The sequence below is a fragment of the Arachis hypogaea genome, chromosome 20 (genome assembly GCF_003086295.3).
Source record: "Arachis hypogaea cultivar Tifrunner chromosome 20, arahy.Tifrunner.gnm2.J5K5, whole genome shotgun sequence".
NCBI classification, from domain to species: domain Eukaryota; kingdom Viridiplantae; phylum Streptophyta; class Magnoliopsida; order Fabales; family Fabaceae; genus Arachis; species Arachis hypogaea.
Window position 1 is genome coordinate 34249176 of NC_092055.1, and position 144179 is coordinate 34393354.

The window sequence follows — 144179 nt, forward strand, 5'->3', positions numbered from 1 at the left end:
TGGGTGAATGCAAAAGTTGATAGGCGGAGGAGGTGGTTAGATATAAACATGGGAGTGGTTGATTTGGTTTATTGAGTTGCTTTTGAATTTCTGCATTGTTTTGTAATACCAGTAGCTTCCGTTAATTTCGTTGATCCGGTTTGATGTAGTCTGTTAAATTGCTATGGAGTTCTTGAATCGATTGGTAATACATGTAGCATGTGTGTTGTCATCGTGTTTGGGTATAACCAAAGTATGAAGTGGTTGATTCAACAGTAGGTTATGTCCGTTTTTTCATTGTGCTGGTATTTAAGCATTCAATTCATGTTTACGTAGAGGATCCTGATACTTAAATTTTTGTTTCTAACATTACTAACGTCCGTTGCAGGGAGGTGTTGTTCGAGCTAGGAGGCTTTGAGATTGTTAGGGGGTATTCATCTCCTTGGCCCCTCCATACACACCCCACCCAGATGTGAGTTCCACTACTTGTTGCACACATCTTCGCGCACACCACGTCTAACGTAGCCAAAGAACACACAATTTTATCCTGGGAAAAGTAACGAGGTTATTAATTCTGATATCTCTTCATTTTGTATAGCTTGTCAATACCTCGTCCATGATTGCATCACTGAGAGCTGTAGGAAACAAGGCCCCTAGGAGTTGGTACTTTCCATATGACTTTGTCGCTGCTGTGCTTTGCGATACTCCAATCTCAGAAATACAGCAGAAGTACGAAGGGCGCTGGATGCCCAAGACCAATGACTTGGAACATGTAAGCGTGTTGTTTATTATAACAGTCATCTCATCACCACTTGAGAGCAGAAACGTCTTTATTAGTGGCTAACCGATACTGCCTGTTGTTTCGCTGCCTTTCACACCTATTTGTTGCAGGTATTTATGCCAATTTGGGAACCCGTAGACGCCTGGTACGTGATGCTGTTGGATGTTAAGGCCTTAAAAATATATGCTTTGGACGTTAGTAGGTCTCCAGAATCTATTGTGCGAAGGGAATCAAACATGAACAAAATTGTGAGAAATGTTTAACCTACTCGTGTTTTAGTTGTCACAATTTTCATTTCATCCAGCAGCGTTGACGACTTAACATTTTTTTTCAACGGCATGCTTTGGGGAACATGTTCATCCACAGTAGGAACATCATTAACTTCCGCTACACATCCCCTGACCCCTCAAATTGGGGGAACTACATCTACTCAGAGGGTCTGCCGAAAGACCTGCAGAGGTTCCTCCTTTTCAAGTTCTTTAAAAAACTGAATATTTTTTAACCCGAATTTACATAGTTTCATCAAAATCCATGATGCTAACTAGAATTTATGTAGTGTGGAGTCTGGCCTATGGTGCTTATCATGGCTACAACACAAAGGGGGCTTCTCTACAAAAATATTCCCCTACATCGTATGTTAACCAGGATCCTCTTCTACTTCCTTATTTACTTAGTCCATGTTGTAACATGACTGCCTTCATAATACCTTTGCCAGTACATTCTAGCCAATACTTGTTCCCTGCTATTGTATTCGTAACCAATATCTTTTATGGAACTGTTACAGGGGAACTTTGATGAAGTGCAAATGAGAGCTGCGTTACACATTATGCAGTTGACATCAACCGGTATCGTGCTTTCGTTGAGAGCAAGGCAAAAGTTGTTTGGCAAGAAATCACATCTTCCCATGACAAGGAGTCCGTCAACAATGAAGGCATCTGATGGATTCATATCGCCGTAAATTCTTTTTAACCAAATGGCGTGCTCTGCTTTTGTGATTCAGTGATTTGTCATTGTGTAGGTTATTGGGAGAAGTGGTTGTATTTTTTTTAGGCTACATATGTAGTAGTAAGAAAGCATGCGCGCAATGAACTCAATGTGGTGCATTTTAAATTGTCATGACAACTTTAATATGCCTTTTTGGAGCAACTAAACCATGGCCACCCATGTGCCCAGTGAGTAGCCTAATTTTAGTTGCCTTAGCTAGGGAGCACAGACAATCCCTCTCCTTTGCTGAATGTTTCCATTTGATATATATAAGGCTACATCTAGTTACACCTTTTGGAGGTACAATGCTGAAAATTTCTTCATGTTTTACTGATATGTGTATCTAATCTTCCTATGTAGTATTTTGCCATGAATTCATTTTTATAATATTACTTTCAACTACAAGAAGAGGGGCTCAAACCCCCAACCCTCATCTAAATTGTTACACATCCATTTCCTGAATGTCTCTTTGATAATTGCAAAGTGAATCACATTTCCAGTAAATTCAATGTTGAACACTTACAACAGATTCAGAACAAAACATTCTTTTAAAGGTCTTGAAACTACACATTCATATACAGTAAAGACCCTGGGAAATTGATTGTTGTATTTTATTTACTACCCCTCTAATAGTTGGGTCAAAATTTTTTAAGCAATATAGGCTGTCTCTAAACGAAATTGAAATGTGGGACAAATTTCATCCATACGACATTAATCATGATAGATTTCAAGTAGTTTAGGTGTTGCAAATAGTCCACAATATCAGTTCATCCCCACAGTCCCTCACTTTACTCATCATGCTACTTACAATAACTACAAACAAAATGACAAATACCGATCCCGACTCAACTAATTGCTGGCCACACAGACTATAATAGCCTAAACCACAACCACATGCACTTGTCATGCTACACATCACGGATCGTGCAAAAGGGTTGAACTTACATGCACAGTCTTCCTACCACTATTGCTTTGGTTGTCGTTTCCGGACACCTAACAAAGACATGCAAATCAAAGACACTTCATCAATAAATCTCAACATTAGTACATGCATGTCATACGTGTAAATATGGTTTCATATAAAGAGAATATCTAAAATTCATTATGCAAAGTGATATATTTGACTAAATTATTCAAAATTATATAGTGTTAATATCTTCACTAACATGTTCGTGTGAGGAGTCTAAAAGCTATCACAATTCATTGAAACTAATAACTTTTCAGCAGGCCGCTTGGTAAATATATCTGACATGAAAAATCTTAAGTTGACTACAAAATTTTTTATTCCCACACAATTTCATCTACTACAAGTCAAATTTAGAATATCTTCTTTTGTTATTAAAAAAAAGGCATTTCACCTTTTAAACAAGATTTCTAGATTTTGACTTGTACAAATTTTTGTGACGACCATTCATTGGAGTCTATTGTTGACTTTTGTTTATGGTCTTAAGCTTGAAATCCAAAACCTACACTAGTTCCAGTTCAAACTAACTCTCAACTTGGATAAAGTGATACACTAAAAATTGATGTATTCTAACAATTCATTCCCTTGACTGAATTTTTTTTATGTAACAAAGAAGGTACAAAAGAATTTCATTATAGGACACTTTGAAAGATGAGAAAGTACACAAAATATATTATTACCTCTATTTCATTAAAAACTTAATTAATCTAAAGAATATAATGCCAGGAAGAAGTATAACTCAAACGTTTCGAATCATATTGATTGAATGCATACAATGCACATTATGTGGAACAAAAAGGTTTAGGCTTGGAGACCCTAACCTGTTCATGCATACATACAAGCCTCTATTAGAGAACAGTATTATTCTAAAGGCTATCTCATACCACATCCTATGTGGATTTTGCAAACATTTTGCAAAGTTCATCAGTAAATCTCAACATTAGTACAAGCATGTCAAACGAGTCAGTCTCATTTAGTTATTTGACAAACCCCCTGATTAATTCATCAAGAAAGCCAAATTTGCCAGGTTAACACAAGCCTTTTCAACTGATTTCGTAATTTAATCACACAAAAAACTCAACTAAGTTTTTTGCAACTAATTATTAAATCAGAGGCTATACAACATTAGCACCCATGTAAATTTCCTGTTACACCCCAACACGTGACAAGCCGCATCATAGAGGCAAAAGCCCTTTCACTTGCATACAACACAACTTAACAGACAAACTTTTGCAGGTAAAAAATTCATTTATTTATATGTACCGTGCCACGGTTCTGTGAATCATCCCGGGGTACAGCGGCTTCAGCCAGGTCCTGGGTACACAGCGGCTGGCTGCACGAACCACTCGGGCAACGGGTTCAACGATGGGCCACTACTCCACAGTTGCTGCACTTGCACCTTTTTATTCCCCTATAACCAAAAGGCTCTTGTGCACACCATGTTTCCTTAGTCCAAACCGCAACAGGATCACCCACTCCATCTTGGGCACCAGCGGCAGTCCGTTGGGCAGTGGTCCCAACACCATTCTTCATTTCCAACATATTAGTTTCCTCAACTATCCTATCCAAGCAAATCTTGAAATCATTTTCTCGCACACACACAACTCTTGCCAACCGCTTACAATGTTGTAGGAAAGCACCCATGCGGCTCCTATATATCTCATTCGCTTCACCCTCTTCATTCATGATGGAAGGGCCCTCGAGCTCAACTTTGGCCGTCTTCGACCAGCGTTGCAACACCAGGCTTTCTAGAAGAGAACCTACGTCTAACTGAACCAACATTGCAAGTATGTGAACGCAAGGTAGTCCAAACGACTCTATCCTCATACAACTACAAAAAAAGGAATCCATCCTAAAGTGGTGACCAACAGTCCACCTGAATAGCGGCCTGCGATACTTTTATGTCACATAAACTGTCCGATCCTCCAATTTATTGCACTCCACGATAGTAACCCGAACACTTCTTTTTAGTACCTCTCTAAAACACAAAAATATTTCCCTCGTGTAGTTTAGTGCACCAGACTTCTCTAGCTCCAGGAACTGAGTTTGAAGAACTGGGCTCTTGTACAACGACCTGAAGTCAAGCTCTTCCTCATTATCTCTCAGGAAATCCACATACCGTTGGAAGTTCATCACGAAATCCAATATTCTGTATCACCTCTCCACAAACCTCCCCATCTTTGCATGCAGTGACTCACATCGTGATGTCGTCCTCAGGCCATCATAAAAGCAACCACGTATGTAAGCGGTAGCCCATGCTATCTTATTCGTGTATAAATCCTTTACCCACTCTACTTCCCTAACAAGACACTCATCCATCATTGCCTCCCATTGCCTCTCAAACTCCTCCACCTCCACATCGGCAAGCATGCAATTTCTAAGCAGAGTTGTGAATCGAGGCTTGCAGACATTCACAGTTGCATTTTTTAGTAGGTTTCACGCACAGAGCCTGTGATGAGCTTCTAGAAATACTTCCTGAATGGCAAACCGTATTGACCTGTCCCCATCAACGATGACTGCCTCATGTGCTCCCCCCCCCCTATGAACTCTAAAAACTTGCTCAATACCCACACATACGACGCTTGTGTTTCCAAAGACACCATGGCTGCGCCAAAGACACAGGTCTGGTTATGGTGGTTCACCCCGGAGAATACTATCACCGGCAGATTGTACTTGTTTCGCCCGTAGGTCGCATCAAACGCCAAAACATCACCAAATATCTTGTAATCATCCTGACTACGCCCGTCGCTCCAAAACAGATCACACATATTTTGCTCAGCCCCAACCTGGTACCGCCAATACATATTACCATCTCTCCTTGCACATACATTGAAATATTGTAACACGGCATTCACATCACCGCTTTGCATTGCACGTTGCCGCCTAACCACATTATACATATCTCTCTTTGTGAACGGAACTAGGTTAAAACCCCCAGCCTGGGCAGCAATAGACTCGTAAATTTTGGGAATTGAAATTCCAACCTACCTCAAACTGTCTATGTGGGCTCTATCAACATCTGATATTTTCCTATATGCTGGCAAGTATGACACAAACTTTGCCGGGAGAAGTTCGTGGTTATGCTCATCAACAAAACGACACACATACCAATTGCTACTTTCGGCTTTTCGCTTTATCCTCATCTCTGCCTGACATCCACAGCGGGTAACAACCTTATGCTCCCTCTTCCAATCCTGCATCTCAAGCCATTTTCTATCTCTGAATCCTTCTCTGTTGCACAAATACGTGAATCACACGATTTCACCCTTCCTATTCTTCAGTTTCTTCCCATATCGCATGGCAAAATCCTTTGCTTGACTATATGGCTCATAAAAACGACACGCCTCATCCGAGTTAGCAAACTCCAGCTCCAATATATGTGCACGACCAAACACTACATGTTCAGCACTGCCGTTCTGCTCACAGTGCTCTTCATTGGGTGATTCTTCCCCCAACTCTTCTTTTTCTGTTTCTATCCCAATGTCCAACAGTGATTCCAGCAAGATAAAGGCTCATCAGTTATGGTTTTCGCTCACAATGTTAAATTACAACTCAAGGAAAACCCAGCAAAATATACACCAATCCCATCCATCTCATTACATCGATATCTCTGGTATCCCCAAAGCCGTCAAAATTCTCTTCCCCACAAGCATCCAGTCCAGGGATCGTTTTTGCTACAAGAAGACATTGCAACATAAAATCGCTCTGCCTCTGCTAATACAACTTCCCCAAGAAATCTATTACTCGTAAAACGCTTCACCAAAACTGCAGCAAACCCACAAAGCATATTGTCAGTATCCGACCGCAAAGAAGAACATCGACATACCACGTAAGTAACACCACTGCCGAGACTCCCAACTTAAAGGTGCCAAACATAAACTAAAAATCACTCTCTTCCACACTCACACTACAAATAACCTTACATAAGCAACTTCAATCCTAACTCAATAATCCATAAACAAAAACTATCCTCAAGTACCGCCACCTAAGGCTACGCAACACAGTTACTAAGAAACATCATATGCTGCCATTATCATTATGACCAAATTACAGTGTCAAACAATCAACCTCATCTTTATTTTTAAATAAAGACTTCATGCTTCCAAAGATAAACCACCAACCAAAACACCAAACCCAAACCATTTACACTACTCACACTCATGCACCCATCCCCCCACACATTTGCCCAACAAGTCCCGCCATATACTACGCAAATTCTCAAACTTGGTGAGCAGAATCTAGGCAAGAGATTACTTACCTCCACTTTAACCAGCAACCTAATGCCGCCTTCCCTCAAATCTGCCATTCTTTCTTCAACACATGTTCCTCGTTGTTCCAATTTCTCCAACTTTAGCCTGCACACCGCTACCCACAGACACGCACCGTATGGAGTCCTTCACATATCAACAACCCACCACTGGACCACCATGAACCCCCCCTCACTCTATTTCACCATCTCTGACTTTAGTGCTACAGAAGTATTACAACAATTATGTTACTGGGCACACAAACGGTTAGGACCTAAGCCTCCAAAGTTGCTCTACCAGTACCCTTTAAGAAGCCACACACCTTTTGTGTATTTACAGCCGGTCATTAACGTCATTCCATATTCATTTTCAAGGTTATATTAAACTTTTTTCCCTTCACTAACAAACAAAATTCAAGAGAGCTACTTGATGTATCGTACGCTGAATTTCATGTTCCGCACTTTTCGACCGGCACATGGGATAACTTTCCTATATGATAAGACAGCTCGATAAAAATTTCTCTCTAAAAGATCTTGGAGAGTTAAATTACTTTCTTCAAATAGAAGTATACAAAACTAGTCTAGGACAATTACATCTCTCTCAAACTAAGTATATTAGTGATTTGTTATCTAAACTGGACATGACGGAGGAAAATCCAGTGCCAACACCTATGATTAGTTTATTACAATTATTATATATTAGTTCAGAAACCTTTGAGGATCCTAAATTATTTTGAACTATTGTTATTTCATTGCTGTTGAGTCTAGAAGAGATTTTACAATTTATTATGATGACAAACATTACTTTAATTTAAACAATTAAAGAATTATGATTTGATTGATTGTTGGTGCACGAATTGTGAATCACACTTTTCACAACGCGTACCACTAACCAGCAAGTGCACTGGGTCGTCCAAGTAATACCTCACGTGAGTAAGGGTCGAATCCCACGGAGATTGTTGGTTTGAAGCAATCTATGGTTATCTTGTAAATCTTAGTCAGGAAGTCAATTATGTTTATCAGTTGAATTGCGAATAAACAATAGAGCGTGGATTAAAGGTTACTTGTTATGCAGTAATGGAGAATATGTTGGAGTTTTGGAGATGCTTTGTCTTCTGAATCTCTGCTTTCCTCTGTCTTCTTGTTCACGCACGCACGTCCTCCTATGGCAAGCTGTGTGTTGGTGGATCACCGTTGTCAATGGCTACCTTCCATCCTTCCAGTGAAAACTACGCTCACGCGCTCTGTCACAGCACGGCTAATCACCGGTTGGTTCTCGATCCGGTTGGAATAGGATTTACTATCCTTTTGCGTCTGTCACTAACGCCCAGCCTTCAGGAGTTTGAAGCTCGTCACAGTCATTCAATCCTTGAATCCTACTCGGAATACCACAGACAAGGTTTAGACTTTCCGGATTCTCATGAATGCCGCCATCAGTTCTAGCTTATACCACGGAGATTCTGATTAAGGAATCTAAGAGATACTCATTCAATCGGATATAGAACGGAGGTGGTTGTCAGGCACACGTTCGTGGGTTGAGGAAGGTGATGAATGTCACAGATCATCACCTTCATCACAGTTAAGCGCGAATGAACATCTTAGATAGGAACAAGCGTGTTTGAATGGAAAACAGAAATACTTGCATTAATTCATCGAGACACAGCAGAGCTCCTCACCCCCAACAATGGGGTTTAGAGACTCATGCCGTCAGAGAATACAAAGTTTAGATCTGAAATGTCATGAGGTACAAAATAAGTCTCTAAAAGTTGTTTAAATACTAAACTAGTAGCCTAGGTTTACAAAAATTGGATAAACTATGATGGATGATGCAGAGATCCACTTCTGGGGCCCACTTGGTGTGTGCTGGGGCCCACTTGGTGTGTGCTGGGGCTGAGACTTAAGCAATTCACGTGCAGAGGCCATTTGTGGAGTTGAACGCCAGTTTTTATGCCAGTTTGGGCGTTCAACTCCAGCTTTTGATCCTTTTCTGGCGCTGGACGCCAGAATTGGGCAGAGGACTGGCGTTGAATGCCAGTTTACGTCATCTTTCCTTGTGCAAAGTATGGACTATTATATATTTCTGGAAAGCCCTGGATGTCTACTTTCCAACGCAATTGGAAGCATGCCATTTCAAGTTCTGTATCTCCAGAAAATCCACTTTGAGTGCAGGGAGGTCAGAATCCAACAGCATCAGCAGTCCTTTTTCAGCCTGAATCAGATTTTTGCTCAGCTCCTTCAATTTCAGCCAGAAAAATACCTGAAATTACAGAAAAACACACAACTCATAGTAAAGTCCAGAAATATGAATTTTTCCTAAAAACTAATGGAAATAAACTAAAAACTAACTAGAACATACTCAAAACCATATGAAATTAACCCCAAAAAGCGTATAAAATATCCGCTCATCAATTGTGCTATAAAATTTCATATTCGGGATTGGTATTAATTCTGATTTGAATTGGAAAGAATCAACCATTAAGAGCAAGATTTGAAGAGTTAATGAAAGGGATTTGCAGCTGCCCAAAGAAAGGAAAGTATCAAGTTTTTTTGGAGAATAATTTGATAAAATGGTTAGCAAAGAATTAGGGCTTTGATATAAGAAGATGAATTATTTTTGAAGAAACCTAAGAAGAAATATTCAGAAAACAACTTACAACACGTTGAGTGTCTTCTTCTTCACCTTGGCATATTCAATTTTTTTTTAGTCTTCCTAGTATAGTGAAAATGTTTATGACTATATGAGAGATTATTTGAAAAATCTTATCAGTGAAAAGACAAAAACCAGGAAGAAAAGTCAACACAGTTTTAGATTTATTTTGTCATTTGATTCTGTTTGTGCTTGGCATTTTTGTTTGTCTCGGCGTTGGTTTGTGAAGCACGGAATTGTTGCTTCATTTGTCTTGGTATAGAACTGGTTTAGTTCGATTTCTTTTTGTCTTAGTTTTGGTCTTGGTCTTGGTCTTGGCATTGGTGATTATAATCTTGAATTGGATATAGTGAAATCCCGCTATCATTGTGGTGGAGACTAGATGTAGACCTCATTGCACTTCGAGATTGAACCAGGATACTTGTCGATGTCATTCTCTTTACTCTTTTTTCTTTTATCTTCTGCAGTTGCAAGAGACTAAATCCGAAAAATCTCCTGCTTGCTCTGTTTCATGCTTATAACTTTAAAAGAGTGGCTTGATTCAAACTCCCTTTCTCAAGGCATATCTTCCATTGCAATACTTGACTATAACTAGACATGATCTTTCTTTTGTTGTTGCTAAGATCAATCAATTTATATACAATCCTCTTTTATCACATTGGAAGGCTGCTAAGAGGATTCTCAGGCAAGGCACAAAAGATCATAGATTACTACTGCACAAGTGTAAAGACTTCAAATTATATGGCTTCTCCGATTCTGATTAGGATACTAATCTAAAGAATAGAAAGTTAGTTTTAGGCTATTGTATTTACCTTAGAACTAATTTAGTTTCTTGATTTTGTAGGGAACAATCTACAATCAGCCAATGATTATCTACTGAAGTAGAGTTTAGGGGCTTAGCATCATGTGAAGGGGGCTTAAGTGGCTGCAGAGTTTGCTTCCAAAACTTGGTGTTAAACTCTCAACTCCTCCAACAATATTTTGTGACACTCTTAGCACTGTGCTTCTCACAATTAATCCCATCATGCATGATCGAATAAAACACTTTCAGTTAGAGGTCCAATTAATTCGAGACAAACTGCAGAAACAAGCATTGCATGTTGTGCATATACCTGGGATTGATCAAGTTGCTGATCTTCTAACTAAGCCTTTGACAACAGCAAGTCTTGAGAAGTTTAAAGCAAACTTTGAGTAGTCTCAAGAACTATCTCGAGTTTGAAGGGGGTATCAAAGATAAAGTTGTAATTAATCAATGTAAAGAGTAGTTAGGTTATTATTCTATTTTTTAGATCAGTTTGTTATGTTTGTTAGGTATTAGTTTAGTTTATTTCCCTTATATGGTTTCCCTGCATACCACCGCTATATATAGTGGTTAATTATTAGGAATTGGGGTCATTTTTACACATTAGTTCATTTGTTTTACTCACTACTTTTCTTTTCTGTTTTTTCTACATTCCTCTTCTTCTATTTTCTTGCACGCTAAGCAACAATCCAAGAATTCCTTTAATATAGGTGTTCATACCTTGGCCCACAATTTAGCCAGGCCCAAAACAATTAAAAGCTAGGGATGTCAATTTTCCCCGACAAGGCGGGTATCTGCGAGGATTTACCTGCCATGGAATAGATTTAGGAGACATTTTGCCCCCGTGGGTGGCGGGTACAGTGGATATCTGTTTATATGAAATTACGTAAATGTCCTCCTATATATATATATATATATATATATATATATATATCTGAAAACCTAATTTTCACTACTCTAGTGCCTCCCTCGTCATTTCCTCACCTCCCTCACCCAACCACTCTCCTTGCCTCACCCAGACACTTTCCTTCCCTCTCTTCCTCTCAAACAACCTGGTGCGTCGCCAACGAGGCTCCATCCGCGTCGCTGCCCTACTCACGCCTCTGTCTTCACTCGCGCCTCTGTCTTCACTCGCGCCTCCTTCTCTTCCTCTCAAACCACCTGGTGTGTCATCGGAGAGGCTCCAGCTGCGTCGCCGTACCCACCCACGCCTCTATCTCCACCTGCGACCCTCTCTCTTCCTCTCAAACCACATGGTGCGTCGCTGGCTAGGCTCTAGCTGTGTCGCCGCCCCACTTGCGCCTCTATCTTCACTTGCGCCGCTGCTCCACCTCCACCTCCACAGGCGTCGTCGCCTCACAATCCAGTGTATTAACCTGCTCAAGTTTCGATTCTTTCTTTCTTTCTTTCTTTCTTTCTTTCTCAGTATTTGAATTCATTACATGCTCTATTCTTATTACTCATCAAATTTGGGTGTCAAAGAATAACAAAGAATTGATGAAACTAGTTTTACATTTGATGAAATTGATGAAATTGGAACCAGATATGTGAAATTGGTATAAGATTTGTGTAATAATAGATGTTTGTTATTGAAATGAACAGATTTGTGGTGAATTAAATGCTGTGGTGGCCATTGGACACAATATTTTGGAGAGGCTAGGGTTTCAGTTTGAAAATTTTGAATTTGAAAATTAGAAACTGATGAAGATAAGGAGTTAAATTTATTGTATATGTGAAGAAGATTCAATAATTCTGTGAGATGAAAACAGTTGAATTTGTATATGTATTGAATTGAATTTGTACTATAGTTGAATTGAATTCTAAACTTGTTTGCTTGCTGTGAATTTCTTTTTTAATTTTTTGATTTTTTTCAAATTCGTGGGTATCCGTGGAGACCCCGATCCCTGGCGGATACGGGGTCCCCGTTACCCGTTGCGGGAACAGGGCGGGCACGGGAACAGATTATGGGTGGCGTGGGGCATGTTCCCGCCCCATGGGGACCCGTTGTCATCCCTATTAAAAGCCCAATCTATAGAGCAAGAGTCCAGATCACACTCTGGGACCTATCCAACCTCATAAAGGTCAGCCCACGTGGCACCAACTTGGCCTGACATATTCAAATAAGATGAATCCCAACTAACTCCTACTCATCTAGAAAGAGATCTTAATAAACTCTTTAACAAAAGAGAGTAACAAACCCACCATCAAAGGTGGAACTACTCCAAAAGTGGTTATTGACCCTACCTCTATATTTATAAATACCCTGACACCCTCAGGTATAATTTGAACTCAATATACTAAAAACCTGCTTAAAACTCTTGCTAACTTAAGCATCGGAGTCCCTTGCAGGTACCACTCCCACCTCCGTATGAGGAACTCGGACGGAAGCACTTCGGTACTAACAGAAGTCGGACGCTGCCCAAAAGGAGTCTGGACCTCACTTTTAGGCCCAAAAGTAACCCAGTTTCAGGTAACCCTCGAGGCATAAATACAATTTAACAACTCGATCCACACGAGTAACAAATAAATCGTATAAAATTCCAAGCCCACGAGCTCATCTCTACAAGTTCCAAAAATAAAGCACTTGTATTGAAAACAAGTCATATAAAATGGAACAACTTCACAAAAACAAGTTGTCCAAAGAAAACTTGTTCTAGCATCCACAACAACATGAGAACAATTCGGCCCAAACGAGTTGTGCCATCACCAACCAACCCGACCTCACCATCTGATTCTCCTAATTGCTCGAATCTGACTTCATGAAACTCGACCTTAAGCAAGGGCACAACCGATAAAGCGACAAGGTCCGAGTAGGAATTTCAATGGTTATAAAAACTATTTGATGGCTCAACTTAAATGATTTGTATTAAAACAAATCGTAAAGTATCAAAACAACTCGAACTAAATGGGTTGTATGAAATTAGATCGAGAAATGACCATGTCTAAAATCGAAGAGAGACTACAGCTAGCAAGTGAACCTTATTCTTTGATGCAAACTTTTTTCAACTTCAAGGCTTAACCGTAGCGGTTTTTTAACAATGCACCAAATTCTCATTGAATCTGACCTACACAACTTGAACTCAAGCTCAAAAGGGTGCAGAAATAGTTGTGAGTTTTGAGTTTAAGAACGGATTGTATAAACGAATTGAAGTGAAATCGAAATCGTAAAAACAATCCTATAACCCGCAAACTCGTACAAAAAACGAGTTAGAAGAAAGTCAGAAATGGCAAGTCAAAAGCATGCAACTTAAAAGCATGCGTCATAAAAGCTGATAAAGCCCTAAAAAGGGGTAAAAGCAAAAATGACAAGAAAAACAAACCTTTAACCAAATGACTCGTACAGAAATGAGTTGGAAAGAAAAGAAAGGATTGTATGTAAACATTTCAAACAAAATCGAAACGTAAAAATAATCCTCCAATTAAGACAACTCGGTTAAAACGAGTTGTATCATACACAAGGATGACAACCTTGTAAAAACTAGAAAGGGGAGGGAATAAGCATATAATCCCTTAATCTAAGGCGCCAATTTATGCTCGACAAAGCGCAAAATCACGAGCCGGCCTTTTAAATGGTCACTCGGATAAAGCGACGAGATTCAAGTTAGTTTCTAATAGTTATAATATGGCTTAATAATTTAAAACAACTCAAACTCATGAGTTAAACAAAATCGAGTAAAAAATAACCATATGTTCTAAGCAATTTGTATTAAGAACAAATCGTATAAAATTATATCACTTTAGAAATAACTCGAATCGAATGATTTGATAAATCATTGAAAGGCTTCATGAAAATTCGACCTCAACAATCTAACTTGACTATCTGACCCACTTGATTGCTCGAGTCTGAATTCATAAAGCTCAATATTGAGCAGGGGCACAATTGATAAAGCAACAAAGTCCAATGGTTATAAAAATGATTTGATACTTTAAAAGACTCAAAGTAAACAACTGGTACTTAAAACAAGTCGTACAAATTAGAACTGTAAGTTTTAAAAATGATTTGTATTAAAACAAGTCATTAAATAACTTGGAAAGAATGAGTTGTGCAAATCAGTTCATGAAAATAAACTTGGCCAAAAATGAGTCGTATAGAGAAAGCAAGTCATACATAACATCAAAATGACTTGAAATATCATATTACCAAACGACAAGTTTTAAGAAAGTAACAACTACACTACAGCAAAATGATAGTGCACAGAAAAAATGCGCAAACAGTTACAAAGTGAGAAACGTTACAGAAATGTTACATTATTCAAATAATGTTGAGTTAACCGACCTCCTTAGCTTCATACCACAAACTACTTCTTTACAACCCGACATTTCGAGTAGATCATCTGATTGCTTGAGTCCGACTTCATGAAGGTCGATCTTGAGCAGGGGCACTGTTCATACCCTGCCCCACAATTTAGCCAGACCCAAAATTATTAAAAGCCTAGTCTACAGAGCAAGAGTCCATATCACACTCTGGGACCTATCCAACCTCATAAAGGTCGGCCCATGTGGCGCCAACTTAGCCTGACTTATTCAAATCTCAACTAACTCATACTCATCTAGAAAGAAAATCTTAACAACTTCCCTAACAAAAGGGAGTAATAAACCCACCATCAAAGATGGACCTACTCCAAAAGTGGTTATTGATCCTAGTTCTATACTTATAAATACCCTGACACCCTCAGGTATAATTCAAACCCAATCTACTAAAAACCTGCTTAAAATCTTTGCTAACTTAAGTATCGGAGTCCCTTACAGGTACCACCCTCCACTTTCTCACAAGGAACTCAGACGGCAACACCTTAGTACTAACAGAAAAAAGTAACCTAGTTTAAGGTAACTCTCAGAACGATAGGTATGAATAAAAATTTTATTTGAAGAATGGGAGTGCTTTAAACGGTGTTTTAAATGACTTATAAACAAATCCATATATATTTAATTCACATTCACATTAAAAGGTTTACAATAACGAATGCAAAATTTTAATCAAAGGAGGAGAAAGTATGGGTAATGCTAGGTAGACAAAAAAAAACAGGCAGAATTTATCTTATTTAGTATTAATTAATTATCGCAACAATTAATGAATGATAAATAAGGCAAATTATGACTGTTTTTAGCTGATTTTCTTTAGTTACCAAACATTTCCGAAAAAGTATAACATAAGGGTCAATAAAAAGAGCAATGAATTTGAAAATGTTACAATTCTAGTTATATAATAAGTTAATAACGAAGAAAGCAACGAAAATAGTTTGTGACATTATATTCAATTATAGAATGATAAATTTGTTTAAAGGGTGATGCGGCAAAGTTAGAAATTATCTAAGATGTCAAGAACATATTGTGTAACAATTTTGGCATCGAATTTAATATATTATAAATAGATAGATATATTATAAATAGATATATTCATATTGAAAGGTTTACAATAACGGAAGGTGAAATTTAATCAAAGGAAAAAAGGTGTAACATAAGGGCCAATAAAGAAGAGCAATGAATTTGAAAATGTTACAATTTTAGTTATATAATAACAACAGAAGCTTTGAAGTAAATATGAGGAAAGCAAAGAAAATAGTTTGTGCCATTAGGTTTGTACAAGATGTCTCTGGTACGGGTTGAGAGATGGATCGAGAACTTGTGGGTTGAGGCAGATGCTGGATCGCTTGCCTGGAGCAATGGGAGGTGGTACCTGCAAAGACACTCCGACGCTCAAGTCAGAATGGATCTAAGAGGTAGAAAGTGTGAGGAATGAATAAATACCTGGAGGGACCGGAGTCCTCTATTTATAGACGATGATAGTTATCTTATCTTATCTTGTTTGGCTAAGATAAGAGAGGTGTTTGAATTCGAAAGTTGGTTAGAAGCTTTGAAGTGCCGGTTCTGGGCCCTCAGGTCGAAACGGGTTGTTCTCGAGTAACCGGGTATGAGGACCGATCCGTGCGCAGGATCCGAGGGTCGGATCCGTAACAAGGTTCAATTATAGAATGACAAATTTGTTAAAATGATAATGCGTCAAAGCTAAAGATTATCTAGTCAATAACATAATATACAACAATCTTTGTATCAGATTTAATGTTATAAATAGATAGATAAATGGATATATTCACATTGAAAGGTTTACAATAACAGAAGATGAAATTTAATCAAAGGAGGAGAAAAGGTGTAACATAATGACCAATAAAGAAGAACAATAAATTTGAAAATGTTACCATTCTAGCTAATATAATAACACCAGAAGCTTTTTGAAGTAAAAATGAGGGAAGCAAAGAAAACAGTTGATGTGGGATTAGGTTCTATTATAGAATGACAACCTTGTTAAAATGATAATGTGAAAAAGCTAGAGAAATAGAGATTATCTAACATGTCAAGAACATATTGTGCGAAAATCTTGGCATAAGATTTAATATATTATAAATAGATAGATAAATTGATAGATAGATAAATAAATAGATATATTTGAAAGCAATGTAGATTATTTAGTAATTTAAATGATTGATAGTCATGTCTAACTAAACAGGTCAATGTGAATTATACATCAACTTACCTAAAATTCAGATAGATTAGTTCATAACAAATGATTACAAGGTATACTTGTTTAAACTCTTGCAAAAATTTAAATAAAACTATGCAATAAGTTAATGAAAATCTATGACCAATGGAACATTTTTGTATGTGCCTATAAAGCACGGACACTTCGCTGAGTTGTCGTGTTCGCATGTCGGACACATTTCGGACACGATACTCACCGACATTCGTCCGACACGCGTCTCTGCTGTGTCCAACTGTGTCTTAATAAAAAATAAAAAATTCTTCTCCGGACACACCTAAACACACCTAAATACCATCACGTGTCAGCGTGTCCAGTCTTATTCTTAACATATATTCTTAAAATAAATTTAGATATGGTATATATTATTATTTATTAAAACAAAAAATATTTTAAATACTTGATATAATTAAAATAAGACATTAAAAATAATTAAAATTTTTAATTTATATTTTAATATCAATAAAATATCAAAATATCATTACAATTTATCTAAAAAATACTTTATATTTTATATGTATGCGTGTCCCCATGTCATAAAAGATTTTAAAATTTGTGTATCGGCGTGTCCCATGTCGTGTCGTGTCCCGTGTCAGTATCTGTGCATCATAGGTATGTGCGTATGTGTGGTGAAACAAGTGCAAATATCATTTCCAAGAAGAGCAAGTATGATTCAGAACAAACACAATATTGCATTGCAGTAGAATAAAATGCAAAAATGGAAGCATCAACCTCAACAAAACACACAAGCTTTTCGGTCAAAATATACAGGGCATATATATATATATTGACAAGCCTCACCACAACACTATCTCATAGCTCCTACACAACTCTTCAAGAAAACAAGACAAAACAGTCTTATTTCTCAAAAGCATCATTGAAGAGAGAAAGCATCCTTCAAGACAAATAACATACATGAATGAATTCTTCTTAGTAACATATTATAATGGCTGTACAACAGAACATAGATAGAACAGAAGAAGAATGTGCACAAAAATCAGATGAACTCAAAGCGCATGAGAAGCTTCACATTGTTGTACTTCTCTCCCTTGCGGTTATTCAGTGGAACTGCTCGAATTCCGGTCTGAAGTTCACACACAGGCAAGCATGTCTGTCCACCAAAGTCATCCTTCTCAGACATATCATACTCGTGAACTTCTACACGAAGCAAAGCCAGTTCTGGAACAGATAGTGGGAACTCGAATACCTCGTTCCAAGTTGGCAACCAATTGTCCTCTTTTGTCTTGGTTTTCCTCATCACAGTGTCATCAGGGACTCCAGCAATCCCCACCTACACAAAGAGTTTATCAAATCAATTAAAATGATATAAGAACCGTAAGGAAAGTAACATATGAAGCGACAATATGGATATTACTTATTAGACAACATTACAAAGATACTTCATCTCTGTCTCTGTCTCTATACCAAACATAACCTTAATAAAACATATAATGAAATATAGTTGATAATCTAAACATACTCTTGCATAGAAATCTGGAGGTGAGTATTGATCGAAGTGTGTATGCTTGAAATCGTAGTACCATCCTTCTCCCATATATACAGTTACCTAAATAAGAATAAGAAAAGTATACTTCGGTTAGGATCTATCTAGACTTAGAAATACTTGAAATTAAAAAAAAAATGATGGAATCATCAAAGTACTTACCCTCAAAGTAGTCTTCACAGGCAACTTAGCCTTTGGATCAAAGACCTCATTATTTGGACCAGTCTTTAATAGAAAATCTGGTTTTTTAACATAGCCACATCCTCCATTAGCTTTGAACATTCCCTGCATCAACCACAGAGACCTGCCATAGCCCTGATATGAAACCAGAAACAATGAAAATTGATCACTGGACAACTTTCATTAATAATCTATTGACATCACAAATCAATAATGTACTTCATGATCTTAGTAGATATGTCTAGTAGCAATGTCTTGATATAGCTGAGAGAAGTGTAAATGAAATCTCACATCCTCAGTGAAGGAAAAGTAATAGCCAATAACACACATAACAATACTTATAAATCATACTTTAAAAAATACAGCCCCAAATTTTCTGACTGCCATAGTTCAGACCTCACATTTAGAAACCTTAATTACAACAACTAAAGAAGGGAGAATCAGGAATTTGTTTTCTTTCAATTTCTCTTTTTTCGAAAGAAAAAAAGGTTGGGAAATAGAAACCTGCATGTTAAATGCAACCATTTGCGCTCCGTGCATCCACCCAATTAATGGGTTATAATTCGACGAGGTAATGCGAGTGCCTTTTGGATACACCCTCAGTATATTCCGCTGAGTAAACCTGCAAACATCAGGAATAAGTAGAAAATCTGGTATATTAACAGAACCAAGCCGAAATCATTGTGATATCAATGAGTCTGGTATGAAAATATGAACAGCAATCAGAACTCATAAGTCTCAAATATGACCTATCATTGTAGTTAAGGACTTAAGGAACTTATTACGGATTGCACCATCATTAGAGCTAATAAATCATAGTCTGAACTATTATCTATTATATCATCTCATTTTTGTCAAATTACTGGAATGTAAACGACAGAAATAAAAGCTATTTAATAGTCGAATTTTACTATATTTGCATTACATAGTCACAATAGATAATTATGTGAAGTTTATATCATCATGAGGTCAGTGAAGCAATGCAAGTGACTACTATCTGAAGAACTTTATGGAAACAGTTCACAATACCTGACAATTTCTTTTCCATGAGATAAAGCAGCATTTTCAAGCTGCTGCTCGCTTAGACTTAATCGCCTCACTTTATCAGGATCCACTCTAAGACCTTCAAGTAATCCTCCTTTGGGCTTTCCAGCATGAATAGCGATCAAACGTCGATATTCAGCACATACATCTTGACGAGACTTTTCTTCATCAGCATCTTCCTCATCATCATCGTCATTGTCATTGTCATCATCATCATCATCATCATCATTCCCATTGTTCTGCTAGAGACAGTAAATAAATCAACAAATCTCTTGCAAAATTAAATATCTTTGGAATTTGTATGGTGATGAGGACACAGTCTATAACCTTGTAATCAGCAATAGTACCGCCTTTAAGACTTGGGACTTCCTTCCCCCATGCTTCTTCGTCACCCAAAGCCTTTCCCTGATGTGATTCATCCTCCTTTTCCTTTATGTCTTTTGCCTCAAGATACTCCTTAGGTGGTTTGGTTGATATAATGACCCTTCTTTTAAGTGATTCGGGAGAAGGGAATTCCTTCACACTTTCTGGGGTAGGACAAAATAGTATGTCTCCAAAAGTTTGAGTAATCATCTAAAAGATTTGAACAGAAGTCAGTTTCAACTACAAGAATGTATAGTATTTTGAATCCCGGTATGAACTCCAATGAACCAACCTCAGCCACTTTGGCTTGAAGATCAGGAGTAAGATGGTCTTCTAAGGTTATTACAACTGGATATTCTGATGCAACAAAAGCATGCTCCTTAATAGACCTCAAACATTTGATGAGTGCCACGGGAGTAGTCAATGTCCTGCACAATCAATTATGTTACTTTTTCGGAGAAAAATCAAAATCAAAATTCAATTTCCATTAGTATCAATATATTGAATGATATACAATCTTTTCTACAACCATGAATTTCTGATTAATGTGTTTCTGAAAAAATTTAGACATTTTCCCTTTCCCCCACTGCTGTTTTGTAGCATATTAGACTTAGTCCTCATTAAACTGTGGGAGAAATCCTTTGCAAGCAAGCAATTCATGCTTACCATCATAACTTGAGAAGATAATTATAACAGAAACGAATTCATCTGAAAGAAATATATCAATGGTATAAAATTTTACTTTTGCCACATCAAAAAACGAAACATAAATGGAAGACAGAAACAGGGAAAAAGGAGATTATTTGAGTTCATGAAAATTAAAAAACCAGTATCATATTAAACCGGTAGACTTACCTTCCATGAAGAACATCCACATCATCCTTTGATGCATTGGGCCATATATCCAATTCAATGACCCTAACACCTCTCTGCAGTGCACGTATGATGGGGACATCACTGCAGTCACTACTAAGCTGATTTCCCGTCAGATAGGAATTGTGACCGGTAAATATATAATAATGAGACAATGGTGCATTCATATCATGGTGCACCTGCAAGAATACAAGAAGTAATAATCAGAACAACATAGTGCATATAATATGTAATTAAGTTAATGATGAGTTATTGTTATGAAAGGCTACAATGTAACCCAATATCATAATCAAAGTTTCATATTTACAAATACATTAGGTTTTCAATTCCACAAATCCTAGTAGCCAATGTAATCAACCAACAATCCAACATGAAATATTCAATGAATTTACACACCAAAACTGAATGTGAATCACTGTAAATTCAGCTGACAGTGGCCTTATTAATAACCGAGAACAATTATTAGTCCATGAAAACAGTGAAAGAGGCCGGGTATAATGATACCAACACATAAAACATTAATAATTTAGAAAAATGGCAATCTATTGTGTAGACAATAAATAGTTTTATATCTAACACCCTTTTACAGGCAAGAACCTCTTTTTGGCCTTGAAATGTTGACAATGCAAAGATTCATAATAAACTTCTACTGAAATTCAACTCTTATCAGAAGCACAAGGAACAAAAAGAGCCGAATTCTAAACATCTCAGTCATATAAGCCTTTGGTAACATATCAACAACCATTTCTACCAATAAGTTTTTAATTACACAATTCCTAATAAGGCAATGTTATCAACCAACAAACACTTGATTGATTAAAACTTAAAAGTACAATCATAACACCAAAACTGAAACAGAATCACTAAAAATTTTGGCTGAGGACATGAGATTAGCCTCATTAATTACCGAGAACAATTATTAGTCCATGAAGGACATGATAGGGGCAGGGTATTACATATGATACCGACACATAAAACAACAATAATTTAAAAAAAAAAGGCAAATCAAATTTGGGGGAGAAAAATCCAGTAACAAAAACAGAACATCAACAATGCATGTCACCGTAAAAGTTTTACGCCACCATCTAATCTGATTGTTGCATTTTTAATTTTATATCACTTTAAGAATAGTAGGCGATTGAATCTAACACTTCTGATGATGTGGTAATACATAATTAAATGTCTATATAGAACTTTCTACACTGTCAGAAATGAACAAAAATTAAATCTGGAAAGAAATCAAGAACTGACTAATACGAAATGAAACTACACAGTACATAAACAAGGATCCAAACGAAGAAAAACTAATCAAATAAAACAGCTCTTTGTTACCTTTGGTTGTGCAAGTGGTGGATTGTTATCACTGAAGAGGAACTTAAAGAAACTTTCGAGATTGAGACCTCTTCTATGGAAGATACTGAGATGCTTGAGTCCATCGATGATTCCCTGCGCTTCCTCCTCCGTCGCTGTCTCCTCTCTCTGCACTTCAACCATGAAGCTCCGCAGATGCGACGCCGTCATGAGCCCGTTCTCGGAGTACCGGTCGAAGAGATTCCTTATCTCCGGCGGCGCCTCCGACACGGCGAGCTTGAATCGCCGGCGGCAGCAGAAGCAAACTCTGTAAGTCTGTTTGGACATCGCTCTAAGTTTCGCTTCTCTTCTCTTCACTCCGTTTCAGTTTCAGTAACCGTTTCAGTTGTATTGTGATATAAGCGCGCGTTTTGCGTGTGTGTGAATTTTGTGCTTTCAGTGTTTGAAGATAAGCAAGTGTTTTTTAGTTATTTGGAAAATGAGATACGTTTCTTGTTTTGTAGGCAAAGAAGACAGAGAAGAGAAGTGTAGAAGACACAAGAGAGCTTTGTATGGCATTGAATATTTGAACAGGTGTGGGCGACGTGTGGGTCCCACGGTAGTTACAATTAACCAATGAAACGTGGGACATTTGGCAGTTACCAATCCATCTTCAACTGTTTTACTCACCCTGGGTCCTACTTATTCTAATCTTATCTTATTCAACAAAGAACTATTATTATTTCGTGTGCAAAGTTGATTTTTATTTTTTAAATTAAAGAATATATTTAAATATACTAAAATAAAGTGGATGAAGTTATATAATTAACTACAATGATAATGATAATAATTATCCTAGACTGAATTATGCGTAAAATATCACCACTTATATAAGATTTTTTTTTTAAAATTAGGCATATGAAGTAACAAAATCATTAAAACTAAATATCTAATATTTGATGAACCAGGGTAGGGGTGTTCAAATCCAAATCGATCCAAATTAAACCGCTCATTCAATCTAATCCAAACCAAAAATCGATTAAAACCGCACTAATTCGGATTTGATTGGATTTTATTTTTTGCAAACCGTTGGATTGGATTGAATTTCGGATCTACTTTTCATAACCGATCAAATCCAATCCAAACCGTACAATGTGCTATAATATTATTATTTTATTATTATACTTACAATTATATTTATAACATGTTCAATTTGTTATACATTTTTCTATTATTCATGTATTATTATTATTTAATAAATATTTTATGTTTAAAATATTATTTATTTATTTATTTTAACTAATCTATAATTTTATTTCTATTGTTATGTTATCGTTGGTTTTTTAAGATATGTTAAGACTTGTTATGTCATTGTTAATTATTTAAAATTTGATGTTAAGACTTGTTATATGTATTTAATTTTTTTTATTTAAAAAATCGCAAATCCAAACCGATCCAAACCGCTTGTTATCGGATTGAATTTTTAAAAAAAATTTATCCAATCCAAACTGCACTGCACATAAATTAAGCGTTCAGATCGGATGACTTTTTTCTTTAAAACCGAACCAAATCGTACCGCAAACACCCCTAGACAAAGATGCATTTATCTCAACCAAAGCAAATAGAAATAGGTCGGGTCGAACTTTAGTTTCAACAAACTTGGATCATGTTGTAAATAAATAACTACTATTTTTTATAGTTTTTTTTAAGTTCGAATCCTACTTGTTTAAAATTCAACAAGTTTATGAGCTTATTTAAAAAGTTTATATTGTGGATTAAAATTTAAAATAATAAATTTAAAAAATTTAAATTGACATTAAATATATTCTAAAATTTATAATTTATAATTTATTTATATATCAATTGTTAGTCACATTATTAAAATTATATAATAATTTTTTTTGAACAAAAAATTACAATCTTAAATTCTTAATTAATCTTGAATATTGATTCTTTTTAGTTTTATTTTGTATTTAATATAAGTGAATAATTAAAAGTCTAAACTAAGAGTAATTTATTTTTACAAACAAATATTTTGACGAGTCAGTCCAACAAATTTTGTAAATTTTTTTAAAATATATGGCCTGACATTTTTAACTAATAGACTTTATAAAAAATCCAAATCTAATCTATTTAATAAAATGAGCCAAGTCTAAAACAACCCAAACCACAAATTTCTGTCAAATAATTCGACTCACTTTCATCCTTAATTTCAATAATGCACAAAATTATGTTTTTGAGTCTTTAATAAAGTGTTTCCGATGAGGGGAAAAAAGATTTTAAAAGGTAGGTCCAGAGTCCTATTTAAAAATTTTACGACAAATCCTATATAGAGTTTAATTTTGATGTATTAATAGTATAAAATATTTTATATAATTATATAATTATATCTATTTTTTAGATGCTATTTATATGGTTAATGTGTAAAATAATTATTTTTAATAGTATAACGTTATGTAATTAAATACATGTATAAAACTACTTTATATCAACAATACATTAAAATTAAATTTATCATATATATTAATCAATCATAGAAACGATTTTTTTGCCCAAAAAAACAAAATAATAATAATAGCAAATCGAATTTGGTGAAAATAAAAAAGAAAAGTTTTTTTTTGTGAATCCCTTATTAAAAATACTATTTATATATATATATATATATATATATATATATATATATATATTATTTAATTTATTTTTAATATATATTTTATATTAGTATCAAATTTTAATAGTTGATTTTAACATTCACCTTATATGTTAATTTATTATATATATGGTTAAGCTAAACTAAAAATGATGATGGAAAAAAGTTAGGTGAGTGACGTGATCATTGTGAGTTATATAGTGTTATTAACAGGTTGTTAGGTTGATTGTTCATTCTGCTAAGGAACCGGATTAATTCGTTTGTGAAATATACAAATAAAAAGTACTGATGAAATGCGATGCATGCTAGCTAGCAGGGAGAATTTTTACTTTTAATATAGGATAAAATAAATACTTTTTAGAGTTTTGAATATAATCAATTTAGCCAGACAAGATTCACTTTGGTTTATGAATATTTTTTATTCAATATTGGGTTTAGTTATGAGTTTTTTAAAATGTTTAGTTTGAGTTTTAAATTTTATAACCATAAACTAAGATAACTTTTTTAGCATGTTATATTTACACTAAGAATTAATCATCAAATTAATTTTTATATAAAATATATATTAAAATATAAAATATAAATTAAATATAAATAAAATAAATATATATTTAATATTTGGAATTACTTTTAGCAGTCAACAAGTAAAAGAGAAACACATTTTTTATGTAAAAGATAAAGTTATAAAAAAATTACATTCTAAAAGTTTTTATTGCTATTAGCAAGAGAAAAAAAATACTGATCAAAACAATAAGACCAACACTTTTAATCTATACTTTAAGTTGCTTTAAACTATTGGAAAAATTTAAAATTATATATTAAAATATAAAATATAAATTAAATATAAATAAAATAAATATATATTTAATATTTGGAATTACTTTTAGCAGTCAACAAGTAAAAGAGAAACACATTTTTTATGTAAAAGATAAAGTTATAAAAAAATTACATTCTAAAAGTTTTTATTGCTATTAGCAAGAGAAAAAAAATACTGATCAAAACAATAAGACCAACACTTTTAATCTATACTTTAAGTTGCTTTAAACTATTGGAAAAATTTAAAATGTACTGAGAATACTGGTGTTCCAATTGTTTTAATCGTTTATTTTAATTAATATATATTATAGAAAATATTTTAAGTGCATCGAAAATATCGGTATTCCAGTTGTTTTAACCGTTTTTTTTTTTTCAAAAGACAAATTTTATTGGTGTAATAAAATAAAAGACCCATTTTGGGCTTACATCAACAGAGAAATGGGAATTTCCCAACTAAGTAAAAGTATTAGATGTTATCTCCTCATTAAGACATAGAACGTGAAAAAGGGTAAAGTGAAAAAGGAAGAGTTTTTGGAGAAGGAGTGTCGTTCTTGGAGCTTCATCAATGGAGGTGAGTCACTGCTTTCAAAGTTCCGGATCTTGCAATAGCTACTACTTCTTGAGGAGAAATGACTTTGGCTTCAAAAATTTTCAAGTTCCTCATCTTCCAAATCTGCCAGGTTAGTATTGCTGCCAAATGAGTTTCTTTTTGCATCTGCCTACGCTCTTTGAGTTGTTCTTGGAGCCATAACCACAATCTCCATGTTTCTGTTTCTTGGTTTGTCCAAGGAATGTTTGTTATTTTCCAAGCATTCTCTGATTCCGTACACTGGGTGAGACAGTGGAGAATTGATTCTACTGTAGCATCACAACGATTACAGATTGGGTTCACCATTTGGATTCTAGAGTGCAATCTTTCTTTAACTGGTAAGCCTTCATGCATTACTTTCCATAGAAACATTTTAATTTTGGGCTGGCATTTTAACTTCCAAATTGAACTCCAGACTTCTCTTCTTCTGCATTGTTTCGGCAAAAATTCAACTGGTGCATGGTAGAACTGAAAGGCCAACGTATATCCAGAGGCAACCGAGTAGCATTCATTCTTCTCTTTACTCCAGGTAACGATATCTTCTGTTGTTCTGATGCCTGTGTTCATGATTGCCTGCGCTACTTTTTGTGTGAATGTTGAGGTGATTAGCTCTTGATTCCAATTTTGATCTGGTAGGAGTAGTTCAGAAACCCAAATCGGGTGATTGTGTGAATGGTTGATAATTTGAATTTCATTTGGTTGAATTTGCTTTATCCAGTTGTCCTCTAAGATTTTAACTGAATGTCCCCGTCCAATCTTCCAAAAAATGCCTTTCTCCAAAACTTTTCTACCTTCTAGAACACTTTTCCAGCCCCAAGATGGATTATTACCTGTTTCTGCGCGTAGAAAGGTTGAAAATTTAAAATATCTGCTTTGATAGACCTTGTAAATTAGAGAGTGAGGTCGAGAGATCAGCCTCCATCCCTGTTTTCCTAACATTGCCAAGTTAAAAGCCCTGAGATCCTTAAAATTCAGACTACCTTAGTTCTTTGGTCTACAAGCAATCCGCCAATTAATCCACTGCATCTTCTTCTCTGCGTTCTTTTGGCCCCAGAAAAACTGCATTATTGACTTTTGGATGTCCTCTAATAGTGTCTCGGGGAGTTTAAAGCAGCTCAGTGTGTATAGAGGCACTGCAGTTGCCACTGCTTTTATTAAAACCTCTCTGCCACTAGCCGACAGCAAAGCTCGCTTCCAATGCTGTAGTTTTTGCAAAACCTTGTCTTTGACGAAGTTAAATGTCTCTTTTTTTGATCTATTGACCACTGCTGGAAGGCCTAAATACTTGTTCTGGCAGCCAACATGTGGTATAGACAACAGGGCAGCTAGCTGATCACGGACTGATAGGGGAGTGTTCTTGCTAAAGAAAACAGAAAACTTATTTAAATTTATCACCTGACCACTCACTTCTTCATAGTCTCTAAACAACTTTAGTAAACTTTCGCAATCTTTCATTGTCGCCTTACTGAATTATAAAAAACATATATATAATATATATTAATTGAAATCAACGGTTAAAACAACTGCTGTACCGGTACTCCCTGGTGCACTTGAAATGTTCCTATATTATATATATTTTTTATAATTCAGATCAATAGTTAAAATAACTGGAACATCAATATTTCCGATATACTTAAAATTTTTTCTAAACTATTTGATACCCTATTAGATGAACTAACAGAATGATGACGTAATTTTGATCGAGGCAAAAATAAAATGAAAAAAAAAATATAGCGGATTAACTAGGATAGCAGGAGCAGAAAAAAATGTTCAGTGGTATAGACTTTAAAGATTTTAAGACTTTCAGTTTTAGCCATGCTAGTAAAGTAAGAATGGAAATTACTAACTAAATTATATTCACTTGTCTATAAAATATACATGAACAAATATTTTAGATATGCCTCCTTCCTCGAAGCCAAACCTAATCTAGGCTCTCTTAGATGTGGCAGAGTCTAATTGAAAGGAAAAAGATACTGGAGAGGGGAGTAAAGTGAAAAATCTTGACACAGGGGTCTATTAGGATTTGAAAAGATCCGTGGTTTAGGAAGTAATCTTTATTTTGTCTAGCAGTAAATAAATTCTAAAATGAGAACCTAGTATGAATTCACTAGATCTTCAATGATTTTAGTGGGTGAAATAAGCAAATTCAAAAATAATTTTAGCATAGAAATTACAGAACATATCTACTAAATCCCAAATGAAGAAGGAGAAAATACATGACTTCAATAAGTATAGGTAACAAACAAAATTTTTAAACAATGTGTAAACAATGTGAATTAATAGGGTTAAAAGAGTAAATTTAATTAGTAGCATTAAATTAAGGTGTAGTGTATTTTTATTTGATTGGTAATTATTAGGGGTGTTCAAATCCAAACCGATCCAAATTAAACCGCTCATCTAATTCGATCCAAACCGAAAACCGATTAAAACCGTACTAATTCGGATTCGATTGGATTTTATTTTTTGCAAACCGCTGGATTGGATCGGATTTCAGATCTACTTTTCATAACTGATCCAATCCAATCCAAACCGCACAATGTACTATAATATTATTATTTTATTATTATATTTACAATTATACTTATAACATGTTCAATTTGTTATACATTTTTCTATTATTCATGTATTATTATTATTTAATAAATATTTTATGTTCAAAATGTTATTTATCTATTTATTTTAACTAACCTATAATCTTATTTCTATTATTATGTTATCGTTGGCTTTTTAAGATATTGTTAAGACTTGTTAGGTCATTGTTGATTATTTAAAATTTGATATTGAGACTTGTTATATGTATTTAAATTTTTTTATTTAAAAACCGCAAATCCAAACCGAACCAAACCGCTTGTAATCGGATCGGATCGGATTTCCAAAAAAAATTCATCCAATCCAAACCGCACCGCACATAGATTAAGCGTTCGAATCGGATGACTTTTTCCCTTAAAACCGAACCAAACCGCACCGCAAACACCCCTAATAATTGTTCATGTTGTTCAAAATTTTCATTGTTCCCTTAGCACTCCCTATTATTATAAAGTCATGTTATATCATAGCATACCATTTCTATCACCAGCCTATTGAAAATCTTTATTCTAAATTCAGTGAAAAGGAAGTCTAGAAACACATGGAGCTTGAAATACCAACCGAAACTAAAAAGCTTCGTATGGAAGCTCAATGACGACGAGTTGACAATGAAGATGAAACTTTACTCGTGAATGTTTTGACGACGACGACAACAATAACAACAATGAAGTTTTGTTCCATTAGGTAGAGTCGGCTACATAGATCAAACAATGTTATTGAGCTACAGAAAGACTATTTACATATAGATCTCGTTTGACCACCTCATGGATTATCTTCCTAAGTTTTTCTCTACTTTTCACCACTTGTCTATCTTTTATCTCATCCACCTTTCTAATTGGGTGCTTTGTCGGTCTTCTTTTCACATGTCCAAACCACTTGAGACGCGATTCTATCATCTTTTCCACAATAGGTGCTACTCCAACTCTCTTTCTTATATCTTCATTCCTTCTTATATCTTCATTCCTTATTCTATTCAATCGCGTCCATCTCAACATCTTCATCTTTGCTACACTTAACTTATGTTCGTGCTTTTCTTTAACCGCCCAACTCTCTGTACCATAAAGTATAGCCGGTCTGATAGTAGTGCGATAGAATTTACCTTTAAGTTTTAAAGGCACTTTTTTGTCACATATAAAATCAGATGCACTCCACCATTTTAACCAACCTGTGTTGGATCCTATGATTTACATCTTATTCAATTTTTCCATTATCCTGTATGATGTACCCACGATACTTAAAACTTTTAACTTTTCGTATGTTGTTTTCTCCAATCTTCATCTCTATATTAGGTTTTCCCTTCAGCAGCCGAACTTACATTCCATATATTCCGTCTTGCTACGACTTATGCGCAGACTATACATTTATAGAGTTTCTCTGCATAAATCCAACTTTTTATTTAGGTCTTTTCTTAACTCTCCTATAAGGACAATATCATCGGTAAAAAACATGAATCACGACACATGCTCTTAGATATGCTCTGTGAGTACTTCAAAGACTAATGTGAAAAAGTATAGACTTAAAGATGATTTTTGGTGTAATCCTATACCAATAAAAAATTCTTCTGTCACACCACCTTGAATCTTTATACTAGTTGTAACTCCACCATACATGTATTTAATTGCACGAATATATACGATCCTTACTCTCTTCCTTTTTAAAACTTTCCATAAGACTCCCTTGACACCCTATCATACGTTTTTTCTAAATCAATAAATATCATATGTAGATCTCTTTTATTATTACGATACCTCTCCATCATCCTTCTTAACAGGTATATAACTTCAGTAGTAAATCTGCCTGGCATAAAACCAAATTGATTCTTCCTTACTCGTATCTCTTGTCTTAGCCTCTATTCTATCACCCTTTTCTATAATTTCATGGTATAACTTATGAACTTAATTCCTTTATAGTTTTCGCAACTCTCTAAATCCCCTTTACTCATAAATGCCTCAAATTAATAAAATTTGTCGTTGGTGTTCATCAACGCTATCAGAAATCCCATTACATGTTATGATATATTGTCTAGAAGTCTAAAGAATTTGGAATAAATCTCCAGTAGCTAGTACTACTCCTAGAGATCCAAACCTACATGCATGGCAATGGTGGTATCACCTATCTGAAGCTTTGAAAATGCAGAAAAATTTTAAGAATATATTAATCCAAGTTACATTTTTCAAGAACTCTTATCTTCGAAAGCTAGAGAAAAGAGCCTAGAAAAATTTTATCGCAGGCCTTGGAGCTTGGAGAGGAATTTTTCAGGCACAACATTCACTTTTGTCACTCTTCGTGAAGCAAGAATAACTTTTTATTTCTTTTAATATCTTTAACTTATTTTATATTACTATTCAAAAATTCCTTTTTCCCTTCTAGTCTGCACTGTCCAATTATTTAATTATAATTGAATTTCTTTTAATATAATAAAAATAATATTTAAAAAAATAATACATATATTTATAAATAAATAAATAAATAATAAATAATTTAATTGTAAATTTATATGTGTACATAGTAATTTTATTTTTTTACACATTAATCTAATTTTAATTATGAGCACATTTAACTGATATTTTAGAAGTATAATGACTAGTGATATTACATTAAAGATATGAGACTTAATATAATCTATACATAACTAAAATTAAATCATCTATTTATATAAAATTAAACCCATTTGTTCTTGTATAGGTCCAATAAATAAATAGTCTAAGTATTTTCATCTATGACACATATAAAAATTATTGTAGAGACAAATTAATTATAAACCTACCCGACCTGGCCAACGAACAAGTGTGTGTTTGGATTACAGTTTGCAAACGGGAGTTTGTATAAAATTGATTTTGTAAATTTGATTTTGATGAAAAGTAAGTTTGTATTGAAGTGATTTATGTTTGGTCATCTTTATATTAAAATAGATTATAGTAAAATAAATATTGTTTAAATTATACTACTCAAAATCACTTTTAGCTGAAAAATTACTAAAATAGACATCAACTTAAGTAATTTTTTTATATTATCCTATCATTTTAATTTAGATATTTGAATAATCTTATTAACTAATTTTTATAATAAAATTAATATTTATTTATTAAAATAAAAATAACATATAAAAATTAGCAAAATATATATTATATTAAAAATAAGAAATATAAATTATATATATAAAAGTATTTAATCAAATATGTTACATTTTTTTAAATTTTAAATATTAACATGAAATATTAAATTAGTATTTTTTTACATCGTATTTTTGTTTTAATAATCTCAATAATCTTATTCTTAATATTATTTTGAAATCCAGCATTTTATTAATACCTATGATTAATTTTTTATTTAATTTATCTTTTTTTAATGGGATCATAATCTATATTATAAAAAAATTACAATAAAAAAATTATATATACCAAAATTATAATTATAAAAAAGACTACTAAAAATGATAAAATTAAATATTTATATTGATAGTGATGGAAACAAATCTAAAAGTTCTTGATGTATTATTTTATATAGTATATTTTAGTTCTTTTAGTATTCTTTTTTAGTACCTATAGTTTATTATTATTATTATTATTATTATTATTATTATTATTATTATTATTATTATTATTATTATTATTTATGGTTAATATTTTTGTTTAATTTACTTTACCTAATGAAATCAATAAATCATATTATAAAAAGATAATAATAAATATAATATACAAAAATTATAATTATAAGAGTGTATAATGTCAAATAAAAATTTAACAAAAAAATAAATAATAGAAAAAGAGAGCTCATATAAAGAGAAATAATAAGAATTTCATAAATAGTATAATAACATGTTTAAAGAATATAATTGGTAAAAGAAAAATATATGTTTAGTGTAAATGGCTAAAAGCCCGTTAGTAAAACGCAGAAGTTAGAAATTGTTGCTTCTGGTAAACGTGGTTTTGACTACAAAATTACTTCTGTGTTTGCCAAACCAAAAATTAGGGGTGCACATGGGATGGGTGAAGCCGAGTTTGATGTGACTCAGACCGGCCCGAAATATACACCGGGTCTATTTATTAGACCCGAACCTGGCCCTAGACCCGATGAAACCAATTCACTTTCGGGCCACAATTATACCGGGTGAAAATCGGGCCGTTAACATTACATTACGTTGATACCTTCTTGTAAGCTAGCATGTAAAAAAATCCAAATTTTCAAGACTCCAACCATTATTTAACATGGTAAAATTCACTTAGAAAAATATAACAAGAACCAACCCTTCTTTAAAATTAAAGCATAACCACAATCAATACTAAAGCATAACCACAATCAATACTAATATTGTCTAATAATACCAAATATTTAAATTAATACAAATAACACAATATTATGCATTAGTCTAAAGTCTTATACATTCTAAACATAAAATATTAACTTATAGTCTTATAATGACTAATAACACAAAATATTAAGATTTACAATACTTAAATTCCACATAAGAATAGTCATGATTCATCATTAATAACACACAATATTAATTGTGTATGATGACCGAGTCACCGGGCCGACTTTGGATGACTCGAGCTATGGCTCGGATCCGATCCAAAATAATGACCGGATCTATTTTTGAGACTCTTATCCGACTCTAAACCCGATAAAATCACACCAAATTAACCCTTAAAATATTTAAAACCGAACCGAACCTTCAAACCAGACCAGATTATGTGCATCCCTACCAAAAATTAGCTAAACAAAAATTAAAACTTTCAATAAATTTAAACGTACTTTTTTTTTTTCTTCAGATAGATTTGCCAGACACACTCCAAAACAGGTCTTTCGCCAAATCGAATCCCCTAGACCTGATCTCTAACCCGACTTAGGGAGCAAGCCTAAAGCTCCTCACTATCGCGAATCATGCACATGCAAGAGCAGTAGCCTCTTACGGTATGAAACTATCCATGCAGTAAAAGAGTAATCGCTGCATAATTTTTGTGTAGGACCTTGCTCTTTAAAACAGCTTGGTACTCAACTACTTTATAAATTATCGTCCAATATACTCTATTAAAATACCTGCTGACTTTTGGATCAGTTTCTCTTGTAGGTGCCTATAATTAGGGCTGGAAGTGAGTCAAGCCAACTCATGAGTCAGTTCGAACTCGATTCATTAATAGTTTGATAAACTGAATTTGTGAGCTGGTGAGTTGAGCTTGAACTTGAATTTGAGCTCATAAATTAAATGAGTCGAGTTTGAGCTTGAATAAGCTCAGCTCATTAACTCGTAAGCTAGTTCGATTATATATATAATATTAAAAGTATAGATTAAATGCATATATATAGGATATATATGCACATTAATAGTTTAATATATATATATATATATATATATATATATATATATATATAATTTTACATATATATTAATTAATATTTTTAATTATTTAAAATTTTATAGTCATTTATTATATATAATTTTGATGTAGAATATACATAAAAAATTTATAATAGATAAATAGACAATATATTAATTTTTTTAATATATATAAATTATAATTTATTCATATAGAATTATAGATTATCTTCCTATTATTTGAGACAGTTTGTGAGCTCGATTCAACTCGTGAGTTTTTGTTGAGCCAAGTTTGAGCTTACGAAATGGGCTCGATTGTTAATAAGTCGAGCCGTGAGCCAATCTTAATTTTTGTGAGCTGAGCTTGAGTTTAGTCTAACTCGGCTCAGCTCGACTTATTTCCAACCTTATCTATAATTATCGTCTAAAAATACACACAAAAATATTTTAGGAGTTTCAACCTCTATCAATTTAGACTCGATCTATACTAATAATTCGAATAAATACATTGAAATACCATTAAAATATCAAGTTAAATTTTCAGAAAAATAATTTTTTTATACTTTTTAAGTCATGTAGATAACCATAATAAGATTTAATATATAACTTTTTTATAAAAATATAATTATTAATTAATTATGTATTTAAACTATCTTTTAATTAATAAATATAATATATACATTTATTGTTACAAATACTAATATCAAAATAATATCTATTTTAAAAAAAATTAATTTTGATGTACTGTTAGTATAAAGTAATTTTACACATACATCTAATTACGTAATATCACATCAGTAAAAATAACTATCTTTCATATTGATCACGTGAATAATAGTCATTTAAAAAAAATGTATGTAATTGTATGACTGTGTAAAATATTTAACACTCAATGCATCAAAATTAAACTCTTTTAAAAAAATGTGAATGGTAGAATTAAAATGTTTATTGATAAATTAATGATAAAAAAGTGACTTTATTTATAATTATAAAATTCAAAAAACACTAATTATAAATCAAATTGAGGGTGGAAAGTAAAAGATGCGTACGCAGTGCTTTACATGCTATGCATATCTGTATGGTGGAATCTGAGAGACTGACACACACCTGGCGTTAGCAAAATTAGGCATAGAGTAGATTATTAGGCGATGCAACTAATTTTAGGCGAAATTTTTTTGTAAATTAATATTTGTATGGTACAAGTTGTTAGCTGCATTAATGCATCAATATACACACTTAATTAGGATGCTAAAGTTTTAATTAAACCTTTATCTGCTACAGCAGGAGTGAGTTTGGTATTGTTGTGGCCTTTCAGATGCAATTGAACTTTTTTGGAAGTTTTGAAGGTTGTGTTTTGGAAGTTCTACTACTATGTATTTATATTTGATATAAGATATAGTACGAGTTGCATTTGATTAGTAGAAATTATGAAAATAATATTTAATAAATTTATTTTAAAAGTCGAGAACAATTAGAATATACATAAATATTTAAGATATTACAATGAGTAATGAGGATAAACAACAATTCTCATTAAGATAAGTTTAAAGTTATGTTAATTTTCATTATTTTATAAAGCACGAATGGACGAGTTTAAAGAAAGCATTATATATTACATGGGCACTTTCAAAATTTTTAAAGAGAGCATTTACAAATTACAAGGGCACAAGTTGATGAGTTTTCACCTTCTATAAATAATTTCCACTTTACTATGCAAAATTCACATATATATATTTTGTTATAAAATTACACCTTCTTTTTCTCCAAATTCAATGTCCCTTGACCAATGACCACCTAAACCCTTAACACATCCACAAGAAGGACAACACCACTTCCACTACCATGATCACAACCACCAGCAACACTTTTACCCATTTTTTAAAATCTCTCCTTATTATGCAGCTAGCAAATGTAGTGCATTGTCAATACCTAATAGCTATTATAGTTAGCTCGTTAGTTAATAACATCTATTATTCTATTATATCTATTATCTATTTATTATATATATCTAATTTTACAACCAAAATGTGCCATGTATCACTTTTTTATTATAATTGGAATCAAATCTTTCCCTCCAAAATTAAAGAATTATCTTCTCCTTCTTACTAATTTTACAACCAAAATATACCACTTGTCACTCTCTCATTGTAATTGAAATTAAATCTTTTCCTTTAAAATTAAAGAATTCTTCCATCTTCCTTATTAATTTTACAAGCAAAATGTGCCACATGTCACCCCCTCATTGCAACTGAAATAAAATCTTTTCCTCCAAAATTAAAGAGTTCTCTCCTCCTCCCTCTTCCTTTCTCTATTTCTCTCATTCCTTCAACCACTCTATCTATTTTATATATCATTATCAATATCAATGACAACTAATTACTAATTTAACAATCAAAATATGCAACATGACATTCTTTAATTGCATTAAAATTAAAATTAAAATATTAAAATAGAAATTGAAATATACCTATATTATGTATCATATATTACTATCTAATTTAATAATCAAATGTGTCACATGACACTCTCTTATTAAAATTGAAAGAAAATATATTTTTTTTCAAAATTAATAAACTCCCTTCCTAAATTCTCTCATCTACCTCTTTCCATTTTTCTATTTCTCTCTATTATTTTTATTCTATATATAATTTATATTTTATATTAGTAATTTGACAAATAAAAATATGTCATTCGATAGTTTTTTATAATTAAAATAAAATTTTTTCTTCCAAAATTAACAAACTCTCACTTTCACTCTCATTCTTCATATTTACCTTTCTCTATCTTTTTTCTCATTCTCTATTTTTTCTATCTTACTCTTCTACAGAAAACAAAATTAACAAAATAATATAATTTAAATAAAAATATTATTATTATTGTTATTATATATATAGTTTTTTAGTTTTTTGTCAAAGATTTTTATCAATCTACTACTTTTTTTTGTAAAAGTAGTTTGATTTTATGAATCTTTTGTGCCATGCATAATCTATACTATCAAAACAAAGTAGATCATAATTTTTTAAAATTTATATTTTCGTAATGTTATTACGAATAAAAATACTAGTTTCATCTATTACAAATACTATACCCCAGCTCGCCAATGAGTAATAACTCAAATGGCATAGTCTTCCCATATTTAATTAAGAGATTGCGGGTTCGAGTCTCATATCTTTGATAAAAAAAAAAAAAAAAGAAAAAAACACTATACCCCAGCTCTATCATAAATAAAGAAGCGAAGCAGCAGTACATGTAATGTAAGTGATTGAATTGATCAGTTGTGATGTGATTTCTCCACCTTGCGCGGATGTATGTGATGAAAGACACCCATCAACATGGATTCATTTTTCAGTTAGAGGGTATGGCATCCCATTCAAACCTACATTACTTTCTGCTCTCAAGTCTAGCATCACTCTCCACCTTAAAATTTCCATGCTATCATCAATATAATAAAAAGCAAAAATTTGGTTTTATTATATCTCTAGGGATGACAACACTATTTAAACTCATAAATACTCATCGTGCTTTTATCTGCTCGAAACGAGTGGAGGACAGGAGTCGAATTTAGGTTATACCCGTTTCTACCTATATATATATATGAGTCATTCTAATGTACAGATTACAAATATACAAATATACAGAGATATATAGTTCAACGACACGTGTTATGGATGTGTAGTGTTGTTGACAGCAATGTTACATCTGCAAGGCTTAGTAGAATTTCGATTTAGGCGACTTTTTTTGTGTAACAGGATTTTTTTAGGTTGTTTCTATCCAATTACTTGTTGAGCTCTTTAGGCTTGTTTATAAGATTGTATGGCAAGGGTCAACAGTGTTAGGACTGGAGGAAGAACTTGTTTGAAATAGCTGTTGTTAGAACATTATTCATACTTCATATTTTCATTTCGAAGGAAAAAAAAAAGAACATTATTCATGTGTTAATGGCGACATGTACATAATAAGAAGGTTTTTTTCTTTTTTCCATTTTAACTAGATATCCTTCTGCTCTCATAATAAAAGTAATTATACACACTAATAAATTATTTTTTCATTTCAACTAGATATTTTTTAAATGTAATTTTTTTTCAACTTATTTTTAAATAAATTAAAAAATAATTACAACAAAAAATATACATAATTTAATGTTTGATGCATTATTTTTTTGATATTTATATTCAAAAATTATAAAAATCTTGTTTGTCTAGAATTAAATTTAACGCTTAGAGTAACAAGCCAAGCAAATTTCGAATTACAAAAATATCATAATCTTAAATAAACTAAATTCTAAATTTAAAGAAATTCTAAATTACAAACACAACATCAAAATCAAACCTTAAATAAATCTAAATTCTAGACTCTAAACTTTAAACTATAAATTCTAAATGTTAAATATAATAAACTCAAAATTCTAAACTTTAAATACTAAACACTAAATACTAAATTTTAAGTTATGTACCATAAATGTTAAATCCTAAAATTCTAAACAAAAACAATGAACTTACTATAGAGTGTATACAGTTTATTCTCTAAAATAAGTCTAAATAACTTGTGAGAGCAGATGTACCACTTTTAATAAATCATTAAATTTATTAAATAAAAATAAAAAAATGTTATAAAAGAAGAGTATTAATGGACTTCATAAAATATATTAGTATAAAAATAAATAAGTATCTTTTAATATACAATATTTTACAAGTATAAGTGTAATCTTTTTTTAAATAAATAAAAATAAATCATATTACTACATAAAAATATTAATTTTTTTTATTGAGATCAATTATAATATAGTAAATTTTTATAATATTAAAAATTTCATATTAAAATATAATTTTTAATTACACATATAAATTATAAAATATAAAATAATTTTATTTTATTTTATAATACTTTTGACAAATAATTAAATTGTTTCTTTCTTATATTGAGAGATGCAAAAGGTAAAAAGAGTTGATCACATAAAAATCATTTTAATCTATTGTTTGAGTTGGTTATTACTTTGATGGTGATAACCGAAGTAATGAGAGAAACATTTAGTTTGCTCTCTAAGTTGACTCAGATAGGAATATAAAAACCGGCATCTATGTTAGTTCGATCCACACGGATAAAACTACAAGTTTTTAAGTATTTTATTTTTAACTCAATATTTTTAGAAAATTACTAGTTAACTCTCACATATATTAATATTTATAAAAATAACTCAGAATTTTATAAAATACTCATTCATCCCTGAATGCTTACTTTTTACTCAAAATACCCCTAAATTTATTTATTTATAAAATCAATCTCAATTTTTATCAAAATACAATTTTATTTCCAAAATAATAATATTATATTGGTGACAAACACAACTCTTAAAAATCCAAAAATTATTTTTTGTAATCTGTTCGAATATATATATATATATATATATATATATATATATATATGATGTTTAATTTATTTTTGAGTTTTACCGTTACCGATTTTCACAGTTTTTTTTCAGTTAATTTCTTGACCATCAAACCTCATCATTTTCTATCAACAATTTTCATTTCACAGCTAGGCTCTTCTTCATGGCCGAACCAACGATCACAAGCAACAATAATAATTCAACAAAACTTCAACATAAACTTAATCAAACTCAACCAATAATCAATCAAACTAACAATCACTTATCACATTAATATTTAATCGGTGCAAAATTATCAAACCCTACCTCTATACGAAATCACAATAACCGAAGCTGCAGAGAAAGCTCCTGAACAAGAAATTGAAGATGAAAACGTCAAAAATTGGCTACTCCCTCCAACTCCTCAATTCGGCCGAGCTATGCAAGGGAAACAACTGCTTCTCCGTCGACTTCTCCCGAATAAAAGTGACGTCAATGATGAATGAAAATTGTTTATCGGTAAAGAATTTCACAAATGAAATCTCGTTGCAAGTATAGTTCTAAATCAATAAACAATTCCTCAATAAAAAATTTGTTTGTCACAAGTACAAATCCCAATAAAAATAAACCGAAGTATTTAAACCTTGAGTCGTCTCTCAAGAAATTACAGAAAAGTGTTCTTGTTATTGGTCATGGGACAAGTATTTTTGGGGGTTCTGAATAAAGGACATGAGAGATAAATTACAAGAAAGTAAATGAAACTCAAATGATGAAAAGGTCTTGGCAAGGGTTGATGGTTAAGGATCTTTATCCTTGTTACTAACCACAACATGATAATTGTAAAGATCAATCCCATTAATTCATCCTCTAACAAGTGAAGGAAAGTCAAATGAGCTACATCAATCCTAATCCATAAGTCCTAGCCACCTCACTAATTAACTTAGTGGAAGCTAATGTCAACGGACACCAATTATCAAGCACTTGGACATTAGCAACTCAATTTCACCTAAGTTGCCATCCCAAGCTAAGAATACAAAAATCTACTCTAACATCCTTCCAAGCATTTAATAAAATACTTGGAAGGCATAAAAAAAAGCAAGATAAAATTGCAAGAAAAGTAAATCTACACTACCAATTGTAAGGAAATTAACAACAACAATTCAAATCAACAATAAAAGAAATCAAACATAAATTGCATTAAAAGGAAAATAGAAGAAACAAGAGTGTATCCACAACAAATAAACAAATACAAGAAATAAAGTACTAAACTAAGAAAGTAAAGGTAAAGGAACAAGAAATTGGAAAGGAAAAGTAAATCAAAGCATGAATTAAACCTAGATCTAAGAAATCCTAATCTACATCTAAGCTAATTCTAGAGAGAAGAGAGAGCTTCTATCTCTAGAAACTAACTAAAGCATGATGATAACTCTACTATGTGCTTTCCCCTCCTTGACTCCTCTTGAATTCTGCATGTAATAGGCTCAGAAATGAGTTGGATTTGGGCCTGGGAAGCTCAGAAATCGCCCCCAGTATTTTGCCTTTAATGAGGTCACGTGCGAGCTGTGACGCGTACGCATGGGTCACGCGTACGCATCGATTGGCATTTTTACTTCCCATGCATACACATCATGTCACGCGTATGCGTCACCATGCGACTTTATATTCACGCGTGTGCGTCGTTCCACGCGTGCACGTCGATGAATGCACTCCAAATCCTTGATTTTCCATGATCTCTCCACTTTGCATGCTTTTCTCTTCATTCCTTTGATTCATTTCTAGCCTTTTCAACTTGAATTCACTAACAAACACATCAAGGCATCTAGTAGAATCAAAGGTGAATTAAAATTAGTAAATTAAGGCCTAAAAAGCATGTTTTCACTCTTAAGAACAAATTAGGAGAAATTCATGAAACCATGCTATTTTATGGAATAAATGTGAGAAAATGTGATAAAATCCCCTCAATTCATCATAAAATGCACCACGAAATAGTGGTGCATCAAATCTCCCCACACTTAAACTAAGCATGTCCTCATGCTAAACCAAGAAAGAGACAAAGGGGGTATCATCATTTATTAAAATGTAAACTAACTAAATGCAATCTACCTACATGCAACTATCTAAATGAATGCAATTACTTGGTCTAAATAAATCAACTTCCAAGAAAGCATATATGCACATGAGGGCTAAAGGTATTAACAACCAAGCCAAACTCACAATTGAATTGAGTTATTAAAAGATTTTACAAACTTGCAAGAAAAGAGATGATCATGGTGAAAACATATAATTGAGCAATCGAACCCTCACCGGATGTGTATCCGCTCTAATCACTCAAGTGTATAGGGTTGATTCACTCAATTCTCCCCTAATCATGCTTTTCAAGATTTATTTTTCATCTAACAATCAACAATTATTTCATGCATGCATACAAATATCATGAGGACTTATTCATAAGTTGTAATGGAGTTAGGGTCAAGGTAGGATTGTATATGGTTAAGTGGACTAGAAATTTGAATCTTTGATTAACTTAAACTTCCCACCTAACCTATATAGCAACCTATACAAATTCAAAGCTAACCTAACTACCCATTCTTCACTTTTTCACACACTCATGCATTCTCTTTGATCACAACTCATATGCATTGATTATTATTGAGCTTCACTTTGGGGCATTTTGTCCCCTTTTTATTGCTTTTCTTTTTCTTCCTTTTTCCAATTTTTTTCTTTTGATATATATATTTTTCCTTATTTTGTATATATATATATATTTTTTTTTCTTTTTGCAATAAAGTATACAAAAGTATCAATGCATATGGTTTTACATTTAGTTAACACATGAATATGTACCCAATTCCCAATGTTTTCAACGAGACTACCAAATACACTTTTACCCCAACCAATGTCCCAAATTTTCCCACACTTGAATGATACACACTCACTAGCCTAAACTAATCAAAGATCCAAATAAAGGACATTTATTATTTTTTGCTTTAAGGCTTGTAATGTGCTAAGAACAAGTGGGTTTATCATAGGCTCAAAGTTGGCTAACAATGGAAGATAAAAGGTAAGGCTATTTGGGTAAGTGAGCTAATTGAACAATGACCTCAATCATATAAGTGCATGTATACACAAAATAATGGACATAAAGAATCAAACAAATCAAAAATCACAATCATAGAAAGAGAATAATACACACAAGAAGGAAGATAGTGGTTACAAGATGTAACTACACAATTAGGCTCAAATCTCACATGCTTGTGTTCTTAGCTCAAAAATATGATCCACAATATATAATTGAAGCAAGTCCAATGAAAAATTTTTTACTCAAATCAATTGGGGTGCCCTATAGATAAATTTCTTGAAAAAGTTCATATTTTGACTAAGCTTATTATGTATATATATGCAAAACAAGAAAATTCAACTAAAAATTCTAGAAGACCTAAAAATGAAATACAAAAGTGTTAGGATTAGAAAGTTGTCACCTAAAAATGCCGACTGGTCGGACGACCTCCCTACACTTAAAAGTTTGCACCGTCCTCGGTGCATTCAAAAATGAGTAAGGGGGTATGGCGACTTGCCGAGTTGTCACCTTCAGCTGGTGGATCAACCAGTTACTGTATGTTCTTTCTTCCGCTTCCGTTTCAGCTTATGGTACGTCATTGATGAGTGATTTTATGCCGGTATAGAATTTATCAATAAATCCAATCGTAGTATAGTCTAAACCAACACGCAATTCCGCATCAAACAATCTAAAATCAATAACCGAGAGTATGAGTCCCGAGTCGTTCTCCCTAGGAGTACTCCAAAATGCACATTTTTGGTTAGAGAGTATATTGGTGTTTGAAGTTTCATATAAGAAAAGAACAAGCTAGTAATGTGAATGAAAATCAAATGATATAAAAGCCATGGCTAGAAGTGAGAATCGGACTTCCTATCATCATTGTTTCTATCAATTGTAATCACATCACAATTAGTTATTACTTCACTTAGTTAACCTATAGCGTAAAGGAAAGTCAAGTGAAAGTAATCAATTTAGATTCACAAGTCCTAGCCTAACCTTAGGGAAGTCTAGCTTTAGTGACTTGCAAATCAATTAGCAAGTTCCAATTGATGATCAACAAAAGACATTAATAATTCAAGTGTCTCCAATGTCTCAACCTCTAAGCCAAGTAAGAAAAGTCTACTCCATAGTTAAAGTTAGCATTTTCTCAAACACTTGGAGAGAAATGATGAGAGGGATTGTAAAATTAAAAGTAAAATTGAATTCAAAGATATCCACTACAAAAGATTAACAACAATCAAATAATTGAAGGCTAAGAACTTGAATTACCTCAATGTATCAATGGAAATAGAAGTAACAACATCCAAAAGCTAAGATCCACAAGTAACTTGAACAACAAGAACTAATTTGAGAGTATGAGAATCTAGATCTACAATTGAAAGTAAAGTAGAAGAGAATTGACAATAGATCTCACCAAATTCAACAAGAGAACTCCAAATTTGAGAAGTTAAACCCTAGAGAGAAGCTAGAGAGAAGTTAGAGTTTCTCTCTCTACAAAATGTAACTTCCAACTAAAAATATCTTAAAATGAGTTAATAGGTGTGGATCCCTTCAATCTTTGGTCTTCTTATGCCTTTTCCCGCTAGAATTCTGCTCCAAACAGGGTCTGTAACTGCCCTGAAATTGCTAATCACATTTTCTCTTTAAAAGTCACGTGCGGCATCGACACGTACGCGCACTGAACGCGTACGCATCCCTAGAGCTTTTACAATCCATGCGCACGCCTCACGCGTGCGTGCGCGTCCCTGGGGATCTGGCCTAGCCATGAAAATGCGCCAGCTCTGGCTTTGGTTTCCTCGCGCCGACCTTGGTGGCGCGCATCCACGCGTACGCACAAGGCACGTGATGAGCGGATAATTTATACGCTTTTTGGCATTGTTTTTAGTATGTTTTTAGTAGGATCTAGTTACTTTTAGGGATGTTTTTATTAGTTTTTATGTTAAATTCATATTTCTGGATTTTACTATGAGTTTGTGTGTTTTTCTGTGATTTCAGGTATTTTTTGGCTGAAATTGAGGGACTTGAGCAAAATCAGATTAAGAGGTTGAAGAAGGACTGCTGATGTTGTTGGATTCTGACCTCCCTGCACTCAAAGTGGATTTTCTGGAGCTACAGAACTTAAAATGGCGCGCTTCCAATTGCGTTGGAAAGTAGACATCCAGGGCTTTCCAGCAATATATAATAATCCATACTTTGTCCAAGTTTAAACGACGCAAAAGGGCGTTGAACGCCAATTCTACGCTGTAGTCTGAAGTTAAACGCCAGAAACACGTCATGAACCAGAGTTGAACGCCAGAAACACGTTACAAACTGGTGTTCAACTCCAAAAATGACCTTTCCACGTGTAAACTTCAAGCTCAGCCCAAGCACACACCAAGTGGGCTCCGGAAGTGGATTTCTACATCATTTACTTACTTCTGTAAACCCTAGTAACTAGTTTAGTATAAATAGGACTTTTTACTATCATCTTGGGAACATCTTTGATCAGTTTTATGCTATCTTAGACTTTCATGGGGGCTGGCCATTCAGCCATGCCTGGACCATTATCACTTATGAATTTTCAAACGGTAGAGTTTCTGCACTCCATAGATTAAGGTGTGGAGCTCTGCTGTTCCTCATGATTTAATGCAAAGTACCACTATTTTTCTATTCAATTCAACTTATTCCGCCTCTAAGATATCCATTCGTTCCCAAGAACATGATGAATGTGATGATTATGTGACGCTCATCATTATTCTCACTCATGAACGCGTGCCTGACAAACACTTCCGTTCTACATGCAAACAAGCTTGAATGAATATCTCTTAGATATATAATACAGGGGACCGAGTCCGAGTTATTAGTATCTTCGTGGTATAAGTTAGAACCCATGGATGGCCATTCCTGAGATCCGGAAAGTCTAAACCTTGTCTGTGGTATTCCGAGTAGGATCTGGGAAGGAATGGCTGTGACAAACTTCAAACTCGCGAGTGCTGGGCATAGTGACAGATGCAAAAGGATAGTAAATCCTATTCCAGTATGATCAAGAACCTCCAGATGATTAGCCATGCCGTGACAGAGCATTTGGACCATTTTTACAGAGAGGATGGGATGTAGCCATTGACAACGGTGATGCCCTTACAGAAAGCTTGCCATGGAGAGGAGTAAGACTGATTGGATGAAAACAGTAGGAAAGCAGAGATTTAGAGGAACGAAAGCATCTCTATACGCTTATCTGAAATTCTCACCAATGAATTACATAAGTATTTCTATCTTTATTTTCTGTTTATTTATTATTATTATTCGAAAATACTATAACCACTTGATATCCGCCTGACTGAGATTTACAAGGTGACCATAGCTTGCTTCATACCAACAATCTCCGTGGGATCGACCCTTACTCACGTAAGGTTTTGTTACTTGGACGACCCAGTGCACTTGCTGGTTAGTTGTGCGAAGTTGTGAAGTTATGTTTGGACCATGGTATTGTGCACCAGTTATTGGCGCCATTGCCAGGGAGAGAACGAACAACAAATTTTACAACCTCAGAGTAACAATTTCGCATACCAAGTTTTTGGCGCCGTTGCGGGGATTGTTCGAGTTTGGACAACTGACAGTTCATCGTGTTGCTCAGATTGAGTAATTTTCTTCTTATTTTATTTTCAAAAAGTTTTCAAAAAATTTTTCAAAAATCTTTTAAAAAATTTTCCCTTTGTTTTTGAAAATTATTTCATAATTTTTAAGAATGAATTCTAGTGTTTCATGAAGCATGTTGAAGCCTGGCTGGATGTAAAGCCATGTCTAAATTCTTTTGGACTGAGGCTTCCAAACCATCATCACAAGAGCAAGCTAGCTGTTCCTAATCCACCTGCTGTTGTATGACTGATTTGTATCTTCTAAAGCTTGGCTGGCTATTAAGCCATATCTAACCCTTGGATTGGAGCTTTAGGCTAACATTGAAAGATTCCTGGAATTCTTATTAAAAATTTTTGAATTTCTTATTTTCTTTTTCCTATATGTTTTTCGAAAAAAAAATATACAAAAATAAAAAAATTTTAATAAAATCATAAAATCAAAAATATTATGTGTTTCTTGTTTGAGTCTTGAGTCAATTTTAAGTTTGGTATCAATTGCATTTTTTTAAAAATTTTTTATGCATTTTTCGAAAATTCATGCATTCATAGTGTTCTTCATGATCTTCAAGTTGTTCTTGGCCAGTCTTCTTGTTTGATCTTCATATTTTCTTTTTTTGTGTCTTTTCTTGTTTTTCATATGCATTCTTGCATTCATAGTGTCTATACATGAAAAATTTCTAAGTTTGGTGTCTTGCATGTTTTCTTTTCTTGAAAATTTTTCAAAAAAATAAGTTCTTGATGTTCATCTTGACATTCAAAGTGTTCTTGGTGTTCATCTTGACATTCATGGTGTTCTTGCATGCATCACATGTTTAGATCCAAAATTTTCATGCATTGCATCATTTTCATGTTTTTCTCTTTCATCATTAAAAATTCAAAATTCAAAAAAATATCTTTCCCTTTTTCACTCATAAATTTCGAAAATTTGGATTGACTTTTTCAAAAAATTTTAAAATCTAGTTGTTTTTATGAGTCAAATCAAATTTTCAATTTAAAAATCATATCTTTTTCAAATTCTTTTTCAAAAATCAAATCTTTTTCATTTTTCTTATTTATTTTTGAAAATTTTAAAAATATTTTTCAAAAATATTTTTCTTAATTTTATCTCATAATTTTCGAAAATATTATCAATTAATGTTTTGATTCAAAAATTTCAAGTTTGTTACTTACTTGTTAAGAAAGATTCAAACTTTAAGTTCTAGAATCATATCTTGTGATTTCTTGTGAATCAAGTCATTAATTGTGAATTTAAAAATCAAATCTTTTTCAAAACTAATTTCAATCATATCTTTTCAAAAATATCTTTTTATCTTATCTTTTCCAAAATCATATCTTTCTATCATATCTTTTTAAATCATATCTTTTTCAAATATATATATATATATATATATATATATATATTTTTTTTTTTTCTAACTTCTTATCTTCTTATCTTTTCAAAATTGATTTTCAAATTTGTTTCAACTAACTAATTAACTTTTTGTTTGTTTCTTATCTCCTTCAAAACTACCTAACTAACTATCCCTCTCTAATTTTTGAAAATACCTCACTCTTTTTCAAAAATTCTTTTTAATTAATTAATTGTTTAAATTTTAATTTTAATTTAATTCTCCTTCAATTTTCGAAAATCACTAACTCTTTTTCAAAAAATTATTTTCGAAAACTTCTCTCTCTCATCTTCTTCTATTTATTTATTTACTTACTTACACTTCTCTTCATCCCATATCTCTGCTTTCCTCACCCTTGTGTTTGGATTCTCCTCCCTTCTCTTTCCTTACATTACATTCTTTTCTTCTTCTACTCACACAAAGGAATCTCTATACTGTGACATAGAGGATTCCATATTTTCTTTGTTATTCCCTTCTTTGTCATATGAGCAGGAGCAAGGACAAGAACATTCTTATTGAAGCAGACCCTGAACCTGAAAGGACTCTAAAAAGGAAACTAAGAGAAGCTAAAATACAACAATCTAGAGATAACCTTACAGGAATTTTCGAACAGGAAGAGGAGATGGCAGCCGAAAATAATAATAATGCAAGGAGGATGCTTGGTGACTTTACTGCACCTAATTCCAATTAACATGGAAGAAGCATCTCAATTCCTACCATTGGAGCAAACAATTTTGAGCTTAAACCTCAATTAGTTTCTCTGATGCAGCAGAACTGCAAGTTCCATGGACTTTCATCTGAAGATCCCTTTCAATTCTTAACTGAATTCTTGTAGATCTGTGACACTGTTAAGACTAATGGAGTAGATCCTGAAGTCTACAGGCTCATGCTTTTTCCATTTGCTGTAAGAGACAGAGCTAGAATATGGTTGGACTCTCAACCTAAGGATAGCCTGAACTCTTGGGATAAGCTGGTCAAGGCTTTCTTAGCCAAGTTCTTTCCTCCTCAAAAGCTGAGTAAGCTTAGAGTGGATGTTCAAACCTTCAGACAGAAAGAAGGTGAATCCCTCTATGAAGCTTGGGAGAGATACAAGGAACTGACTAAAAAGTGTCCTTCTGACATGCTTTCAGAATGGACCATTATGGATATATTCTATGATGGTCTGTCTGAATTAGCTAAGATGTCATTGGATACTTCTGCAGGTGGATCCATTCACCTAAAGAAAATGCCTGCAGAAGCTCAAGAACTTATTGACATGGTTGCTAACAACCAGTTTATGTACACTTCTGAGAGGAATCCTGTAAGTAATGGGACGCCTCAGAAGAAGGGAGTTCTTGAAATTGATACTCTGAATGCCATATTGGCTCAGAATAAAATATTGACTCCGCAAGTCAATATGATTTCTCAGAGTCTGAATCGAATGCAAGCTGCATCCAACAGTACTCAAGAGGCATCTTCTGAAGAAGAAGCTTGTGATCCTGAAAACCCTGCAATAGCAGAGGTGAATTACATGGGTGAACCATATGGAAACACCTATAATCCCTCATGGAGAAATCACCCAAATCTCTCATGGAAGGATCAACAAAAGCCTCAACAAGGCTTTAATAATGGTGGAAGAAACAGGTTTAGCAATAGCAAGCCGTTTCCATCATCCACTCAGCAACAGACAGAGAACTCTGAACAAAATACCTCTAATTTAGCAAACTTAGTCTCTGATCTATTTAAGGCCACTGTGAGTTTTATGAATGAAACAAGGTCCTTCATTAGAGATTTGGAGGCACAAGTGGGCCAGCTGAGTAAGAAGATCACTGAAACCCCTCCTAATGCTCTCCCAAGTAGTACAGAAGAAAATCCAAAAGGAGAGTGCAAGGCCATTGAATTGACCATCATGGCTGAATCCAAGGAGAAAGGGGAAGACGTGAATCCTAAGGAGGAAGACCTCCTGGGACGTCCAGTGATCAATAAGGAGTTTCCCTCTGAGGAACCAAAGGACTCTGAGGCTCATCTAGAGACCATAGAGATTCCATTAAACCTCCTTACGCCCTTCATGAGCTCTGATGAGTATTCCTCTTCAGAAGAGAATGAGGATGTCACTGAAGAGCAAGTCACCAAGTTCCTTGGTGCAATCATGAAGCTGAATGCCAATCTATTTGGTAATGAGACTTGGGGAGATGAACCTCCCCTGTTCACCAATGAACTAAATGCATTGGATCAACTGAGATTGCCTCAGAAGAAACAGGATCCTGGAAAGTTCCTAATACCTTGTACCATAGGCACCATGACCTTTGAGAAGGCTCTATGTGACCTTGGATCAGGAATAAACCTTCCACTCTCTGTAATGGAGAAACTGGGAATCTTTGAGGTACAAGCTGCTAAAATCTCATTAGAGATGGCAGACAATTCCAGAAAATAGGCTTATGGACAAGTAGAGGACATATTAGTAAAGGTTGAAGGCCTTTACATCCCTGCTGATTTCATAATCCTAGATACTGGGAAGGATGAGGATGAATCCATCATCCTTGGAAGACCCTTCCTAGCCACAGCAAGAGCTATGATTGATGTTGACAGAGGTGAACTAGTCCTTCAATTGAATGAGGACTCCCTTGTGTTTAAAACTCAAGGACATCCTTCTGTAAACATGGAAAAGAGGCACAGTAAGCTTCTCTCAGTACAGAGTCAACTAAAGCCCCCACAGTCAAACTCTAAGTTTGGTGTTGGGAGGCCTCAGCCAAACTCTAAGTTTGGTGTTGTACTCCCATATCCAAACTCTAAGTTTAGTGTTGGGAGTCTATAAATTGACCTGATCACCTGTGTGGCTCCATGAGAGCCCACTGTCAAGCTATTAACATTAAAGAAGCGCTTGTTGGGAGGCAACCCAATTTTTTATTTATCTAATTTTATTTTTATTTTATTGTTCTTTCATGTTTTATTAGGTTCATGATCATGTGGAGTCACAAAATAAATAGAAAAATTAAAAACAAAATAAAAAACAACAGAAAAAAATCACACCCTAGAGGAAGGACTTACTGGCGTTTAAACGCCAGTAAGGAGCATCTGGCTGGCGTTCAACGCCAGAATAGAGCATGGATCTGGTGTTGAATGCCCAAAACAAGCAGCATCCTGGTGTTCAGACGCCAGGAATGCACACTGAGGAAAGCTGGCGCTGAACGCCAGAAACAAGCATAGAACTGGCGTTCAACGCCAGAAACATGCTGCATCTGGGCACTGAACGCCCAGAACAAGCACCAATTCGGCGTTTAAACGCCAGAATTGCATGCAAAGGCATTTTACATGCCTAATTGGTGCAGGGATGCAAATCCTTGACACCTTGGGATCTGTGGACCCCATAGGATCATCTCAGCATCTGTGGACCCACAGGATCCCCACCTACCTCCACTCATACTCTTCCCTCTTCTTAATGTTCATCCTCTCCTCCCAATAAATACCTTTCCCCAAAACCCTTCACTAATCACATCAAGCTCTCTTCCCTACTACCCCTTCACCACTCACATCCATCCACTCTTCACCATAAACCTACCTCATAAACCCCACCTACCTTCAAAATTCAAAATCACTTTCCCACCCAAACCCTCCCCATATGGCCGAACCTTAACCCCCCTCCCTTCCCTATATAAAGCCCTCCATTCTTCTTCAATTTCACACAACACAACCCTCTCCTCCCCTTCTTGGCCGAAACACATCTCTCTCCCTCTCCTCTATTTCTTCTTCTTCTTCATCTATTCTTTCTTTTCTTGCTCGAGGGCGAGCAATATTCTAAGTTTGGTGTGATAAAAGCATAGCTTTTTGTTTTTCCATTACCATTGATGGCACCTAAGACCGGAGAATCCTCTAAAAAAGGGAAAGGGAAGACAAAAGCTTCCACCTCCGAGTCATGGGAGATGGAAAGATTCATCTCCAAAGCTCATCAAGACCACTTCTATGATGTTGTGGCCAAGAAGAAGGTGATCCCCGAGGTCCCTTTCAAACTCAAGAGAAATGAGTATCCGGAAATCCGACATGAAATCCAAAGAAGAGGTTGGAAAGTTCTAACAAAACCCATCCAACAAGTCAGAATTCTAATGGTTCAAGAGTTCTATGCTAATGCATGGATCACTAGGAACCATGATCAAAGTAAGAACCCGAACCCAAAGAATTATATTACAACGGTTCGGGGGAAATACTTAGATTTTAGTCCGGAGAATGTGAGGTTGGCGTTTGACTTGCCTATGATGCAAGGAGATGCACGCCCTTACACTAGAAGGGTCAACTTTGATCAAAGGTTGGACCAAGTCCTCATGGAAATATGTGTGGAAGGGCTCAATGGAAAATTGACTCAAAAGGCAAACTGGTTCAACTTAGAAGACTGGACCTCAAGCCTGTGGCTAGAGGATGGTTGGAGTTCATCCAACGCTCCATCATTCCCACTAGCAACCGATCTGAAGTTACTGCGGATCGAGCCATCATGATTCATAGCATCATGATTGGAGAGGAAGTAGAAGTTCATGAAGTCATCTCCCTTGAACTCTACAAAATAGCCGAAAAGCCTTCCCCCTTAGCAAGGCTAGCTTTCCCTCATCTTATTTACCATCTCTGTTACTCAGCTGGAGCTTTCATAGAAGGAGACATTCCCATTGAGGAAGAGAAGCCCATCACTAAGAAAAGGATGGAGCAAACAAGAGAGCCCACTCATGGAGCTCAAGAAACACGTGAGGAAGCTCATCATCAAGAAATTCCTGAGATACCTCAAGGGATGCACTTTCCTCCACAAAATTTTTGGGAGCAAATCAACACCTCCCTAGGAAAATTAAGTTCCAACATGGGAAAATTAAGGGTGGAACATCAAGAGCACTCCATCATCCTTCATGAAATTAGAGAAGATCAAAGAGCAATGAGGGAGGAGCAACAAAGACAAGGAAGAGACATAGAAGAGCTCAAGGACATCATTGGTTCCTCAAGAAGGAAACGCCACCATCACTAAGGTGGACTCATTCCTTATTCTTATATTCTCTATTTTTTGTTTTTTTTTTTATGTTAAGTGCTTATCTATGTTAGTGTCTTATTACATGATCATTAGTATTTAGTAACTTTGTCTTAAAGTTATGAATGTCCTATGAATCCATCATATCTCTTAAATAAATAAAAAATTGTTTTTAATTCAAAAGAACAAGAAGTACATGAGTTTCGAATTTATCCTTGAACTTAGTTTAATTATATTGATGTGGTGACAATACTTTTTGTTTTCTGAATGAATGCTTGAACAGTGCATATGTCTTTTGAAGTTGTTGTTTATGAATGTTAAATATGTTGGCTCTTGAAAGAATGATGAACAGGAGACATGTTATTTGATAATCTGAAAAATCAAAAAAATTATTCTTGAAGCAAGAAAAAGCAGTGAATACAAAAGCTTGCAGAAAAAAAAAAGAAAAAAAATGGCGAAAAAAAAAATAAAAAAAGAAAAAGCAAGTAGAAAAAGCCAAAAGCTCTTAAAACCAAAAGGCAAGAGCAAAAAGCCAATAACCCTTAAAACCAAAAGGCAAGAGTAAATAAAAAGGATCCCAAGGCTTTGAGTATCAGTGGATAGGAGGTCCTAAAGGAATAAAATCCCGGCCTAAGCGGCTAAACCAAGCTGTCCCTAACCATGTGCTTGTGGCTTGAAGGTGTCAAGTGAAAACTTGAGACTGAGCGGTTAAAGTCAAGGTCCAAAGCAAAAGAAGAGTGTGCTTAAGAACCCTGGACACCTCTAATTGGGGACTTTAGCAAAGCTGAGTCACAATCTGAAAAGGTTCACCCAATTATGTGTCTGTGGCATTTATGTATCCGGTGGTAATACTGGAAAACAAAGTGCTTAGGGCCACGGCCAAGACTCATAAAGTAGCTGTGTTCAAGAATCAACATACTGAACTAGGAGAATCAATAACACTATCTAAACTCTGAGTTCCTATAGATGCCAATCATTCTGAACCTCAATGGATAAAGTGAGATGCCAAAACTATTCAAGAGGCAAAAAGTTACAAGTTTCGCTCATCTGATTGGAGCTATGTTTCATTGATAGTTTGGAATTTATAGTATATTCTCTTCTTTTTATCCTATTTGATTTTCAGTTGCTTGGGGACAAGCAACAATTTAAGTTTGGTGTTGTGATGAGCGGATAATTTATACGCTTTTTGGCATTATTTTTAGTATGTTTTTAGTAGGATCTAGTTACTTTTAGGGATGTTTTTATTAGTTTTTATGTTAAATTCACATTTCTCGACTTTACTATTAGTTTGTGTGTTTTTCTATGATTTCAGGTATTTTCTGGCTGAAATTGAGGGACTTGAGCAAAAATCAGATTCAGAGGTTGAAGAAGGACTGCTGATGCTGTTGGATTCTGACCTCCCTGCACTCAAAGTGGATTTTCTGGAGCTAAAAAATTCAAAATGGCGTGATTCCAATTGAGTTGGAAAGTAGACATCCAGGGCTTTCTAGCAATATATAATAGTCCATACTTTGCCCAAGTTTAGATGACACAAAAGGGCGTTGAACGCAAGTTCTACGCTGCAGTCTGGAGTTAAACGCCAGAAACACGTCACGAACCAGAGTTGAACGCCAGAAACACGTTACAAACTGGCGTTCAACTCCAAGAATTACCTCTCCACGTGTAAACTTCAAGCTCAGCCCAAGCACACACCAAGTGGGCCCCGGAAGTGGATTTCTACATCATTTACTTACTTCTGTAAATCCTAGTAACTAGTTTAGTATAAATAGGACTTTTTACTATCATCTTGGGAACATCTTTGATCAGTTTTATGCTATCTTAGACTTTCATGGGGGCTGGCCATTCGGCCATGCCTGGACCATTATCACTTTTGTATTTTCAAACGGTAGAGTTTCTGCACTCCATAGATTAAGGTGTGGAGCTCTGCTGTTCCTCATGATTTAATGCAAAGTACTACTATTTTTCTATTCAATTCAACTTATTCCGCCTCTAAGATATCCATTCGTTCCCAAGAAAATGATGAATGTGATGATTATATGACGCTCATCATCATTCTCACTCATGAACGCGTGCCTGACAAATACTTCCGTTCTACATGCAAACAAGCTTGAATGAATATCTCTTAGATATCTAATACAGGGGACCGAGTCCAAGTTATTAGTATCTTCATGGTATAAGTTAGAACCCATGGATGGCCATTCTTGAGATCCGGAAAGTCTAAACCTTGTCTGTGGTATTCCGAGTAGGATCTGGGAAGGAATGGCTGTGACGAACTTCAAACTCGCGAGTGCTGGACGTAGTGACAGATGCAAAAGGATAGTAAATCCTATTCCAGTATGATCGAGAACCTCCAGATGATTAGCCATGCCATGACAGAGCATTTTGACCATTTTCACAGAGAGGATGGGATGTAGCCATTGACAACGGTGATGCCCTTACAGAAAGCTTGCCATGGAGAGGAGTAAGACTGATTGGATGAAGACAGTGGGAAAGTAGAGATTTAGAGGAACGAAAGCATCTCTATACGCTTATCTGAAATTCTCACCAATGAATTACATAAGTATTTCTATCTTTATTTTTTGTTTATTTATTATTATTATTCGAAAATACTATAACCACTTGATATCCGCCTGACTGAGATTTACAAGGTGACCATAGCTTGCTTCATACCAACAATCTCCGTGGGATCAACCCTTACTCACGTAAGGTTTTATTACTTGGACGACCTAGTGCACTTGCTGGTTAGTTGTGTGAAGTTGTGAAGTTATGTTTGGAACATGGTATTGTGCACCAGTTATTGGCGCCATTGCCAGGGAGAGAACGAACAACAAATTTTACAACCTCAGAGTAACAATTTCGCATACCAGCACGCGTACGCGTCGTTGCCCAAAACTCCAAAGCTCCATTTTTTATGTTCCTTCCATTTATGCATGCTTCCTTTCTCCCTTCTAAGCCATCCTTACCCTATAACTTCTGAAATCACTCAACAGACAAATCACGGTATCGAATGGTAATAGAGGAGGATTCAAATATATCTAATTTAATGCAAAAGAGGCATGCTTTCATTTATGAAGCAAAGTTGGGAAAGGAACACAAAACCATGCATTTTTATATGAATAAGTGTGAAAGATCACTGATAAAACCCTCTAAATCCATACAAGATAAACCCTAAAAATGGGGTTTATCAGTCATTCATGAAAAATAGAAAATAACACCGTAAGATGCGAAAATGTAAAGCAAGGAAGCATACATTGTTGGAATAAGGTAAATCACAAGAATGGAGTGAGTGAATTAGTGTGACATTAATGAATTAAGTGTGTGAGTTCTAAGATGCATGCGGTCTAGAACACACACTAGCATAAAAGCTATGTCACAATTACACGAAAGTGAACATGCACTTCACTCATCCTAATGTGCTTGAGATACTTTAAACTTGTAGGTTAAGACAACTAAACAAGCAATAAAGAAGCATGAAAGCATTCATGCCAAAAACATACGGATGCATATGATCAAGAAACACAATGCATTAAGATAAATGCATAACATCCATCAAGAAATTACCTAACCAAAGAAAAGGGTTCAAATCACATGGTGGCCAAATCATGCAATTCAAAAAGATTTAACTTCGTTAAAGGCAATTCTCATGTACTTGGTATTCACAGTTGTTCAACAAAGAAACTCAAAACCAAGTATCAAAATATAACCTCAACAATAAAATCCAACAATGATAATTAACAACAATGATGTTAAATTAACATCGCATCAATAATCAGCAGCAAGAGATAGTAAACAAGATTAACAATCCAACACTTATGATAAAAAACAGAAAATTGATGAAAATTAAACTAACTAAACAACTAATTAACTAACTAAAAGAGATGGTGTTAGAAGGTGCTTGGTATTGTTGGATGCTGGGTGAAGAAGGAAAAGAAAAGAGAAGAAGAGAGAAGAAGGAAAAGAATGGAAAGAAGAGAAGAAAAGAAGAGTGGTGAAACAGGCAATCCACGCATACGTGTAGTGCGACGCGTGGGTGTGGAGTGGCAAAATGGGAGTGACGCGTACGCGTGGGTCACGCGTACGGGTGATGGGTTATTTAGAGAGGCGACGCGTACGTGTGAGGTGACGCGTACACGTGGGTGGATTTTGTGCCAAAGGCACAATTCCAGCCCAAAACTGGCACAACTCTCTGAAATTTGTATGGAGGTAGAAATTTTGAATCCATGCGTATGCGTAGGTTACGCGTGTGCGTGGATGGTGGAAAACTTAGGGTCACGCGTACGCGTGGGTTGGTGCTCTATTTTTCAAAATTTTTGCAAGTTCTTGCACCAAACCAAGCATTCCAAACCACCAAACAGCTACCAAAATACCATAAAACCTTATTTAACATAGTAGACTACCAACTAAACTCAACAATCCAATCAAAACATGAAATTAAACTAATTCTACCAAAATTTACAAAAGAGAAAAATGAAAGATGTTACCATGGTGGTGTGTCTCCCACCTAACACTTTTATTTATTGTCCTTAATTTGGACTTATGGGGAGCTCCTCATCAAGGTGGCTTGTGCTTGAATCATCCTTGAACATCCACCAATGCTTGAGTCTCCAATAAGCTCCATTCTTCAAATTTAATACCTTCAAGCCTTGATGGAGTTCTTCACAAACCATGAACTCCCAAAATTGATTCTCCTTGTGCGATCCGGGATCCCATCATCATTAGTCCATCCGGGTGGTAAGCAAGATAAATTCTCAATAAAGTGACCAAACATCCTTCTAGACCCACCTAATTGAGAACTAGTCCAACCTTTGTGTCTCATCTTTGATGTATCAACCAAAATGAGCCTTGATTTACAACGCCAACCACGGAGCATCCTTCTCTTACGCTTTATCCCACAAAATTCCCTAAGTTGACCATCCGTTTCAAGCAAGCCATATTCGAGTGGGACAATAAAGCTAATAGAAATGACTTTTACCCACTCAAATGTAGGAGTAGATGACAACCTAGGCAAAGAAGCTTCCAAGGATATTGACAAAGCGTATTCAACTCCCATTCTTTTTTTTCTAAGGACCTCCACCTCTTCACAAGATTTCTCAAATTCAATCCTTTGTTCATCAATTTCATCTAACTCTTCTCCATCATTCAAATCATAAATGGGAGGATGAGAGAAATCTACCCCCAGAACACTTTCAAATTCATCGGGAGAAGGTACTTCAAGTTCAAAGGATTCACCACTAAGATTTGATGCATGATTTTCATTACCATGGGAACTAAATTCTTGCTCTATCCCTTCCAATTCTTCATATGGAATATGCTTTGGAGGATGTGCACTTTCCTCCTCAACACCAACTTTAATCTTCTTGGAGGGATTTTTTATGACTTTAGATTCCCATGGAGGTTCCGCATCTCCTAAATATTCAACCACTTCTTCCTCTTCTTCAACAATCATAGGTTTCTCCAATTGTTCTAACACAAAGCAACATTCCTCATTTTCTACCAGAGTTCCCAATCTCTCCTTCATGCTATGCTCTTCAATTGATTCTCCACATGTGGCCATGGAAGTGCTTTGAGTGTTCAAGCATTGGAAGGCTAATCGATTTGCTACCTTGTCCAAGGCGACCGTGAATTCTAGTACCTCCCTTTTCATCTCTTCTTGCCCTTGAAGAATAAGACCAAGGGTTTCATCTATTGGAGATTGGGGTGGATAGGAGGATTCATTATTTTGGAGAAAGGGTTTATAATAGGAAGGTGGTTCTTCATGGTAAAAATATGGAGGTGGTGTGTATGAAATTTGTGGCCCTTGGGAGTATTGATGTTGGAATTGTGGTGGTTCTATGGGTTTTCTCTCATAATGGTTACAAGGATGAGGTAAGGGTGATTGGCTATATGATGGGTGAGGGTCATAGGAAGGTATTTGGTAAAAAGGGGCTTGTGAGTATGGTTGAGGACTATGTTGAGGATGAGGCTCATAGGCATGTGGTGGTGGTTGTTGACAAGAACAATGAAGATTACCACATCCATTAGATTGATATGCATAAGGAGTGGAATTATACCTATACGAAACCGGAGGAGGTTGTTGCCAAGAAGGTTGTCCGTAGGCTTGAGGCTCCTCCCACCTTTGATTCCGATATCCTTGATGCATACCCTCATTGAAGCTTCCATTTCCTAAAACATAATTTGAACCAAACTCATAGTCAAAAGGGTGAGAATTCATAGTAACAAGACAAAATAAAATCAAAAGCTAATAAGAAATAATGAAAGCAAACTACTACTAAAACTAGCAACAACTAACAAGTAACCCAAAAATCAAGCTATTCACAATATTAACATATATACAATAACCAATAACAAGGCACACATATGCAACTTCCCAGCAACGGCGCTATTTTGATGAACGAAAATTGTGTGTCGGTAAAGAATTTTTCAAATGAAATCTCATTGCGAGTATAGTTCTAAACCAACAAACAATTCCTCAATCAAAAACTTGTTTGTCACAAGTACAAACCCCAATAAAAATAAAAACCGAAGTATTTAAACCTTGGGTCGTCTCTCAAGGAATTGCAGGGAAGTATTCTTGTTATTGGTTATGGGATAGTATATTTTGGGATTTTGAATAAGGGACAAAAAATATAAATGACAAGAAAGTAAAAGAAACTCAAATGATAAAAGGTCTTGGCAAGGGTTGATGGTTAAGGATCTTTATCCTTGTTACTAACCACAACATGATAATTGCAAGGATCAATCCCATTAAGTCATCCTCTAACAAGTGAAGGAAAGTCAAATGAGCTACATCAATCCTAATCCATAAGTCCTAGCCACCTCACTAATTAACTTAGTGGAAGCTAGTGTCAACGGATACCAATTATCAAGCACTTGGACATTAGCAACTCAATTTCACCTAAGTTACCATCCCAAGCCAAGAACACAAAAATCTACTCTAACATCCTTCCAAGCATTTAATCAAACACTTGGAAGACACAAAAGGAAAGCAAAATAAGATTGCAAGAAATATAAATCTACAACTACCAATTGCAAGAAATTAACAACAACAACTCAAATCAACAATAAAGGAACATGAAACATAAATTGCATTAAAGGAAAATAAAAGGAACAAGAGTGCATCAACAACAAAGTAAGCAATTACAAGGATTAAAATACTAAACTAGGAAAGTAAAGGTAGAGGAACAAGAAATTATAAAAGAAAAGTAAATCAAGACATGAATTAAACCTAAATCTAAGAAATCCTAATCTACATCTAACCTAATTCTAGAGAGAAGAGAGAGCTTCTCTCTCTAGAAACTAACTAAAGCACGATGATAACTCTACTATGTGCTTCCCCATTGACTCTTCTTGAATTCTGCATGTAATAGGCTCATAAATGAGTTGGATTTGGGTCTGGGAAACTCAAAAATCGCCCCAGCGTTTTACCTTTAATGAGGTGACGTGCGAGCTGCGACGCGTACGCGTGGGTCACGCGTACGCATCGATTGACATTTTTACTTCCCACGCGTACGCGTCGTTCCACGCGTGCGTATCGATGAATGCACTCCAAATCCTTGATTTTCTATGATCTCTTCACTTTGCCTGCTTTTCTCTTCATTTCTTTGATCCATTTCTAGCCTTTTCAATTTGAATTCACTAACAAACACATCAAGGCATCTAGTAGAATCAAATGTGAATTAAAATTAGCAAATTAAGGTCTAAAAAGTATGTTTTCACTCTTAAGCACAAATTATGAGAAATTCATGAAACCATACTATTTCATGGAATAAATATAAAAAAAATGATAAAATCTCTTAATTCAGCATAAAATACACCACAAAATAGTGATGCATCTTATAACATAAATAAGAAGAAGATACAAACACTTTAATCAATTCAAATTTTTGACAAAAATTACAAATATCAAAAAACGAAGCTTGAAGGTAACGGTTCCATCAGGTTTCTAGGCTTCTCTCACTCACGGTCTCTTTCTCCCTTTTTCCTTATGGTTTCACGGGTTCAATGAAGAGAAAAGAATATTAGTTGTTAATGATGATGACGAGGTGGAAAGAGTGAGGTGTCAAGTTACGAGACTATTGAGTCAGCAATTCAAATTATAAATATTTTAAACAGATAATTATAAAAATTAAAACTATATATATATGATTAAATATATATGAGTTATTAATATAAATGATATTAGTAACTTAATGATAAAAGATATATGATGGAGCATTAGCAACTTTAAGCTTATCAAAAAATACTAATATTTACTTATATTAGCAGATATAGAATTCGATAAGAATAATAATAATATTATTATCTAAACTTTATTATAACTATGGCATATAAATAAATAAATAACATAATAATAAAGGTATATATTATTATTTATTTTATTTACACGACTTCGAAACGACTAAATAAAATTAATCACTGAAAAAATCAAAATCTCGTTTAGTAAAATATCACACTTTAACAATTATATTTGTGAATTAAATTTATTTATATACTATATCTATTATATTATTTTATGTAAAATTAAAATCTACTCTCTTAATTTAATATCATATATATATTTGCTCCCGACATTTCTAAAATTAAATTGAGATTATGTCTAAAGTCTTAAGTCTTAACACTGTAAACAGGATATAATTAATATATAATATTTTAACAACTAAATACCTAAAATAAGTTAATTAAATAACAATAATTAATACCTAAAATATTAAAAAAATTTTTTTAATAAATATGAGAAATAAAAATAAAAAAATTGATAAATAATAATAAATATTATTATTATATAAAAAATAATTTTATTTGAAAAAAAAATTCATAAAAAATTAACGCCTCATTTTATTAGTTGAAAAAAAAATTTAATTTTAATATATTAAATAAAAATAAATAATTGCTAAAACCACAACTTGCACATAACAGGCCCAAGATAAGCGACTATGGTTCCCGTAAGTAATATAAGCGGCTAATTGTTTGAACTTTGAACGTGCAAAGTCTATAATTTCTGAACCAGAAATTGGCGACCTATTCCCTCCACATAGAGAAGTTTGCACGTGTCAACACTGCATATAAATTGAGGGAATATCTGTATGCTTTTTGCTCTGTACACTATAATTCATCATATATAATATATGTAAAATAATTAGTAAAATAATTAATAATATTGTATCATATTTAAATTTTTATTTTAATTTGATTTAATTATTTTGCTGGTCCTTATAGTTTCGCAAAATTTTTAATTAGGTCTTTATATTTTTTTCTTTTTAATTGGGTCCTTGTACCAATTTTTCTTTTTCAATTAAGTCCCTCTTAACAGTAATTGGTTTAATTTGTATAGGAACCAATTAAAAAAAATTAGTGCAGGGATCCAAATAAAAAGAAAAAAAAATATAAAGACCTAATTAAAAATAAAATTTGGTACAAAGACTCAATTAAAAGGAAAAGAATATAGGGACCTAATTAAAAATTTTATGAAATTATAGAGACTAGCAGAGTAATTAGACCTTTTAATTTATGTTATGTATATAATGATAGTTATATATGAGAAAAATCTGTGTTCTGAAGCCATTTGGTGAGCTTAGCAATGAATCAAGTAAGAGATGACGAAGAACGTAACAGAGAAAAAGAGAGAAGAAAAAAAGAGCTTTCTGGAATAGTGATGACTCAATTAAAACTAATTATAATTGTAGTATCTATTAAGCTTATGTACAATTTTTGTCTAACTAACTAACTATTGCCAACTCAACTAATTGCCTACCTAACATAGCATATAAATAATACAGATTCTCCAACTTAGCAAATAAATACTATAAACATAGTCCCTCAAGTTGGTGATGATACACTCATGCCAACTTGCTATGGAACCAAAGCAACCCAATAAAATTCACCATCCAAAGTTCTTTCTTCCTAACCTCATTAATACACTACATTAGTCAAGGAAAGATTGACCAAAGTAATTTACTCATCAAACTCTATTGTATGGGTTTTAGGAAGTAAAGAACTTGGGATCTTCTTCCTCCCGATCCCCTTGATTGAAAATATTGAATTTGTGCAAAGAAAAAAAAAACTACTTTGATAAACTCAGTGTTCTTATCAATCTCTATTGTATGTGTTCAAAAGAAGAAGAAAGAAGGACTAAGAACATGGCCCCTGCATAAGGGACTTATTGTTGCAGATGTCTAGCAAACCTACTGGTTGAAACACTTGGAGAACAAAGTTGGAGAGAGGGATTTTGTAAGAAATTCAACATACTGCTCACCGGTAGAGACTTGTAGCAATTTCACCAAGCAAGATTGAACCCGTTCTCTTATTACATGACAATCAATTTCAATGTGTTTTGTTCTCGTAAAATACGGGGTTGGCAGTAATGTACATGGCAGAACGACTGTCACAATACAAAGGAAAGGGCTTGGAATGTGAAAAACCAAAATTCTTGAGAATGAAGGAAAACCATTGAGCTTCACAAACTGCTAGTGTAAGAGCCTGATATTCAGTCTCCGAAAAAGAACGAACAACGGTGGGTTGTTTCTTGCCCTTCCAGGAGACGAGTGAAGTGCCAAGATAAAAGCAATAACTAGAGATTGATCGGCGAGTATATATCTGGACATGAAGCCCAAGCAGCGTCCGAGTAGCCAAATAATGACAAATCAAAAGTGGCTGAAAAGAACAAACCTGTGGCAGGTGAGAATTTGAGGTATTTAAACATCCTCATGCCAGTTTGATGATGTGCTAGTGTTGGGCAATATAATCCAAGTACTGACTGAGTTTTTCAATGGTAAAGAAAATGTTCGGTCTAGTACTAGTGAGATAGACCAATCTATCAATGAGTCTGTGATAAGCTGAGAGATCCTTATAAGCTAGACCCGAGTCTTTTCCAAGCTTGATCGAATAGTCCATGGGAGTGGTAACTGACTTGGCATTAAGATCTAAGACATATTTTCTCTGATTAACAGCAATGCCCTTGTGGCTTTGAGCAATTTCAAAACCTAAGAAGTACTTAAGTTCCCCTATATCTTTGATCTTGAAGGCATCATCCAGTTGTTGCTTGAAAGAATCGATTTTTCGTATACAATTTTTTGTCAAAATCAAATCATCAATGTAGACTAGAACCATAGTAACTTCAGCCCTGTAGAACTTAGTGAAGAGTGAGTAATCATACTTGGATTGAGTGTAACCAAGCTGAATGAGCACAACTGTGAGTCGGGCATTCCATTGTTTGCTCGCTTGCTTGAGACCATAAAGTGACTTTTGCAATTTACAGATCAGACCAGCAGTGGAAACATCTAAACCTGGTGGCAGCTACATGTAAACACCCTCATCAAGCTCACCGTGAAGGAAAGGCGGTGTAAACGTCCAATTGGTGGAGGTACCATCGCTAGGTTGCAGCCAAACACAAAAGAATACGCAGTGTCACCATATTTGCCACAAGTCTCTATATATCAAAGAAATCAAATCCTGAAATCTGGGTATAACCCTTAGCAACGAGTTTGGATTTATGTCACTCAATACTCCCATCCGAGTTGTATTTAATTTTGAATACCCACTTACACCCAATAGCCTTCTTGCCAGCGGGTATAATAGTGAGTTTCCAAGTCTTATTCACATCCAAGGCATGCAATTCGGTAGAGATGGCATCTCTCTAGCAAGCATGTGCAATTGCCTCATCATAGTGTGTCAGTTCAGTCATTGATGATACAACTAATGCAAATTCTTGATATGCATAAGACAAGTTGTCATATGAGATATAATGTGATATTGGATACCTTAAAGAAGAGTTAGAAGTAGCAGAAACATGAGAAGATTGCATACAATAGTAATCTCGTAAATGTGGCAGTCGCCTCCGAAGTCTTTTAGATCTTTGAAAGGGTGTGCTGAGTGTTTATGTGAGAAAAGGTGTGATTCAAAGGAGATAAGTAATTTTCTGGTATAATACTAGAAGATTGTGCCTGAGATTATGATGAATTTAGTGACGTTCCAAGAGTAGATGTATGAGAAAAATACAGCTCATCATATTTGCAAGTGTTGTAATGAGGATGAAATGAAGTAAGGATTTGTGAAGGTGCAACAAGCTGAAAATTAGTGTCTTTTGAGAAAGGAAAAATATTTTCATAGAAAATAGCATTTCTAGATACACTCAACTGCTTGCTCTGTAAATCCAAAACAACAAAACCTTTTGTTCCTGGTATATAACCTCGGAAAACTCCTTTCTTAGCGCATTTATCAAGCTTTTTTTGATGCGCAATTAAAGTGGAAATATAGACCAAACAATCAAAGACTATAATGTTTTGAAAATGTGGTAGAGAATTATGCAATTTTTCAAATGAACTTTTGTTGTGTAAAGCGGGTGTGGGCAGCCTATTGATAATGTAGACTGCATAGGATGCTGCAAAATTCCAATAACACAATGGAATTGAGGAATGAAAGAGTATAGCCTGAGTCACTTCTAAAAGATGTTGGCGCTTCCTTTCTACAATTCCATTTTGTTGTGGAGTTTCTACGCATGAAGTTTGATGCAATATGCCTTTAGAAGTATAAAATTGAGTTAGTTGGAACTCTTTTCTGTTGTTGGATCTAATGCACTTAACTGTTTTATTAAACTGAGTTTAAACCAATTGTATGAAGTTTTATATAAGTGCACTAGAGTCTGACTTTGCTTTCATGCAAAAAATCCAAGTGAATTGACTATAGTCATCCACAATAGTGAGAAAATACTTATAGCCACTAACTGAGGGAACAACAATCGGTCCCCTAATATCCATATGCAACAAATCAAAATATGCATGTGTATGTGAAGTGTTGTTTGGAATCATTGTTGTTTAGCATAATGACATGAATCACAAGTTTCTTTAACTCGAACTTTATTCAAATCTTGAAAATCTGTGTACAATTGTTGCATGCTTTCTAGCTTATCATAAGGAACATGACCTAATCTATAATGTCATAACTTGGCTGAGGTATCCCCTATCACAGTTCTATGCATACTACATGAGTTTATATCTAAATCATGACTAGAGTCTACATTTAGAGCTATATTATTCATGCCTAAAGTGCGTATGTAGGGAAGCTGTTTAGATTCCATTGTATATAATCCGAGATTCTTACTAGCTGCTCCAATTATCTTCAAAGTAGTCGGATCCTATATCTTGCAACCAAGTTTATTAAAAATAAATTTACAATCTAGAGAATCAATAAGTTGTGACACAGACATGAGATTATACAGAAAATCTGGTATGTACAAGACATTAATAATATGTAATGTTGAAGAAAAAATGACTATTCCCGAGATGTATGATATGGCAACTTGTTTATTTGGGAGTTTAACTCTTACTGATTTTATATTTTTATAGCATTGAAATGCATTGATGCAATATGTGACATGAGTCGTAGCCCCTGAATTGATAATCTATTGAGTACCACCTTTCGAGGAAATCATGCATGCTCTTTTACCTTGATCTGTAACCGCTTAGTTCACACTATGAATTGGTTGAATTTTTGCTTCATGTTGCTGCAACAGAGCCAGCAGTGCCTCCTTTTGCTCAGGAGTGAAGTTTGTACTTGGTCCCTCAGCATTTTCTTTGTACAAGCTAACAGTACTGCTGTCTTCATCATTCTCAACAGCTGCAGTGACATTGTTGATAATATTAAAATTAAATTGCTACTTCATATGTGATGGATAACCATGCTTATAACAAACATCCACTAAGTGGCCAGTTTTGCCACAATAAGAACAGAGCTTGGATGAATTTTCTCTACCTCTTCTGCCATTGCCTCTGCCTATATTGCCTCTGCCTCGACCCCTTCCTCTTTGAGCTTGGCCATCGGCAAAATTGGCACGGTTCAGTCGGTTCTCTCGTTGATCAAATGCACTAAACAGTGCTTTGGAGTCCACAATATCCATGTTAAGTAGTTGTCTCTCTTGCTGTTATAATTTAGCAAACAGATCTTCAATATTAGGCAAGGGATCCATAAGCATTATCTATGAGACTATGACTTGACGATGCTATATTGATCATTCAGTCTTCTGAAAAATCTTACAACATACGTATTATGCCTATAGTCTCTGATTATTCTCAAACAAGAGCATTCGATAGCACACTAACAATTTGGAATAGGTCGAAAATTCTCCATTTCCTCCCAAACCGCCTTCAATTTCGTAAAATAAGAGATGACGTTGAGCTCTCCTTGCTTCATAGAAAAGAGTTCTTCATCTAATTCTGTAATTCGATATTTATCTCCTTGATGAAACCTAATCTTCAAATCTTGCCACAAATTAGATACAACACTAATCCACATGACACTTTGAGCAATTTCAGCATTCAATGACAAATTCAACCAAGAAAGCACAAAGGTACTTATCCCATGCATTAAAGTTAGGATCCCTTTGGTTTAAGAAGTGAACCATCAATAAAACTGATTTTGTTCTTTCCTTTAATAGCTCTCAATATTGCTCTAGACCATGAATCATAGTTGTGATGATCTAACAAACTAGTAATTAGAGGAGTACATGAACTCTCTCCTGGATGATGGTAGAACTCACTTGAAGGATCTAGATTCGGATTCACAGGAACCTTCAATGCAGAGGCTTGAATCACGTTGATTTGAGCTATCAATTGAGCCAATGTTTGAAGATCTAATTCTTCAACTATTGCATTTGAACTCGCTCCACTTGATTTGCCATCAATTTTAGCAAGAATAAAATATTACGTCGATTCATTGAGCGAGAAATGAAAAACCTAGCGAATGAAGCTCGATCTCTACACCATGACTCCACGCTCACCACACCATTAGAAAAACCTGTGTTCCGAATTCATTTGGTGAGCTTAACAATGAATCAAGTAAGAGATGGTGAAGAACGTAACAGAAAGGGTGAGAGAAAGTGAAAAGAGAAAAAGAGCTTTCTGAAATAGTAATGGCTCAATTAAAACTAAGTAACTAACTACAATTACATCATCTACTAAGCTTATGTACAATTCTTGTCTAACCAATTATCTACTACAAACTCAGCTAATTTCCTAACAAACATAGCATATAAATAATACAGTTTCTCTAACTTAGCAAATGAATACTATTTGGTTTGAAGAAATAATAACAATTAATTGATGATGACCAAACATTAACTATTAGGTTAAAAGCTCAAGTGTGTAGGATTAATTTGTTAATTATGGAGCTTTGTTACAGATCAATGAACAAGAAAGAAACTTATAGCCAAAGCACAAATAAATGGTTTAGATCCTTGAAAATATTTGAAAAAGGATGAAAGAGAAGATAACAGGTATGGATGCATGTATGGTTTAATCACTGTTGTTACTCTATCTCTCTTCTGTGCCACTGCTGTTGAATTGGGGAAGAAGAATTTAAAATTGCTGAAACTAAATTTCAAACTTTAGAAGTTTTACTCCTTTATTAAAGGGTTAAACGGCCTGAGATTGATTCAAGGAGTGAGAGAACAAAGTTAGGGTTTCCATAGCTTACAAAGCTATTCCTTCTTCTCCTTCATGGTTCTCTATTCAATATTCTGCTTTCTCAATTTTATCTTTTTTGTTTTAATGAAAAAAGGCATTAATTTGAGGAATTAAGAAAAAGCCATTGAAAAAAAAAAAGACAAAAAGAATTAGACTTGGAGAAAAGCCAAATAATTATTTCAGAAATTCTTTATATGTTTTTCTGTTTTGTTTTCATTATCCTGAAGGGATTCCCTTGCTAAGTTGGGTAGGCACTTAGTGTTTGAAAATCTAGGGAGTGAACCTAGTCAAATCTAGTTTGGGTAGAAGTTGGGTTTGTCCCAGATAGGATTGGGTTGAATCCTAAGAAAATTGGTGTTTGTAATCTTTGAAAGATAGTGAAAATTTTACCACTGTTGTGGGGGAGACTAGATGTAGGTTACATTGCACGTGGTGGTTGAACTAGGATATATAACTATGTCACTTTTCTTTCTCTATGTTGATTCTGATTTTATTTTCTAAGAGAAAAAATAAAATTGTCTCCTACTCATTCTAACCAGCAAAACGTCACAACAACTTTGCTCTCATACAATTTTGTTTTGACTCCTCTATCGACAAGAGACAAAATAAAATTGTCTCCTATTTATTCTAACCGGCAAGACGTTACAACAACTTTGCTCTCATAAAATTTTGTTTTGGCTCCTCTATCGACAAGAGAGAAAATAAAAGTGTCTCCTGAGCTTTCAACAAAAGCAGACTTAGCAGATTCTCTAAAGTTTCATCTAGTCTGAAGTAAAAACAAGAAAAAGTAAAAAAGAGGCCTAGATTCAACCTCCCCTCCTCTAAGCCACTGATATCCATCAAATACTATCAACAATATAAATTTTAAAATTTAGTTTTATTTGTTGAATTTTAATAATTATACGAACGGAACGGATACCCGCAGAGACGAGAATGAGTTAGAGTTCAACTTTTCACTACTTACGAATAAGAGCGAGACAGATTTTATGCAAATTATAGTAAAAGATATGAGGAGTGTCATTGGTACGTGCTAAAAATATAGTAGAAGAGACCCAAAATGTTTTTGTTATTTCTGATTAGTATTTGGTTATAGATAGAATTTAGAAATTGTTCCTATCTCGTGTTCGGTGAGAATGAACAAAATACATAGACATATGAAAATGACAAAAGAAAAAAAATAAAAAATGAAGAGTAAAGACTCAACCTTGTATATCCATTTTTACGAAGGATAAGACGTCCCTTGTCCCAAAAAAAAGGAACTCTTCGATCTTCAATCTTTTTATTTTAGAACAATACGAATTCTCTGTTAAAAAATATGTTAAATAGTAACGAAAATTAGATTTATGGGAGTTTTATTGTAATTTGTGCAGGTTTTAAACCCTCACAAAGTTCTTTTCAACAATATAACCAACTATGACCATTACAATCACTACCTTCTTCATCCTTGTTGAGTTTGAAAAACTGAAATGATGATCAAACATTATTAAAATATAAATTAGAAATTATTAAAATTATTATTAAGTGTTCATTTGATTATTTACAATAGGTTGTTTGATGATTTTAGTTAAGTGTGCAGGGAAGCAACTTAGTTTTCAATAATGGGCCAAAAGCTAAACAAGCCGAATTTGATCAATGAACAAAATCAGCCTTGTACCAAATTAATTCAAAAATAGTGGCTGAACATTAAAAGGAAGAAAATCAAATTGGCCCAAAGCTTCCTAAAGCCCATATGGTGATCTCAAAATCAATGGGTCTCACTTTGTAAAGTCTTCACTCTTCGGTTACCTAATCCCCTAGTTAAAGTGACACATTTTTCAAGTACCAACTCACATTGCAAAGTCTTCATTTCTTGGTTACTGGGACTTGGAATTCAATTGAGTTTAATTTCCCTGATAGCTTTCACCGAAAGCTTTCTCTCTTCTCTTTCTCCTCTCTCTTGCTTCGGTCAAATCCTAAAACTCATCCAAGAAAAAGAAAGAAAGAAATGGAAACTTCAGAGGTTAAATTTGAAGAAAGGCAAAAGGATTTTTGCCAAATCAAAGTAAAGAAAATGCTATGGTCTAGTTACTAAACTGCCTTGGTCAAAGCTCAACAAAAGTTTGTTTATTCATTTATGCATTACTGAGGATCAAGAAGAAAAGCTCCAAGCTCTCATACATAGAAAAGGAAAACATGGAAAACGTGAAGCCACATTGGATCAGATGCTCATCAATGCTCAGAATCAATTCTTGGGGCCAAAGTCAAGATCAATGGCCAAGATTGAAGAAAATGAATGAAAAAGATTGAGAGAGGTACATGCAAACAAATTCGGTTTCTCTTTCTCTCTCTTCTCTGTTCGAACCGCTGCTACTCTAAGGTTGGAGAAGAAGTTGTTGGGTTGGTTAAACCGGTTTCAACCTTGGAAGCTTCCCCTTTTATGTTAAGGGTGAATGGCCAAGGGTTGAGATCAACGAGAGTAAGTGAAAAAGCACAGAGTTCTCATAGCTACCCAAAAGCTGCCTGAGTTCTTCTCATTCAATGATGTTCATTTAGTTTTTTTTTTCTTAGTTTTGTCTGTCCAAGTCTCATGGTAAAAGGAAAATATGGTGAGGTTTGTAAGAAAAAGCCATTGAGAGGAAAAAAGCAGTGAGCAAAATTAGAGAAAAAGCCATAGATGTCTCAAAGTTTCTTTGTACATCTTTCTGTTGTGAGTCATGATCCTGTGAGAATTTTCTTGCAAGTTGGGTTAGCACTTTGCAATTGAAAGCTTGGTTTGAGTCCAAGTCAAATTCAGATTAGGGTTAGAATCTGGATTTGTCCCAAATAGGATTGGGTAGATCTTAGGGAAGAATTGGCGTTTGTAATATTGAAAAAGATAGTGAAATTCCATCATTGTTGTGATAAAGACTGGATGTAGGCTACATTGCACCTAATAGCTAAACCAGAATATATCTGGTGCCATTTCTTCTTCTCTGCCTCGTTTCTATTTCTGTTACTCAGGAGACAAAATAAAAAATGTCTCTCAACTTGTTACGAGACAAAAGTGAAAATATCTCCTGAAGTTTGTTGAAAAGGTAAAAGTAATATTCTATAAAAAAGGAAGCTAAGATTCAACCCCCATTCTCTTAGCCACTGATTACCATCAATTGGTATCAGAGCTTGGTCTCAAAGAGATCAAGCTTTGCAGCTTGGAGAAAAGATCCTGATGGAGAAAAGATCCTGATGGAGAATAACAGTGGTTCTAATGTGGTAGCCTATACTCTAACAGAAGGACAATCAAGCAAAAGACCTCCGTTCTTCAATGGAAAGAACTATAGCTACTGGAAGGAGAGAATGAAGATTTTTGTTCAATCTGTGGATTACAGAGTCTGGAAGATAATTTTGGAAGGCCCACAAGTCCTAACCACAACAGGAGCTGATGGTGTGATTGTTTCTAAGGCTGAGGCTGATTGGAATGATGATGACAGGAAGAAAATAGAGCTCAACGCCAAAGCTGTCAACCTGCTTAATTGTGCTATCAGCTTCGAGGAATACTGACGGGTATCAAGATGCACAACAGCAAAGAAAATCTGGGACGAGTTTTAAGTTACTCATGAAGGCACAACCAAGTCAAAAGAACCAGAATAGACATGCTAAACAGAGAGTATGAATTGTTCTCAATGAAGAAAGGAAAAACAATTGATGAAATGTTTGAAAGATTCAACGTTATCATCACTGGCTTAGATGCTATGGGAACCAAACATTCAGAATCTGTGCTTGTGAGAAAAATATTGAGATGTCTCACTAAAGAGTGAAAAACCAAGGCTATAGTAATAGCTGAGAGTAGTGGCATTGATGAAATGACCTATGATGATCTGAGAGAAAATTTACTTGCTTTTGAAAATACTTATTTAAAAAGGGATACAAAAAAGAAAGGAGTTGCTCTCAAATTTGTCACTGAACCTTTGGATGATGAATCCAGTGATAATTTATCTGACAATAATTTTGTTTTGCTTGCTAAGAAATTCAGGAGAATGATGAAGTAAAAGGAACGAAACAAAGGAGGTAATTCAAGGAAACAAAAAAAGGATTTAAGCAAGGTCATTTGCCACAACTGCAGAGAAGTTGGGCACTACAAGTTTGACTGTCCAAAACTGAAGAAAGAGGACAAGCCAAAAAGGAAAAAAAAAGAAAAGACTCATGGCATCTTGGGAAGACTTGGAGAATGACTCTGAAGATGAGGATGAATCTAAGACTAAACCCCAAACCTGCCTCATGGCCGATCAAACTGAAGAGGTACGTTTCATTGAACCTACTACTGAAAACCTTCATCTTAAATAAAAAATATGAACTTGAATCTCAAAATACCATTCTAAAGGTAGAAAATAGTTTTCTCAAAGATAAATTAAGGGAAACTGAAATCGCTGTTGATCTTGTTGAAGAAAACAGGCAGTTAAAGGCTGAAATTAAAGGCTGTGAGAAACAACATTCTGGGATTACATATCTAAATTGTTTTAAGGAAAATGAAAGGTTGCATAAAGAGCTAAAAAGCCTAAACGAGGACCTAGCTAACTTTGCTCAAAGTTTTAAAAATTTGAATCAACTTTTGGCTAGTCAAAAACCTCTCTGTGATAAAGCTAGTTTGGATTTTCACAAGAAATCTGACAAGTTTATTGAAAAATCCCCTTTTTCCAATATGGCTTCTACCTCGAATGACATACGATTTCAAAATCCAACAAGTTTAAAAAATCAGCAACCTAAAAGATTTTGTAGACTATGCAATCAGAATGGGCATTTTTCAATTCAATGTTTCATGAGTGAGAGAATGATTTGAGACAAAGTGTACAAGGTAGTAGGCAACTACAATGGTCTTGACCAAAGAAGATGGTTTAACATTAAAGAATCCAAAAAGATTTGGATACCTAAGGTCACTTGAGTATTTTTTGTAGGTTTGCCTAGCATCCAAGAGTAGAAAAGACAACATGTGGTATATGGATAGCAGATGCTCTAGGCATATGACCGGAAAGGCTACATTCTTCATCAAGCTTGATGAGTATGATGGAGGATTTATAACTTTCGGTGATAACAGTAAAGAAAAAATAGTGGCCATAGGTAAAGTTGGTAAGAACTTCTCTTCCTTCATAAATGATGTTTTACTTGTTAATGGATTGAAACACAACCTACTGAGCATTAGCCAATTGTGTGATCTTGGATATTTGGTTATTTTTAGAAAATTGGATTGCTTGGTTGTTTGTGAAAAATCGGGTGATATTTTATTTGAGGTAAAAAGATGCAACAATGTGTATGGACTTACTCTAGAGGACTTAAAAGATCAAAAAATAACATGTTTTACCTTTATTGAATAAAAAAATAGCTTTGGCATAAGAAATTGGGACATGCTAGCATGTACCAAATTTCTAAGCTTGTTAAGAAAAATCTGGTTAGAGGAATTCTAAATATTAAATTTGACAAAAATATTACTTGTGAAGCTTGTCAATTAGGCAAACAAGTAAAATCTTTTTTAAAACCAAAGATGGAATTTCTACTAAAAGACCATTAGAAATGTTGCATATTGATCTTTTTGGTCCCACTAGAACTCAAAGTTTGGGAGAAAAACACTATGGTTTGGTAGTGGTTGATGATTATTCAAGATATGGATGGGTTCTTTTCTTGACTCATAAAAATGATGCTTTCTATGCCTTTTTTTCTCTTTGTAAAAAGATTCAAAATGAAAAGAATTTAAAAATTGCCCACATAAGAAGCGATCATGAAAATGAATTTGAAAATCAAGATTTTGAAAGATTTTGTGATGAATTTAGAATTGCTCACAACCTTTTATGTCCTAGAACACCTCAACAAAATGGGGTTGTTGAAAGAAGAAATAGAAGTCTTCAAGAAATGACTAAGGTAATACCTTGTGAAAATGATGTTCCAAAATTTTTGTGGGTTGAAGCTGTAAATACAGCTTGTTAAATTCTAAATAAAACCATAATTAGAAAGGTTTAAAGAAAACCTCCTATGAGCTATGGAAAGGAACTCCCCCTAATCTTAAGTACTTTCATATTTTTGGATGCAAATATTTTGTGCTTCACAACAAAGAAAACCTTGGAAAATTTGATCCAAAATCATATGAAAGTATGTTTGTTGGGTATTCAACCACTAGCAAAACTTATAGAGTTTACCTTAAAGAACATAGAACTATTGAATAGTCCATACATGTATCTTTTTGTGATGCTAACTCCATACTCAGTGCAATTTTAGATGATGATGCAGGAAGTGAAGCAGAAGCAAGTCCTCAAGTAAATCAAGCAAATCCCAAATCTGTTCCAACTGTGAAAAATGACAGTCCATAAATGGCTCGTCAAATTGGAGGAGACATTTTTATTTTGTCTCCTGACTGAGTAGGAGAATCTAGAACAGTGAACTCATCAGAAACTACTCAAGACAAAGTCTCTTCTCAAAAGCCACGTGAATGAAAGTTTTTGAAGGATTACCCTCATAAATTCATCATTGGTGATCCTTCACAAGGAATAACCACTAGATCCTCAAGCAAGAAGCAAGTGGAAACAGGCAACGTAGCCTTCTTGTCCCATTGGAACCTCTCAATGTAAAGCAAGCTCTTAAAGATCCCTCATGGGTAAAAGCCATGGAAGAAGAGCTAATCCAATTTGAGAAAAATGAGGTTTGGACACTTGTACCATACACAAATGATAAAAAGATAACCGGTACTAAGTGAATTTTTAAAAATAAATTGGGTGAGGATGGGTGTGTTGTTCGTAACAAGGCTAGACTAGTGGCTCAAGGTTAAGATCAAGAGGAAGGCAATGACTTTGATGAGTCATTTGCCCCGTTAGCAAGAATGGAAGCAATCTGTTTGCTTCTTGCCTATGCTGCCCAAAAGGGCTTTAAAATATTCCAAATTGATGTTAAATGTGCCTTTCTAAATGGTTTCATTGATAGAGAAGTATTTGTAGCCCAACCCCCTAGTTTTGAAAACAAAAATTTTTCAAATCATGTCTTTAAACTTTCAAAGGCCCTTTATGGCCTTAGACAAGCTCCAAGAGCTTGGTATGAAAGGTTTAGTGCCTTCTTATTAGAAAATGAATTTCAAAGGGTTACTACCAATACTACTTTATTCATAAAAGCATCTAATGATGATATTTTACTTGTTCAAGTTTATGTGGATGTCATAGTATTTGGTTCGGCAAATGAATCATTGTGTGAAGAGTTTGGAAAACTAATGACTAGTGAGTTTGAAACGAGTTTAATGGGAGAATTAACTTTCTTTCTTAGTCTTAAAATCAAATAAACTCCTTGTGGTATTTTTATTCACCAAGGGAAATATACCAAAGAATTAATCAAGAAATTTGGTTTAGAAAATTCCAAACCAATAGGAACTCCCATGCATCCAAACACTAAACTTGACAAGAATGAAAATGACAAAGATGTTGATGAAACAAGGTATAGAGGAATGATAGGATCTCTCATATATCTTACATCCTCCACGCCGGACATTATTCAAAGTGTGGGTGTATGTTCTAGATTTCAATCTCACCCAAAAGAGTCTCATCTTTCGGCCGTTAAAAGAATCATTAGATATATAAAAGGCACATGTGATCTTGGCTTATGGTATCCTAAATCTAATGAGTTTTGTGTAGTAGGGTATTGTGATGCAGATTATGCGGGAGATCGAGTGGATAGAAGAAGCACTTCGGGAATGTGTTGCTTTCTTGGAAATTCCCTAAACATGTGGTCAAGCAAAAAACAAGCCATTGTTGCTTTATCCACGGCTGAAGCTGAATATATCTCCGTATCTGCTTGTTGCTCACAATTAATTTGGTTAAAAACTCAATTAGAGGATTACAAACTGAAAATTGATAGTATTCTCCTGTTTTGTGACAATATGAGTGCAATAAACATTTCAAAAAATTCTGTGTTGCACTCTAGAACTAAGCACATTGAAGTAAGATATCATTTTATTAGAAAACATGTGCAAAAGGGTACTATTAATACTCAATTTGTAAAATCTGAAGAGTAACTGGCTGATATCTTCACTAAACCATTATATGAAGATAGATTTTGTATGCTGAGAACAAATCTGGGAATGAGGGATTTTAATTCTGTTGAATAAATGGTAATTTTCTAGTTTCTGTGTGTTTTTGTCTCGTAGACAGCAGGAAAATAAAACTGGACAAGTGAGGAACTCTTAAAAAGGAGGAAGGCCTAATCAAGTCCAAGAAATCTGGTACTCTAAGCCTAAGTCTGTTACAGTATTCTTTGGGCTTGTGTAAGACAAATTTTGTTATATGGGCTCATTATTTTAAAAATCATAATTTACTTATTTGATTTAAAATTTTTTTTTTCACGAATTTTCACATCATTCTTCTTTAAGATCTTATCAAGGTCAACTTTTCATGGCAAGTCTTTTCAGTTACCATAATTTAATTTTAAAATTCTATTTGTTTTGAAACTGTTTTATTAATTGTTTTTGCTTTAAAAGAGAAACCCCCTCTATACATTAATGGCGGTTGGCACCTCATCTCTCTCTACCATCCTTCCTCTTCGCCACTTTCTATCTTCTTTTTCTCTATTTCTTCTCCTTCAAAATGAGAAAGAATTTACCCACAAAAAGGAGTAACCAAATTTAAATCCCCTCCAAAAATACTTCTTCATCCAAACAACCCCAGACACACACTCACATTCATATCCATTCAGACTCCTCTTCTTCTCGTTTATCTCATTCTTCTGAATCAATGGTGCGTAAGGTCATTCACCAAAAGGGTTCATCTGCACGCAAGGAAGCAGTTTCCTCCCAAGGAAAAGGAACGAAAGGTAAAGGGCCCATGCATGAAGAGGATAAGCCTCCATCTCCTCATCCACAACGTTCCTCACCACCTCGTCTCTCTACTCCACACCCATCTGGACGTTCTGCCCCTTCTCAACGTTCTTCTCGAGGAACTAGATGTTCTATTCTTCAGAATACCCGAGAGCCCCCCAACCTAGACTCACTGGATTTCAAAAACAAATATGGTAAATCTCACTCTTTCTATGATCCCTATCGCTTCGTATCCTGTGCAGCCTATATATGAGTTTCACACTCAAGTTTTGGCAAACCGAAAACTGTGTGCTTCATTTGTTGTTGATCTTGAAGCCATTTCTGTTAAAGGAATTGATTTCAATCCAACTTTCATGATTTAAAATGGTCCCCCATTTTTAAAATTAGAAAACTGGTTTATCCATATTTAGTTCGTGAATTCTATGCCAACCTGATTCTTCACGAAGGTGAACTTCATTCGTTTGTCAAAAACACTCATTTCACCTTGAGCAATGAAACCATAAGTGCTGCCCTGGAGTATGAGGACATAGGGGTCAGGGTATTCATGTATGAAAAGTGGGACAACCATGTTGGAATCACCCATTAGGATGTCCTGGCTCGAGTTTGTGAAAATTTTTCTTCAATGGACGGAATCACTCTCACACACAAAGTCCTTGGACCTGTTAGGGGTCTATTACACCGTATTATTACTCACATTATCATGCCACAGAGTGGATCTTATCAGAGGGTGATTGTCTATGACACCCTAGTGCTCTATGCCATCCTGAACTCTGATCCAATCTCTTTTGCTGATTTGATGATTCGACATATGTGGGATTGTGTAAAAGGTGATAAAAAGAGTAACTTGCCCTATGATGTGTTTCTGACTTGTGTGTTTGAGTACTTCGATGTTGATTTAAGTAATGAGCCTGTTGAGAATCGAGTATCTACTATCAAAGGAGGTGGAGTACCGAAAAATGTTAAAGGCAAAAAGGTAAAAGGCACTAAGGCCTCTGTTTTACCTGAAAGTGAAGATGAAAGCCTTCTCTCTGCTGCTGGAACCTCTGACTCTAACAAATATCTTTTCTCTGGAATGATCAAAGAGGTTCTTTTAGAATTTGCAACCATGTCCAAACAAATGGTGAAATCTAGCAAAGAAGCTAGAAAACTTGCTTTGCAAAATGAGAAAGCTTGGCTGAAATCCCATGAAAGGGTGAGTTTGTTCATCAAACATCTGGATTCAACTGATGAGGACATGGATCATTCCTAGAAAGAAGAGGATATTCTGGAATCTGATGTCGAATCTTCTGATGCCTAAGTTTGTCCCCTGTTGCCGCTACAGATGAATGCACTTCTATTTTGCTCTCTTTGAATTTGACTTAGTTGAACTATTTTTCATTTGACTTGGATGCCTGTACTAAAATTTGATACTATTTTTTTATGCATGAACTATTATGGATTGCATTGTTTGCTCTCCTATGATTACAAGTAACCCTCCTTGATGACAAAATGGGAAGAAAAAGAAAAAAGAAGGGCTGAATTAAAACTGTGTTGTTTCATTCTATTTCATTTGATTGGCTGTCCTATTTTAGTACCCTGTTACAGTGTTCTATTTTATGTTTTGATTTGGCCCTGTTTTAAGCACCCTGTGTTGGTTGTTTTGAAAAATTTATGCTCTGTTTTATTGGTTACATCTATCCCTTGTTCTTAAGGTGTTTGATAAGTAATCCCCTATATAAATCAGGCTCGGTTTTAAAGGTTTCAATCCTTGAAATTTTTATCCTTTAGGAACCCCTTGGAGCTTGTACAGAGTTTTTGCTTTCTTGAATATTTTGTTAATCGAGCAGACATTAAGGGGAGCACATTGAACGAAAGAAAGGGGAAGAAATTTACAAAATCTTCAAAGGGAAGTTCTCTAACCTAACTCCTTCAATTCAGTTTTAATAATGTTTGTCACCAAGGAGGAGATTGTTGAGTTTGGAAAACTGAAATGATGATCAAATATTATTAAAATATAAATTAAAAAATTATTAAAATTATTATTAAGTATTCATTTAATTATTTCCAATAGGTTGTTTGATGATTTTGGTTAAGTGTGCAGGGAAGCAACTTAATTTTCAATAATGGGCTAAAAGCTAAATAAGCCCAATTTAATTAATGAACAAAATCAGCCCTATACCAAATTAATTTAAAAATAGTGGCTGAATATTAAAAGAAAGAAAATCAAATTAGCCCAAACCTTCCTAAAGTCCATACGGTGATCTCAAAATCAATGGGTCTCACTTTGCAAAGTCTTCACTCTTCAATTACCTAATCCCCTAGTTAAAGTGACACATTTCCCAAGTACCAATTCACATTGCAAAGTCTTCATTTCTTGTTTATTGGGACTTGGAATTCAATTGAGTTTAATTTCCCTCATAGCTTTCACCAAAAGCTTTCTCTCTTCTTTCTCTCTTCTCTTTTGCTTCAGTCAAATTATGAAACTCATCCAAGAAAAAGAAAGAAAGAAATGGAAATTTCAGAGGTTAGATTTGAAAAAAGACAAAAGGATTTTTGCCAAATCAAAGCAAGAAAAAAGGCTATAGTCTAGTTGCTAAGCTCCCTTGGTCAAAGCTCAACAAAAGTTTGTTTCTTCATTTGTGCATCATCGAGGATCAAGAAGAAAGGCTCCAAGCTCTCATACATGGAAAAGGAAACCATGGAGAACGTGAAGCCACCTTGGATCAGATGCTCATCAATGGTCAGAATCAATTCTTGGGGCCAAAGTCAAGATCAATGACCAAGATTGAAGAAAATGAATGAAAAAGGTTGAGAGAGGTACATGCAAACAGATTTGGTTTCTCTCTCTCTCTCTCTTCTCTGTTCGAACCACTGCTACTCTAAGGTTGGAGAAGAAGTTGCTGGGTTGGTTAAACCGGTTTCAAACTTAGAAGCTTTTCCTTCTATATTAAGGGTGAACGGCCAAGGGTTGAGATCAACGAGAGTAAGTGAAAAAGCACAGAGTTCTGATAGGCGTCATAGCTACCCAAAAGCTGCCTGAGTTCTTCTCCTTCAATGATGTTCATTTAGTTTTCTTTTTCTTAGTTTTGTCTGTCTGAGTCTCATGGTAAAAGGAAAACATGGTGAGGTTTGTAAGAAAAAGCCATTGAGAGGAAAAAGACAGTGAACAAAATTAGAGAAAAAGCTATAGATGTCTCAGAATTTCTTTGTACATCTTTCTTTTGTGAGTCATGATCTTGTGGGGATTCCCTTACAAGTTGGGTTAGCACTTTGCAGTTGAAAGCTTGGTTTGAGTCCAAGTCAAATTCAGATTGGGGTTAGAATCTGGATTTGTCCCAGATAGGATGGGTAGATCCTAGGGAAGAATTGACGTTTGTAATATTGAAAAAGACAGTGAAATTCTATCATTATTGTGATGGAGACTGGATGTAGGCTACATTGCACCTAGTAGCTAAATCAGGATATATTTGGTATCATTTCTTCTTCTCTACCTCGTTTCTGTTTCTGTTACTCATGAGATAAAATGAAAAATGTCTCTCAATTTGTTACGAGACAAAAGTGAAAATATCTCCTCAAGTTTGTTGAAAAGGTAAAAGTAATATTCTGCGAAAAAGGAAGTTAAGATTCAACCCCCCTTCCCCCCTTCTCTTAGCCACTTATTACCATCAATCCTCATCATTATCACTTCTGCTTCTACTATGTAACCATATTTTATTATTATCGTTATCCCCTCTACTGTCATCATCACTAATACAAATATATGCTATCTTATTTTGTTTTTTATTCCATGTTATTTTTTCTCTTTAAAAGATTTTCGTACTGCAATTACTTTTTTTTACGACATCATTCTCAACAATAGTTTTTATCAACTTAATCACCGCCGATGAAAGAATTTTTCAAAAATAATCTTATTAATAGTTTGTGAGAGTTTAAAACCTCCATAAATTACAAATAAAATCTCCATAAAATTAATTTTTGTTATTATTTAACAAATTTTTTGACAAAAAATCATATTATCCTAAAATAAAAAAATTAAAGACCAAAATATCTTTTTTTTTAAACAATAAATATTTTATTTTTCATAAAAATAGACAAAAATTAAGTTAAGTTTTACTCAAAAATAAAATATTCCTCCAACACCATCTTTCTTTCTCTCTTTGAGAATCATCAACTCCATCTTCTCTCCTCCATCCCCATAAAACCACAACCATCCACGTCTTATCCCACTCAAAACTCCGATACTCCTCTGCTACCGGACCTCCATATTACTACAACTAGCTAACATTTAATTTGACTAAAATTCCAAACTACCACCATATCAACTTGCTTTTTTAACCATCTATATAATTCTATAATCTTATTTTATTCGGAAAAAATATGAATTTTACTCTTCACGATCCCAACTAAATTCCACGTAACATTTCAAAATAATTCAATTATCTGTCAATCAAATATATGCCTAAAAAGGTCAAGTTCACACTAATTAAAAACCAATCCATCTGCCTAATGCCCTGAATATATATCTATTATATATGTAAAATGATCAGAAGGATAAACAATCATGAATAACATATCCGATATCTATCACTATATGGTCATTATTATATATTATATAATAATTCATTTGAATTGAAACCGCATTAAAAGCTTGACAGATTTATATTTCTCGCCCTTTTCATCATAGAGAGGGACTGAACGAAATCCAGACTTGAGCTCTGTGACTGGCAAACATGTCTGGCCAGCAAAATCATCCTTCTCAGTTCTATTTTCTTCTTTAACTTGTATACGTAGCAAAGCCAGATCTGGGACACTTAATGGGAATTCAAACTCTTCTTCCCACACGGGAAACCAGTTATTTTTAATTGTCTTTGTTTTCTTCTTCGCTCTATCAGCAGGTACTCCAGCAATATCAATCTGTTACAAATTGGTTAAAAAGATGTTAAATGTAATATGTATTATGTATTACTTATTCAGAAACCTAGCCATGATGACCTAAAATTTTGCAACGTGTACACTAAACACCAGCCATTTGAAATACAAAGTGGTTAATTTGGTGACTGACTTTTGAGTTTTGATGCACAAATAGCATTTTTGAAGATTTTGTACTCAAAATTATATGTCTAGAACTAGAAGTGTTTCGTAATAAAGAATACAAAGACGTAGAAAATGGAAATGAAAAAAAGGAAGATAAGTTGTGTCTTTGTTGCCTCTGTTGGCAAAGTACCACCTATGCTTGGTTACAGCTGAGTACGGTTTCTTTTTTCAAATTAGCTCAAAATTACTACATTTTGGATAAATTTTTATTTATCTTTTAATTTCTTTTGTTCCAAAATTATCTAGATTTATATTCTAAGATGTCAAATTGACTATTAGACTATTTAAGTATTTATTTTTTCATTCAACACCAATTATTTAAATTACTTTAATGTGATTGATGAGGTAAATAAGTTGTATCACATACTATGCAAATATAGTATGAGATATCATGGTGAGTCACAGTCTATTCACGGATAGATGAGATGTGGACTCAATCTAAATTGAGTCTACGCCTCATTCAACGGGAGTTCGAGTGCGACTTGGCACGGTAGGGTTAATAGTTAAATTAGTTATAAGACATTTTTTAAATTTGTTTCTAAAAATTTTTTCAATCAAATTGATCTTTTAAAAATTAGGAATTAATCATATCTGTCTTTCAGTTATTCTGTTCACAATTTTTGTCAACGATTGATGATATAAGATGTTAACTGAGAGTATACATGAACATGACACATAACATGTTCAATTGGACGTTAACTAAATATGTTTAAAAAAATCTATCAATTTAGTCACTAGGTCATATTGGGAATAGGATTTTTGTAATTAAAGAAAATGACTAAATTAATAATTTTTTATAAATATATTTAGTCAATATCTAATTAGATATATTAGGTGTTATATATATTATCAATTAACGTTTTATAGCATCAATCTTTAAAAAAAAATTGTTAATGAAATAATTAGAGGACAAATATGATTAATTCATAATATTTGAAGGACCAATTTAATTAAAAAAATCTTTCAAAAATGAATATAAACAATATCTCATCTTCTAGAGACTAATTTGACTATTGGTACGATATCTATAGAAAAGATACACATAACATTTTTCATTTATCAATGTTGAAGTATATGGACTACGGTGTCAGACGATCTTTTCACAGAAAGTCAAGAAACAAATGTTCAACTATCTCAACTGTGGCTGGTTGATTAGTGTTCCAAAATTTGGAGTATAGTCAAATTAGCAAACTCATACCTTCACATAGAAGTCTGGTGGTGAATGGGAATCGAAGTCCGTTAGGCTGAAATCTGAGCTCCAACCTGTCCCCAAGTAGACTTTTACCTAAAGGGTGAATGAAGACTTTCAGAAGATAGTAGTAAAGTAATTTTTCAGATGATAGTTGTCACCAAGTATTAGAAACAAAGGAATTAATTGATTTCCATCACCTTTAATGTCTTGTTCACCGGCAATGTTCTTTTAGGATCGAAAACCTCGTTATTCGGACCTTTTTCGACAAGAAAATCAGGTTTTTTCACATAGCCACACCCTCCATTTGCTTTGAACATCCCTTGCATGAACCAAAGTGATTTGCCATGCCCCTAATGAAGAAGGAAGCTACAGATGTCAGCACTCAGCGTTACTGTTGAAAATTGAGTGACTTGTGAAGAATCTTACAAGTTACAATATCACATAATTTACAAAAGGGTGTGCTAAAAAACATAAAAGAATTTGATAATTTTGTCGAACTAATGGATATCAAGTTAGTGTACATCTTTATAACTAGAATTTTCAGCAATCAAATCTTTCTTGGTCCATTTGTAGCTTATTCAATGTAAAATATGAAAGTAGAATCTTGGAGCAACTGTTGAGTTGTCTCGGTGTGACTTCAAGATCACGGTTCAAACCATAGAGACAACAACTGATGTAATTGTCAGCTTAGGCTGCGTACATTAGACCCTTTGAATGTGGCTCTTCCCCAGATTTTGTGTTAACAAGAGATGCTTGTGTACCAGGCTTTTTTTTTTTTTTATCTGGCTAGCGCACACGAGTAAGGAAATCAATATAGATTACCGGTAATTATCATTACTGGTAATCGTAATCACAATTATCAAATGCATGATAGAAATAAATGTACGTACACACGTAATAAATGCTAAGCCCAAACCGGTTCACTAGAGTGGAAAATAGATACTGTATAAGTCCAAACCTGCATGTTAAATGCAACCATCTGAGCTCCATGCGTCCATGCTATGTGTGGCTTGTAATTAGAGGAGGTTATGCGTGTTCCCTTTGGATACACTCTGAGAATATTCTTCTGGGTGAACCTAGAAAGAATTTAATAAAAAGAAAAAAAAAAGAAACACGTCTCATTTTTGGTTGGTCTAAACCATAAAGAAAAAGCAACTATAAGCTTTGGGGTTACAAACAGTTATATTATTGAAAAATTTTCAAGTATTCCAGGAATACTAGTGTTCAAGTAGTTTCAGGCTTTTAGCTATTGATATCAATCATGTATATATTTTATTATAGAGATTAATGGTTAAAGCCACTAGAATACCAATATTTCTTGAATATTTGAAACACTTCCTATATTATTAAATAAAACTCAACCTCAAAAGTTAACTCAGGTGACGAAAAGAATATTCTCTAACATGTTTCAACATTAATGAGATCATATCTTTGAGCAATATGAGGCTTTTAATAAGCCCTCCTCACACTAAAGATTGGATATTTGAATCGTGAAGTTTACATGACTAGACATGTATGTATGATCCAACTGACAAACACAGGATAGGCTTAGATACCATGCAGAAACGGTATCAAGTGGTGGTGAAGCACAAAGAATCACCACCCTTGTGAATGTACAAGAGGTATCATTATATACAAGTTATGCTAATTGAGCTAATGCCTAAGCTAAAGCTACTCTAACTGTATTAACTACCATAGCTAACATAAATATCATAAACTTATCTAACTTGAAATAACTGAATTTACATTGAGCACAACATTTTCGAAAATTACCTTACAATGTCAGGTGCAAAAGATTCAGAAGCCTTTTCAAGTTTACTTTCACTTAAGCTCAAACGCTTAACTTTACCAGCAACCTTCAAGTCTTCCTGAAAATCACCCTTTGATTTGCCAGCATGGATTGTAATCAGACGTTTATACTTAGGTGCACTCTCCTTGTATGATTTTTCATCACTTTCATTCAAATCTTCCACATCCTGACAAAATGAATCACAGGAAATGTCATTTCCGGTCCCTGGCCTAAAGGACAAAGTGCCCCCTCCATAATTTGAAAATTCCTAATCGGTCCCCAACTATCCAAATAACTGGTCTAAGCGGTTCTTGACAAATGGTCAAGGATCGAAAAGAACATTTACTCAATAAATAAACTACCACTTCAGTAGCTGGGGCATTTAGGCAGTTCAAATTCATAATAAAAGCTCCCTTGATCTACCAAAGAGAAAAACCAAAGTCTTCATCTCTATACTCACTTTGTCATCACTTTCCACTTTATTAGTAACATCTGGTGATTGTGATCCTTTGTCAGCTGATTTCGTTTTTTTGTCTTCGTCGTCACAAGATTTGGAATCAAGATATTCTATTGGTGGTTTAGTTGATATGAGAATTCGACCTTTCAACGATTCTGGGGAGGGGAATTCAGACAGCAAATCTGTCTCAGGATAATAAAGCAGTTCCCCAAATATTTCAGTCACCATCTGCACATATGAAGATCGAAATTCACATTCAGTTCGTAACAAAATAGGGACATGAACTTCATCCTTGAGTAGGAAGCACAAGTGGAGAAGTAGTACTATTTTAACATAGCTCATTGTACTCTATGCCAAAACATAATCCACCCAACCAATACACAAGCCCGAATTATGACGATGACTATGTTCAAGAAGTATTTCTCAAAATGGATACCTACCTCTGCAACTACAGCCTGAAGATCAGGAGTAAGGTGGTCTTCAAAAGTTATAATGACAGGATACTTAGATGTAACAAAAGCATGCTCTCTTATGGACCACAAACATTGCCTTAGTGAGACGGGAGTGGTAAGAGTTCTGCAGAAACACAGTAAAATTTGATGAAGTAATTTGATTCAGTTGCAATCATGTATCTCACAAAACGGCAAGATAAAAATATAAGAAGGAAATAGTCTTCCAACTTTTACAATATTGAAGTGAGGATCAGCTTGCACCTTCCATGAAAAACCTCAACATCATCTTTAGTTGAATTCGGCCATAAATCAAGTTCAATCACTCGCACACCTCGTACCAAAGCATCTATGATTGGCACATCACTGCAATCACTGGTTAGTTGGTTCCCAATCAGATAGGAATTGTGCCCGGTAAATATGAAATAATGTGACAATGGAGCATTCATATCATGATGTACCTGGAATATCACATCATTCCATCTGTCAATAAGAGACAAAGGGTGTGTTTGCGAGTTCTGATTTGGAGGGAAAGGGAAGGAAGGGGAGAGTCTAAAACGTAAAGCTTATCTATTTTTTATACTTTAAACCCTTCTCTTCTCTTCGCTTCCTTTATTTCTAAAATCAAAACTCACAAACATACCTTTAAACACTTAAACGACCTTCTCTTTTATAGTTATAGACCAGTTTTCCTTAGTTTACAATTTTTTTTTTCTGTTTGCCTTCTTATATAAATTTAACCTTAACAAAGATAAGGACAATGAACCAGTAATTTTAAACAATTATACAAGCTCAGAAGTCAGAAGTAACAACATTGCAGTCTAATTCCAAACCTCATTCTTTCCAGGATAATATGGATTTTGAACTAATAATATAGAGATATAAGCAAGAAAACACTGCAGATGCATATTTATTGTCTATAAGCAATAATCTTTTCACCTCTTAAGGGTGCTATTAATTTCTCATTTCTCTAACTATTCCTTATTGGAATTACTCAAAAGAAAAACTATTATGTCATCCCCAACATTAGAAAAAAAAAGAGGGGGGAGGGGGGGGGGCATGAAAACCAAGCATTATGGGGGGATGAAAACCAAGCATTATAATTGTTAAAATTACTTTTACTGTTTAGCAAGTAATTTTGTCTAAATTCAGTCTGACAAGCTAAGTACAATCAAAAGATATGGACCATACATGGTGTACTGTTCACAAGTCACAAATTCATGAATGTTAGTAAGATATTTGATAACTTGCAATGTCAATTTTGTCACTGATGAGGATAAGGATAAGGAAAAAGAAGTGGCCAGTGGGCCAAGCAACAAAGAAATTAAGGAAATGAAACCAAAAGTAAAGGCTAGGAAGGAAGCTAAAATCATTTTCATAAGAAATGTATTATTTGCACTACTTTTATATATATATCAAAATGTTATACCTTCTTTTAATAATAAAAAGTTAAAAACTTGTTTTCTTAATATTACAAACTTTTTTAAACTTCTATTACAAAAAGAAGATATACTCCCAAGTGTAGTAAGGGTGGCACATTTATTATTTTTCTTTTCAAAGTGGTTTACATGGGCCCCAGTTTTCTGTAGTCCTTTAATATTTCACCAATCTTTGTCTCATTTGTTTTCTCTGCTTCTTTTGTATAGGGAACAGGAGGCATTGAATGAAAATTCGGATAATTGAAAACCAGGGAAAAAAAATATGTATTCATCCGAATGAGGAAAACAAAGCAGGGAAAAAAGAAAAATCCTCATGTGAGACAATTTCTGATTGAATTAAAGTTAAACAAGAAACTTCAGTGACAGACACTCTGATCTGAACTCTGAAGCCATTGGTACGTAACATGGGGCAGTTAATTAGTTAAGCACCACAGCGTAAATAACAACCAATCACTCCAGACAACAGAAACAGTATCCTACTATCCTATATGATCCAGAAAACTTAGCTTGCTTCACCAAATTCTGTTTTATTGATCAACAATAACACAAGTAAAAATACGGATTAGTCTTCAATGCACTATGCAAGCACATCCAAGTATGTCCCTCCAGAAAAGGAAGAAAAAAAAAGTTTGACTGTATCTTATCTTGTACTAAAATATTTACATTATTATTCTATTAAATTTAACTCATTTAATAATGCAAGTTTTCTGATATCCTAAAGGAAGCGGAAAATTTTCATGCTAGTTACAAATTAGCTATCGCATAAAATACATATTTAATATTCATAAAAATATTTAATTATTTCGTCAAAAATAAGTTTTTTGGTAGAGCGTCAAAAATAAGTTTGATTATATTCTAACGAAAAAATTACTAATTATTTTATTATAAAATGTTATGTTAGTAACAGAGTATTTTGTTAAAAAATTGTGTAAGGAAAAAAAAATATTTCCTAACAATTTTTTTTTTCTTTTCTTTGGGAAAGAAAGAGGTGGAGAGAAAGAAGTGACCTCCGATTTGAAGGGAGCATTGAGATCGTCGCGTAGGAGGAAGTGGAAGAAGTCGTCGAGGGTGAGTCCGTCGTCGGTTTTGTGATCTCCTTTGAGCGATTGAATGATGCGAAGGGAGTCGTCGGAGGTGCATTGGGGTTCGCGCTGGTGATCGGTGAGAAAGGCGAGGAGGTTGTCGGCGGACATGGAAGTGGCGCCGGCGGAGGAGAAGGAGTGGAAGGCGTGGAGGACGTCAGAGGGAGGTCCGGGCTCGGTGTTGGTGAAGGTCTTGTTGAAGCAGCTGAATTGCTTGTAGGTGTATGTGTGGGTGGCCATCGCGATGAAACGCTGTCGTTCTATCAAAGCTGTTGTTTATTGTTGCTGCTGCTGCCGCAGTGAATATGGTGGTTATATTATATGGATGTGTTTTTGTGAGAGAGAGAGAGAGACAGAGAGAAAGAGAGACTATAAATGGAAGCCGGTTGAAGCGCGATGCTGTTTCCATTTTGCGTGTTTTTCTTTGACATGCGTGTTTCTGTCTGGGTTATGCGTGTGTGTGTAATTGTCTACTCTTAACAAAAATATTATAGGTTAAGTTGTTATATATTTGACTATTTGTATATATTTATGTGTTATTTAATTAATTTTAATATATATTTTATAAAAATAATTGATTTTTTTTATAAATGTAGTATGGTTAATTATTTTATTTTATATCTAATTAGGTTATATATGGTTATACTAAAGTTTAATTTATTTTTTTTCTTTTATGTCTATGTAACAACTTTAATGAAAGTGTTCTAGAAAGATTGTTCTCATCATAGCTAATTTTTACAAATAGATAGTTGAATTGGGGGTAGATTTGTGAAAATTGATTAAGTAAAGAAAGATTAATACGAGAGATTAAAGGTTGTGGGTTCGACTTTCTTATCTTTGGTTAAAAAAAAAAACAAAAAATAAAAAATCAACGTAATTAATTTAAAATTTTTAAAGGACCAATTTGATTTAAAAAAAAATTTGGAAATCAATTTAAAAAACGAGTGAAAGACGATTTTGACTATCTACGAGTCAAAATAACACTGGTTTAATTAAGTTCATATGAGTTTTACACTTGTTATTAAATTTAAATGCCTTTTATAACACATAATATTAATATACAGAATTTGTTTATTCAATTTGGAAACTCAAATTATGATTTAGATAAATCATGAGACATTCTTCTATCAAAATTTTCAATCTAGTGTTCGCAACTTTTATCCTACTAAAATTAATCTGACCTAATTTATATCTACTTCTAATAGATAATTTAGTACAATTAAGTCAGATCTAATAAAATTCGACTTTAATCAATTTAAATATTGGTTTTGGAATTTTGAAATCCGAACTATAACTCAATTACTCGAATAGGATAATATTAGTTTTAAAAATAAAATATCATTATATATATACAATTTTGTTAAACTTCAAAATTTAGATAGTGTCAAATTATAATATTTATTTAAATATAAATTTGATGATGTATTACTCTTTATTTATCTTTTTTATTATTACATATTATTTATAGAATTTTTTTTTATTTTTTTATCTTTTATTTTTAATTAAGTATTTGATTATCTAAAACTGATTCAATTCGAGTTTAATCAGTTCAAATTGGTTCATGTCCACTCAAATTCACTCATTTTCCTCCGATCCAATCGGTGAACAACCCTTCATTTTCTTTTGTTTTATATGAGAAATCATTGAAGCCATTAAGATTGATTTAATGGTGAAACGTTTGAAAAATATACGTGAGATCCTAAATAAAATTCTATTATGGTTCTGGTAACCAAGAAAAAAATATGAAAAATCTGCCATGCTATATAGGTCAGGTGGGCTAGCTTGAATACTTCTTTACCATAAATGGCGAAAAAGCTGTTTCATATTTTTTGTTGTGTGACAATAAATGTTAGAAAGCTACACAGTTAAAGAAAAAAAGTAAAAACCTTCAGTTATACATCGATTATCCATTATTTGACAAATGACAAGTACACAAATAAACAGCAATCATGTGTGACAAAATCTTAATGAACAAGAACATCCAAATTCAATATATTAGTATATTACCATATTGTTTTCATTGTTAAATATCAACATTCTTTTCAATCATCCTAACCTAAGACTACATAGTACATTTAGATAAACTATGTGCCTACAATTCATTCAAAATATTTCAAGCTGAAACCTCATTAGAAGCTTCACAGATTTAAATTTCTTTCCCTTCCTGTCATGCAGGGCGACCGACCGGAATCCGAGTCGTAGTTCGGATACTGGTAAACAAGTCTGCCCTGCAAAATCATCCTTCCCCTTGTCTTTATCCTTTACTTCGATCCGCAGCAAAGCAAGCTCAGGAACTGTTAAAGGAAATTCAAACTCTTCATCCCAAACAGGAAGCCAATTGTCCTTGATTACCCTTGTTCTTTTCTTTACACAATCAGTTGGCACCCCAACAAGACATACCTGTCACAAAATTTTGATTACTTCTAATCATAAATAAGTATCTAATGGTTTATAGTCCAAAGTAAAAGATGAAATAATCAAAGAAAAAACTTTGTTGTTAGTAACAACAATATTCATGATCAATGATGAAACATAGCATTAAATTTTAATGGTGAAATATCAGTTATGCTACTAAGAGACATTGAGAATTATGAAACTGACCTTGGTGTAAAAATCTGGAGGAGAAAATAGATCAAAGTGTGTTGCACCGAAATCGGATCTCCAGCCAACACCTAGGTAAACATTTACCTGTTTTGAACAAGAAAATGTTAAGATTTCATGAAATAACCAAATTTTATTGTTTTATAGAAGGAATCATAAACTTAACACTCACCCTTAATATCTGCTTCACTGGCAATGTTCTTCTAGGATCAAACTCGTCTTCATGTGAATTTTTTCGGGTCAGAAATTCGGGCTTTTTAACATAACCACATCCTCCATTTGCTCTAAACATTCCTTGCATCAGCCATAGCGATTTGCCATGCCCCTATCGAAAAACAAACATTGAATGACTGAAAAGGCTTACATTCCAGTAGTTTTCATAGTATGAAAATTGGTGATGTGAATTCTGATATTTGTTGGACCAAACTCTTGGAACTTTATCCCTAAGAAGTTATGCTTTTGACAATACACTCCTTGACACCATTTTGGACAGATTCATATCATAATATGACTGATCATAAATCAAACCCAGAAATCATACTAATTCATAAGTAATGCATGAAAATAGACAAAATGCCGAAAGAAGAAACTTATGCTTCATAAGGTTCTCTACTAGCTTCTCATGCATTTTGGATTGGACATAACTTTCTAACCTGCATATTGAATGCCACCATTTGAGCTCCATACATCCACCCTAAATGCGGCCGAAAGTTTGTGGATTTGATGCGTTCTCCTTTAGGATAGACTCTCAGTATATTTTTCTGTGTGAACCTGCAAAGCATAACAATGAGTATCAAGTAGTCAGTTACAGAAATAAGAATAATCTTCAGCTACAAGTAATCTTGAATTAAGTTTGATAGATACCTAATAATGTCTTTTCCATGAGATTCAGAAGCACTTTTGAGTTTCTTCTCACTCAAACTTAGCCGTTTAACTACTTCGCTATCGGCTTTCAGTCGATCCTTCACAGAACCTTTTGATTTCCCACCATGGATTGCAATCAAGTGTTTGTATTCAGGTGCATTTTGCTGGTTTGGTTTGAAATCACATATATTTGTGTCTTCATCACTTACATTCTGCTATGCATTAAAGACAAACATAAATGAAACAAACTAGCAAATCGATTTTCTTTTTCTTAAAAAAAAATGAATATATATGGTTCTCTCACATTCTCCTCAGTTGTCAATTGAGCCATGGAATCTGGCAATTCCACGTTCCATAATTCTTCTTCTTCTCCGGAGGACGGTTCGCTTTCATTTTGCATATGGTTATTATTGCTGCCCTTGTCCATAACACTATTAGAATGAGCATATTCTTTAGGAGGTTTGGTGGATATAACAACTAGATTTTTCAATGATTCTGGTGAAGGGAATTCTGTCAAGTAATCTGTCTTGGGATAATAAAGCATGTCTCCAAATATTTGAGTTGCTTTCTTCATAGACATAAAGAACAAAGATTAAATCCATGATGAAAAATCAATAGCTAAGAATTGCTCCCTATTTAACTAGATGATTAGATGAATTCTCTTTCTCTTTATTTTTCTTCTCTCTTCTTTGTTTAGGTGGGAATGAATCAAAAAGAATACCTACTTCTGTGAATTTGGCCTGAAGTTTTGATGTTAAGTGGTCTTCCAAAGTTAGTATCACTGGAAAATCAGATTTGACAAAAGCATATTTCTTTATGGATTCCAGACATTTGGTTAGTAAAACTGGAGTGGTAAGAGTCCTGCTCAGTTATGACAAGAAATTCATCAAACAAAAATATAAGAACTTTTGTTCTTCCTTTACTACATTAATAACTCCACAAGATCAGTTTTTATGGTACCTTCCGTGAACTACTTTAATACCATCTTCATTTGAAGATGGCCACAGATCGAGTTCAATCACTCGAACTCCTTGTTGCAAAGCCTCAATAATCGGCTTGTCACTGCAATCACTTGTGAGTTGATTCCCAGTCAGATAGGAATTGTGTCCAGTGTACATAAAGTAATGTGACAAGGGAGCACTCATATCATGGTGAACCTGAAATGTCATATGATTTATACATTATCAGAAAGAAGTTAAACCATTTACCTTAAATACCATGCCTCAGAGCAAATCCATTATGAAAGGCTATAGAAAACAGTAAAACACAATAATACTAATAATAAGCAAAGTAGTAAATTATGTAAGCTAAGCATGTAAGTTTTGTTCTATCATTGATTTTTGTTTTTATGTAACTCTTAGAAATTTTAGAGCTCATTTGTTTCTGCATTCACACCAACATTATTTGTTTTTGTTGCAAGTTAGGTTGCAACATTTTGTCCTACAATAAATAAATCATTCCATTCTCTGAAAGTTGTGATATTGCACTTCTCTCAACAAGTGGAAAACATAGCATGGTACATTGAAAACATGGTTAAGTTAAAAAGTATTAAAACTAAGAATTTAATTTTTACATATACTATCAATGTATAAAAAGAACAAAAAAGTACGTAGATATCCAATTATATACCGTCACACCAGCAAAAATGTTTCCCCAACCATTCACTAGTTTTGGAGTCTTACAAATACAAGTATATAATCGGATAACAATGTAGTATTCTTATGTTACTTAAACGCTTCCTATTAAGTCAAGAGTGATATACGCCTTACTACTTAGGCATATCTTGATCATATATCTACTATGTTTTTTTATAGATGATTTAGATTTATAAGAGTAATTTCTTATTCTAATTGACCAAATTTTTTATAATATAAAATTTGTAATAAATAAAAATTTAAATATTTAGTTTAGCATATAAATATATAATACAAGGAGCATCGGCATTCTTTGATTCTTACTATAGTGTACAACAATTAAAATAGCAAACTAATGCAGATGAATAACAGGCTTGCAAAATTTTTCTAATTCACTCATCTATCTGATCCATCAAAATTCAAACATATACATAGAAAGATAAAAGATCATATACCTCAGTTTTCAATGGACCATTGAAATCATCAAGAAGCAGAAAATTGATGAACTCCATGAGGCTGAGCCCTTGTTCCCTACTTGTAGTGTTGGAATTCCCAGCAATTTGCAACAAAACCACCTCCAAATCCATTAAGGTGCAGTTCTTATCACCTTGATGCTCCAACATGAACCCTAGAAGCTGATCATTTGACATGTATTCCCCACCTTTTGCAAACATGTGAAATGCTTCCTTAATGTCCAAAGATGGTTCTTGCTTTTTCAATTCAAATTTTCTGGTCAAGAAATTCAACACCTTGTACTTGTAGATCTCCTTTTTCATCTCCTTTTTCTTAACCATTTTGCCCTGCTAATAATCAATATCACCCTCTCTCAAATGATTTGGAAGTGAAACAGAGGATACAGAAGATAAAGTGAAGAAGCTTTATAAGACTTAAAGAGTAATTAGAAGTGAGTCAACTTTGGAAACACAGCCCTCCTTTTTTTCTTTCTCTGTTTTGATTGGCAACAAAACGGTCAAAACCTTAAACCTCTTTTGTCTTCTTATAAAATATATTTTATTGGTACTACCTTGCCATTTTCCTTTGATCTGTGATTGGATAATGGATACTCGGACATGTTCATGCGCAAATTGCAGTCAAAAGAAATTTAAAAAAAAAAAGGTTATTCAATCTTTTTTCAAAAATAAGTTATTTTTCAATTTTTAAAATTATTAAAATGTGGAGGTTAGTATACGAATACAACACATATTGTTTTAAATTAAGTTTTTTTCCCTTTATTTTAGCATTTATCAAGTATAATGTTAGATAATTTTGTAATTCTATTCTAATGAACATTTATTGTATTTCTTAGCTAGTTCTCTTTTTACTGTCAATACTATTTCATATTAATTTCTATTCTCTCTTCTTTAACTAATAAATACAACAACAATAATAATAAGTATATGGTTAAATTATTTTTTCAATTTTTATAATTTTATCAAATTTTTTATTAAGTCTTTATATTTTTTTTAATTGAGTTGTAACATTTTGAATTTTTTAAAATTAAATAATTAGTTATTTATGAATTATTATATTTGTTGAAATTTTATTTTTAAAAAAACTTTTTTAACAAAAATAATTAAATTGAATTTTATGATTATTGAAGTTTAATTTAATTATAACTTATTCTATTAGTTTGAATTATTTATTAAAAAATATTTTGATAGGCAAAATTAAGTTAATCTTTTATTATTATTATTATTATTATTATTATTATTATTATTATTATTATAAATGAGTTCATTATGTATATATAATAAAAAAAATTATTAACAAAGCTATTAAAAATATATATATATATATATATATATATATATATATATATATATATATATATATATATATATATAAATAAAACTTGGCTTTTATATATATATGATCGTATATCCTTGAACCTTTATTTAATGGAATTATGATACTTGATTAGTATTATTGAAGGATTACCATGTGTTCATAACACTCAGCGGAAGAAAAGAAGGTAATCCTAAAGATTTATTTTTGTGTTTAAATTTTATTCCAATAATATACAATATATAGATCAGATCTAAATACCTTTAGACGCTTTAGTAAAAATCACTTTCTCCTTCGATGGTACGAAGGCGCTATGCGTATCCACACCGAGAACAACCTTTGCTGTCAACTCCTTGACCAATGGATATCTGATCTAAATTGAGAAACCTCTTGCAACTCTTTGCACGCCATAAAATTCTCCCAGAATCAGGTTCACATACATTTATGTGTGTAGAGATAAAGGAATAAAACCCTTGTGTTTTATTCTCTATACTTTCTTCTACTCTTGGCATACATATATATAGTATGAGATTTGTTACTGATTTTAAATTTGATTCTCAATTCAAATTTAAATCATATCTTGAAATTCTAAATCTGAATCCTTCAAATTTATGAATCATATCATAACTCAATTTGAAACAGAATCATCCAAATTTAGAATTCAAGTTTACAAATAGAATAACTAATTATTCTCAAATCTCATTTACTATTATCAATTATCATACTATTATTATATTCTTGGTGCTAGCAAAGAATATAATAATATTCCATTTGAATCAATATAATTATTTATTTGATCAAATCAAAATAATAATTAAATAATTCTATAGCAAAGATTAGAACACTCGTTAGTGTGGTACCCCATAGGTTCAATACTAAGCGAGTAGTAAATTAGTCATACTAAATTTACTAATCAAGGTTGGCATCTAGCAACACTCCTCAACGACCCAATAGTATGAAGTAATATATTTTTACTAAGAACCTCAGAAGAACAAAGTATAATTCCTTCCATCTTTCCAGTTCTTGGTTAACCCTTAGAGTATGGTTTAATTGTCAAACTCTAACTTGTTACCATTATTATAATGAACTGTGAATGACCTAAGAAACTCATTTTTTCATTCATTCAATCCCGTTGGCTAAGGTTTTATTCATCTCAGTTATTATAATTATAGAGCTCAAACTCTTTACCGAGAGTTGACGGATTCCTTATTGACTAATCGTTAATTTTACAAGTATTTAAATCATACCCAATATCCATTCAACTAGCACCCTAGGGTATTAGGTGTCCAGAATCAAAGTATAATAAATACATTGTTAATTACTATGACAGTCGCAGGTCAAAGGAAACTCTATTCCTATATTCATCTTGAGAATATCCTATTGACAAATATGCGGTAATTATAACTATTAGGAATTCTCAGAGTGAGTAAGTTTAATGGTCATATCTCTATATGCACCATCTGTATATATAATTTAATAAATGAGATCTATTAATCTTCATCCAATGAAGACCATTATATATATATATTGATCTTTCCGGATTATTAATGTCATTTTTAATAATTCTATGACCAAGAACAATTTAGATTAAATTATAAAAGATTTATCTCTCAATATTATGATCATTATCACAATGATAAATATCTAAATTTAATCAAGAACCTTATTATATTAACATTTTAATATAATAATAATAATAAATTATTTGACACATAATTGATTGAATTGTGGTCATACTTCTTATTCTCAATAATTATTATTTAATATTAATTTCCTTTATTCCTTTCTTTTGGCTTAAGCCATTAAAGAAATAAGAAAAAAAAAAAAACAAGGAAAAGCTAAACTGGCTTATTTATATATAAGCATATATATACATAATTGACACATGTTTTTTTTATTATAACATTAATCATCCATTATCATTCTTCATTTCTTTCTTATTACCACCGAACAAGAAGAAAGAAAATAAGGGAGAGAGAGTCCGAAGCTTGCATAGAAGAAAACCATAACTCCTACTGAAATTCTGGCTTCAATTTCTTGAGATCCGTAATTTCAATAAAAATTTAATCTGATAAAAGTGTTCATATCTTCCTCTTTTATACGTTAACATTATTTTTATTAAGTGAAAGCTGACAGTGATGTAACACCCTTTTTTTTTGAATTCGGTCAATTGGAGTTCTAGGAGGCACAAACGATTTTTGACGTTTTTTTCTTAAGTAGCTCAGTCAAAAAGCTCCTCCGAAAATTCTGTTGTTGTGATTTATACTCGAAAGTAGGGTTTCAGTAAATTCTTAATGAATAAATGTGTATTGAATAAGTGAATTGATCTTGTGATTGATTTTTGATTGAATTTGACTTAATTTATGTTGAATTTTTGTGATATATTGATATTTGTGATTAGTTTGGGTTCAGTCAGTTTAAGTACAGTCAAGAACTGAATTATTTTGATGAATTCGAGACTGGAATGTTGTTGGTGATCAAGTGGAATTTGTGAGATTTGATGATGACATTGAGATTTAGTAAGAAATAAATTGATGAATTGATGACTTGATTTGAGATATAAAAATAGTTTGATTTTGGAAGCGGTTGAATTTTTAATTGGTTTGATTTTATAAATGTTTTGATATTAGAAATGATTTTGATTTATTGTATTATTTGAAAGAGTTTGATAAATCGTTTGGATAGGACCCGAGAAGGGTGGCAAAGTTCGAGTTTTAGGGGAGATGTTACAGAAATTTTGTTATAAAATTTAAGACTTTGTTTGAAATGTTATATAAAAAAAGATTGGATTTGAGAAATTGTATTATTTGATTTTTGATTTATTCAGAGAATAGTTATTTTATGATTTTAAATTATTTAAAAAAAGTATTATATTTTAAGGCTGATTTAAAATATGAAAAGGGCTTATGTTTTGAATTTGACTTAAGAATTTCATTCAGAGGAGTTTAAGTGAACTTTAAAAGTAATTGAATTTTGATTGAATGATTTCATTTTGCGACGTCTTGGAAAAAGTTAAAGAATTAGTTTTACGGATGAAACTGGGGTTGGTTTTTGTTTTGAAATTAGTTCGGAACTCTTGATTTGTATGATTTAGTTTTGATTTGATTTAGAAACTTTATTTAATTAATTCAATTTAAGAAAACAATGATTATTAAGGATTTCTAACGAACTTAAGAAAATGAGATTGGTTGTTACTCCCCTAAAGTCTAGAAGCCTTGCTGAGGGGTTAAACTAATAAATGATTTTTCTTTGTCTTTTGAAAGAAGAATTAGTTTAAGTGAAATTGTTTTAAAGGTTTTGGTGAATATCACAAAGAGGTGGTTTTGGTTTTAAAAGAAACAGAGAAGATAAATCAGCACGTGTGATTATGGAAAGTTCACGAGAGGGTGACGATAGTATGGTTAAGGTGTCGAAGAATAAATGTTAATAAGTCGTGGGCTTTGTTTGTGATTGTGCGGGGATGCTCGTAAATATAGAATGGCTTTCAAGAGAAGGGGTCACATGCTTTAACTGGAGAATCAGCACCTACAAGTACTTGCAGAGGTCATGTTCCACATACTTCAGCTGGAGAATCAGTGCCTGCAAGAACTAGAAACTTGTAGAAGTTATGTCGCTGGAATGCCTTATCCGACTTGCGAGATGGATTGCGTTGGGTGCGGGTCGAAACCGAAAAATGAGCTCATTACCTGCGATAGGACTAGACATGCATCATGCTTGTTTGCGCATATCTCTGTGATTGTGTGTATGTGCTGCATGACTGATTGACTTCTATGTTCTTTTATTATTTATACTTATAAGTGTTCTCACTACTAGAAAACTATTTATTACAAATGGATATTTCCGACGGATTTTATCCCACGGAAATACAGACGGAATTTCAGAGGGATTTTTTGTCGGAAAATAAAAAAAAATGAATTAGCATAAATTACAGACGGAAAAAAGAATCCGTCGATAATTCTGTCGGAAAAATTAATTTTTTTTTGTGGAAAATAGTTACAGACAGAAATTCCGTCTGTAATAAAATAGACAAAAATACTACATTACAGACAGAAAATTCGTCTGTAATTTAAATTTTTCCGTCGGAAATAATAAACTAAACCTACCATTGCCCCGAGCCCCATTTCCAGCACACAAATCAAAAGAAATAAACACTGAACTTCTAACATGTGTCTGATAACAAACCCTAATTTCGATCCCAAATAGATCGATCAAATTCCATGGCAAACCCTTCCTCATCTTTCTCCTCCTCGTCTCAATTCACCTACTCCTCTGATCCCTCTTACTTCCCCACTCCCTTCCACCTTCAACAACCGCCTTACGTCCCACCCCTTCGTCCCCCTCCTCCCACCGTCGCCGCTGCCCCCGCTGCTGCCGCATACAGCTATCCTCCTCCACCGTCACACCACCACCAATTCCAGCGTGACGCTCAGTAACTCTTCCAGCGCGACGCCCAGACCATCACCTCGGAGGCTCTCGAGAGCGTGAAGGCTGCCATAGCCAGCAGCGACGTCGACCACAAGACCGATGCGAAGTGAAAGGCAGTTCCCCGATGTGCCGCCGGGCAGACATGGGAGGATCCCTCGCTGGCTGAGTGGCCGGAGAACGACCATCGCTTGTTCTGTGGCGACCTAGGGAACGAGGTGAACGACGACGTTTTGTCGAAGGCCTTCACAAGATTCCCTTCGTTTAACATGGCGAGAGTTGTGAGGGACAAGCGATCTGGTTAGATTTGTTTTCTGATTAGTGGATTTTTAGGTTGTTAAAATAGGATTAGATTAGGTTTTGAAAATTGATTAGGCCTCAATCTGGCTTTGATTTTGCTTCTTTTGTGGTGTTTAGGCATTAGTAACTAGCTTCTGCTCGTAGTAATTATACTAGTATCTTCAATTGAGTCTCCATTTTTTAATTCAGATTCAGTCTCTGTTTTCTTCACTGCTGTGCTTTTCTTTTATGCGTACATAAGTAGTAATATGTATCTTTATTCTTGCTATTTCACTCTTAATTAATTATTTTCATGTTGCAAGTTCTGTCAAGGGGAGGGGAGGCTGTACAGATGACTACTGACCATGAACCTAATACTGAGCGGGGCATCATTGAGAACAGAGGTGGCTTTGTCTCAAACATGCCAGTTGATAAACCACCATTTTATGGTTTATCTTGTGCTCAATTGAGTGGTTTTTATCTACTCTTTACCCACTTATTCATACTATTTGCATGGTTTTACATTTGCCTTCCTAATTATGTACTTTGATTGAAAACATACTTCATTGGCTTTAAATTACCAAATAATAATCCTCCCTTATTATCATTAGATGCCTTGATATGTGTGTTAAGTGATTTCAGAAATTACAGGGCAGGAATGACTTGGAGGATGGAAAGGAAGCATGCAAAAGTGGAAGGAATACAAGAAGATGAAGAAGTTGCTAAGCTGTCCAGCCTGACCTCTTCGCACTCAAACGGCTATAACTTTAGCTACAGAGGTCCAAACGATGCGGTTCCAGTTGCATTGGAAAGCTAACGTCCGGGGCTTCGAATTGATATATAAAATACCATAGTTGCTCTGACGCTTGGCGACGCGACCGCGTGATCCATGCGGCCGCGTCGCAGTGACGAAAATTAGCGTGGCAACGGCGCTATTTTGATGAGAGAACTTTTGCGTGGTCTAGAAACATGCGGATGGATCCTTGTTGCAAGTATAGTTTCTAAACCTTCAAAAGTCCTTTCATACAAATGTTTTGGTTGTCACAAGTAACAAACCCCTTTGAAATTGATAACCGAGTATTCAAACCTCGGGTCGTCTTCTCAAGGAATTGCAGGGAAGTATGTTCTTATTATTGGTTATGAAGATTGTAAATTGGGGGTTTTGGAAGTTTGGGCAATGCGCACAGGTATATTTTCGAGCAATAAAAATAAATAAATAACTGTAAAATAAACTCTTGGCAAGGTATGAGAACCGAAAATCCTGTCCTTGTTATCCTTATCAGATGTGATGAGAATTGGATTTTAATCCCACTTAGTTAAGTCAAGTGGACTAATTAGCTTGATTCTCAAGTCCTAGTCAACTCCTGTGGAGAGACTATTGTTAGAGCAATCCTAGCTAAAGCAAAATCTGCCAATTTCAATCACTTGCTGAGTTTGATAACTCAAGTACTACTAATCACTTGACCAAAGCCAAAAGGGAGAAAAATATCTAAATTAAATTAAAAGCATCAATATAAGCAAAGCAATCTTAAATCTGAAAATACCTCGAATTGCATTAACAAAAGAAATTAAATCTGGCATAGATGTTCATAAATTAAATTGAAAAAATAAATAAAAATAAAGAACCTGGGATTGAGAGTCACTCCTAAAACTAAAAGAAATCCTAAATCCTAATCCTAAGAGAGAGGAGAGAACCTCTCTCTCTAAAAACTACATCTACTCCTAAAATTGTGAATTATGGAAGCTTCCTCATGAATGGATGTATTTTTCCACTTTATAGCCTCTAATCTGTGTTTTCTGGGCCGCAAACTGGGTCAAAAACAGTCCAGAATTCGCTGGTTTTGAATTTTGCCACGCTGGATTTCCGTCACTGCGACGCTGCCGCATGGATCACGCGGTCGCGCCGCTTAGAGTCAGGGGAACTATAGCATATTATACATCAAATTGAAGCCCCGGACGTTAGCTTTTCAACGCAACTAAAACCGCGTCGTTTGGACTTCTGTAGCTAAAGTTATAACCGTTTGAGTGCGAAGAGGTCAGGCTGGACAGCTTAGCAATTTCTCCAACTTCTTGTATTCCTTCCACTTTTACATGCTTCCTTTCCATCCTCCAAGTCATTCCTGCCCTGTAATCTCTGAAATCACTTAACACACATATCAAGACATCTAATGGTAATAAGGGAGGATTATTATTTGGTAATTTAAAGCCAAAGAAGCATGTTTTCAATCAAAGCACATAATTAGGAAGGCAAATGTAAAACCATGCAATTAGTATGAATAAGTGGGTAAAGAGTAGATAAAAACCACTCAATTGAGCACAAGATAAACCATAAAATAGTGGTTTATCAACCTCCCCACACTTAAACAATAGCATGTTCTCATGCTAAGTTCAAGAGAAGCTATAAAGATGAAGAGGGATGGTAGAATGTATGAAATGTAACCTATGAATGTAACTACATGCAAAATGTTTCTACCTACTTAGTTAAAAGTAAACAAATCTTTCAAGAGAAAATATGAACTGGATTTCACTAATTCAAATCATGAAAATGAAGTACAAATAGACTTGCAAGAAGAAAATAGCTCATGAAAGCAGGGAACAAGGAATTGAGCATCGAACCCTCACTAGTAGTGTATACACTCTAATTACTCAAGTGTTTTTAGGTTCGATTCTCTCAATTCTCTTCTAACCTTGCTTTCTAAGGCTTGCTCTTCATCTAACAATCAATACAAATTTAATGCACAGATACACATATCAAGAGGTATTTTAAGGGTTGTAATGGTGTTAGGGTCAAGGTAGGATTGTATTTGGCCAAGTGGACTAAAATCTGAATCCTTAATTAACTTAAACTTTCCACCTAACTTAAACAATCCATGTAATCATAATACAGAAACCCAACTGTCCATTAACCATGTATTCATGCATTCTAATTCTAAGTACCGTACATATGCATTGCTTTCACCACTTACCTTGGGGCATTTTGTCCCCTTTCTCTTATTTGCACTTTTTCTTTTCTTTTTCTCTCTCTCTCTTTTATATATATATATATATATATATTTTTATTTATTTATTTATTTTTTTTCTCAATGCATATGATTAATTTATTGAATGTATGAACATGTCCTAAATATTTCTTTCACATTTTTAGAAAATTCTAACATACTCAATTCTCAAACCAAATATTTCCAAACCCAATTTCCCATACTTAAATCATAAGCACTCTCACTAGTCTAAGCTAACTAAGGATTCAAATTAAGGACATTATTGTTTTCTGCTTAGAGTTAATGATGTGCTAAAGTAAAGAACAAAGGGGTAAAATAGGCTCAAATTGGTTTGCAAAGGATAATGAAATGTAAGGCCATATGGGTATGTAAGCTCAGTGAAACAAAGGCCTCAATCATGTAAGTGTATGCATACATTAAATTATGGAAATATAGAATTAAGCAAGACAAAGATCACAATTTTAGAGAGAAAAATACACACTAAAAATAAAATATTGGTTGATAAAATGCAACCAATTCAAATAGGCTCAAAATCTCATAGGTTTTGTATGTTCAAGCTCTAAACCATGTTCTAGTATAATATCTCTTCAAACAAGTGTAACATTAAATTTTATTCAAATTAGTGAAATTTTCTAAAAATTTTCTTGAAAAAGAAAATATTACTTCAACCAAGTGGTAAAATATGAAAAAATCAAACAAACATGCAAATGTAACAACTAGTCTACAAAGAAAATTTAAATATTGGTGTTTGAGACAAGAAAGTACTAACCCATAGAGATCGGTATCGACCTCCCCACACTTAAAGATTGCACCGTCCTCAGTGCATGCTAAGATGTGCAAGTGGATGGGGGTTGTGGTTTCTCAGCTGGGCTCTTTTTTGTTCCTTTCCTTACCGGCGGTTTGGGAGTAGCTTTCTCCTTTCCTTCCTTGGTGGCCATCCTGAAGAAGGGAAGAGAAAGTAAATTAAATTCAAATAGATATATAGCAAGGAAGAGAATGGAAGAGTGGTGATGGATGCACATTAGGATGTAATTGACATTAACACATGCTCTCGAGTACATGTGAAAAACCAGCAATGAAAAATAGCCAGTGCATCGAAAGATAAGTGGATGCAGGGTGTTTATTGGCAAGCCGGAAAAGGGCATGAGTAGCATAGACCAAGCATTACTTGTAAGAAATTACCATGTTTGTATTGACAATTATATTCAATTAAAATAGTAAAGGGAGTTTATGAAAAGCAAGCATTAAGTAGTATAAAGTATAATAGAGAAGTGCATAATGCCATATGGGCTTTTTCACAAACACATAGCATGTATGGTAAATAAGCTATTTGAAAGTATTAAATTGAACATGCAAGCATCCTTTAAAAAAAATAATATATAATTGTCAAATAATTATGAAATAATCCACAATGACCCAAAATAAAATTCCAACACCAGTGAAAATAATGCAATGAATGAAATATGCAAATAAATGAAGTAAAATAAAATGAAAGATAAGAAGAATGAGAAGGGAAAGAAAGAGAGGAGAAGTAAGTAAGAAATAAGGAGGGAAAAGAGAAAATAGGATTTGGGGAAGAGAAAAATAAGATATTTTGGCATATGAGGTTAAGGTGTGCGACGCTGGCGACGCGATCGCGTGGGTGATGCGGCCGCGTGGTGCGCAATAAGGTCAGGCGACGCGGACGCGTGGGGCACGCGATCGCGTGACTTGATTTGTGCTAGTGGCACGAGTGCAGCCTCGCGGTCGCACAACTCTCTGTTCAAAACTTAGTATTGCCAAAATCCTGGGTGACGCGGTCGCGTGGTTGACGCGATCGCGTGAGTGGCCATCATGGGGATATGACGCGGACGCGTGGGGCACACGTTCGCGTGGTGAGGCTTGGGCTTCCAGCACGATTCCAGCCCAACTCCAGGTCAACTTTCTGCCATACACCCTTTTTTATGCCGATTTTAGGTCACGCGGCCGTGTGAGTGACGCGGTCGCGTGGGAGGCCATTATTCCCATATGACGCGGTCGCGTGGGGTGATTTGTGCCATTGGCATGCCTCCAGCGCTACTCCTGCGAAACTCTCTGTTCATATTAATATTGTCTCCCATCTCCTTGCGACGCGGACGCGTCGCGTGCTCGCTCTTTTTTTTTTTTTAAATCTGAAAAATGAAGAATGCAGTGTTAATATGAATGTGATGCAAAACTCCAGGTTTAATATAACAAAATAAAATAAAATTCGAAAACAAATAAAACTAAATAAAAATGAAAAATGAACGATCATACCATGGTGGGTTGTCTCCCACCTAGCACTTTTAGTTAAAGTCCTTAAGTTGGACATTTGGTGAGCTTTCTGCTATGGTGGCTTGTGTTTGAACTCATCCAGGAATCTCCACCAATGTTTGTGATTCCAGTAACCTCCGGGGTCCCAAACTAGGCGCAGAAAACCTTCAAGTAAGTTAAAGCAAGTGACCAGGCCCCAAGAGTGGTGATTGATAGAATGGATTCCGGGGTCCCAGACCTTGCCTTTGCACCTGTCTTTTGGTTGAGCAATATTGTTCCCTCCGGGTGGCAAGCAGTCTGAATTCTCACGTAAGCGGCCAAACAACTTCCTAGACCCATTCAGTTGAGCTTTATACCAACCTTTGCGTTTAAACTTAAATCTTCCAACCATAATGAACCTTGCAGGACAATTCTTACCATTGGCCATCTTCCTCTTACTCTTAATGCCACAAAGAGCTCTAAGTTGACCATCCGTCTCCAGTAGCCCATATTCAAGTGGAATTAGAAAGCTATGGGATATGAATTTTACCCACTTGAACGTTGTGAAGGATGATGGCAACTTAGGGGGAGGTATTTTTAATGAAATTGCAAGCTCCACTCCCTTGTGCTATTCTCTGACATCTTCTACCTCTTGATCAACCTCTACAAAATCTTCAACCATGATCTGTCTTGGAGGTTGTACGCTCTTCTCAACATCAACATCAAACACCGTGGAAGGAGGCTCTGTGACTGGACTTTCCAATGGAGGTACAGCATCTCTTAAGTCTGCAACCACTTTTTCCTTTTTAATAATTGCTGCTTTGTCCAGTTGTTTAAGTATAAAATTGTACTCATCCTCGATGTTTTTCTTTCTATGACAACTCCTTTCAACTATTCTTTCATCTTCAAGGGTCTCTCCTACCCTTACCCGTAGGGCCTCCTCTAGCTCTTTATGAAGTATGGATTCGCGAAGATGATTCTTTCTTTCCTGTTCCATATCAATAGCATAATTGGGATCATCTTGCTCTTAGATTGATGGATGTGGGTGCTCTTCCATGGATGGTGGTGATGAGGTGGAGAGATTATTCTGTGGTTGACAAGGAAGTGCACTAGAGCTTGAGGGTTAATTGTTGAAGGTATTTGGTGGTCTGATTTGGGTGAAGTGAGCTTGTATAGTAGAGTTTAGATCGGCAAGTGCTTTCTCTATGGAGGTTTGGGGTGGATCTATGTATGGTTCATTTGGTTCATAAGGTGGTTGGTATGGTGGATGTGGGTTAGGGTCATATGGAGGTGAATGGTGGAAAGGGGCTTGTGAGTATGGTGGTCCAAAGTCATGTTGAGGACAGGGTTCATAGGCATATGGTGGTGGTTGTTGATAGTTCACTGGAGGTGGTTGCTGCCATGAGGGTTGATCAAATCTTTGTGGCTCCTCCCATCTTTGATTGTTCCAACCTTGATGCCTGTTCTCATTGTAATTTCTTCTTCCTGCAACATTATTGTAACCAGACTAATAGCCAAAGGGGTGAGAGTTCATAGTAGTAAATAAAAATTAAAAACAAAAATAAAAACAAATTTAAATTAAAAGGTTATTTAAATTTTGAATTTGAAAATTAAATTTTGAAATTTGAAATTTGAAATTTGATTTTTTTGAAATAAGATAAGATAAGATAAAAATTTTAAAAATAAAAATCTGATTTTTTTTTTCGAAAAAGTTAATTAAAAATAATTTTGAATTTAATGAAGAAAGAGAAAAACAATAAAATGACACCAAATTTCAAATTTTTAGATCAAAACAAAGAAAACAACTAAGAACAGCTTGAAGGTCAAGATGAACGTGAAGAACAACTTGAAGATCAAGATGAACACTAAGAACAAATTTTTGAAAATTTTTTTTTATAACTAAATAAAAATAAATAACCTCTTAATTTATGGAAAAGCAAAAATAAAAATAAATAAACAAGCAAAAATCAAAAAAATATTTACAATAACTAATAATAAGGCACACGTTTGCAATTCCCCGGCAACGGCGCCAAAAACTGATGAGACGCAGAAGCTGGTGAATTAAAAATTATTAAAATGGTTACGTTGCAAGTATAGTTCTTAACTCACCGAAAATCTGCCTATCAATTTAGAAGTATGTCACAGAGAGTTTGAATTAAAAATTACTGGAAGTTTTAAGTCCCAGGTCGTCTCCCAATGAGTTGCAGAAAAGTGTGCTATCTTATTAATCAGATGTTCCAAGAAGTTGAGCTAAGTAAATTGGAATGTAGATTGAGGAAATTTAAATAATATGAATAAAAGCCTTGACTGGGAGTTGATTGGTTGGAATTTCTACTATTGATGGAGTGATTGTAAGATTAATTTATAATTAATGGTTGTTCTGTTTGGTTATCCTTTACTAGGTAAGGGAAAGTCAAACAAGTTGGAATGCCAGATCTGTTCACAAGTTGCAACCCACTTAGTTCAAAGGGATTGGCGTTGGTGACAGGATAGCAATCTAACATTTAACCCAATTACAAATTTTTCCTTCAATCCTTCCAACTCAAGAGTTCCTTTTAATCAACTCCCCATCAAGTAAAGAAACTACTCACACATTGTAAATAATAAATCCATAGCACATGAAAGGGAATTAAAAGAAGACATGATTATTGGAATTGAAATTGAATTAAAAAGAAATAATCCTTGCATTAATTAATCATAAAAGTATTCAAATAACAAAATTGAATAAAACAAAGAACATGGAAGAATAAAACCAAGTTGAGAAAATGAACTAGAATGACGAAGTCTTGATGAGGAAATAACTCTTCTCAATGTTCCAATGCTAAGACCAATTGAAAATTAAAATTCTAAAACCTAGAGAGAAAAACCTAAGAGAGTAAAACTAGATCTAAAACTGTCTCTGAATGAATGTTTTATTTGTTTCTGCATATTTTCTGACTCTAGTTTGCTGTTTCGGGCCGAGAACTGGGTCGAAATAGGGTCCAAAATCGCCCCCAGTAAATTCTGCAGATTATGCAGATCGCACATGTCACGCGATCGCGTCATCCATGCGGATGCGTCATTCGCGCTTTTCCTTGCCACGCGTTCGCGTCGTCCACGCTACCGTGTCGCCAGAGCTTTTCCAATCCGCGCGGCCGCGTGAGCCATGTGGCCGTGTCACTGCGATTTGCTCTCCTTCGCGCGGTCGCGTGAGCCATGCGACCGCGTCACTTCTCGCTGGTTATCTCCTCAAATTCTTGTGTTCCTTCCATTTTTGCTAGCTTCCTTTCCAATCTCCAACTCATTTATGCCCTGTAAAGTCTGAAACACTCAACACATAGATCACGGCATCGAATGGAATAAAGGAGAATTAAAAATAAATAATTAAAGTCTCTAGGAAGCATTTTTCAAACATGTAATAAATTCTGGAAGGAAATCTAAATGCATGCTAATTTAATGAATAAGTGGGTAAGGATCATGATAAAACCACACAATTAAATACAATATAAATCATAAAATAGTGGTTTATCAACCTCCCCACACTTAAACATCAGCATGTCCTCATGCTTAATTGAAGGAGATAAGGAAATAAGCATGAACATGTAGAAACTCATGAAATGCAATGCAAGCCTATATGTATATAAATAAATGCAACTATATGATTCTTGTCCACTTGATCAAAAGTAAATAAGCTCTTTAAAATAATTACAAATCAAATTCCACTAATTTTATCATTACACAATAAAACAGATAAAAGTGCAAGAAGATAGCTCGTGAAAGCAGGGAACATGAAAATTCAAGCATTGAACCCTCACTGATAATGTATGTACGCTCTAATCTCTAGTGTATAGGGTGATCACTCTATCCTTCTCTAATCATGCTTTCTAACTTTTGTTCTTCTCCTAACCAATCAACAACAGTTAATATACCAATGCAAACATCATGAGGTCTTTTCAAGGTTGTAATGGGGCTAAGGTAAAGGTAAGGATGTATATATATAAGGCTAAGTGAGCTAACAAAGTGAATCTTTGATTAGTCTAAGATCTCACCTAACATATACATACTCTATACAAGTTTAAAATCATACCTAGCTACCCATAATTCCCACTTTTGTATGATTCCCATACTCATGTACCAAAATTTTTTTCTTTTTGATTTATCACATGTGCATTGATTAACATTAACATTGGGATAATTTTTGTCCCCTTATTTATTTTATATAATTTTTATTATTTATTTATTTATTTATTTTTTAAAAGCAAACATAACATATCAATGCACATAGATTCTTCATCATTTTCTAATTTGGTTTTTTTCTTTTCATGAGTAGGTTCCCAAATTCCCAATATTCAAATAAATTAAATACATTTCCTTATTACCCAATGTTCCCACACTTTAGTTGATACACAATTTCTATCTTAAGCTAACCAAAGATTCACTTGGGATTTTTAATTTATTTTTCTACTTAAGGCTAGTAATGTGGTTATAGAACAAGAGGGGATTAAAAGCTCAAGGGGCTAACAAAGGTGATGTAAAAGTTAGGCTTATTTGGGATAAGTGAGTTAATAACAAATAATGGCCTCAATCATGTGCAAGCATGTGAATATAATAAATATTGGACATATAAGATAAAACAAAATATAGATTACAATCATAGAGAAGTAAACACGCAAGAATGAAATAATTATGGTTAAATAATGTAACCATTCATGAAGGCTCAAATCTTTCACAGGTTGTGTGTTCTTTAACTCAAATATCATGTTCCAAATACAACTCAAGCAAATTTATCATAAGAATTTTGAAAAATTAGTGAAATTTTGTTCCGAAGATAGATTTTAAAAGAAACTTATTGTCTTTTTAGTCAAGTAGAACATGCATGCAACTATCCTAACCTATGTAATTTATTCTATTCTATAAAGGAAAGAAAATCTAACTAAAATATCCTGATTATTGGTGCTAGCGAAGAGAAATTACCTCCGGAAGTCAGGTATTGACCGACCGTTTTGATGAGAGAACTTTTGCGTGGTCTAGAAAATTGCGGATGGATCCTCGTTGCAAGTATAGTTTCTAAACCTTCAAAAGTCCTTTCATACAAACGTTTTGGTTGTCACAAGTAACAAACCCCTTTGAAATTGATAACCGAGTATTCAAACCTCGAGTCGTCTTCTCAAGGAATTGCAGGGAAGTATGTTCTTATTATTGGTTATAAAGATTGTAAATTGTGGGTTTTGGAAGTTTGGGCAATGCGCAGAGGTATATTTTCGAGCAATAAAAATAAATAAATAACTGTAAAATAAACTCTTGGCAAGGTATGAGAACCGGAAATCCTGTCCTTGTTATCCTTATCAGATGTGATGAGAATTGGATTTTAATCCCACTTAGTTAAGTCAAGTGGACTAATTAGCTTGATTCTCAAGTCCTAGTCAACTCCTATGGAGAGACTAGTGTTAGAGCAATCCTAGCTAAAGCAAAATCTGCCAATTTCAATCACTTGCTGAGTTTGATAACTCAAGTACTACCAATCACTTGACCAAAGCCAAAAGGGAGAAAAATATCTAAATTAAATTAAAAGCATCAATATAAGCAAAGCAATCTTAAATCTGAAAATACCTCGAATTGCATTAACAAAAGAAATTAAATCTGGCATAGATGTTCATAAATTAAATTGAGAAAATAAATAAAAATAAAGAACCTGGGATTGAGAGTCACTCCTAAAACTAAGAGAAATCCTAAATCCTAATCCTAAGAGAGAGGAGAGAACCTCTCTCTCTAAAAACTACATCTACTCCTAAAATTGTGAATTATGGAAGCTTGTTTTTGAATGGATGCATTCCCCCACTTTATAGCCTCTAATCTGTGTTTTCTGGGCCGCAAACTGGGTCGGAAACAGCCCAGAAATCACTGGTTGCAAAATCTGCCATGCTGATTTTCGTCACTGCGACGCGGCCGCATGGGTCACGCTGTCGCGTCGCCTAGCGTCAGAGCAACTATGGCATATTATAGACAAAAATACTACATTACAGACAGAAAATCCATCTGTAATTTAAATTTTTTCATCGGAAATAATAAACTAAACCTACCATTGCCCCGAGCCCCATTTCCAGCACACAAATCAAAAGAAATAAACACTGAACTTCTAACATGTGTCTGATAACAAACCCTAATTTCGATCCCAAATAGATCGATCAAATTCCATGGCAAACCCTTCCTCATCTTTCTCCTCCTCGTCTCAAATCACCTACTCCTCTGATCCCTCTTACTTCCCCACCCCCTTCCACCTTCAACAACCGCCTTACGTCCCACCCCTTCGTCCCCCTCCTCCCACCGTCGCCGCTGCCCCCGCTGCTGCCGCATACAGCTATCCTCCTCCACCGTCACACCACCACCAATTCCAGCGTGACGCTCAGTAACTCTTCCAGCGCGACACCCAGACCATCACCCCGGAGGCTCTCGAGAGCATGAAGGCTGCCATAGCCAGCAGCGACGTCGACCACAAGACCGATGCGAAGTGAAAGGCAGTTCCCCGCCGTGCCGCCGGGCAGACATGGGAGGATCCCTCGCTGGCCGAGTGGCCGGAGAACGACCATCGCTTGTTCTGCGGCAACCTAGGGAACGAGGTGAACGACGACGTTTTATCGAAGGCCTTCACAAGATTCCCTTCGTTTAACATGGCGAGAGTTATGAGGGACAAGCGATTTGGTTAGATTTGTTTTCTGATTAGTGGATTTTTAGGTTGTTAAAATAGGATTAGATTAGGTTTTGAAAATTGATTAGGCCTCAATCTGGCTTTGATTTTGATTCTTTTGTGGTGTTTAGGCATTAGTGACTAGCTTCTGCTCGTAGTAATTATACTAGTATCTTCAATTGAGTCTCCATTTTTTAATTCAGATTCAGTCTCTGTTTTCTTCACTGCTGTGCTTTTCTTTTATGCGTACATAAGTAGTAATATGTATCTTTATTCTTGCTATTTCACTCTTAATTAATTATTTTCATGTTGCAAGTTCTGTCAAGGGGAGGGGAGGCTGTACAGATGACTACTGATCATGAACCTAATACTGAGCGGGGCAGCATTGAGAACAGAGGTGGCTTTGTCTCAAACATGCCAATTGATAAACCACTATTTTATGGTTTATCTTGTGCTCAATTGAGTGGTTTTTATCTACTCTTTACCCACTTATTCATACTATTTGCATGGTTTTACATTTGCCTTCCTAATTATGTGCTTTGATTGAAAATATGCTTCTTTGGCTTTAAATTACCAAATAATAATCCTCCCTTATTACCATTAGATGCCTTGATATGTGTGTTAAGTGATTTCAAAGATTACAGGACAGGAATGACTTGGAGGATGGAAAGGAAGCATGTAAAAGTGGAAGGAATACAAGAAGATGAAGAAGTTGCTAAGCTGTCCAGCCTGACCTCTTCGCACTCAAACGGCTATAACTTTAGTTACAGAGATCCAAACGACGCGGTTCTAGTTGCGTTGGAAAGCTAACGTCCGGGGCTTCGATTTGATATATAATATGTCATAGTTTCTCTGACGCTAGGTGACGCGACCGCGTGACTCATGCGGCCGCGTCGCAGTGACGAAAATCAGCGTGGCAAATTTCGCAACCAGCGATTTCTGGGCTGTTTCCGACCCAGTTTGCGGCCCAGAAAACACAGATTAGAGGCTATAAAGTGGAGGAATGCATCCATTCAAAAACAAGCTTCCATAATTCACAATTTTAGGAGTAGATGTAGTTTTTAGAGAGAGGGGTTCTCTCCTCTCTCTTAGGATTATGATTTAGGATTTCTCTTAGTTTTAGGAGTGACTCTCAATCCCAGGTTCTTTATTTTTATTTATTTTCTCAATTTAATTTATGAACATCTATGCCAGATTTAATTTCTTTTGTTAATGCAATTCGAGGTATTTTCAGATTTAAGATTGCTTTGCTTATATTGATGCTTTTAATTTAATTTAGATATTTTTCTCCCTTTTGGCTTTGGTCAAGTGATTGGTAGTACTTGAGTTATCAAACTCAGCAAGTGATTGAAATTGGCAGATTTTGCTTTAGCTAGAATTGCTCTAACACTAGTCTCTCCACAGGAGTTGACTAGGACTTGAGAATCAAGCTAATTAGTCCACTTGACTTAACTAAGTGGGATTAAAATCTAATTCTCATCACATCTGATAAGGATAACAAGGACAGGATTTCCGGTTCTCATACCTTGCCAAGAGTTTATTTTACAGTTATTTATTTATTTTTATTGCTCGAAAATATACCTGTGCGCATTGCCCAAACTTCCAAAACCCCCAATTTACAATCTTCATAACCAATAATAAGAACATACTTCCCTGCAATTCCTTGAGAAGACGACCCGAGGTTTGAATACTCGGTTATCAATTTCAAAGGGATTTGTTACTTGTGACAACCAAAACGTTTGTATGAAAGGACTTTTGAAGGTTTAGAAACTATACTTGCAACGAGGATCCATCCGCAATTTTCTAGACCACGCAAAAGTTCTCTCATCACCAGGTTCTTCAACTAACCCTGAATTCTATGCTTTGTTGCTACTGATATTCAGTGCTGATTTTTGTGTTTTCATTCATCATTCCTTTTACTATAGGAACTTGAGTTTCGTTTGCTATGATATTAGTTTGCTCATTCCTTTTACTATAGGGCAGTGTTTCTTCTCTAAGACTGATATTCTCTTTCCCAGAAAAAAGAAACTTCTTTTGGAATAGAATGGATCACATGTTGCAAGAATCTCTGTTTACGAGGTATGCTATAAGAACCGTTTACTCAATTAAAACCTCCTTGTTTTTTTATTGTTCCTTTGCTGCTTTTTATAACTCGAGTTTTTGTGCAGGGGTGTGAGAGAGAGAGGTTGTGAGCCTAGGAAGCAATCCGATGAGTTCTTGCAATAGTTATCTGCAGAAAGTTCTGGCTATTGTGCATGGAAACTTGAAGCTCTCCGAGAGGTAATTCTTGATAAGGAACCATGCTTTTTAACCCTTCTTTCTTATTTTAATGCTTATGGCGGTGCTCCATTGCACCTGTTGGTTATCACTGGGTTGTCAAGGTTATTGTCAAGGTTATTTGTGTACATCATGGCTATCAAAATGAAGGAAACATGTTGGGATATCCTAATTTAAATTTGAAACATGACATGTATTTTATTTAAGTATCCTCCATTCTGTTCACTTTTTGGTTCTGTTAGTCTAATTTGTGTAATTCACTTTATAAATACGTGAATTTGTGTTTTTTTTACAATGCTTATGTAAGTGGTGGAATTAATCTTGTTTTCTTTTAGCAGCCATGCAACCCTAGTATATCTTGCTTCTGCTTTTACTGGAATTGCTGACCACTGGTTAGTAGAACCATCTCATCTGCTTCTTGTGACCTGATGAACTGCTATTGTTCTAATCTTGTTTTTTCACAAGTTTCCTTCTTCAAATTGAACTCAAGGTTTAGTTTCATTGGTGTTTTGCTGACAATTTGCCAGATCTAACTTGCCAACTTTTTCTATTTCTTTCAGCCTATGATGCCACCTTATGCAGCACTTTATTCACCTGGAGGGGTTTATACTCATCCTACCATTCTTATTGTAAGTCTAGCTACTTTCATGTAATTTATTTCATGGTTTATGAAAAATTAGAACTTGTCTTGTTCATTGCCCATGAATGTTTGGCTTCTACTGTAATGATATCAATCAATAGTTCACAATAGAATAAGAAAAACTAATATACTGAAATGTCAAATGTGTTTCCTTTGATCCTGTTTGTGGACCTAGATAATTCAAATATTTATATTTATTTATTTTATTATCATAAAAGCTTTTCAGTCCTTAATTATATATAATTTTTACGTAATATATATATATATATATATATATTAATTAGCTCATACAAAAGCAAATGCAAGGCTGGTGCAATGTTTAGGCTATGCGTGCTAATCTTTCATGTTGCAGGTTCGTATCCTCGTGGTACCATTTTAGAATTAATTCCAAAAACGCAAGGGTTGAAGACCGGTTTGACACAAAATGGCCGATTTTTAGCGGGTTTACCTACCGTTGATCGGTCCGATTTAGATACTAATCCGAAAGATATCTAAATAAAAGAAAATCAGAACCATTTGAGCATTTGACTATTTCTTTCATGTTCTTAAAGCTAAGAAACATGCAGGTGTTAAGTCTAGAAAGTAATTCACTTCACCTGAAAAAGAATCTCAGCAGGGCTTGAGTGGTTGGCCACTATGCCACCTTTTAGCAGAGTCCAAGATCCATGCTTTGCTATTGCCTGACCTCCTTGAATCAGCTCAGTTGCATTCGTTTTAAATGTAACTGACACAGTGTCCTTCTTTAACTAAGCTGAAACCAAGCTGAATATGGAAACAAGGTCACAAATTTCTGGTTGAAACAGAACTCATGAGATAATAACAAGTCTAAACCACAGATGGTATGTATGAGAATGCTGTCTTCAAAGTTCAAAGTGTAAGTTATCAGTAAAGCTGCATAGCATTCCTTTCTTAAGTCGGACCTTGTGGGAGAAATTATCTGAAAGGGTTTGAGGGGCTTGCAATGTCAACTGGGAATGGCCATACTGATAGTACAGAGCTTAGAACTGAAAATAAGCTGTCACAAAAATTTGTTAGTCTGTTTCCTTTCTATATAAATTTCTGTAGATTCTTTTTTATTTTTTATTTTTTGAATTCTTACGTTGTGGGGTCATGGAGGGGAAATCAGATACTCTTTAGTAGGATTAAACTCAAATTTTATCCCTCTATTTAGAAGACTAGTCCAAGAGTTAGTTATTCTATTAGGTGCTTGTGGATAACTACGTTTTTGATGATATGAACAGTGTGGATACTGGGGGTTCTAGTGATGGAAGTGATGGCAACACTGTAGGGGTGAGAACTTGCTTGCAATTAGCAATTTTTTTTCATGCATTTGGTTGACCATGTTACCAATGGTTTATTTTTCTTTTTAAATTGATTTCACAAAATTAAAGATTAAATTATGATATTTTCTGTCTTATGTTCAGGCTAATCAAACACCAAGAAAAAGAAGCTGTGAGAGAACACCAGCCACTAGTATGACTCTATTATTCACCAAGTGTCATATCTTGATGAACAAGAGAGTTGTCCTGGGATCACAATTATCTTTCTGATACCATCACTGCACTAATTTTCTCGACCAGTTAATTGAGTAGAGTCTTTATTAGTCTGATGTCAGATTATTTTAATCTTTAAGTTAAGATGAAAATTTACCCAAAAATTTATGATTAGTTCAATAAATGCAGTTCACTTTAACATGGGATTTTGCCAGATCAAATTGAACTCAAGTTTTCTTCGATGACAAGGTTTGTATTTCGCTGTGCCGGATTCTAGCTTCAATGAAGATGATTTGTATCCTTCTCCAATTTTTGGCTGCTAAACAATTTTTAACATAGAACTGAAAAAAGTGAAAATAAAAAATTCTATAGATGAAATAGTGAAATTAAGTTGATCTGTCACCCTGAATGATACCAAAATCAATTCACATTTGATTGTGTTTTACATTTTTCATCCATTTGATTTATTTCTGTACTTTGTTTTCAGAAATTCTATATTGAAGCTATAAAAACTGAAAAGATTAGATGACGATTTTGGCTTTTTGTTTACTTTAGTCTACACCACATAAATGTGATCTCAGAATGAGTACATTTTAATGTAGCATGATGTAACCTCCATTGTATTAGGGTGTAGTTGTATTTTCCCTTGGTATATGATAGTGCATCTTTTGGTTGAGCTTCATTTTTTCATTGCTAATTGCTATTTGCTCAGCCAACTAATCTTGATATGGTTTGTTATTTTGCATATTATTAATTTAAAGATATCAATTTTTATTTTGTTGATCACTTATCTGAATTTATTAATGATAGGGTCTATGTTCTCACTCTGGACATTTTTATTGAGGAACAAAAAGGCAAAGTTTTCTTGTGAGAAAAGTAGTGATGAAGAAGAAGAAGCAGCAGCAGAAAGAGCAAGTGAAGTGAATTTTGCAGATGAGATAAGTGGAATTAACATAGGACCTCCTTCACCAACTTCATCTATTAATTATTAGAGCAGCGAAAATTGTTCAAATAAGTTAGGAAATTGAATAGGAGTTGCTTGAAATATAGGTCTTTTAATTTACTAGTATGAGAAAAATCATTTAGAGCTCTTTGGATACCCATTAACAACTTTTAATTTACTCAATAGACTTTGTTGATGTATGTTTGTTACTTATTATTATAGTTGATGTATCAATACACTTTGTTTATATTTTGAATTATATTGACTTGCTTGTTTATAGTACTTTTCTTTTAGTTTGATAATACAATGAATTTGTTTATTTTTTAAAATATTATAAATATTTGAATATAAATTATATAACAATTTGTATTAATTTTATATTTATTTTGTATGAAAACAAGTTTATTTTATAATTGAAAAAATAAAAAAATTCTATTTTACCTTATTGACGAATTTACAGACGAATTTTCTATCTATAATCAGAGTGTGAGATGATTTTCCAAAGTTCAAATTATAGACAGAAAATCTGTCGGAAAATCCGTCTGTAATTACAAACGAAAAATCCGTCTGAAAATCTGTCTGTAATTACAGACAAAAAATCCATCGAAAAATTCGTCTGTAATTACAGACGAAAAATCCGTCTGAAAATCCTTCTGTAATTACAGACGAAAAATCCGTCAGAAATCCGTCTGTAATTACAGATGGAAAATCCGTCAAAAAGTTTGTCGTCTTCGGGAAATGGATGGAGAATTTACAGAGGGAAAATCCGTCGGTAACTGGTAAAAATCCGTCTGTAATTTTTCAACGGAAAAAAATCCATCGGTAAATAATTTCCGACGGGGCTTTTACAGAGGGACAGAATCCATCGGTAATTTCGTCGGTAACCAAAAATCTATCTGTAATAAAGACTAAATCTGTCTGTAAATCTGTCTGTATTAATCCATTTTCTAGTTGTGTCTGCTGTTAGTTGCGGTTGGTTAATAATGGCAAAATGGACTTAACTTCTAACTCTGACCCTACTAAGAACTCCCCAGTTCTTACCCGCTATCTCCACCCTTTTCAGCTACAAGTTCGAAAATTTAGTGCAGAGTTTCAGGAGCATAGAAGATTATACTCACAAGTTAAGTTCTTAGATTTTATTTTTTCCTCATTGTTTATTGTATTTTATTTTTAGAGGGGATAGGACTTGTATTTGAGAATCTTGAAATAAGTATATGTATATAATGCTGTGTGAATATATATATCTTTGTGATTAAGTGATTAAAAATAAAATCTTTCCGTTTTCTTAATTAAACTTTTAATTTGTACTCGCAAAGGCTCAATATTAAATAAACATAGTATATAATTAAAGGAATAGAGGTAAGTAGCGCTCGGACTTTTAGTGCGATCATGAGGTGCTAAAAGTTAGGGTGTTACATTATGGTATTAGAGAAGTTTGTTCCTGTTAGTGCCTTGGGAATGGACTGACTATGCTTTACTGTATACTTTGAGTGTCTGTCATGCAATAGGACTTGTCCTAGTGACAAGAATTTGAGTTTCAAATGGATGATTGTCTATTGATTAATTAATGCTGTTAGTCGACCGTTACATCTCTCATAGTATTAGGTCTGACCAACTTAATACTAATAATTCATGTGTATGGGAACACTAATGGATTATCATAGACAAAATAGAAGTAATAGGTTATGCAAATAATGGGGTTTGGGAACGTTAAAAGTTGTATTTTAAGGATTCATTTCAACGTATTCTCTTTATTCGTGCTACACGAACTCGTGCCGTCTCTTTTTCATTATCCTTATTGGAATTCTTATTTTGGACCTTCTTAGAATATGATTTGATTATTTTCCTATCATATCTTATTGTCTCTATGTACTTCTGTTTATCTGTACTTCCTTTAGTGGACTCTATTTTCTTTGATTTGAATTTGACCTTATTTCAATGTAACAATTTTCGAGGACAAAAATTTTTATAAGTGGGGTAGGATGTAACACCTCAGATTTCTAAAAATTAAATAATTAGTTATTTATGAATTATTATATTTATTTAAATTTTATTTTTAAGAAAACTATTTTTAACAAAAATAATTAAATTAAATTTTATGATTATTGAAGTTTAATTTAATTATAACTTATTCTATTAGTTTGAATTATTTATTAAAAACTATTTTGATAGACAAAATTAAGTTAATCTTTTATAGTTATTATTATTATTATTATTATTATTATTATTATTATAAATGAATTCATTATGTATATATAATAGAAAAAAAAATTATCAACAAAGCTATTAAGAAAATATTAAAAAAATAAATAAAACTTGGCTTTTATATATATATATATATATATATATATATATATATATATATATATATATATGAATAAATTATCATTTATATCCATAAAAGATACAGATATTGACAAATGTACCCATATAAAAATAAAACGACAATTATAATCACAGAAGATGGCTTCCATATGCTAAGAGTATCCAGACGTTGGTTACACAATTAGTCCATTAGGGTATTTTTGGCACACAAAAGCTATCTTCCGTGAGTATAATTATCGTTTTATTCTTATATGGATATATTTGTTAGCGTTTTTATCTTTCATGAATACAAATGGTAATTTATTCTTTTATATATATATATATATATATATATATATATATATATATATATATATCCCTGACCCTTTATTTAATGGAATTATGATACTTGATTAGTATTATTATTTAATATTAACTTCCTTTATTCCTTTCTTTTGGCTTATTAAGCCATTAAAGAATAAGCTAAACGTGCCTTATTTATATATAAGCATATATATACATAATTGACACATATTTCTTTTATAACATTAATAATCCATTATCATTCTTCATTTCTTTCTTATTACCACCGAACAAGAAGAAAGAAAATAAGGGAGAGAGTCCGAAGCTTGCATGGAAGAAAATTATAACTCCTACCAAAATTCCGACTTCAATTTCTTGAGATTCGTAACTCCAATAAAAAATTTAATTCGATAAATATGTTTGTATCCTCCTCTTTACACGTTGGCATCACTTTTGTTTGGTGAAAGCTGACGGTGACGTAGTTTCCCTTCCTCTTGAGTTCGGCCAATTGGAATTTTAGGAGGCACAAACGATTTCTGACGTTTTTCTCTTTAATAGCTCGGTCAGAAAGCTCCTCCGAAAATTCTGTTGTTGTGATTTATGCACGGAGGTAGGGTTTCGATAAATTCTCAACGAATAAATGTGTATTGAATAAGTGAATTGATGTTGTGATTGATTGTTGATTGAATTTAACTTAATTTATGTTGAATTTTTGTGATATATTGATATTTGTGATTAGTTTGGGGTTCAGTCAGTTTAAGTACAGCCAAGAACCAAATTATTTTGATAAATTCGGGGCTGGAATGTTGTTGGTGATCAAGTGGACTTTGTGAGATTTGATGATGACATTGAGATTTAATAAGAAATAAATTGATGAATTGATGACTTGATTTGAGATATAAAAATGGTTTGATTTTGGAAGCGGTTGAATTTTTAATTGGTTTGATTTTATAAATATTTTGATATTAGAAATGGTTTTGATTTATTGTATTATTTGAAAGAGTTTGAAAAATTGTTTGGATAGGACCTGAGAAGGGTGACAAAGTTCGAGTTTTAGGGGAGATGCTGCCGAAATTTTGTTATAAAATTTAAGACTTTGTTTGAAATGTTATTTAGAAAAAGATTGGATTTGAGAAATTGTATTATTTAATTTTTGATTTATTCAGAAAATAGTTATTTTACGATTTTAAATTATTTAAAAAAGTATTATGTTTTAAGGTTGATTTAAAATATGAAAAGGGCTTATGTTTTGAATTTGACTTAAGAATTTCATTTAGAGGAGTTTAAGTGAACTTTAAAAGTAATTGAATTTTGATTGAATGATTTCGTTTTGCGACGTCTTGAAAAAAGTTAAAGAATTGGTTTTACGGATGAAATTGGGGTTGGTTTTTGTTTTGAAATTGGTTCGGAACTCTTGATTTGTATGATTTAGTTTTGATTTGATTTAGAAACTTTATTTGATTAATGCAATTTAAGAAAACAATGATTATTAAGGATTTCTAACGAACTTAAGAAAATGAGATTGGTTGTTGCTCCCCTAAAGTCTAGAGGCCTTGCTGAGAGGTTAAACTAATAAATGGTTTTTCTTTGTCTTTTGAAAGAAGAATTAGTTTACGTGAAATTGTTTTAAAGGTTTTGGTGAATGTCACAAAGAGGTGGTTTTGGTTTTAAAAGAAACGGAGAAGATAAATCGGTATGTGTGATTATGAAAAGGTCACAAGAGGGTGACGATAGTATGGTTAAGGTGCCGAAGAATAAATGTTAATAAGTCGTGGGCTTTGTTTTTGATTGTACAGGGACGTTCATAAATATAGAATGGCTTCCAGGAGAAGGGGTCACATGCTTTAGCTGGAGAATCAGCACCTGCAAGTACTTGCAGAGGTCATGTTCGACATACTTCAGCTGGAGAATCAACGCCTGTAAGAACTAGAAACTTGCAGAGGTTATGTCGCTGGAATGCCTTATCCGACTTGCGAGTTGGATTGCGTCAGGTGCGGGTCGAAACCGACAAATGAGCTCATTACCTGCGATAGGACTAGACATGCATAAAGCTTGTTTGCGCATATCTCTGTGTTATGTAACTCTGTGATTGTGTGTGTGTGTGTGCTGCATGACTGATTGACTTCTGTTTTCTTTTATTATTTATGTTTATAAGTGTTCTGCTGTTAGTTGCGGTTGGTTAATAATGGCAAAATGGACTTAACTTCTAACTCCGACCCTACTAAGAATTCCTCAGTTCTTATCCTCTATCTCCACCCCTTTCAGCTATAGGTTCGAAGGTTTAGTGTAGAGTTTCAGGAGCATAGAAGATTATACTCACGAGTTAAGTTCTTAGATTTTATTTTTCCCTCATCGTTTATTATATTTTATTTTTAGAGGGGATATGACTTGTATTTGAGAATCTTAAAATAAGTCTATATATATATATCTTTGTGATTAGGTGATTAAAAGTAAAACCTTTCCGTTTTCTTAATTAAACTATCAATTTGTACTCGCAAAGACTCAATATTAAATAAACATAGTATATAATTAAAGGAATATAGGTAAGTAGCGCTTGGACTTTTAGTGCGATCATGAGGTGCTAAAAGTAAGGGTGTTACATTATGGTATCAGAACAGTTTGTTCCTGTTAGTGCCTTGAGAATGACTAACTATACTTTACTGCATACTCTGAGTGTCTGTCATGCAATAGAACTTGTCTTAGTGACAAGAATTTGAGTTTCAGATGCATGATTGTCTATTAATTAATGTTGTTAGTCGATCGTTGCATCTCTCATGGTATTAGGTCTGGCCAACTTAATACTAATGATTCATGTATATGGGAACACTAATGGATTATCATAATATAAGTAATAGGTTAAGCAAATAACGGGGTTTGGAAGCGTTAGAAGTTATATTTTAAGGATTTATTTCAACGTATTCTCTTTATTCGTGCTACACGAACTCGTTCCAGTTTTTTTTCATTATCCTCATTGGAATTCTTGTTTTGGACCTTCTCAGAATATGATTTGATTATTTTCCAACCATATCTTATTGTCTCTATGTATCTCTGTTTATCTCTTCTTTTTGTGGACCTTATTTTCTTTGATTTGAATTTGAATTTATTTCAATGTAATAATTTTCAAGGACAAAAATTTTTATAGGTAAAATAGGATGTAATACCCCTGATTCCTAAAAATTAAATAATTAGTTATTTATAAATTATTATATTTGTTGTAATTTTATTTTTAAGAGAATTATTTTTAACAAAAATAATTAAATTAAATTTTATGATTATTGAAATTTAATTAAATTATGACTTATTCTATTAATTTAAATTATTTATTAAAAATTACTTTGATAGGCAAACTTAAGTTAATCTATTATTATTATTATTATTATTATTATTATTATTATTATTATTATTATTATTATAAATGAGTTCATTATGTATATATAATAGAAAAAAAATTATCAACAAAGCTATTAAAAAAAAAAAAGAAATGAAACTTGACCCTTTATTTAATGGAATTATAATACTTTATTAGTATTATTATTTAATATTAACTTCCTTTATTCCTTTCTTTTGGCTTAAGCCATTAAACAAATAAGAAAAAAAACAAGGAAAAGATAAACGTGGCTTATTTATATATAAGCATATATATACATAATTGACACGTGTTTCTTTTATAACATTAATCATCCATTATCATTCTTCATTTCTTTCTTATTACCACCGAACAAGAAGAAAGAAAATAAGGGAGAGAGAGTCCGAAGCTTGCATGGAAGAAAACCATAACTCCTACCGAAATTTCGACTTTAATTTCTTGAGATACGTAACTCTAATAAAAAATTTAATTTGATAAAGGTGTTCGTATTATTTTTTTTATACGTTGGCATCACTTTTATTCGGTAAAAGCTGACAGTAACGTAATTCTTCTTCCTCTTGAGTTCGGCCAATTGGAGTTCTAGGAGACACAAACAATTTCTAACGTTTTTCTCTTCAACAGCTCGATCAGAAAGCTCCTTTGAAAGTTCCATTGTTTTGATTTATGCACGGAAGTAAGGTTTTGATAAATTCTCAATGAATAAATATGTATTGAATAAGTGAGTTGATGTTGTGATTGATTGTTGATTGAATTTGACTTAATTTATGTTAAATTTTTGTGATATATTAGTATTTGTGATTAGTTTGAGATTCAGTCAATTTAAGTATAGCCAAGAACCGAATTATTTTGATGAATTCGGGGCTGAAATGTTGTTGGTGATCAAGTGAAATTTGTGAGATTTGATGATGACATTGAGATTTAATAAGAAATAAATTGATGAATTGATGACTTGATTTGAGATATAAAAATGGTTTGATTTTGAAAGCGGTTGAATTTTTAATTGGTTTTATTTTATAAATGTTTTGATATTAGAAATGATTTTGATTTATTGTATTATTTGAAAGAGTTTGAAAAATAGTTTGAATATGACCCGGTGATGAGCGGATATTTTATACGCTTTTTGGGGATAATTTCATATAGTTTAGAGTATGTTTTAGTTAGTTTTTAGTCTAATTTTATTAGTTTTTAGGAAAAATTCATATTTCTGGACTTTACTATGAGTTGTGTGTTTTTCTGTAATTTCAGGTATTTTTCTGGCTGAAATTGAAGGAGCTGAGCAAAAATCTGATTCAGGCTGAAAAAGGACTGCTGATGCTGTTGGATTCTGACCTCCCTGCACTCAAAGTGGATTTTCTGGAGCTACAGAACTCAAAATGGCGTGCTTCCAATTGCGTTGGAAAGTAGACATCCAGGGCTTTCCAGCAATATATAATAGTCCATACTTTGCACAAGGATAGACGACGTAAACTGGCGTTCAACGCCAGTCCTCTGCCCAATTCTGGCGTCCAGCGCCAGAAAAGGATCAAAAGCTGGAGTTGAACGCCCAAACTGGCATAAAAACTGGCGTTCAACTCCACAAATGGCCTCTGCACGTAAATTGCTTAAGTCTCAGCCCCAGCACACACCAAGTGGGCCCCAGCACACACCAAGTGGGCCCCAGAAGTGGATCTCTGCATCATCCATCATAGTTTATCCAATTTTTGTAAACCTAGGCTACTAGTTTAGTATTTAAACAACTTTTAGAGACTTATTTTGTATCTCATGACATTTCAGATCTAAACTTTGTATTCTCTGACGGCATGAGTCTCTAAACCCCATTGTTGGGGGTGAGGAGCTCTGCTGTGTCTCGATGAATTAATGCAAGTATTTCTGTTTTCCATTCAAACACGCTTGTTCCTATCTAAGATGTTCATTCGCGCTTAACTGTGATGGAGGTGATGATCTGTGACACTCATCACCTTCCTCAAATCATGAACGTGTGCCTGACAACCACCTCCGTTCTATATACGATTGAATGAGGATCTCTTAGATTCCTTAATCAGAATCTCCGTAGTATAAGCTAGAACTAATGGCGGCATTCATGAGAATCCGGAAAGTCTAAACCTTGTCTGTGGTATTCCGAGTAGGATTCAAGGATTGAATGACTGTGACGAGCTTCAAACTCCTGAAGGCTGGGCGTTAGTGACAGACGCAAAAGGATAGTAAATCCTATTCCAACCGGATCGAGAACCAACCGGTGATTAGCCGTGCTGTGACAGAGCGCGTGAGCGTAGTTTTCACTGGAAGGATGGAAGGTAGCCATTGACAACGGTGATCCACCAACACACAGCTTGCCATAGGAGGACGTGCGTGCGTGAACAAGAAGACAAAGGAAAGCAGAGATTCAGAAGACAAAGCATCTCCAAAACTCCAACATATTCTCCATTACTGCACAACAAGTAACCTTTAATTTATGCTCTCTTGGTTATTCGCAATTCAACTGATAAACATAATTGACTTCCCGACTAAGATTTACAAGATAACCATAGATTGCTTCAAACCAACAATCTCCGTGGGATTCGACCCTTACTCACGTGAGGTATTACTTGGACGACCCAGTGCACTTGCTGGTTAGTGGTACGCGTTGTGAAAAGTGTGATTCACAATTCGTGCACCAAGTTTTTGGCGCCGTTGCCGGGGATTGTTCGTGTTTGAACAACTGACGGATTATTTTGTTGCTTAGATTAGGAAAAAAAATCTTTCTTGTTGGTTTAGAGTCTTTTATTATTTATCCCTTGTTAAAACACTTTAAATTTATAACTCAGTTAGTTAGAACGTGGTGTTTATGTTCATGGTAATTGGCTATCATAATTTTTTAAAACCTTTTTCAAAAATAATTTTTCTGTTAAATCCTGTGCCAAACTTTAAGTTTGGTGTTTTCAAAAATAATCTTTCTTAAAATTTTCGAAAATTCCATAACTCATTTGGCTAGAGCGTTAATCTGTGTTCTTGGTAATTGGGTTAGAATCTTTTATACTCTTTTCAAAACCTTCTTTTTCATAAATAATATTTTCTCTATTAAATTGTGTGCCAAACTTTAAGTTTGGTGTTTTTTTGTTGAATTCCCTTTGGTTTTCGAAAATTTTGGTGGTTTTCTAAAAATTTTAAGTTTGGTGTTCTTTCTTCATGTTCTTGTGTTCTTGTGAGTCTTCAAAGTGTTCTTGAGTGTTCCTTGTGTCTTGATCTTAAAATTTTTAAGTTTGGTGTTCCTTGGTGTTTTTCCTCCAAAATTTTCAAAAACAAGGAGCATTAGATCTAAAAATTTTAAATCTTGTACTATCTTATTGTTTTTCTCTCTCCTCACTAAATTCAAAAATATCTTTTCAAAATATCTCTTCTAACTTCCTAACTTCTTATCTTTTCAAAATTTGTTTCAACTAACTAACTAACTTTTTGTTTGTTTCTTAACTTTTTCAAAACTACCTAACTAACTCTCCCTCTCTCTAATTTTCGAAAATATCTTCCCTCTTTTTCAAAAATTTCTTTTTTATTAACTAATTAATTTTTATTTAAAAAAAAATTTAATTTCAAAATTCAAATTCTTTTTAGTTATTTTATTTTATTTAAGTATTTACTTCTTATAAAATAAAATAATTAAAAAGGTAAATCAGTCCAAGTTATATCCATATATCCATCATGGACATAAGTGGAGATGAACAGTCCAGGAGGACTCTGGGGTCATATTCTAACCCCTCTACTGCTTCATATGGGAGTAGCATATGCATACCCTCCATTGGAGTTAGTAGCTTTGAGTTGAATCCTCAGCTCATTATCATGGTGCAGCAAAGTTGCCAGTATTCCGGTCTTCCACAGGAAGAACCTACAGAGTTTCTGGCACAATTTTTACAAATTGCTGACACAGTACATGATAAGGAAATAGATCAGGATGTCTACAGACTATTACTGTTTCCATTTGCTGTAAAAGATCAAGCTAAGAGGTGGTTAAATAACCAACCTAAGGCCAGCATAAGAACATGGAAACAGCTGACAGAAAAATTCCTGAATCAGTATTTTCCTCCAAAAAGGATGACACAGCTAAGGCTGGACATCCAAGGCTTTAAACAAGGAGATAATGAATCTCTTTATGATGCCTGGGAGAGATACAGAGAGATGCTACGAAAATGCCCCTCTGAAATGTTTTCAGAGTGGGTTCAGTTAGACATCTTCTACTATGGGCTTGCAGAAGGAGCTCAGATGTCTCTAGATTACTCAGCTGGTGGATCTATCCATATGAGAAAGACAATTGAAGAGGCTCAAGAGCTCATTGATACAGTTGCCAGGAATCAGCATCTGTATCTAAGCAGCAACCCTTCCATGAATGAAGAGGTTAAAACAGTAGCTGCTGAATTCAGTACTGTAAAACAAGCTGCTGAATTCAATCAGCAATTGGATTTTCTAACAAAGCAGCTAGCTGAATTTAAGGACAGGCTACAGGAGACAAGGATAGCTAATATACATATGGACGAACAGTTTAAGCAAACAAAGCAGCAGCTATCAAGGCAAATAGCAGAAGAATGCCAAGCAGTTCAATTAAGAAGTAGGAAAACATTAAATACCCCACCTCAAGGCATCAAAAATTCAAGAAATGAGCGACCCACCAAAGATTCACCTGAGGACAGTAAGAGCCCAGGGAAAAATAATTCTGGCACTAAAACACCAGAAAATGGGTGGAAGGCTGGCGCTGAACGCCCAGACCATGCCCAAAACTGGCGTTCAGCGCCAGAAACAAGGCAGGATTGGCGTTCAACGCCAGAAATAGGCAAGAATCTGGCGTTGAACGCCCAAATGGGGCAGAATCCAGCGTTGAACGCCCAAAATGGGTACATTTCTGGCGTTCAGGCGCCAGGAACAGACAGTGAGCTGGCGTCTAACGTCACTCCAGCTTCTGACTCTGGCACTCAATTGCCAGTGAGGGATCAGACACACACAAGTGCTGATAACAACCCCTCTAAAAAGGCTTCTTTAACCACTAAGGTTGAGGAATATAAAGCCAAGATACCTTATCCTCAAAAACTACGGAAAGAGGAGCAGGATAAGCAATTTGCTCGCTTTGCAGATTATCTAAGGACTCTGGAAATAAAGATTCCATTTGCAGAAGCACTTGAGCAAATACCTTCTTATGCCAAGTTCATGAAAGAGATCTTGAGTCATAAAAAGGAGTGGAGAGAAACAGAAAGAGTTCTCCTCACTGAAGAATGCAGTGCAGTCATTCTGAAAAGCTTTCCTGAAAAGCTTAAAGACCCTGGGAGTTTTCTGATACCATGCATATTAGAAGGTGATTGCACCAAGACAGCTTTATGCGATCTTGGGGCAAGCATCAACCTGATACCTGCATCCACTATCGGGAAGCTTGGCTTAACTGAAGAAGTTAAACCAACCCGGATATGTCTCCAACTTGCTGATGGTTCCACTAAATACCCATCAGGCGTGATTGAGGACATGATTGTCAGAGTTGGGCTATTCGCCTTTCCCACTGACTTTGTTGTGCTGGAAATGGAGGAGCACAAGAGTGCTACTCTCATTCTAGGAAGACCCTTCCTAGCAACTGGACGATCCCTCATTGATGTCCAACAGGGGGAAATAACCCTGAGAGTCAATGATGATGAGTTTAAGTTGAACGCTGTCAAAGCCATGCAGCATCCAGACACATCAACAGACTGCATGAAAGTTGATCTCATTGACTCTTTGGTAGAAGAGATCAACATGGCTGAGAGTCTCGAATCAGAGTTGGAAGACATCTTTAAAGATGTTTAGCCTGATTTGGAGGATTCAGAGGACATGAAAGAGCCTCTGAACTTTCTTCTGAAAGAGGAAAAACCTCCTAAACCCGAGCTCAAGCCACTACCACCATCCTTGAAATATGCATTTCTGGGAGAAGGTGACACTTTTCCAGTGATCATAAGCTCTGCTTTAAATTCACAGGAAGAGGAAGCACTTATTCAAGTGCTAAGGACACACAAGACAGCTCTTGGGTGGTCCATAGGTGACCTTAAGGGCATAAGCCCAGCTAGATGCATGCACAAAATCCTATTGGAGGATAATGCCAAACTAGTGGTTCAACCACAGAGGCGGCTAAATCCAGCCATGAAGGAAGTGGTGCAGAAAGAGGTCACCAAATTACTAGAGGCTGGGATTATTTATCCCATTTCTGATAGCCCCTGGGTGAGCCCTGTTCAAGTCGTCCCAAAAAAGGGAGGCATGACAGTGATTCATAATGAAAAAAATGAACTGGTTCCTACAAGAACAGTTACAGGGTGGCGCATGTGTATTGACTACAGAAGGCTCAATACAGCCACCAGAAAGGATCATTTTCCTTTACCATTCATAGACCAGATGCTAGAGAGACTAGCAGGTCATGATTATTACTACTTTTTGGATGGCTATTTAGGCTATAACCAGATTGTAGTGGATCCCCAGGATCAAGAGAAAACAGCATTCACATGTCCATCTGGAGTGTTTGCTTATAGAAGGATGCCATTTGGGCTATGTAATGCGCCTGCAACCTTCCAGAGATGCATGCTCTCTATTTTCTCTGACATGGTGGAAAAATTTCTGGAAGTCTTCATGGATGACTTCTCAGTATATGGAGACTCATTCAGCTCCTGTCTTGATCACCTGAAACTTGTTCTGAAAAGATGCCAAGAAACCAACCTAGTTTTAAACTGGGAAAAGTGTCACTTCATGGTGACTGAAGGAATTGTTCTTGGGCATAAAATCTCAAACAAGGGAATAGAGGTGGATCAAGCAAAAATAGAGGTAATTGAAAAATTACCACCACCTGCCAATGTTAAGGCAATCAGAAGCTTTCTGGGGCATGCAGGATTCTATAGGAGGTTTATAAAGGATTTTTCAAAAATCGCAAAACCTCTAAGCAATCTGCTAGCTGCTGACACGCCATTTGTGTTTGACACAGAGTGCCTGTAGGCGTTTGAAACGCTGAAAGCTAAGCTGGTCACAGCACCAGTCATTTCTGCACCAGACTGGACATTACCATTTGAGCTAATGTGTGATGCCAGTGATCATGCCATTGGTGCAGTATTGGGACAGAGGCATGACAAGCTTCTGCATGTCATTTATTATGCCAGTCGCATTTTAAATGAAGCCCAGAAAAATTACACAACCACAGAAAAGGAATTACTTGCAGTGGTTTACGCCATTGACAAGTTCAGATCCTACTTAGTAGGATCAAAGGTGATTGTGTACACTGACCATGCTGCTCTTAAGTATCTACTCACAAAGCAGGATTCAAAACCCAGGCTCATCAGATGGGTATTGCTTCTGCAAGAGTTTGATATAGAAATAAGAGACAGAAAAGGGACAGAGAACCAAGTAGCTGATCATCTGTCCCGGATAGAGCCAGTGGAAGGGACGTCCCTCCCCTTTCTTGAGATCTCTGAGACGTTCCCTGATGAGCATCTATTTGCCATTCAGGAAGCACCATGGTTTGCCGATATTGCAAACTATAAAGCTGCAAGGTTCATACCCAAGGAGTACAATAGAATACAAAAGAAGAAATTAGTTACTGATGCAAAGTACTACTTGTGGGATGAACCCTATCTCTTTAAGAGATGTGCAGACGGAATTATCCGTAGGTGTGTCCCCAGAGAGGAAGCACAGAGAATCCTATGGCATTGCCATGGATCTCAATATGGAGGCCATTTCGGAGGTGAGCGAACAGCCACCAAGGTCCTCCAATGTGGCTTCTATTGGCCCACACTCTATAAAGATTCCCGAGAGTTTGTACGTAATTGTGACAGTTGCCAAAGAGCTGGTAATCTGCCTCATGGTTACGCCATGCCTCAACAAGGAATCTTGGAAATAGAGTTGTTTGATGTATGGGGAATTGACTTCATGGGACCTTTCCCACCATCATACTCAAACACTTATATTCTGGTGGCAGTTGACTATGTATCAAAATGGGTTGAGGCTATTGCCACACCCACCAATGATACTAAAAAAGTACTGAAGTTCCTCCAGAAACATATCTTTAGCAGGTTTGGTGTCCCTAGAGTACTAATCAGTGATGGGGGCACTCACTTCTGCAATAAACAGCTTGACTCTGCCATGGTTCGGTATGGGATTCGCCACAAGGTGGCCACTCCATATTATCCACAAACCAATGGGCAAGCTGAAGTCTCTAACAGAGAATTAAAGAGAATCCTGGAACGGACAGTAAATACCCGTAGAAAGGATTGGGCACGGAGCTTGGATGATGCTCTGTGGGCTTACAGAACAGCATTCAAGACCCCTATAGGGACCTCTCCATACCAACTCGTGTATGGTAAGGCATGCCACCTGCCCGTGGAACTGGAACATAAGGCCTACTGGGCAACCAGATTCCTAAACTTTGATGCCAAATTAGCAGGAGAAAAACGATTGCTCCAGCTAAATGAGCTAGAGGAATTCAGATTCACAGCTTTCGAAAATGCCAAGCTTTATAAAGAAAAATAAAAAAAATGGCATGACAGAAAGCTGTCATCTAGAATCTTTGAACCAGGACAGAAAGTTCTGTTGTTTAACTCTAGACTCAGGCTATTCCCCGGGAAACTGAAATTCCGGTGGAGGGGACCATACGTGATTACAAGTGTATCACCATATGGTTATGTGGAGCTTCAAGATATTGATTCTGATAAGAAGTTCATTGTCAATGGACAGAGAATCAAGCATTATCTAGAAGGCAACATTGAGCAAGAATGCTCAAGGCTGAAGCTAGATTAAAAGCTCAGCAAGGTCCAGCTAAGGACATTAAAGAAGCGCTTGTTGGGAGGCAACCCAATTTTTATTTACTTTCATGGTTTTTCATGTTTTATTAGGTTCATGATCATGTGGAGTCACAAAACAAATATTAAAAATTGAAAACGGAATCAAAAACAGCAGAAGAAAAATCACACCCTGGAGGAAGCACCTGTCTGGCGTTCAACGCCAGAACAGAGCATGGTTCTGGCGCTGAACGCCCAAAATGGGCAACATCCTGGCGCTGAACGCCCAAAACAAGCATGGTTCTGGCGTTCAACGCCAGAAATGGCTAGTAAATGGGCGTTGAACGCCCAAAATGGGCACCAACCTGGCGCTGAACGCCCAGAGTTGTGTGCAAAGGCATTTTGCATGCCCAAATTGGTGCAGGGATGTAAATGCCTTGACACTTCAAGATCTGTGGACCCCACAGGATCCCCACCTTCCCTCCTCATAATCCTAGTTTTTTCTTTCCACATCTTCTTTTTCATCTATTCCCTCTTCTTTTGCTCGAGGGCGAGCAACATCCTAAGTTTGGTGTGGTAAAACAATTATGTGAAGGATCTATAGCTCAGTGGTAGAACATGTGGCTGCAAATCAAGAGATACTTCAGGGGATGCACTTCCCTCCACATAATTATTGGAAGCAACTGAGGATAGAAATACCAAAAATCACTAGGAATCAAGCCACAAAGGCAAGGAAGAGACATAAAAGAGCTCAAGAACATCATTGGTGCCTGAAGAAGGAAATGCCATCATCACTAAGGTGGACTCGTTCCTTGTTCTTACTTTCTCTATTTTTCGTTTTCTCTATGTTAAGTGCTTATCTATGTTTGTGTCTTCATTACATGATCATTAGTAGTAATTAGTGTCTAGTTTGATTTTATCCCCAATTAAGTTATAGTCTATTTTTCTCATCATCAGCAAACATGAATAAAATAGTAGATCTTTTGATTAAGAGGCAATAAAATTTCGAGTTTTTAATAAGAAAAATTCTAATTAGTAACATGTGGTGGCAACGCTTTCTGTCTTCTGAATGAATGCTTGAACAGTGCATATGTCTTTTGAATTTGTTGTTTAAGACTGTTAAATATGTTGGCTCTTGAAAGAATGATGAACATGAGACATGTTATTGATAATCTGAAAAATCATAAAAATGATTCTTGAAGCAAGAAAAAGCAGCAAAGAACAAAGCTTGCAGAAAAAAAAAATATATGTATATTAAAATAGGCGAAAAAAAAAAATTAGAAAGAAAAAGAAAAAGCAAGCAGAAAAAGCCAAAAGCTCTTAAAACCAAGAGGCAAGAGCAAAAAGCCAATAACCCTTAAAACCAAAAGGCAAGGGCAAATAACAAGGATCCCAAGGCTTTGAGCATCAGTGGATAGGAGGGCCTAAAGGAATAAAATCCTGGTCTAAGCGGCTAAACCAAGCTGTCCCTAACCATGTGCTTGTGGCGTGAAGGTGTCAAGTGAAAACTTGAGACTGAGCGGTTAAAGTCAAGGTCCAAGACAAAAAGAAGAGTGTGCTTAAGAACTCTGGACACCTCTAATTGGGGACTTTAGCAAAGCTGAGTCACAATCTAAAAGGTTCACCCAATTATGTGTCTGTGGCATTTATGTATCTGGTGGTAATACTGGAAAACAAAGTGCTTAGGGCCACGGCCAAGACTCATAAAATAGATGTGTTCAAAAATCATCACACTGAAATAGGAGAATCAATAACACTATCTGAATTCTAAGTTCCTATAGATGCCAATCACTCTGAGCTTCAATGGATAAAGTGAGATGCCAAAACTGTTCAGAAGCAAAAAGCTACTAGTCCCGCTTATCTAATTAGAATCCGAGCTTCACTCAAAAACTCTGAGATATTATTGCTTCTCAACCTATTAGTCTTCTATTTTATTTGTCTAGTTGCTTGAGGACAAGCAACAGTTTAAGTTTGGTGTTGTGATGAGCGGATATTTTATACGCTTTTTGGGGATAATTTCATATAGTTTAGAGTATGTTTTAGTTAGTTTTTAGTATAATTTTATTAGTTTTTAGGAAAAATTCATATTTCTGGACTTTACTATGAGTTGTGTGTTTTTCTGTAATTTCAGGTATTTTTCTGGCTGAAATTGAAGGAGCTGAGCAAAAATCTGATTCAGGCTGAAAAAGGACTGCTGATGCTGTTGGATTCTGACCTCCCTACACTCAAAGTAGCTTTTCTGGAGCTACAGAACTCGAAATGGCGTGCTTCCAATTACGTTGGAAAGTAGACATCCAGGGCTTTCCAGCAATATATAATAGTTCATACTTTGCACAAGGATAGACGACGTAAACTGGCGTTCAACGCCAGTCCTCTGCCCAATTCTGGCGTCCAGCGCCAGAAAAGGATCAAAAGCTGGAGTTGAACGCCCAAACTGGCATAAAAACTGGCGTTCAACTCCACAAATGGCCTCTGCACGTGAATTGCTTAAGTCTCAGCCCCAGCACACACCAAGTGGGCCCCAGCACACACCAAGTGGGCCCCAGAAGTGGATCTCTGCATCATCCATCATAGTTTATCCAATTTTTGTAAACCTAGGCTACTAGTTTAGTATTTAAACAACTTTTAGAGACTTATTTTGTATCTCATGACCTTTCAGATCTAAACTTTGTATTCTCTGACGGCATGAGTCTCTAAACCCCATTGTTGGGGGTGAGGAGCTCTGCTGTGTCTCGATGAATTAATGCAAGTATTTCTGTTTTCCATTCAAACACGCTTGTTCCTATCTAAGATGTTCATTCGCGCTTAACTGTGATGGAGGTGATGATCTGTGACACTCATCACCTTTCTCAAATCATGAACGTGTGCCTGACAACCACCTCCGTTCTATATACGATTGAATGAGGATCTCTTAGATTCCTTAATCAGAATCTCCGTGGTATAAGCTAGAACTAATGGCGGCATTCATGAGAATCCGGAAAGTCTAAACCTTGTCTGTGGTATTCCGAGTAGGATTCAAGGATTGAATGACTGTGACGAGCTTCAAACTCCTGAAGGCTGGGCGTTAGTGACAGACGCAAAAGGATAGTAAATCCTATTCCAACCGGATCGAGAACCAACCGGTGATTAGCCGTGCTGTGACAGAGCGCGTGAGCGTAGTTTTCACTGGAAGGATGGAAGGTAGCCATTGACAACGGTGATCCACCAACACACAGCTTGCCATAGGAGGACGTGCGTGCGTGAACAAGAAGACAGAGGAAAGCAGAGATTCAGAAGACAAAGCATCTCCAAAACTCCAACATATTCTCCATTACTGCACAACAAGTAACCTTTAATTTATGCTCTCTTGGTTATTCGCAATTCAACTGATAAACATAATTGACTTCCCGACTAAGATTTACAAGATAACCATAGATTGCTTCAAACCAACAATCTCCGTGGGATTCGACCCTTACTCACGTGAGGTATTACTTGGACGACCCAGTGCACTTGCTGGTTAGTGGTACGCGTTGTGAAAAGTGTGATTCATAATTCGTGCACCACCCGGGAAGGGTGGCAAAGTTCGAGTTTTAGGGGAGATGCTGCCGAAATTTTGTTGTAAAATTTAAGACTTTATTTGAAATGTTATTTAGAAAAATATTGGATTTGAGAAATTCTATTATTTGATTTTTGATTTATTAAAAAAATAGTTATTTTACGATTTTAAATTATTTAAAAAAAGTATTGTGTTTTAAGATTGATTTAAAATATGAAAAGGGCTTATGTTTTGAATTTGACTTAAGAATTTTATTCGGAGGAATTTAAGTGAACTTTAAAAGTAATTGAATTTTAATTGAATGATTTTGTTTTGCGACGTCTTGGAAAAAGTTAAAGAATTAGTTTTACGGATGAAACTGGGGTTGGTTTTGGTTTTGAAATTGGTTCGGAACTCTTGATTTGTATGATTTAGTTTTGATTTAATTTAGAAATTTTATTTGATTAATTCAATTTAAGAAAACAATGATTATTAAGGATTTCTAACGAACTTAAGAAAATGAGATTGGTTGTTGCTCCCCTAAAGTCTAGAGGCTTTGCCGAGGGGTTAAACTAATAAATGGTTTTTCTTTGTCTTTTGAAAGAAGAATTAGTTTAAGTGAAATTGATTTAAAGGTTTTGGTGAATGTCACAAAGAGGTGGTTTCGGTTTTAAAAGAAAAAGAGAAGATAAATCGGCACATGTGATTATGGAAAGGTCACGAGAGGGTGATGATAGTATGGTTAAAATGCCAAAGGATAAATGTTAATAAGTCGTGGGCTTTGTTTGTTATTGTGTGAGGACGCTCGTAAATATAGAATGGCTTCTAGGAGAATGGGTCACATACTTTAGTTGGAGAATCAGCACTGGCAAGTACTTCCAGAGGTCATGTTCGACATACTTCAGCTGGAGAATCAGCGCCGGCAAGAACTAGAAACTTGCAGAGGTTATGTCGCTGGAATGCCTTATCCGACTTGCAAGTTGGATTGCGTCGGGTGTGTGTCGAAACTGACAAATGAGCTCATTACCTGTGATCGGACTAGACATGCATCATGCTTGTTTGCGCATATCTCTGTGCTATGTAACTCTGTGATTGTGTGTGTGTGCTGCATGACTGATTGACTTTTGTGTTCTGTTATTATTTATGCTTATAAGTATTCTGTTGTTAGTTGCGGTTGGTTAATAATGGCAAAATGAACTTAACTTCTAACCTCGACCCTACTAAGAACTCCCCAATTCTTACCCCCTATCTCCACCCCTTTCAGCTACAAGTTCGAAGGTTTAGTGTAGAGTTTCAAGAGCATAGAAGATTATACTCACAAGTTAATTTGTTAGATTTTATTTTTCGCTCGTCGTTTATTGTATTTTATTTTTAGAGGGGATAGAACTTGTATTTGAGAATCTTGAAATAAGTCTATGTATATAATGCTATGTGAATATATATATATATATATATATATATATATATATATATATATATATATATTTGTGATTAGGTGATTAAAAGTAAAACCTTTCCGTTTTCTTAATTAAACTTTCAATTCGTACTCGCAAAGGCTCAATATTAAATAAACATAGTATATAATTAAAGGAATAGAGGTAAGTAACGCTCGGACTTTTAGTGCGATCATGAGGTGCTAAAAGTTTAGGTGTTACATGAGTCCTTAAACATTTTAAATTTTTGGGTAAACTACCAAAAATACACTCGGATAATTTTGTCGCTGGCAAAAATACGCCCAAATTTTGTTATCGATAAAATACCTTCAAATAATTTAAAAACGCAACAAAAATATTCAATATTAAATATGTATTTCTCAAAAAATGTCTTAGAGCTTGAATTTTTTTATGCGATTTTTTGCAAGAATAATTAGAAAATTTAGATATTTTTATTCTTAAACTTTGGTGATTTTTTGCTAACTATATATTTTTTATGATTTCTTAAAAATATTATTTGTTGTTGACAACAAAATTCACCAAAAAATATATATTTAGCGAAAAATCACTAAATTTTAAGGATAAAAATATCTCATTTTTTTAATTATGTTTGCAAAAAATTGTATCAAAATTCAATCTCTAAAGTATTTTTTGAGAATGCATATTTAATGTTGGGCATTGTTGTCGCGTTTTTAAATTATTTGAGGACATTTTTATCGATAACAAAATTCAAGTGTATTTTTGTCCGTGGCAAAATTATTCGGATGCATTTTTGATGATTTGTCATAAATTTTATAATTAAATCCTTATTGATAACAAATATTAAAAAATATATAAAGTGTGAATTTAAATCGAATGAATTGTGGAATTAAATTCCCCCATAACACCGGATAAAACTGAGAACAGAAAGAGTGAAGAGTTTTTTCACCGAAGTGTGAAAAAGAGGAGGAAAAGAACTATATATTTTATAATTCTAAAAATAAAGAGGGATCGAATTCAAGAATTTATTTTGTAACTATTCTGTGTTCAATTTCACACAATTTTTTATTCTTTATAAATTTTTATGTTCTTTATTATTAAAATTTCTGTGATTTTTTTATATTTTTAATTTTAGGAAAACTTAAAAAACACAAAAATTTTTGGATAAAAATAGAGAAATTATGCATCTGGAGAGAAAGAAGGCTAAGTAGATGCAACGTTTTTTTTTATTTTATCTCTTCATGGCTCTATCCTTTTTTGAAATGAAATAAGTAAAAAAACAAAAATTTTGTCAGCAAAATTATGATATACGTAATGGTAGAAATTGTGTAGTGTAACTCTTTAACTTTTTCGTTTTTTAATTTTACTGGCGGTACTAGCAAAATTGTGATATAATTTTTTCTTCTTCAATGATAGTGACTATAAAATTAAGGTAAAAAAACAAATTTTAATTTTGCCACAACCTACAAAAGTAAAATATAGGATTTTTATAAAATAAATTAAAAAAATTATTATTTCCAAAAAATTCGTTATTCAAACTTTAAATTTACAGATACGTATTTTTTTTTTGGATTTAAGGCAAGTTTGCCACATTCCCGACGAATTCTATAATTTTAATAGAGTTCGTCTGACTCCCAGCGAATTTCAAGTAGAGTTTCCAAAATAAAAGCAGGGCTGGTGGAGAGCAGAGCTCAAAACCATAATTTTGTTCTTCTCTTTGGTCCTCATCTTCGCATTTTTTCTCTTTAATGTCAATAAATTCATTGTTATCCATTCATTATGATAGTAAAATATTGTATAATGAAAAAAGTTCTATCATTTTTAAGTTTGGACAACAAATAATTACGTACATGGCACCGGAAGTCAACAGTCTAACAGCATTGAAGAATTTGATATTGCATTCCGTTGGGCAACAATACACGAAAAGAGTGAAAAAAATTTACTACAGATATCCGACCGAAGTGGATGACAATTTGATTTATAAAAGGTATGTTACAGTTGTCTTTGCTCTGTTGTTATTATGTTTATTAGACCACAGTTTTGAAAAATATTTCTGTTGTTTTGAATTAGGTATCAGTTACGTAACGACGTGGACGTACGTCTTATAAAGTCGTGGCACAACTGATGGACAAATGTTCATCTGTTGAAATTATTTGTGTTTCTCGTTGAGTTAGGTGGACGAGGATTATATGTGGATACTGTCGATGATAGTCCTTTAATTGGAGCTATTAGACGAAATATTAGAAGGATGATGGTCGATCTAAATATGCCACCTGAAGGTAGTCATGAGGGCTCGAACGTTGAACTTGGTAATTGTAATGACCCGACTTCCAACACGTCATGATCGTACCAAAAGTAAGGCGTTACTAACCTAATTCATTTATTATCTATTTATTATTGATCCTCTATGCGTTAATCTGTCGACATTTTTACTAAAAAGTTAAAACCTTTCCAACAAGAATAAATACACATATTCACATACTTAATATTATTAATACCTTATAGTAATATATACAAAACTGATCACAAAAATATACCCCTCTGAATAAAACTTCAACTAACAAAGTGAGGAAAAAATAAATTCTAACAACAACTCAACTCGCAAACATATTCTTCTGTGCTCCCGCAACTTCGCACCTATAACTGAAAGGGGGTGGAAATAGGGGTAAGAACTGGAGAGTTCTTAGTAGGGTCGGGGTTAGAAGTTAAGTTCATTTTGCTATTATTATCCAACCGCAACTAACAACAGAATACATACAAGCATAAATAATAAAAGAACACAGAAGTCAATCAGCCATGCAGCACACACATATAATCACAGAGTTACATAGCATAGATACATATATAAACAAGCATGATGCATGTCTACTCCTACGCAGGCTATAAGCTCATGTGTCGGTTGCCTACCCACTCCCGACATTACCCGAGCACAAGTCCCAGATATGGCTTTCTAGATGCATACAGTGTGTATATAAATCTTGCGGCCAGGCCGCATACAGTGTGACTTTTAAATGTATTTCAATATGCTTACATCTAGAAAACCGTTCTCAGGCTTTCCAGATGCATATAGTGTGCATATAAGTCTTACAGCCAGGACACATACAGTGTGACTTTTAAATGTATTTCAATATGCTTACATCTGGAAAATAGTTCTCAGTGTGTGGGCATCCTGACTATACATTTGACACTAAGGCCCAAGTAAGGCCGCATCTGCTCTCCTGTGGCAGACAGTCTTTTAAAATTTTTTCTTTATCTTTGCCCTCTGCTCTCCTGTGGTAAAGATCCTTTCAGTTAATATATTTTTTTCTTTTTTGTGCTCTGTTTTCCTGTGACAGAGATTTTTTAGATTCTTTTAATCTTTATTCTCTGCTCTCCTGTGACAGAGATTCCTTTAATTAATACATTCCTTTCTCTTATGTTCTCTGTTCTCCTGTGACATAGATTCTTTAAATTTTTTTATTCTTTGCTCTCTACTCTACTGTGGTAGAGATTTCTTTAATATTTTTTTCCTTCTTCTTTTCTTTCTTATCATTCCACAATATAAATTATCTTCGCATTATTTAGTCGCCTTTCCCTAAGTGTCTTATAGAAAGAGAATAAAAAATTCTTAATTTAGATTTGTCTTTCTAAAACTTTTAAGACAGTTTTCTGCTTATCCTTTTACTATATCATAAATAAAATAATATATTTTAAATAAAATATTAATATATTATATTGATACAAATAATGCTAGTATTGATAATAAAAGAGTATTAATATTATTATCTTTATATCAAAACCTGCTTATTAACGTTCTATTCTTTAAGCTTTCAAGAATTATATTCCAACTTCAAGCTTTTAAATATTTTACCTTTGAATCCAACATTTTTATAAAGTTAATAATTTTAATTTCATATTTAATAAAATTACTAATTTAATTCCATATTATTATAAATAACCCTGATTTCTTATAAAATATCAGGATTACTCCGAACTTTTACTTTTTACACAAAATACTCCCAAAACTTATATAATTACTATCTTTTAACCCGGGTCTTTTATCAAACTACATTTTTATATTCGAAAATAATATTTGTGTTGGTGACAAATACTCTTTCAAAACTAAAATCTTTTCTTATGATCTTTCAAAATATATACTTGATTTTAAAACCATTTTCGAGCTTTTCGATTACCGATTTCTCACAGCTTTTAATTTAATTCCTCGGTCATTAAACCTCACTCATTTTATTCAAAAACTAACACAATAACAGCCCTAAATCAGCCTCATTATCACGGTTTGGGCAGCACAAACATGACCGAATTACAAGCTTAATCACATATAACAATATATCAACAAAATTCAATATAAATTCAACCAAACTCCATCAATAATCAATCACAACAACCATTCACTTATCCAATACAAATTTAATCAGTGAGAATTTACCGAAACTCTACCTTTGTACGAAATCGAAATACTCGAAACTCCGGAGAGGATTTTTGACCGAGATGCCGAAGAAAAAATATCAGAAATCGATTCCTCCGCCAAGAACACCAAAGGGCCAAACTTCAAGGAGAAGGAGAGCTACGTCACTGTCAACTTCTATCGAACAAAAATGACACCAATACGTAGAGAAAGAAGATACAAACACTTTAATCAGATTAGATTTTTTATCAGAGTTACAGATTGTAAGAAATCGGAGCTGGAAGGTTTATGTTTCCATGACGTTCACGCTCTCTCTCACTCGGTTTCTCTCTTTCTTTCTCTTATTTCCTTATGGTTCAGTGATGAAAGAAACTAAATAAAGCAAAGATGATGATGGTGATTAATTTTATTAAAAATATGTGTCATGTTAATGTATGTCAAGTTAATGTGTGTGTGTGTGTGCATACAAGCCATGTTTGGTGATGTACAGTGTGTATCCAATTTGGGCCCAGTTGCTCTTGGAACATACGCATAGCATACTGCCGAAAGTAAGAAAAATGGGAGGTTAGGAGATACAATGGTCCTCATACTTACATCCAAGCATTCATGGGCCAAGATCATCGTAGGTTAGATTCAAAGGTGATTGCTCAACACATATTCACAATGGTCAAAGCAGATCTAACAATTAGCATCGGGGTTCTGCAAGGAGGTGTGGAGAATCACTTTAGTTACAAGGTGTCCTACAGAAACGTGTGGCTTGCAAAGCAAAGAGTCATTGCTAGAATATATGGCAATTGGGAGGAGTCATACAACGAGCTTCCTCAGTTATTTGCTATGCAGATATACTTGCCCGATAAAATTCATTTAATTGTCCTTAATTATGTATAAAGTCATCATCTATATGTGCTAACTGTTGATGGATTTTTAGGTACTTGGGTACAACTTGTGACACAGCTTTGGCCTGGCTCAGTCGACACTGTCATATTTCATCGGATTTTTTGGACGTTTCCACCGTGTGTTAAGGCTTTTAAGCATTGCAAGCCACTTAATTTCGTCGATAGCACCCACTTATATGATAAATACGGTGGCACGTTACTGATGGCCATTGCTCAAGATGGCAATGCAAACATTTTACCTATTGCATTTGCCATTGTAGAGGGTGAGACAAAGGAGGCTTGGTCGTTCTTTCTTTCGTATCTGCGGTAGAATGTGATTTCAGACAGACACAAATCAATTGATGCTGCGTTGAATGCCGAGAAAAGTTTATAAAAACCACCTCATACCTTCCAGGCATTTTGTACAGGACACATTGTTGTCAATTTTATTATTCACTTCAAAAACAAAGACTTGAAGAAGGTTTAGGTTAATGCAGCGTATTCAAAATCGTAGCGGGAGTTTGCTCATTATTTTGGCTGTCTAAGGGCAAAATGTAGCAATCATAAACTGGCTTGAAGAAATGCCTCGGTCACATTGGGCGCAGTATGTAGATGAGGGCCGTTAGTTTGGTCACATGACAACAAATATCTCAGAGTGCATTAACGCTATCATGAAGGGGTCTCATAATTTTTCAATCACGGTTCTTGTTAAGTCAAGTTATTTCCGTTCAGGTAAACTTTTTGCTAGGAAGGGTTCAGAGCCCCTTGCCCAACTTCAAGTCGGTGCTGAATTCTCGCAGACGTTGATGAAGGCCATGGAATTCAACTCAAAGCACTTTAACACTATGAATTTTTACTAGTTTGATCGGTCGAGGACTACGTTCACAATTAAAGAGTTAGCGGCAGTGCTTAGGTCCAGGCAACAGAATTACCAAGTGCTACTTGATGAGGGTAAGCGTGATTGTGGGTATTTTCAGGCTCTTCATGTTTCTAGCCATCACGTTCTTGCAACTTGCTCTCATACAAGACTTGATTAGAAGCGGTATGTACATCCTGTGTTTTGCATGGAGTCAGTCTTTAATGTTTACAGATCAGAGTTTTGACCCATAAGTCACGAAGATGGTTGGTCATCCTATAACGGGGCTCGTATTCGGCCCAACCCTAGGATGATGAGAGTAAAGAGAGGTCGCCCTGTCAGCTCTAGGATTTGTAACAACATGGATGAGGTTGAGTATAGCGGGGAGAAGAGGTGCGGATTGTGTTGTCAAGTCGGTCACACGCGTAGGACTTGTACCGCTCTTGACGGTAGAGGGGCATCGTCTAGTAGATGTTAGTTATAAGTGTCATTTTATGGTGGATATCTCTATTATTGTAAGCGTTGTACCATGTAATTTACTTCATTTGACTACTTGAAAATTGTATACTTGTTTGAACTTTAAAACAATGATATTAATTATAAGAGTTAAGTACGATTTTTGTCCATAAAGTAGGGGCTAAAAATTTTTTAGGGAGCATTTTAAAACCAAGTTAAACCTTAGGGACCATTTTGTAGGCAAAAAAGGCCGGGGACGAAAAAAATTTATCCCCTACCTTAGGGACCAAAATCATACTTAATCCTAATTATAACAAAAGTAATATTTCCTCATAACTAACTGTTTGTACATGAGACATTTTTAACAAAAGTAATATTTTCTCATAACTAATTATTTGTACATTACACATTTATAACAAAATTATACTTTATCATAAAACCTACTAGCCACGACCTCGCCTACCGTCACGTGGACCAGCTTGTCGTCCATGAGGCCTCGGGTCAAGACAGCCACCTATGCCACATGCAGGAGGTCTAACATCGCATTGTCCTTGCCAGAGTGGTGCAGATCCAGATCAGGTACTGGAGTGCTCATCTAGTCCCTCAGAGTCGCGTAATCTGCAGTGGAGGATGAACCATTAGATGGATCGTTCATGTGTAGTGATTGGTATGCAGACTGTGGAGGAGTGGTGTGCATCTGTGAAAAGGGCTAGGTCTGCTGTGGCAGTGCCGAAAAATCCGGCAACCCGCCATCACCCCCTGGATCAAACGAGTAATCCAATCAAGCATATCCATCATCATATCTGCCATTTCCT

General features: G+C 34.5%; 4 protein-coding genes, 1 long non-coding RNA gene, 1 other non-coding gene and 2 pseudogenes across 16 annotated transcripts; 3 read left to right on the forward strand and 5 right to left on the reverse strand.

Annotated features, from left to right (window-relative positions):
• Positions 1-17689: 17689 nt before the first annotated feature.
• Positions 17690-22756, reverse strand: LOC112782807 (phosphoinositide phospholipase C 2). Of its 2 annotated transcripts, none has more exons than XM_025825411.2 (9): positions 22235-22756; positions 20885-21081; positions 20322-20457; positions 19994-20239; positions 19652-19905; positions 19127-19244; positions 18605-18757; positions 18419-18505; positions 17690-18229 (listed from the first exon to the last, which is right to left on the reverse strand). In XM_025825411.2, the coding sequence occupies exons 1-9, from the start codon at positions 22538-22540 to the stop codon at positions 17936-17938; spliced, it is 1791 nt and encodes a 596-aa protein (XP_025681196.1). In that variant the 5' UTR covers positions 22541-22756; the 3' UTR covers positions 17690-17935. The 2 variants fall into 2 exon arrangements, with proteins under 2 accessions (XP_025681196.1, XP_025681195.1); XM_025825410.3 differs by having other exon boundaries at positions 19652-19908; positions 22235-22753.
• A 25837-nt stretch (positions 22757-48593) lies between these two features.
• LOC112788508 (small nucleolar RNA R71) lies at positions 48594-48701 on the reverse strand. Its single transcript, XR_003195868.1, has one exon. It is a non-coding gene; the product is annotated as a small nucleolar RNA R71 (small nucleolar RNA).
• Positions 48702-62191: 13490 nt separating this feature from the next.
• LOC114926082 (uncharacterized) lies at positions 62192-67551 on the reverse strand. 4 transcript variants are annotated; one of them, XR_011878653.1, is made up of 4 exons: positions 66647-67466; positions 66300-66465; positions 65994-66164; positions 62192-63921 (listed from the first exon to the last, which is right to left on the reverse strand). It is a non-coding gene; the product is annotated as an uncharacterized lncRNA (long non-coding RNA). The 4 variants fall into 4 exon arrangements; XR_011878654.1 differs by lacking the exon at positions 62192-63921 and adding an exon at positions 65388-65682 and having other exon boundaries at positions 66647-67551; XR_011878652.1 differs by lacking the exon at positions 62192-63921 and adding an exon at positions 65388-65688 and having other exon boundaries at positions 66647-67419.
• Positions 67552-81189: 13638 nt separating this feature from the next.
• LOC112783320 (phosphoinositide phospholipase C 6) lies at positions 81190-88785 on the reverse strand. 6 transcript variants are annotated; one of them, XR_011878622.1, is made up of 9 exons: positions 88209-88785; positions 86027-86223; positions 85754-85889; positions 85317-85541; positions 84841-85043; positions 84026-84143; positions 83265-83458; positions 83074-83160; positions 81190-81695 (listed from the first exon to the last, which is right to left on the reverse strand). XR_011878622.1 is itself a non-coding variant. In XM_025826224.3 (9 exons), exons 1-9 carry the CDS (start codon positions 88226-88228, stop codon positions 81402-81404), a joined length of 1347 nt encoding a protein of 448 aa, XP_025682009.1. In that variant the 5' UTR covers positions 88229-88785; the 3' UTR covers positions 81190-81401. The 6 variants fall into 6 exon arrangements, 5 of the variants coding, with proteins under 5 accessions (XP_025682009.1, XP_025682007.1, XP_072085918.1 ...); XM_025826224.3 differs by having other exon boundaries at positions 83265-83417; positions 86027-86137; XM_025826222.3 differs by having other exon boundaries at positions 83265-83417.
• A 1466-nt stretch (positions 88786-90251) lies between these two features.
• On the reverse strand, positions 90252-94413 carry LOC112785208 (phosphoinositide phospholipase C 6). 2 transcript variants are annotated; one of them, XM_025828654.3, is made up of 9 exons: positions 93838-94413; positions 92709-92905; positions 92474-92609; positions 92053-92316; positions 91749-91960; positions 91538-91655; positions 91057-91209; positions 90885-90971; positions 90252-90683 (listed from the first exon to the last, which is right to left on the reverse strand). In XM_025828654.3, exons 1-9 carry the CDS (start codon positions 94174-94176, stop codon positions 90387-90389), a joined length of 1803 nt encoding a protein of 600 aa, XP_025684439.1. In that variant the 5' UTR covers positions 94177-94413; the 3' UTR covers positions 90252-90386. The 2 variants fall into 2 exon arrangements, with proteins under 2 accessions (XP_025684439.1, XP_072085919.1); XM_072229818.1 differs by lacking the exon at positions 92474-92609 and having other exon boundaries at positions 92053-92179.
• A 4961-nt stretch (positions 94414-99374) lies between these two features.
• Positions 99375-99894, forward strand: LOC112784705 (uncharacterized; annotated as a pseudogene).
• An 11386-nt stretch (positions 99895-111280) lies between these two features.
• On the forward strand, positions 111281-111800 carry LOC112785742 (uncharacterized; annotated as a pseudogene).
• Positions 111801-141783: 29983 nt separating this feature from the next.
• On the forward strand, positions 141784-142383 carry LOC112785743 (uncharacterized). The gene is made up of 2 exons (XM_025829180.1): positions 141784-141967; positions 142106-142383. The coding sequence occupies exons 1-2, from the start codon at positions 141784-141786 to the stop codon at positions 142381-142383; spliced, it is 462 nt and encodes a 153-aa protein (XP_025684965.1).
• The last annotated feature ends 1796 nt before the right edge of the window (positions 142384-144179 follow it).

Excerpts from the sequence above, each read along its gene's own strand:
- LOC112782807 (XM_025825410.3), bottom strand. The coding sequence starts at position 22,540 with ATGTCCAAACAGACTTACAGAGTTTGCTTCTGCTGCCGCCGGCGATTC. Across the intron at positions 20,240-20,321 it reads TTCAAGCCAAAGTGGCTGAG|ATGATTACTCAAACTTTTGG; the intron begins GTTGGTTCATTG and ends CAAATCTTTTAG. Across the intron at positions 19,909-19,993 it reads GTACTATTGCTGATTACAAG|CAGAACAATGGGAATGATGA; the intron begins GTTATAGACTGT and ends TACTGTCTCTAG.
- LOC112785743 (XM_025829180.1), top strand. The coding sequence starts at position 141,784 with ATGGGCCAAGATCATCGTAGGTTAGATTCAAAGGTGATTGCTCAACAC. Across the intron at positions 141,968-142,105 it reads AGTCATTGCTAGAATATATG|GTACTTGGGTACAACTTGTG; the intron begins GCAATTGGGAGG and ends ATGGATTTTTAG.
- LOC112785208 (XM_025828654.3), bottom strand. The coding sequence starts at position 94,176 with ATGGTTAAGAAAAAGGAGATGAAAAAGGAGATCTACAAGTACAAGGTG. Across the intron at positions 91,961-92,052 it reads AATTGACAACTGAGGAGAAT|AATGTAAGTGATGAAGACAC; the intron begins GTGAGAGAACCA and ends AATGCATAGCAG. Across the intron at positions 91,656-91,748 it reads CATGGAAAAGACATTATTAG|GTTCACACAGAAAAATATAC; the intron begins GTATCTATCAAA and ends TATGCTTTGCAG.
- LOC112783320 (XM_025826222.3), bottom strand. The coding sequence starts at position 88,523 with ATGGCCACCCACACATACACCTACAAGCAATTCAGCTGCTTCAACAAG. Across the intron at positions 86,224-88,208 it reads ATGCTCCCTTCAAATCGGAG|GTACATCATGATATGAATGC; the intron begins GTCACTTCTTTC and ends GTGATATTCCAG. Across the intron at positions 84,144-84,840 it reads TTTGCACCTGACATTGTAAG|GTTCACCCAGAAGAATATTC; the intron begins GTAATTTTCGAA and ends AATTCTTTCTAG.